We start from the raw sequence: 143260 nt of genomic DNA on the forward strand, positions 1-143260 counted from the left end.
TACAGAATGAACAACATAACAGAGTTACAACACATTCAAAGCATATGGGTGTCAGGCGGGACCACGGTCCAGATATAACCACGATTCACGGAAACCTGCGAGGCGAGAAATCACAAAGACTCCGGGGAAGAAGCAAAGTTATTAATGGGACATGAATTCATACAGAAGGAGAGCGAGAAGAGGAGAGAGGAGCTCAGTATTTCCTAGGAAGTCCCCCGGCAGTCTAGGCCACTTTCTTTAATCTCAATAATGGCGGCATGTCAATATTAATTTCAAATTCAGTCTACAATTCTAACAAAGCTTCTTAATCAGGGCTGTGATAGTAACACTAAAGCCAATGAAAGATATACAACACATGTTTTATATTTACATTCTTGGTGCTCTTTATGATACGTTAGTGGCTGGCACGCCTTGCTGTTATCCCTTTTTTGCCACGAGAAGATGGCAGAAACGTGAGGCAATCTAGATAACGGCCGAGTGCTGTGTGACGTGCAACGCTTACATGCACTTGGAGAGCTGAAAAGTGGGTCACCCAGCCCACTGAGATTCAGTCTGTATCATTCACTGATGTGGAAATAGGTCTCCTGCATCTGGCCGAGCTAGCAGGACTGCACTACCAAACACTGCCACAGTCAGCAGGCACGACACAATCCTCTACAAAGAACGACTCATTCTCACCACATCTGTGTTTAGAATGCAGAATCATTCACTTGTCATTTTTAACACATGCTGAGAAGATAATGTGTTGTGTGCATGGTGCTCCAAACTGTGTTCATGAATGTCTTCAAAATGGATTCTTCTCAAGAAAGAACATCAAGCCTAAAATAATAATAAATCTGCACGTTATCACAATTTAGCAAAATTTGATTCCAACTATAGTGAGATTTAGTGGCCATAGAGAACCATTCACTGATAATGGATGGCAGGCTCAGCTTGTGCTTGAAATCTAATCAGTTTTTTTTAATGTGAGTATTTAGCATTGAGGTTATTATAACTGGATGCAACACATATCCATAAATGCTTTGTTTTCTCCGAGGAATTGCTTTAGGACGTTTTGTCATTGCCATTTGTCATGAAATTTGGCAATGAAACAACCCAAGTTATTAGTGTAATGTCGAAAAGTATGTGGGGAAAAAGCTATCGTATAGTATGTCAAAAACAGTTACAGCTACCATGCATCAGGACTCTACATAACCATTCATACACCGCTGAAGTGTATGAAACACTCACACGCTGAGTGTTTGATGTGCTTGACCGTGTGATGATTAAAGAATGAGTCCTGAATGAATTCTTAAAAAGCGTGGAGTCAGGAAGAGGGCAGTTAAAGTTCCTCATCTAATTAGTGTTGAAATCCTTTCTTCCCCTTCTGCAGTCTGTTCCAGCACTACTTCCACACTAAGGGAGGGAGGCGTCACACGTCATACCCGATCTGTTTTACTGTCAGCTAGCAACGTCATTAAGGATGAAGAATTTTGAGACGTTGTTGCAAATCATGCTTTGGCCTTTTGTATTAAAGGCCATGTGTAATGAGTACTACCGGGGCCTTAGTGATCAGTGGACATTAAGAGCTTGAAAAATGAGCACCGCGTCATCACAGAGCTCCAACATCTTTGTTTATCATCAAAAGTCAAATTAAAGGTAAATTGATGAAACACTTAGAAAGACAGTAAACCTCTGAATGTTGAACAAAGCTAAGATTTAAACACATTTTGAATTAAATAATCTATTCCTGTACAACTTCGTGGTGTCATAAATCATTCAGTAAAGTTAAACATTTCTTTATTACAGTTGTTGGGTTCTTGCAAATATAATTTTCTCTGTGAACTACACTTCTAAACCTGGTCTAATACCTACATTGTGAGAGGATGTCAGTAGGATGTCAAGTAATTATTGGACAAAAGGGAGAAAAACACAGATCGTTGAGTTTTCCTTTTAACTTCACAAATGGATCGCTGATCAAATGGGTGATAATTAGCTCGCCTGTCTTTACAATTGATATCCGAGGTAGTGTCCTGTTTTACTGACTTGTCGACTTTCACCTTGCATCTTTTCGTGATGATATAATAAATAAATGACAGTATATGCTGCACAGGGATTTGGGGATAAGACTGAGTCCCTGTATATAAATGATACTGATTTAATCATAGTTATTTTAAGCATGGTAAGAGGATTATTTGATTAGTATTGACGTGTTGAAGTGAACTGACAAAAACCGCATGGCTGACTGGGTTCACCTGGAGGAGCTCGTGAAGATCGGCATCCTGAAGTGCAGCGTGGAGGACGTGTTGAAGGTTCACCTGGGCTCCGTCTTCATGCCCCACGGCCCGGGACACCTGCTGAGCATCGATTGGTGCGATGCCGGAGGATACCCTGAGGTGAGAAAAAAAAGAAAGAAAAGAGGTCGAGCTGCAGGAATGGGTTTTAGATTTTAACCTCATCTTGGTCACATGATGTTGTTTTTTCATTCCTCACCACTTTAAACGGGCACAATCAATATGTGTGCCTCCTGGTAGAAATGACTTCTATTCAGTGCATTGGGCCACAACGTTTCTGTGAACCAGACCAGACACTTGTCGACCTCTCTTAACCATTCTGAGAGGTGGAACTTCTCCTGTAAACCTGTGCTGTAATGCCGCCTTTGTCCTCTAGATGGATGACTTAAATCAGAAACATCTCTGTCTGGTCCTCTACGTGACATTAAACTGAATCAACTAAGGAATCACACGGGGAGAAAATATGCTGTAAAATGTACAAATAATGAGTCATTTTCTTTATTTGTTTTAGAACACTCCTCGTTAAAATCAATGGCTGAACACTAGAAATGTAATAATAATAATAAGGCAAATACAGTTGTTTTATTGGTGGCAGACATATTTGGAATACTGAAGAATTCTGGTAATTCAGTTACACGCTTCTTGATTGTTTTTGGGAAAATAATGAATCATGCCATCATGCTGGCACACCTCAGGGATCGAATAATTTGCATACTTGAGTCATCTTGAACTTTAACATTGATACACATACAGTACTTATGAAACAGAGGTAAGTGTATAGTGCATGGGGGGAATATGATAACATATAAAAATATATATATATATATAAACAGTTGAACACTTGAGAGGTACTGTGTGCAGGTTGTGTATGAAGCTGAAAAAAGGGGCAATATGGTTTATAAATAATAGATTTACTATTAATGTAAACATCATTTATGCCATACCAGATCAATAGTTGTAATATATATATATATATATATATATATATATATATATATATATACACATTTTGTTTTTCTTAGGGTCCATCTGCTTCTACCATCCAGCAGGCTGTGGAATGCCTATTCCTAGTTCAGAGGCTGTGCACACAGCCAAGGGGCCACCGGTGGCCGATAAACCAGCAACCTCACTGGGGAGCCACTAAAATAAGTAAAGAGGGCCTTTTTCTCTTCAGTTGCTGGGAGGACTGTCTGAGACCCCTTTAAGAAAAAACTTACATCATTCATTCTGTCATACTTATATACATACATATTACACAGGCTGCATTTACATCTCTGACCCGACAGGCGGGAAAAACAAGAAAGCGGTTTACCATTGTTTAGGCAGTCAGAAAAACCTCATCTGTGCCACAATGAATACAAATTCTTGTGGATCCATGCTGCCTAAAAGAACAAGCATCAGCACCATGAAGGGGTTTTTGTGCAGTGTTTGTTTCTTAGGAAAAAGTACTAATTAATCACTGTCTTCAGTTTGATGAGGTTACATATCTTTGGTCAACAAAGTGGGTGTTAAATAGTTGATTATAGGTGAGACTGCATCAACTTCATATGACATCATGCCATGATGCAAGCTGCTCGGCCTTGAAACATAAACGGATGGATTCTTTATATTAGATTAAACCTCTGTGGTTAAAATCCATAGGTTTTTTTTGCAGGCTCCTCGGTTTGCTACTGATCTCTCTCACCCCTCCAGGGCTCCGTTTATCCAGTGAGTGAATTCCTGTCCTCCACTTAGGTATTCCTTTCTCCCAACAGCTGCCTCCGAGTGAACCAACAGAAATGTTCCTTCTTCAGTTTCCGCCCTTGGCAGTCAAATAATTTGTCCATTTAAGCCAAGGTCCAGCTGGTCCTCTCCCCTGGCTGACCCAGGAACCTGCAGCGGGTATTGAGTCCGGCCCAACATGGAGCTGAGGGGCCCTGGTGGAGGGTGCTAGCTGCGGCCCCGATGAATGGACTGTCTGTGGGCCACTCGAGAGCACGACGAACAGCACGTCGTCTTGTAGTAGTCGTACACGCAAAGGCGGGCCTGGACCACCACGTTGCAGTTAAAGTATTTGTCTCTGCAGTTCTCATCTGAAAGACAAAGAAGGGTCGATCTTATATTCCTAACTTCCAGCAAATAAGTTTGGAGTTCAACACCCTCAACGTGCAATTTCCACCTCAAGCAGTCAGAGATGGCACAGAACGTTACTCTACTACTCTACTCTACTCACTGGACTTAACAGTCATAACAATGACCCTTGTGTTCCTAACGGTATGAAAAGTCAGTAATATTCCAGATAAAATGCTCGGAGACGACTGACCTATGCTTGGTATGCAGGGCTCTGGGTTGCAGTCCTCCCTCTCCGCTGGTCTCAGCTGCTCATCGCAGCCCTCGCTGGACATCGTGTCATCCAACAGGCAGCGCACCTCCCGCACGCGGAATCCTCCCTCGCATGTCTTTGAACACTGGAAGCACAGGGGTCGGTAACATCAGCCAAGTCCCAGGTTAATAAAACTCCACCTCCAGAGTCGGTCTACTGCTGACGCTGCTGCTACATCCTTAATGGTGCGGTCTGAATCTCAAAAAACTATTTTCTTCATGACCAACTGAAGGAGAATTATGAAATCTTTAGAAAGAAAAGATAGAAGCCCCATTCACCAGAGAGTGATCAAGAGTGAAATAATGCACAATATGAGATTTCAAATGCAATGCAAAGATGACTTCATCAAGGAGACCCTGAAAGCAAGCGTGCTAGTTTTTGCTGTATCCTTTTCTGACAGATGAGAGGCCCACTGTTTAAATGAGCTGAACTGTTATTGACTCACTTTCTGTGTCTGTAAGCTCAACGTATACTACAATGTAACCAAATAGGATTTTAACTGATTTCTCCAATAGGGGCTAGCAGGGTCTACCAGTCTTGGCCATTAATCAGGTAGTAAGAGCAGTAGGGAGTAGGTGCGTTGCCTGAGGGCATCTAAACAGCTGGAGGTCCGAGGGTTTCATATCATACTCACAGCACTCCAGTCAGTGTGGTACCACTTTGCTCCGCAGGCCTTGAGGTTGCAGCTCTGCTGGCCGAGGGGCCGATCCAGGGAGGAGCACTCGTACGGAGGCATGATGGCGAATCCTTCATCTGACTTCATCAGACACACCACCGACCTCTGCTGGCTGCCTGCGCCGCACTCTGCAGAGCACTGGGTCACATACAACAATAGCACAGATCATATGGATTCAATCGCACAGTGCAAAAAACTGAGACAGGAAAACAGAAACAAGCAAATCACAGTAAAATCCCATATATTTAGTTACTCCACAATACTTCCCCTTTGAGCCCAGTGCGACCTTCTGTCATCCTCATACCTGGCTCCAGGGGCCTGTGAACCACTCGATGCGATTCTCACAGAGGCCGTTGTTGCAGACCTGAGCGTCCGCGGGCCGCTCGCTGCCACACCCCTCCAGAGGAAGGCTGCTGATGTGGTTGGTCAGGCAGAGGACTCCCCGCGTTCGCACACCCATCCCACAGTCAGCTGAGCACTGTGGAGCAAACGCTCGTTTTACAATTCATGTTGTCAATGACTCTTGAACACCCCCGACCCTCCAGTCTGTGAAGGCTTTGAAGCTATCAGTCTATGTGAGTATTTATTCTGTTTTAACTCTACACATCATTGAAAGAGAGGACATTCCCTCATTGAGATTTAAATAAAGGTTGAATGAAAAAAAAGTGGAAATGGGTCGATCTGAACCACTTTAATTGTTTCCCATTTACAGAACCAGGTCTCTGATTTTTTTTTTAATTATCAATGCACACACAGATCAGACAGCTAGCTGACTGTGAGGAGATATTTGCTAAATTTGACAAAAAGAATATAGGATAAGAACACCTTTCAAAGATCAATATATTATCTGGATTTCAAAACAGCTGCTGGATGCACGAAGACAGATCTACACAATAACTACCTCTCTTAATAGAACTGAATGAAAGTCACTACGTCTGCCATTGACTCTTAACTCCTACCTTATTGCCCCACTCGGTGTAGAACCAGCTCTTGGCACAGGATCCCTTGTCACAGTTCTCCACATTGATGGGCCGCAGATTCATGTTGCACTCCTCATCGGGAACAAAGTCGCCCACGTTGCTGACACAGCGGACCTCTCGTGACCTCTGACCCAGCCCACACGGCACGGAACACTACGGAGACAGAGGCCACATGGTTAGCACTGTACTGCGGAGGTACGTGCTGCTGGTATTTAGTGCACCCAGTGAATCTCCCTATTTTAGAGAATTACTGTTTTATCTTCTGTATGCTCTGCTCACTCTGTTAACAGACTTTACAGGAGTCGTTTTATATTTTGGGAGATACACGTATGAGCTGTGAGAGTGACAGTAAAGCCAGTAGCGCTCCTTAAAGCTGAGGGAGGCTGAAGAGTCAGGTGACAATCCTCTGTAGGCTCATCACTATGAGAGACCACATTGTCACATTGTTTTAACATTTCTTACATTTTTATCATAAAAATAGAAATATTAACTGCTTCAATCTGTACAAACGCCAAAGTGTAACAATGACAAGTTGTGGTTTTAAGGGGATTACAAGTCAATCTACCAGGTAGTAATGTGTATGCTATTTAGTGACTCCCCAAAATGTTAAACTTTCCTTCAAATACAAGTTGATGCAAGTGTCAAAGGAAAAGAATGGATTTTCTCATTAAAGTTGACGTTGCACACTAACTGTAGAGACACGTCAGACAGGTGCAATTCAAGCTTCAAGTTTCAAGTTACAAAAAATGATATCTAAGAAATGAAATAGTGCAGAAGTTAAACAAATGTAACATATATAAAATAAAATATATTTCTGGTAGACAGTAATTGCAAAAATGAATAAACTGTAATGTAAACAGGGACGTGTGCTTGCGTAATGACAAGTAACAAATGAACATACACAGAGATGTAAACAGGTAGTAAGTAAAAGGCAAAGCAGTCACATGGTGACTGACAGCTGCCACTCACAGCGGTCCACTCGGAGCGTATCTGCCACTCACTGCAGATCTTCATCTGGCAGGTACTGGTGATTTCAGGCCGCTCCAAGTGTTGACAGCGACTCGTGTGGACGTTGAGGGTGCGGTTTGCGTAGCTCTGCCGACACAGGACCTGTCGGTGTTGCGTGCCCAGGCCGCAGGTCTTACTGCATTCTGACCACTCTCCAATATCCCAGCTGCCCAGGTGACAATCACAAGAGCTTGGTGTTAGGAGGACATCCTTCACGGTGTATATTGCATACTCACATGTATGTCCATTATATAAATGCTGCTGTTTGTATTGAGATGTGTTCATATGAAGACACGCTTTGACCACCTATGAGAACGAGGCTGTAAAAGGTTCAGTCTGCAAATCTTGTATTTCTACATTTTGAAAGAACTATTAGAATAATAATGGGTCAAGGAAGGTTCATGTTTCCTACATAAGACAACACTGCCAAGGACATAAACACTAAATAGGTGTTGCCATACATTGCAGATAACACACTGATTGTTTGACTACCAGGTAGTAATGTGTATGCTATTTAGCGACTTGCATTTTGAGTCTTTTCAATCCCTTTGTTACCAGGCTCTTATGTTTTTGATATAAACTATCATTGTAAAAGATTGGTAAGAGTAGTTTGAATTGCAAAAGAATGAAGACATAACGATGTTTCAAATGCAGTTTGAATGGTTAAACCCATTTAACTACTGTGGAGATGTAAATGTCTAAAGTCAATAAACTATCTTGCCTGCAAATTTAAGGTTAGGTTTCATGGAAAAATACCATGGGGAACACAGGACCCTTGCAACATAGAACCCTGGGAACATAGATGCGTTCCCTTTTCTTTTTACCAGTGTTCAGCAGTGTGCACAAGTGTGAGAACAGAAAAGTGTGGTCTCTCACAAGGCCGGGCAGGGCTGCAGGTTGCAGGCCTCTTCCTGGGGAGTCGGTCTGCTGCTGCTGTCACACAAAGCATCTGACACCTGGCCATGGTTCAGCCGGGAGACACAGTGAAAGATGGAGTGTCTGAATCCTAACATGCACACAAAGCAGATCTTTCATTTCAAGCACTGAATTCTACAACTCAAAAAACTAATTGCATGTGTTCTATGAAATGTTACCTGGAGTGGTTTTGTTTAAAAATGTGGGAAAGGTCAGAAAAACAACCACAACTAAGAATATAAATAGTTTGACTGACCTTTACCACAGGAGGCACTACACTCTGTGGCGCCAGCCAGTTTCCAGTTGTACTGTCTCTCGCGTCTGGGTGGCTGTGCGGCGGGAACCTGGTTTTCGGGGAGACGGGGGGGTTCACGCCCGCCACCTGCTGGATTGAAGCGTTCTTGGTGAGTGTTGCTGTGATGGTCGTAACCCCCCTGTCCATTCACAGCGTTCCCTTCGACATAGACACATAACACATTGTGACACATTAGGAAACATAACAATACATTAGAGTCACTGCGGTGAACGGATGAACGGATGGGTAAATATATGACAATGAATAAAGGCTTGGTTGGTTGGGTAGGTGGTAGGTTTGATTATTTTCTCAGTTGTTTTGCCTATAAAATGCATTGAGCAATCAGACAAAGCTACGGTAACAAACAATTACGGGGGTAAGAAGTAGGTCTCATCTACCTTCTGGTCTGTGGTTTGGTTGCTGAGGGACGACTGGTTTCTCAGAGGGGAGAACGTACTCATAGTGAACACCAGGGTTCGGCTGCTGGAAGATCATCTGAGGCAAAGTAGATGAGATTCAGTGACAATCATACAATAATGAGAGATGAAGATGCATGACAACCCTGAGTTTCTCAGGTCAAACTTAAGTATGAATAAAGGAGAAGGAGAGTCACTACTGTAAGCATCTGGAGGTCCGGGTTGATTTGTTACTTACATAAACGTCCAGGATCTCATTGGTGGGCCCTTCAGCGAGGAAGGACTCCCCAGCCGTGCTTCTGATTTCATTGGGCCGGCGGTAGGTGAACATGGTCCCCCCTCCCTCATACTTCCCCGGTCGGTCAATAGCCCAGTTTCCATTAATGATGGATCGCCCCGATCGGCTTCGGAGAGCTGGAGGAGATGGAGAGAACGACCGCACAATCACCACTGACGGCCCTGAGCTCATACGAAAAGGAAAATACTGCCACAACCACTTCCACATGATTATTGTTGAATGTAAAAGCATTTAGGCATAGTGAGAACTGTAGGAAAAGAAGGAGGAAAGAAAACACAGACTTTCTCCACCCAAAACAACGTAATTATAGGTAACAGAATAAATGCTCTCACGTGCACTTTCGAAGAAATGCCCTTTATAAACGTGACAATCTGTTTGCGCTGGCAAATCTTTCATGCAAATCCGGTAACAAAATCCCTCCAAATATTTTCCACTGATTTTGTGGATTAAGTACGAGAGGCCATTAGAAAAGCATTAGAGGTGTAACATTAGACAGGCTGGTAAAAGAGTGTTTGGACAACTAACAGCACATTAGAGATGCACAGCGTAGAACAGAGGCCTATTGAGGGAGAATCAGGCACGTGGTGAGGATACGGTGGGTGGCTCCTGCTAGATTCCTGCCCTCGCCTCATATTCTTGTTTGCATTTTAAAACCTACGTATCCATTGAGGAAAAAAATATGCTGCTGTCTGGAATTTTGTACAGTCCTCGTCAATTTAAAACAAAATTAATTTTAAGAAGATTGTTTAATTCATCCACAAGGACGTTTCACAGTTTCTTACATTGTGAAAGTGAAAGGAGCCATATCCCTTGTATGTGTTGTCCAGAATTCTGGGTACAGTATGCATGTGTGTGTGTGTGAATCTAGCAGAAGAAGGTGCATATAAATATGTGTGTGAAAGTGTGTATCTGTGTGTTGCTGCATATAACTGCACTTGTGTATATAAACGGTCAGCTCAAATTAAAGAAAGCAGAAAGTACTTGGCACCCAAGTCGTTGGGAATCCATCCTCAGAGTGTTTTTTTACAGCGTGGTGAAATTCCCCACCTTAATTAAAAAGGATGGTGAGGCTTAAGGAGTAAGATCCTCTAATGAAAGCGTGTTTATGCACTTTCCTCGAGGGAAGGAAAGGCCGCGGAGGAGGGAGGAAGGGGGGGGAGATCGGTTCCCCTCTTCCTGCGAAAACCTCCTGCTGAGTCGGGGCACGGTTCTCGTTAAACAATGTCTGACATTCCAACAGTCACTTCTGAAAATAACCCACCAGTGTGTCTCACCGTTGCACCTCTATAAAGACGCCAATTATCTGCACTGTGTGTTTCACTCGGAGGCCCCAACGAGAGGCTGCGCCACAGCGGTGGGTGTAATACAGGCTGCATGTCGGAGAAACCCTGGTCGATTTGCCTTTTAATCAGACAAACTCAGTTTTACACGCTACTGTTGCTGCTGCCTGCACAGCTGCGACTGGTAAAATTGCCATTTAATTAATCAAATACATTTATAATTTAATTATTTCTGCCATGAACTTTCTTTTCCAATGGTGTCATACTTTAAATCTGTAACATAACACTACATGCGGTGGAGGAAGGTGTTTTGAGCGGGGATGAAGGCAGAGCTCTGCAACTGATGAAACTGTACTGGAAGGAAACGGAAAATCCCTATTTATATATATATATATATATATATATATATATATATATATATATATATATATATATATATATATATATATATATATATATATATATATATATATATATATATATATATATATATATATATATATATATATATATATATATATATATATATATATATATATATATATATATATATATATATATATATATATATATATATATAATAACCTTTATTTAAGATGGTAGTACATTTTGAGAATAATTACAGTTACAAGCTACTTAATAAAGGTCACGAAAAGTCACCAAAACTTGATAAAGGTGTCACATTTTATGTTGATCCAGTATATATATTGCATATACTTGGACATGTACATGTTTAGAATCTATTCATTTATCTATATATTTTATTTGAATCTCCCTCTCCCAGTTTATTTTACTTATTTATTCTAATATACTTAATTTATTCTTCATTAATTAATTGTATTATTATTAATGTTGTTGTTATTCCTTGTTGTAATGTCTGTACATAGATGTATGTATGTGTGTGTGAAGGATTCTGTAAAATGACAATAAACAAAGTAAAAAGTAAATAATATATAATAAAAAAAGCAACCAAGATTTCTCTGCTCAGAAACGGAAATAACAGTCAATACTAATGCCTCACTGACAATTCCAAGTCATTCAGACCATTTAACAACAGAGACTAACAAACCCGGGTCACAGTATTATTATAATATTATGATTTTAACACTAGCATGCTGCTAAGAAACAATCTGTGTTGGATTCCACCCCCCCCCCCCCCCCGTATGTAGTTCACTCAGCCAACTAACGTGGAATGGATTATCGTGGGAGTGAATATGCACAGCATTGATATTTGCCGTCTAGGCTGTGACCTCATCGCTCCCCAGGAGATAAAACACCAAGCTCAGCACAGCAGCGAAGTTTTGAAATGCCATACGAACAGCGGCAGTAGAGGCAGCGAGGGACGAAATAGCTCAATATAATGAAAAATGTGTATTAGATATATATGTTGCAGTGAAAAAACAACGTAAGTACGTTGACGGCTCCCGTAGCTGTGCCTACGGTATGAATGTGATTGAATCTGAATCGTAAGTCGCTTTGGATAATGTAATAGCTTGTTCTCTATCCAAGCTGTTTTTGTTCTATTGCTAGTTGACTGCAGTAACATTGGTGCAAAGCCGAAGCAAGAAGATAGAGGACCACTGCTTTCATTGGCTCCGGGTTCTCTGTTGTGAAACTACAAGCATGTCTGCAAACAATGTGGTGAGTGTTTTTGTTTTTTTCCCCCACCTAGGTAGTTCCTGCTCTTCACCATTTCTGTGATGTTGATCTTGGTTGCTCCCTCTGGGATCTCCACGATCTTGTGGTAGCCAACCTTGGTCAAAGTGTGTTTAAACACTCCAGAGATCAGCCTGCAGGTGATGTTGTCGCCTCCACACACGCCGCACTTGTCCATCACCTTTCCTGAGCCGAGATAGTCGTCGCAGCCCAGACTCTGTGAGACAGAGAAGGAAAAGGAGTCTAAAATGATGAAGTGTCGAGTGACAGTGAACAGCTGATGTATCAAACTTGAGCACTGAAAGTGTTCAATAAAAAAGCTATTTGAGTTTAACGGAATGTCCGCACATCACATCAGCTATTCTTGGTCATAGACAAAGAGCTAATTAGGCATAAAAGAATATATTTACAAAGCTAAGCCAAGTTGCACCTGCAAAATGAACTAAAAAAACACCATTAACTACAATAGTACAATAACTAATTAGCAGAGATCTTATTACTTTCCAGGAGGCATCGTTTTGGCGTGACTGTCTTTGAACGGACGCCAGAATTGCCTTCCTAAACCTCTGGGGTGCGAGTTATTCTGTGTCACATTGGTGTTAACATATTACAGGAAACCTGGGGCACAGTAAAAATAGAACAGTTCACATCAGCAGTCCATAAAGTCCCCCAAACCAGCAGTAAAAGCAACTCGCTGTGCAAACAGGTGTTGGAGCGGCCGAGACTGGTTCCAGTGAACTACACGGCACACCGAGCTGCGGTCAGTGCGGTGCCAGGGTTGGTCCCAAAATGATCACAGTCGGCAATAAGGAAACCAACAAAGGGGGCATAATCATACAAAGGCTTCCTGGGATTGGACAGCAGTCAATCTCCGGGCCTTCTAGTCAGTTTGCAGCTCTCGCATGGCTTCCATGTGTGTTCCCTGATTGAAGATGACATATTCCTCCTGCTCCGTCCTGTCATGCGAGCATATTACGCCCACAGCTATGAATGTTGGGTCATAACATTGGTAACAAAAAACTCCTTTGACAACGTAGCCCAACGTGGGGCTGCTGAGCTTTATATGTAGTCACGAGTTACCAAACCTCACTCTGAAGATGAACGACACAAGGACATTATAGTGAGCTAGTAACAAGTTGTGGTTTAGCTGTACCAGAGCAGCCGTATGTCGGATAGAAGGAGTAGACCGAGAGCAAGGAGAGGACAAGGAGGTGGAGAGAAGGTAAAGTGGAGGGAGGGAAAGCACAGGATAGAGGGAGGTAGAGCAGGAGGGGGGGGGGGGGGGGGGGGGGGTGATGGTGGATTCAAGTGGAGAGTCTGGCAGTGTTCTGAGCCAAAACCCCACCTGGGCCAAAACAAACACGAAATGCCTCCTTCCACACAGGAAATCAGTGATGAGAGAAAGAACAGCAAACTAAGAGAACTGCCAAATGCTTCTGTGGTCAGTGTGGAATTATGGTTCAGTACAGCATGGGGCTGGATAAAGCCGGGATAAAAAACATAATACCATAACATTTGGAGAGAAACGGCTGCGTTTCATGATCTCACTTTACAGACCAGTGAATATAAAGCAACTTAAAGTACTGCAGAGCAGAAATAATGCATGGTAAAAAAAACAAAATAACATTTTCACTTGCTACAATAAGTCCACGATGGAAAAGAAATAAAAATGCAGTCAAGGAGGACTGTTACACGGCCACCAATGAATATCTCCTCCGCGTCTCCTTTTTCACCATAAATCCCTTCAAAGCAAAACAACACGATAACAGCAGCGAGGCAGCCTTTGCCTGACAAAGTGGAAAAAATGTTCTTCTCGTAAAACAGATGCAGACACGGTGAGAGGTCATCTGTGGCCATTTGGATGGGGAAATGTCTGAATCAAAACACATTAATGTAGGAGTGGAGAATAAGCAGTGACATTTATTGACCCCCGAATCTGAATTGTCAATGTAATATCGTATGACTGTGGATTTAAAAACACACAGGGTTTTTCCTTCTCCTTACATGGGAAGAGCCAAGAGGATTTTTACGGCTACAACGCAGAAAGCATTAGGGAGTAAAGAGGCTACTTGAGATTTAGTGATTCGGACAGTTTCACCATTAAAACCACTCAACTGTCAAGACACTAACGTCCTAATCTGTCCCCTAAATAATCCCCCCCCCACACACACACACACACACATACTGTATTGTCACATGTGCCCTCGGGGTCGTCTCTGACAAACGTGACCTCAACCGTGAACCCGTCAGAATGAGGCGTCGCAGCAACGGCCCGGGGAAAGCCTCGCCAGCTCTCCGCAGAACGACGCAAAAAGAAATCTTATTGACTGGTTGACGAACGAGTCGGCAGCTTTGGGGTCTCGGTCCAGTTACTTCACTCGGCGACCACATCAGCACTGTTTTGTGCCATCTGGTGAGATAAATCGCCATGTTTACGGTGGAAATATGACAGAATTTATTTTTAAAACGTCCCCAAAGCCCACCTTCATCTGGATATGGTTACACGTGTCACGACAGAACATAGTTGACTCCCAGTCAACTTGCGAACGCTGAAAACAACATAGTCTTAAAGTACATCCTGATGGTATTGTTACACAAGATGCAGCCGGGTTAAACTCATCATATTGCAGAGGTTTGTTTTGTAAGAAACTGAACTCACACAGCCAAAGGCACATGTCACAGGAGATTTCTTCCTCTGCCAGCAAACACAAGACATTTAGAATTAAACACAGAGAGGCCAGTTTCAGTCCCTTTCTTGTTGAACTAGTTTTCCCTTCACATGCCAGTGACGTGCAGTGAGGTTCGTGGCTGGTGAGGCACTGACTCTTTCAGAGTCAGATTTACAAATATATCAACCCAATAGAGTAGCTTAAATCACCATTCAATTGGCAGCTTGCACATTGACTCCTGGTTGTTTTTCATACCAGCATTCTTTACACACACATAGGTAAGGTACATAATAAAAGTGTCAACAAATATTACAGTTGTGACAAACAATGAGAAAGCAAAAGGCACAATCTGAGATGAGGCACAGCTCGTCGCTGTCTCCTGACATGCGCAAATTCAGCGATCTTGATTATAAAAATGCTTGAAATGATTGGAATCATACAGAAATTACATTTATAGCACAGATCAGTAGAGAAATATTAATATTTATTTTACCATTATTTGTTTTTTTACTTTTCGTGATGAGAGCCTCACCTGCCTCCGCACGTCCCTGTGACTATGGATCAACGAGGGCAACACTTCCACTCCCCTTGCAACTTTAATGTTTGAATATTGAAAATAAATTAGGGAAGAGAATGTAAACCTTAGGGGTCACAGCAGTCACCAAGTGAACTGTGAGTTACATGTTAACATATACAATGAGTGTGTTGGGTCCTAAAAGTAATTTAAAAAAGAAGTAATTTCAAACGTATTTCTGGGGTCATGTGAATTTGCGGACCATGGAATTAGAGGGAAGAGGCTTTCGCTCCTTTTACACTTAACCTCTTGAACCCAGGGCTTTCTGTCACTTCCTGTATTTCCAGGCATTTTCCAAAGCCACTGCATGTCTCAGGGAATGTTATTTTCAGGACATTTTTATGAATAAAAATTGTACTTTAAAGCAGGATTAAATAAGTTTTGGCCACTTGGAGGCAAGCTTCAAACACAAATTTGACATTTGCAAACAATTGAGTTCACACACCCACTAGGCATTGAGCAACATTAGTAATCATGTGGAGTGTTGTTTCAGGCAACCTGACACATGTAAATGCAGCGCTCGCTCTCCTTTCCTCTCCACCAAACTTCTGAGGGAAATATTTGTCTCTTTAGCTACTAAAGGCTCCGTTCTGTTCACCAGTTAGTTGCTAACTTCGCCAGTCTAACATTTTGTTGTCAGCAGATTTGGGTTTGTCGAAGCATTTTGTTGAACACAGCTGCTTGCGAGGGAAACGAGGTCGATGAGATGAGAGAGTAGCGAGCCAAAACATTGAAGTCGTAGTCTGTAAAACCAAATCGATGAGTTGAATAACACTAAAACTCTTTGTAGAGCTAAAGGGAATGGCAGAGTTAGGTATAATTCTCTGTGTTTATCACTATGAGCAACAACTTTCACATTACAAGTAGTCAGTTCATTAGTTGATAATATAAAATATTGATGAGTGCAGCTTAAAACGGGGTACACTGACAAGCACAATAAAAGTGTTGGTAATATTTACAATTAATACTGAACAAAAGCATTTAAAAACACTTACTCCACTGAATACAAGTTACTAACACTTCTGAGGTTCCTATTGTAGCCCGGCCATAAGTGATAATGTGCAGAGGCCCCTTGATCTGTCCGTGAGAGCGTAATTGTAGAAATGATTCCCAGTTCGCTGGTTCACTTGCATGTGTGAAGAGGCGTCTCTTCTCTGAGACAAAGATTTAGAGGCAGTGAATAACTGTCTAAACCACTATCAGAGAGTCGGGGCAAATATCAGGCATTTGTTTGATTCCTTAACACTAAACATGCACACAGTCAAGATATACAGTTGCACGGGCACTAAATCTCTTCCCGACAGCTCTGGCGTAATGTTACTGTTGCCTTGCAATCATTGAGCTTTTATCCAAGTAGGAGGCAGCTGGTTCGTTGCTCCAAACTAGTAATGCAAATCTGAATAGATCCCTTGTGTTTCAAATGATATCATGCTTGAATTAATGTAACACGCAGGCTTTTAACTCTTCACTACTGTAGTAAGTTAGGTTTGAGATGTGGTGGAAAACAGGCTCTACTCTGAGCTGGATTGTCGAGCAAAAGAGTGCGCGAGTGTGTTTGTGATTAATTCTGTTCGTTTTACAGCGGTTAAATCTTTTGCGAGGTTTTCTCAGACGCTGTTATTTGTGTCGTTACCAGATTTAGTGAGACATCATGACTTTCCTGAAGCATCAGTCAAGATATTTGACGCAGTTTATTCTGTGACAGACATGACTACTTTTATTTAGACGGGTTATTTATACAGCCTTATTAACACGATTTTGTCCGCTCAAATTACATCAGTGCTCCTTCGTGACTTACTTTTAAGCGGCAGTGGTCTGGTGACTTCCTGAAACCAGGCTGCCGAAGAGACTGTACCTGAGACCTGAGTGACGGGTTGAGATATAAAATGTATTTTGAGATTGCTGATTCTAACAGGTGAACGTTGTCACCCATTGTTAAGGGTGCTCAGACAGAATAATCTCCGACTGACAGACACATCGAGCCCAAGGCTGACCAACAGACACCAGCAGATACTCATGGCCGGACACACAGAGCTACACATCCACTGCATCAGCAGCATCCAAATGTGGCCAGCTGTCTTGGGCCATATACACAAACCATATACCTAACAGAAGCTGTGAAAATATAATATTGCGCAAGGCTCAACGTCACCAGTATCCTCTATTCCTGAATTGTATTTAACTGTCTGCGTGATGCATTTTACTGAGTATAGAGGAAGTATGCTGGAATGAGTCCAAAAATCTGGAAATGAGTCTGCATTATTCTGGTTTCCTCGTCTCGAAATCAGTGTTTTTTTTTTTTTTTAATGAGTTTTTGGTCAGATGCTTGACATAGGTTCTGTAGTTAACCCAAGCTTAAGAGCTTTTACGTGTCTTAAAAAAGGCGGTTGTTAACAAGTGGCTAAATGAGACTAGAAAACGTAATAACGCCAACTAGTCTGCCTTCACAGCCTCGTGTAAACTTGTGCTCTTGTGATCATTGTGTGGTACCTTTATAGCCTGACGTTAGCTTTTTATTTCCACTGACTGCATTCACGCTTCAAAATTCATAAAAGCGGTGTTTATTTGTGAAGATTATCTTGCTGAACAAAACATGTAAGTATCATAAGCTTGTGTTTGCCACCGATATTTTTTTCTGCAAAAATCCAAAATCCAACGGAAAAATCCCATTGGCTTTTTTGTCGTGGGAACCAGTGCGATGCTAACTTCCTGGTTGGCGTACAAAAATACATAATCCCTCTATTAGGGTTTAAAATAACTGAAACTCGCATTGGTTATACATTAAATATGTAAAACAAACATTTCTGACATTAGCTTCTTACATCTTCAAAATACAAAAACATGAAATACATTTTTGGTTGAATACTAATAGTTCCAAGACAATAATTCATCGTGAATAAAGTGGCTTATATCAAAATCACATTGTCAATCAGCAGACGCGAGGCAGTTTGTCAACATACAATGTCATGTTGTTTAAAGGGGCTTCGACAGACGCAGCTCAACGCAAACACAAAGTTCATGTGACTCGCTGCTTCTTTCCCATATCTGGAGCAACGTGCCAGGCTTCACTCTGACCTCAGCAGAAGTTCCCACAGTAAGTTAGTACACTACTGTCGGTACCAGGGCCACACTAGACATTCAAGGCTGTTAACTCATCGACAGGATGTCAGTTAAGAATGACAATATTTGCTGAGAACAACCCACATGGCTAAATGCTGCCAGTCCTAGTTCTGCAAAAAGGCAATGAAATGGAGGAGGTTATGAATAAAAGAATGTTTTCTTAATAACCTGGAGATGGTCCAGTTGTTAATTCCCCCCCCCCCCCCAAGTCTGAATCCACATGAATCCATGGTGGCTGAGGCTCAGATCCCACCAGAACGTTCTAACCTGTGTCTTAGCGGTTTCCCTCTCAGCTTTCCCTCAGAGCAAAAAGCAAAACAAAAAGACAATGCTGTGGACTGTTGTCTCCTTCAGAAAGAAGACCTTCACATATACCATACCAATAACATTTATATTAAGAAATTGAACAAATGAACTCTCATTCATGCCATCAGACAGTGCACTTCCTGCCTGGCAAAGCTGGTGGGATACTAGCACAGCTCCTCGAGGTAAACATCTGGGAATAAAGGCATGCTATCTGTCCTCCTACTGTACAAATGCATCCCGGAGGCAGTGCAGTATTTTAAAACGTATTTATGAGCGCTGGGTTAAAGGAGGCCGTTTGGCAAACACATTGGGGATTTCTACAGCTCTTCACATGTAAGAACGGTTGTAATGTTCTTTGGCAAACGGCCAAAGAAACTATCATGATTTAGTCATCTGTGACACACCAGCTCATCTGGAAATGCAATATAGGCCTAACTTGGCTTCGAAGGTTGAGAATACAGAGGCAACATCGTCCCGCCGACAAGGAATTCATAGTGGAAGTGACCTCAAGACACATTACTGAGCTCTTACAGACATTTCATAGACGTACAAATCACTTAAGATTATGATTTAATACGATTTTAAGGTTTAGATTGGGATGAAATAAGATCAGGGTATGATAATACACCCCCTCTCTTTCACATGAAGTGCACATTGTGGTTACCACGGTCACCGACATCCGCCTCCCACATGCTGGGATGCTGTGGATCTTCAACTGCTTTTAATGAGCGGGTGAAGGCGACACTGCTTTGACTTCAGTCAGCACTTCAATCGCGTCTGTATCTGAGGAAGCCAGACTGTCACCAAGTTCACATGTGACATTCTCCCTAAGGAACTGACTTAACTACTGACTATCACTGATTTACTGTTACATCCTGGGTGAAATACACACCATTGAGTACAAAATATAACAGAAATGTGCTCGTTTTGAGGTTTACACTGAATGTGAATCAGGGCACATCCATTATTGGTACTGATTGTCTTATTCGTATATATAAAATAAATATATTGTATGAAATGTGTTCTTCTTCTTTGGGTTACTATGCAAAAATATTTGACTTTACTTACATACAGTCAGCAGGCGATTTGATCATTTTGGTTGTGTCAGGCAGACTAGACTAAAGTATTCAACTAAACAACCCCTTTGCCCCCGCACTCTCTCTGCTACTAGGAGATAGAGGGGAAAAAAAGGTATGGCAAAAAGAAGGATGCATTTTGGTCATCTTGCTAACAAAGAGCACGGCATACCCCCTAAACGCCTCCTCAAATCGCCCACTGCCTACAAGAGTAACATAGCGTTACTTCCAAGGCAAAGGAGCACCTCATTAAAGGGCCAGTGTGCAGGATTTAGTGGCATCTAGCGCTGCGGTTGTGGTTGCAACCAACTGAATACCTAGCTCCCTTCCAAGACTGAGGTAACATGAGCTGCCGAGTTCAAAACAGTCATTAAGCCGTGGTTAGGTCTTTCAGGACCTTCGCCTCGCCTACATAAGGAGCAATAAAATTCAAAAGGCAGCTGGCCTTTGCGGCGGTTTCACAAGCGTGTCGGTGAACAACGATGGCCTTCATGTAACGTAAAAGCGTCTCTAGAGCCAGTGTTTGGTTTGTCCGTTCTGAGCTACTGTGGAAAGACGGCGGTGCAACATGACACACACCGTGGAAGAGGACCTGCTCTCTACGTAGATAAGCAGGGCTCATTTTAAGCTAACGAAAACACAATTGTTATTTTCAGGTGATTCTACACTATTGAAAACACAATTTAGAGTATTATATTCCATTTCTGCCAATAGATCCCCCTAAACACACCGTTAATTACATTTGTTTATGGGGCCACAGGTTACAATAATAAAGAGCCCACTCACGACTACCCCACACTCTTTAGTATTTCCCCTCTGTGTGGAAGCCGCTTCTAGATGTTATCAGAGTTTAGGGTAATGATAGCAGCTCTGTCCTGCTCTTTATAGGAATTAACAACAGCCAGGTTTACCCCAGATAAACAGTTTCCATCTCTAGTTTCAAGTCTTTTTTTTAAAACAGCATATTGTTCATTTAGTAAGTTATGGTCCCATTGAGAGTCAAATAGACCATGAAGCAGGGTATGCTTTAGGACGTGTCTACCTTGTGATTGACAGGTCGCTACCACGACGTTCTCCGGTCTGGGAGTTGTACGAGTTTTCGTCTTACACCTTTAACCTTTTCACAGTGCGTTTTCAGTTCATGGAAGTTAATTGTAGCAATTTGGTCCCTACAGGTGTCAGATTCAGTGTTTGTTGTACTTCATCCTCTCATGTCACTTCTGGTTGAAAAAAGCCAAGATGGCGACGGCCAAAGAACCAAACTAAGTCCTCTTCATATTTACAGTCTTTGAGAGGAATCAAGCCACGACTGTAGCCCGGCTGTGCACGTACTATATGGAAGATGTGACTTCATCAATAGCTCAAAACTCACAGATTTATTCAATTTCTCCCTTTCCCTCAGATTTCATTCTGGCTCTGGTATAATGGGAACACGAACTACACTTACCGTGGTTTGTAACCACAAATAGAAACACAAGTTCTGGTGTTTTGGGTAGTAATCACTCTGCTTTCCACACTCCACAACATAGCATTTCATGAAAACCAAAAGCAACATGTGTCAAACCAAACTGGGAGTACAGACAAGCCTGGATTATTTACTGTAACGTAGCAAGGGATGAGCTGAGGACAAAAAAAGGAGCACTTCTGGTTCCAACAAATTTCCAAATTGCATTATACTGTAGCTGTTTGTGCTCCTTCTCGAAACTCACATCAGGTTATATCTGCAGGATATCCTAAAAGCTACGAGCACGAGCATTTGTCGCCCAGAGAAAGGTAGTAAGCATGCGTGGTGAGACCTTTGACCCCAACAGTAAAAGGAGGCGTCATGAACACCCCGCAAACTGCCCGCACAGCACGGGGCGAAGGGCAGAGCCTCTTCGTTAAAGGCTCCCACGCTAGTAAAATGCTCAGAAATAGCATGTGAGCATCTACAGCCGTACAAACGCGTAGAGTTTCTCCTGACATCACTCCGACGATTTGGATGCACTTCTTTGGGATCAGAGTGAAAAACACATACTCATAGAGATTGGTCTCTGCTGGGCATTAACACTGCGTGGTAATGGGTTTGATTCCCACTGAGGACATCCACAAAAAGACATAGACTGATGACACGATGACAGGAGGACTTTACCGTTTCAAGTAGATAACCAAAGTGTCAAACTATGCCACTGTTATTTTGGCAATAGCTGCACTAACTGTGGTTCTGACGGAACTTAGTAATTTGTGCCTGTGATAAAAGTGTTCTGTTAGGGTTCACTCCAGGCCCTCTTTAAACAGCTCAGAAATCACACTGAGTTATGGCTGATTGTACCAAGTATCAGCTTTAAATTTGAACAATTTAATAGGAATTTGCTAATAAACATGATTTTGAGCTGGTGACATTGTCCACTACAGCAAGTGATGATTTACTTCTGTTTTGAGGTCTCAGACAGAGCCAGCCCTGAGCAATCTGGGGCCCTTGGCAAGATTTTAGCTAGAGCCCCATGCAGGCAACCTGGTAAATAGGGTTAGGGTTTGTTATAATGTTTTTTGTATTATTTCTATATAACAGTAATAAAATTGTATTAGTAAAGAATTCGAAATTTACAAAAGTTTTTTCCTCCCACATTTGGGGCATCTCTAGAATTCGCCTATATCACCTACGCTTAGGACCGACTCTGGTCTATAAGTAAAAATAATTATGTTTTTTGCTAATTTCTATATTTTGTCATCCTCATCACGCATTGTGGCAAAGTGAAGGGTTTCTACCTTTTGAGTTTTAATAAGATAAGAAAAGACCAAAAATATGTAAAGGAAATCGTTATTATCATTTTTGCACAAAGCGTAGGACTTGGATCAAACATTCATGATGACTACGTCAACTTGACTTCTCCAAACCCACAACAACTCTAATTCAAACTGCTTTTTTCCCCCCCAAACATCCAAGTAGGTGCTCACACTAAATATCACAAGAGTAACTCAACCTGCATTTTCTCCATTGACAGATTCCAACATTTATATGAAATTGATAGCTATGTAGTTTAGAGTCATATAAAGCTGGCACAGACATCCTCATCCAAACCTTGGCACTGCAAATGTTTGCATTAAAGACCTCAGGCACCTCACCGGCCTCATTAATCATCAGCAAACACCAGGTGAGCTAAAACTAACCGAGCAGAGCCACAGGCAGCGACAGGCTAATTCAGGCTTGCAGTTTATCCCTAATAAGAGTTCCAAGTACATCTTTATAGTCACAGGACAGGCCTGACTCACCGAGTCTTCCACTAGGAGGGAAATCTAATCCCACAAGTAGCCTGTGAATGTGCAGTGGAAAAATAAACCGCTCAGAGAGCAAGCAGAGCCACAGTGAAAACAGCCACACTGTAAATACTTCCACTCAGATGAACCACAGGATCATGGGGCCGCACCGACAGTCCGAGTTATGGAGTGACACCGTCCACTGCTGCATATAAACACTAGAAAATGTTTGTATATGAGTGCCAGGCTTACTTACATCTACAGCCGTCAATTTAGATGTCTTAACCCAATCTACTTTAACCACCAAGTCTAATATTTGTACAGAATTTATCTCGATGACATGGGTGCAGAAGGGTATCGACAACTTCCCAAAGCTCACTGCAAAGAGTCCCGAAGAAACTTTGCAACTGCAACTCTTAAAGCCAGAGTGTTAGTGTCAGTGGGGATCCCCGCTCTCTCCCAGGTTCCTCCAGGACCCAGCAGAGGTGGAGCAGGTCCTACCTGAGACCGCGGCTTCCCCTGCACACGCATGTGGAGGCAGACGAGCAGCAGGAGAGCGAGTCCTGACAGCATTCTCTCACGTGGCTGCATAAAAGCTCCAACTAGTCACTCGGGGTTTCGAATCACGAATCCAGTGGCTGCTACCAGTCAGCCTCTTCCTCTTGCCTCTCTGAGAATGGCAAATAAAAAAAAAAACCTCTCTCACTAAGGAGCTGATCTCTACGAGCTCCCCCTTGTAAACTGACCTGGGGGAGGTACTGAAGGGGGGTACAGGGGCTTTTTTAGAGGAGGGAGAGTGAGAGGTAGAAAATGAATAGGAGGGAGAGAGAGAGAGAGAGAGAGGCGGGAGGGAAAGAACGCAGGACGGAGACTGTGGCAGCTACCACTGACAGCAAATTGGAACCCAGATAGGAAGCTTCGGGGAATATTTTTCAATGTGACAGAAAAAGTAAGAGAGGAAGGAAATTCTTGCTGAAATGGATGTGTAAGCAAAACCGCTATGGTTAAAATTGTGCGGATATATTTGGCAGGTGGGCACGCCATCTACTAGGGATAACAAAAAGATCCCTTTGCCCTCTTCAAACCCTCCACCCAACGCCAACCAAATACTTAATTTCAAGCCACGTCGCAATGCTGGAAGCACAACTGCTGCAGCCAAAAAGACCAGACTCATCATATGGTTTTCCTATTGCGCCACCATTGTTTCCACGACATTAAATCCTAATTGACCAGGATATACTTTACTGAGGAAAGGAGAACACTTCTCATCCTTCTATCTGATACTATCTAATTTTACACATCTGGGACATTGCGGCTGGACCCGATTCTACACAAAGAGTCTTCTGGAAACAAGCGCGAGATAATTGAAAACTGTCCTGTTTTGAAGTGGCACCCGGAGACCATAACAGGCTGCTGCGAAAGGCCCATTGTATGCACTGAAAGGCTGTGTCTCAGGCGGCCCAGGACAACGGCACACATGGTGGGAACGCAAGGAGAGGAGCGGGAAGGAGACGGACAGATGGACTGATAAGATGATACAATATAAAAATACTAAGAAGAAATAAAACCGATTGAATACTTTACTGGTGAGACTTTGAGTTGCTGTTGAGCAGCGTTTATACACTGTGTACGTTATTACATTTTGTTTACTGTCATTTATGTTGTAAAAGGGTGTGGAAAAAGGCGTTTGCTGATCGCATACAGAACTAGTAAAAGACTGGAAAAATGACTTAATTATAACAGTGCTTTAGGAGGATGCAGATTAGCAATGTTTTAAACACAAGCTCACAGTAAAACTATATCCCCATTAAAATGAACAGCTACTATGAAGTTTAGGACTGTAGGTTTTATGTGTGCACTCACACTTTGCAACAAGTCTGCTGAACGGATTGCCAAATGTTTGCTTTGTGATGATATGCATGTCGGCAATATACTTAACAATTCACACCCTGCCACCTTTCATAACATTCTGCAAGGTTCACGGAGCAAGAAGAGGCATCGAGTGCAAGGAAGCGTGGCAAGAAAACAAAATATCTCCACAACTGCAACTCAGCAACAAATTCTATCTGGATTTGGACAAACCGGTGGCGCACTGAAATCGTGAACGGCTCACTCCGTCGGCTTTGTTTTCATAGTTAACCCCCTTCTACCACCACCGCAGCGTGCACAGTAAGCTGTCAAAGCGGCAGACGTGTGGAAGGGGGAACGGCTCTCGCGATGTACATCGTCTCCTGATCTGCCTCCGATCTAAACGACCTCATTATGGAGGCATAGCGGTCAGAGGTCGAGCAGGGCCAGACTGACTCTCCAGTACACCCCTGGGGTCTTTGTTTCCTTCAACGAGTGGGTCGGCTCGGCTCTGGGGGCCCCTGATTCCTCCAGTCTCCGACCCGCACACACACGTCAAAGTCGTGCTCTGCAGCAGGTGGGTTCAACGTTACTGCACAGAGCGCTGTCGGTGTCCGGCAGGCACGTGCTCAATACAATTGCTGTATTCAGTTCTTATTTTCTGTCACGCTTCCAGCCTCTTTTGGGGCAATTTTGAAGGACGTTTAAATCCAAAGCTCCAAAGAAAAGGCGTAAAGCGTGGAGAGAAAACACATGATTTTTGTGCATCTGGGATACATATTAGTCAGCAGAGCCAGCCATGTAGGTTGTTGTATTAAGTTGTATTTGACTGAAAAAGGCAGGAGCGCAGTGGAGGGAGCCGGGTTAATGAATAAAGCAGGTCTAGAGGAGATTTGGACTGGGAGAGAGAAGGTGTGGCTTAGGGAAGCTGCGTCTATTAAAAAACAAACAGCTGATGGTGGATGACACAGTCTGCAGGAGAAACATGAAATAATTACTGTCACTCTCCAGCACAGAGCTAGAAACAGCTGAGATGAACCGCTTGTCAAGAAAATGTAAAGTAAGTGAATGAAATGCTCTTCACAGCCCATGGCAAACTTCTTGACCATCTATACATCTCGGACAAGGTCTCACTCCGTAGCTTTACGGGAAGTGATCGGACTTCCGGTGTGTTTGTTGGTCATATTGCTCTCAGTGTGAAGATACAGATGGACATGTGACACCAGGACCCCTTTAAAGCAGACAGGTGATTGTTAAAGGTGGAATTTTGACAATCCAAGCACACACAATCTCCAAATACATGGTGTTGTCTTTGACATTGTCTTTTCTCGTGAAATCTGTTTTCAGACAAGGGCCCATTCCTTACTCAGTAGTCTTGACCTCAACAAGAAGCTCTTTTGAAGCACAATCCTGAGACTGACTGACGAGACAATGGACAAAAAGACCAGACAAGTTCCTTGTAAACTCATTTGTCTCTATGCACCTGCTGGAGGCCTTTTGTTAATAAAGCTGTTAGACGCCATTAGATAAGAGTCTAATTTACGACGGGGTTTGACCCTGAGCAGCAGGGAACCTCGAGCACAGACCAGCTCTCCGTTACACACTCTTAGCAGCAGATTTACACATCCACGAGCGCACATACACACTAACACATGCTGACCTATTTATAAATAGGCATTTATGATGATTCAAAACAGATATAGTCTCACAAAATACTTGCACGTACCTGGTAAGTGCAACATCCACTGACACACTCTCACACCTGCATATCTTATCTTGTTCTCAAGGGACCCTGACATTCCAAACAAACCGATGAGTCATACAATGCGCTAAACAGTCTCTTCAATTGACAGCCACCCAGATAGAAGCCAATCACTGTCAACGGACGTCAGTCTGAGGAAGACCTGCGTGAACGCTGAGCCCTAAAAATACAACCTTGTATCCGTATAGCATACCCTCATAAATATGTCTCCCAGAGCGGACACTGGGACTCCCTGCCCTCCACCCTTGAATCTACTGAAGAGCTCAAACCTGCTGTGCTTCAGCCATGTCACATCAACTGTGCAGCTATCAGACAGAACCACACATTCAACACAGCATCATGATATCACGAGTCAGCACGCTGTGAAGGGGAGATGCATGATGACCCTGGCAAGGCAGAGCTAAAGAGGGAAAAGCATCACAGAACATCTGGACATAGCAAAACAGAATACTAATAATAACAAATATTGAGGGTGTAAAAGAATAGTCTTCCACAAGGGAGTTAACTTCGCAATGTTTCAATTTTTTTTGCTTCATTTGGGAATAAACTTCCTTCATCTGCGCATAATCTAGTCTCGTGAAGTAAGTCTAGGTATTTTTGAAAGTCATTTAGACTGAGAAAACAATCATGGATCTGATTGTGCAGATACTTTCTTTTTTTTTTGCTGACACCAATATTTGAAGGCGCTGGCCCAGCTGTCGTTGTGCTGAACTGCCAGAATACGACCAGGAAATGGAAATTCAACCGCAGTCCCATGTGGCACTATGGAAATATAACCAAAAAAAGCGTGAAAGTAATAATGTCCCTAGCTCTAACAAACGAGTTCACTTATTTTTGTGTATTTCAGTAGCAAACAGGATTTAAAAAAAAAGAAAATTACAGGAATCAAGAAATCAAATAAAAAAAGACAGGATACAAACAGAGTGTTGGAAACACGTCAAATGGAGATCCCATAAAATGCTTTGCTTTTTCACAGCTTGAAGGAAGCCACTCTCACACGGTTAAACGCTCCCCTGTCTCCTGAAGAAACACTTCATGAGCCGTATCAGAACCCAGCGGAGGTGTGGCGGTGCACTTGTTCTGCACCACCCCCCAGAACCCAGAGCGCTCACGCCTCCCGGAGTTGCACAGGTCACACAGAGCCGGTCGGGGGCCGACGTGGGCCAGTGACAGCCAGCAGGGCCCAGCTAAGTCATCCATCTGTCATCCCCTTCGCAGCATAACTTCTCAAACACCATTTGTCTTAACCGTCCTCCGACTGGATTTCCCACAGCCCCTTACCAGCGACAAGTGCTCCAACAAGTGTCATTAACACAGGACGCTGTGTCTCTACTAGCTCCAGGGCTGTCGCTGAACCTGACCTTTGACTCCCTGTGGAGGGAAGCTAGAAGAAACATTATCTCTATTCGAGGGATAAATTAAGCAGCACACATCTATATTCGCTCTCAAAGTGTAGGACTGACTGACCAACCAACACTGCCATCCCTGGAGCAACGCAGCAGTTAAAATCCCTGGACTGATGTCACGAGCACTAATTGCAAAGACAGCATCTTTCCTCAGCAAATACCACATCATAAATGTTACCGCACATGTCCGACAACCGACGACAGGCTCCGCCGACATGAACCCATAACCATCTGCGGCGGGTAATGGCGGGGAACACCCTGCGAGCGTGCAGCAGCTGGGGCTTGCCGTGACAGAGAGATGGGATTGAGGTATCTCCACTCGTCTTCACCGGGAAGGCTGTATTTCAGAGCACTCATCCGCCTTTTAACAAGTCCGCCCGTCCCAGTCCACCGCAGCGGGGAATGCACAAAACAGATGCAGCTGTCAGAGGAGAGAAGCGAGGAGTGGGGCTTGGGATGTTGTTTGATGAGTTTGGGGCCTCTGGGTGCCGGGAAGCATGCCAGTGCTGAGAGGAAGACCGTGGCCACGCTGGGTCGGACAGAGCCTAAATTCTATCTGTCATCTTTATTAAGAGCAATACGTCAAAATCCATTCCGAAATCAGTCAGTTCCATGTTGACGGAGGCCCCTCCTGAATTGAAACATTTGGGCCCATGCTATATTTGGCACATTTATCATCCACATGTTTGCATGTAACCAGACTTCTTTCTACCATCTTTCATCATCATCATCGTCTCCCTCCAAATTGCGAAGAGCAGCAGGAAGTAGGCTAGTGCAAAGTAAACCCACTACCGGGTCTAGAGTAGTGGGCTTCATAGAGTTTTACCCTCAGCGGGGCCCACCACCCCGCCAGCAGGGAAAGTGTGTGGTCATTGATCGGCCCTTAAGAACACACACACCCTTCTCAAATGCCCTTCCTCGGTACAAAGGGAGAGAAGTCGCGGCTGAATGGAATTCCCACCATAAAGGGATCTTTCTTTCACCGTTCGTCTGAAATGAGGAACCACATTCGCGAGGGGGGGGGGGGGGGGTTCAGTGCCTCAGAGCTGGCTGTTAACGTCTCCGCACTCACATCTATACACAGCTTTTCCACTTGTAAAAGACAAACGGGGATCCTAAAAAAGCTGATCAAAAGGATATCTGGATATTAAATATACTCGACAAAACTCTCAAAAGTCATGACTCAAAGTCATTATTTCACTATTTTTACGTAGTTCTCTCCTCGGTTTATATGCAACGCTTGATCAAATGCAGTACAAAATAAAACATTTTGAAAGTTACATATGAAAACCTTTACAGTTCAGGTTCAAAATCACATCATATTACAATACTTTCAAAACTAAGCATTGGCACTGTGTTGGAACCGGAATGGAATCAAACAGCGTTGGAGCCAATATGAGTGTTGGGTTTTTTTTAAGACTTGTTCACATTTTCTGGGTAATAACATACTACACCACAAGAGGGCAGTTAACATGCTGGTGATGAGTTCCATCACACAATAAAGTGATAAATACTTACATAAAATGTAAAATTTAAAATAAATAATATACGTCAGTAGATACCCCTCTCATGAATTTTGAAGCTTTTACAAGTCTTAAAAAAAAGGTGTTTGCTGGCAAGCGGCTAAAGGAGACTACAAACTAGTCCACCCTTACAGCCTCATTGTGTATACTTTTCTGTAATATTTCAAAAATCCAATGGAAAAATCCCATTGGATTTTTGTGTCGAGGGAACAAGTACTTCTGGGGTTGGCCTACAACAATATGTCATCCCTGCAGTCATGCTTGCCTCATTAGCTAGAGAGACTTGAGTCTCTTTAACAGGCCAATTTTGAGGGTGTCACTGTGTCAGATTCCGAAAATCTGACATGGACACCTGCAGTGGCACCAGGAGCCAACGGTCAAATGGACAGAGCTGGGTTGTTATTCATGCCGCTCGAAATGTGTCAGGGAGAAGTATTGGGGACCACACAAACTGTGGGGCCGTGTGGTGGGCTTCCCTCTGTAATCAGCAGCAGTACGTCACCGCAACAAGCACACATCCATCGGTGGTTTCGTTTGCATGGAAAATGAAATGTTTCCCTCTAAAAAAAGAGCACAGTCCAAATGATTTTAATGAATTTGTTTTCATTGTCATGATTAAGAATCTCAAACTCGAACCAGGGCAATAATCCCTACTCCTGCACTGTAATATCCCACAAATAGAGTATTAAAATCTACAATATGTGACTCTATGTGACGATTCAATCAATATCTTATCTATGTCTATATTAAGGGGAATAAAAATAGTTAATTTCCCACACACACACACACACACACACACACAGGACCATTACACATGCATCAAATGTGGAGTGATGTCAGCATGTGGGGCTGCTGAATACATGGCACAGTGACCAGAGGGGGTTTGGTGCCTTGCTCATCAGTGGCCAGCAGGTGTACTGGCACCTCTCCAGCTAACAGTCCACACTCCATACCTGGTACGTGTGCAGTCATTTTGTCCAACCAAGTGCATGTGTTGTCAACCACCCACTTGAAATGGCCATAATATGTTTTGTATGCGTGATTTCAATAACAGTATATGTTTAAATGATGAATGGATAAAAGATATACACCCATCTATCTGTACAGATAGCAAAGTGATTCTTTTTTCAAGAAAAAGTCACACATTTTGACGACTAGCTGCTTCTTGACAATGTCATCAATGTGTTTTGGGGGGACAGGCCCTGACCCGCTGGATCCCCTCTGTTTGAATAAGTAGAACAACGTTATTGTGTGGTTTTGGCTTTGAATCAGAGGCATCAGATCACCTGGTCGGTCAGACTTTGAGTATATTGCTTCTTAGTGCCTTGGGGATAGTGAGTGCACAAGCTCGTTCAGAGTTCGACAGAAACCTATTGATCTACAGTATATAGTAAAGAAGAGTTTTAGTTCTGTTAGATGGGACTTAAATAGATATCTGTTTAGTTAATTACACTTTATCTTTTACGCCTTTTCGGTTTTAACCTTTAGCCTTTAACCAGAGCTGTAAAAGGGGGCATTGCTATAACAACCACATAAACAAGAATCAAACTATATGATTCTTTTTTTCCATAACAGCTTTCCCACATGAACCAAAAAGTTGGATCAATCTTGGTCAGTCATTGTTGTTCGTCAGCTCAGAAACTGACAGTCTGGATTCCACCACAACTGGGTTTACCACAGAGAAACAACTGCAACCGGCGGTCATGGATGTTGTAAAATACAATCTGATAAATGTTTGTTAAGTGACCCGCTTGACTTTTACCAGAGAATTCAGCACATGTGCTCACTCACGATGAATTAAACACACCTGTTAAAAAATACTGATGCTATGATATTCCTGAAATTCCAACGCTAGAGACCATCAAACAGTTAACTCATACACCGGACTCCACTGAGCACAGCAGCTGGTTGGCTCCTAGGCAGAGCTGGAAGCCACCAGGGCCACATCAAAACAGTGCACTTATTCCACATGGACCCTGTCTGCTGGAGCAGCTACAGAAACAACAGCATTTCAAGTTAGCCACTGACAAGCTAACATCAGCTAACAGCTGGCCGACGTAATAACATGTCAGAGTGTGATACGATGTCTTTCAAAATGGATCAAAACTGTTAAAAACTGTGTAAAATATTCCGAGACAATTTTCATCAGCCTGACTGGCAATTGTAGATTTGAGGGTGCACTTTAAATAACTGGCTTTTTGGATTATTATTAGTTATGCAATATCATTACAGTAGGCAGTATTACCATGTCATTACTATGTCATCATTTAACAAGCCTGTCTCCAGCCACGGTAGCGGACTTGTGACATTTGAACTTAGGTATGGCAGTTCTTGAAGCAAAAAAGCTAATGTCAGAATGCTAATGGCCATTTAGCAGGTATAATGTTCACCATCTTAGTTTAGCCCATTAGCATGCTAACATTTGGTCATTAGTATTAGTTATTACAAAGTACAGTTGAGGCTGAAGGGAATGTCATTAGCTTTGCAAGTATCTGGTCATAAACCAAAGAATTTGACAGCTTGGTATTCAGACCTGCTGGTGGCCATATAGAAAAAGATAATCGATCACCTAAGTTTCAGAATTCATCCTCTAGGGACCATGAATATCTTACGCACATACTACAGTATTCCATCCAATATGTGTCACTCAATATAAGACATCTCTCCCTGAAACCTGAAGATCAATTTCATGATGGCGCAAGAGAGGATCACCTCAGTAAGTGGTGATCTGGAGATCAAGAATTTGATTTTATCAGGCTACATTTAAAAGTTTATCTCTCGGCTTGTAGCCGGGCAAATCTCCTGTTCAAGTGACTGGAACAGCTGTGAAAATCCCAGTGGGGAGAGTGATAAGAAAAAATGTCTTTGAAAAATCTCCCTGAAAGACTGCTGATGAGTGTGAATCATCAAATAATCAGCCAGTGGTCTGAGGAAGGAAAGTAAATGGTTAATCTATTGCAGATCTGTAATTGCTTGATTTGACTTATAAATGCAAATTAAGTTTCCCTTATTAGAAAGAATAATTCAGCCCTTCCGGAGGATCACCATGTCGTGTGTGTGTGTGTGCGTGTCAACAGTGGAAATGTGATCAAAGCCAAAATAAGAGATCAGAGGGCTTTCTATGTCGATTAAACCTTAATCTTGAGATTGTCGCCGGATTACGGGCAAATGGAAATACACAGGGTCGACAGAGCAAAGTAGGAAAAACCAACTGGAAATGAGCTCTTTGTCCAACATATTTCTTCCAGTTAAACCCTGATTAAAAGAACGTCAAAGTGAAGCCAGCACACGTACATAGCCAGCCATAAGAAGGCCCACACTTGCTTTGGGTGGAAACCTCCACATCACACACAAAGACCTCTCACTCTGATGCCATGCTGCCCTCTGGTGGTCACAGCCGTTACTACATCCGAGCTACTGCCTGAAGTGTGATACATTTTGGTCATATTAGAGATTAATTCTCCAGTTCTTATACACCATTTAAAATCAAGTGACTACAACGTCATTATAATCTCATTTAAACGAGAAAAGAGTTAAAATGTGTGGGTTGGATTAAACCTTCAGGTTTAGTTGTATATGCATGAACCATATTCCAAGGTTGCAGCATGGACTATCCAAAAAGTGTAACAGAACATCCAAATATTGGCCAAAACACTTCTACCACCTGTTCAATTATTGGCTGGCAAGTAAAGTAAACTTCCAGGATCCTCATATATTCATGTCCTCTTATTAACTGTACTTTGGTTGGCAGATATTAAAATGTAAAGGACGTTAGGATCCAACAACAATGTCAACTTGTAAAAAGTAAGCTTATGGGAGGCTAATGTTAGCATTAGCAACACACAAATGTATTACTTTCCACAATATATCTTCACAAAGAGCATGGATCTGGTAGACATGGGGAGAGTCATAGGATAAAGGAAGCAAAGATACTGGCCTACCGAACATTTCCCCACCACGCAGAGAGAAGTATCATTCAGCCCACATGGCGTCCCATCGATCACCCTCTCCGACTGTCGCACATAGAACCTGAACCCTATGGCCCGGCAGTTGAGTTCACAATGCTGATCCCCAGGAACTGAAAGCAAAGATTTAGGAGATTGTGAAAACTTTGATGACATATTATTTGGGATATAAGTGCAAAAAAGACAATGAATGACATTTGATTGACAGCACATAATACAAATCAATCTACATCCTAACATCTATTGTGTCAATAGAATACTTTCATCATGTGTCTCAATAAATAAAAGAACGTCACATATTAACATTTAATTCAATACTTAACTATTTGAGGTTTATCTTTTTTTTCTACATGCTTTGTAAATGTAAGGCCCCGAAGATGTATGATTAATAGCGGTGTCACGTGATCCCATGTGGGATGGGCCAAATGTTTGAGATGACACGGAAATAATCTAAAATAAATAAATAAATGAAAATAAGGAATAGATGCATTTGAAGAGCTTGTGGAAAAGGCACATTGAAAGGATGAGAATCATAAATGTATATCAAGACCTTTTATTTAGAATGAATCAAATCAAATTCTTAAATTCCCAAAAGACTAGAGATGTGAAAAGTGCCACATAGGGCCACATTATGTCACGATGGTACGAATGCAACCAATACACAAGCCTACTATTTTTAATTAACTTTAATCAGTCAAAGCGCTAAAACAACAATTGATTAGACAAAAAATAACAATTTTTTATGCCTGCTTTGTGCCTCGGCTGCTGCTTTAAAACTGCAGTGTATGGCAACATGGCGACAGTTTAGAAATAATGTGTGTTTAAGTTCCCTAAAGTAGCAGATAAATGGGGTTTACAAATTCAGAATGATTCAGAAAGTGTCTGATAAGTTAATAAATTACTTGAGACTACAAATTCAGAATATCCCACAGCTAACGTTAGCACAAAAGTTAGACGAAACAAAGAATAAAACGTATCCTAAAAATGATCCCATTTGTATGAAACCAGCTCTGTGATTTTAACTAAAGATCCCACGTTTCATTTGGTGACACAAGAACAGCGGTGAGCGACCACAAAGGATCCCGATCCCTGTTCTTTACATTTTGTTCAGGTGCTTTATCAATTAGATACACTATAAGCCCAAAAGTGAGGTATTTCTTAAACAGATGTACAAGAGCACGTTTAAGCACTGTTCAAGATGGGCGACAAGTAATCCAGACTCAACCTCATACATTTAGCTGAGGTTATTTAATCTTTACATCTGCAGTACCCGTCAGTCAAGGTCTGCGGAACAAAGACCAGATCTCAAAATACACACGCGTTTGACAGGATATTAATCTGGAGCCTGTTCGTCCCATTTGTGTTCTCAGATTAATTACATTTCAGGAGGTGTTTTGACTGTTGCCCGGATACCTCAGGTGAGTTAGGTCAGATGGTTTGTATGGGTGAACATTTGTCAGTGAGCGAACAGACAGATGACATACTGCAGCGCTTACATCACAACACACCTTAGTTCACCTAGTAGGTCATAGGTCGGGCAGCTGAAGATGTAACTGACAGGGAAAATGTGATTTTGTAGCCTGGAGCACTTTTTAGGCTAGCGTCCTCAGACTTACAAGCAGGATGTACTGTCTATATATTTCCATAGACAGACTGTATGGTCTTACTTTCTTGTTCTTCTATTTGTCTTTTCACCCGTTAGGATGCTCCAAACTATCACCTGCTAAGCATTAACATCTTACTATTTTAACTGTGAGAATGACAGTTATGTATGGCTGTAGATTAGCCTTGTTGTTTTTCAAGTAACTATAGCTACATGGTTATGATTACAGCCTCACTGTTTACCATAATTTAGTTTTTATATAAATGTTTACAATGTTTTTGAAGCCCCATTAGCTGTTGCCAGCACAACAGCTAACATTACTCTCCCCGGGGGCCACAGAGGAAAGAAATTACCGAAGCAATTTCATGTTATTATATAACTTAGTCTCCAAAAATTGAAAGTGGAAATACATACATATAGATATGCACAAACTGTCCTTAGAGCTGCATATGACCTACCCTCATTGAAAGGTTCCCACTCGTACAATCTGCCCATGAAAGGTCGGTTGTTGTATGAAGAACACTGAACAGCCCTGATGTGTCTGCTGGATGGAGGACAGGCCTGAGGATGGACCAGAAACACACATAAATATCAGACACACATACATTTATTTTACACAAAGACAGGTGAATCCTTTTGTAACCACAGCAAGCTCACATTTCTCATTGTCACGCTCTGCAGCCATTGGTTGACTGCTGCAGACAACCTTCTGTGTTTTACCAGTTTTAACCCTGTGCTTGCAGCTCAGTCTTTCTTGCCAAAGTAGTTAAATGAAGGCTCGCCAGTGTAACTCAAACTCCCTGACATCCCCCCGTATCTCCTTTGTCTAAACAAGCCCCATGTCTGCTTTACTTTGCATAATATCTGGGTCATCGCATTAACATTAAATATTTAGTGTAAGTATTACATGGCTTTAAACTCTAACAAATGTTTGTTTTGCACAGGTTATGAACAAAAAGACAGTTCTAAGCAACAGAGGCATAATGGTGAGAAGCTAACATATAGGCCTCCACCACCTTCCAGCATGTCAATGCTCACAAGCTAGCAAATATCTTGCTCCTGGAATCCCACAATGCCTTGCTCAGTGCTGAGGTGCGCCACCTGCAGTGGGTCTTTATCATCGTCTTTACCGTAAATTCTATCTGGCTGTGGCCACACAATAAATACTTGTATGTGTATGTGTGTTTCATGCTTATTGGTATGTTTAATTCAGTGTTGCACTGTGGAAAAAACTGAGCTTGCGATAAGTGGTCCGTCTGTGCAAGTCTTACGCTTCTATCTTCTGCTCTAATATTCTTTATTTAATTGTACTCACTTTTTTTTGTAAATAAATTCTACAAAATCAATATATAGTATTTTCTTCCACTCACAGCTTTATCAACAAAAGAATTAAAGGAATCGAAAACAAATCAGAGCAATAACAAAAATCAGTAATGTTATTTATCTGTTTAATTCCCATGTCCAGCCAACATGCTGGGAATAATAATAAGACGGTGCAGATTTGCATACATTACTGTTGCAGATCCTGTAGTGAGCATGCTCCCCTGTGCAGAAGGAACTAGGTAGGGGGTTGTAGGGTCTCTCTTGGTGCTGCTGGGGTCTAGACGTCTGGCTGCTTGACTGCGGCTCTTGCTGGTTGACCGAACCAGGCTGGTAGAGAGGTGCCCACACTTGGTTATGTTTGGGCTGCTGTGCCCTGGGTCTGCTGTGGCGATGGAGGGTGTTGGGGTCCAGGTTGTTTGACCTGTGGCCGCCGTGGCCTCTAGCGGCGGACTGGTGGGCGTCAGCTGCAGCAGAGCGTCTCTGCCTGTGGGGGCGAGCCGTCCCAGGGCTCTGGCCCGTGTCCGTCTGCAATGGAGTGACATAAGGAGCTCTCCCGTAGCCATAGCTCCCCGGGGTGATCTGAGTGACCCTCCTGAGGACACAGACATGATGACATCACCAACTCGACCAATCCTGTGCCAGTTGTCACCACCATCTCTAGACCTACACACGTCCCTGCTAACTAGAATTGAATCCAGTTACCCTTCGTCTGTCAAATTAAAGTATCAAACCTTGTAAAACCAACCAGAGATTGTACAACAACGGCCATGCAGCATATTTGGATCCACACCTTTTTAATTTATCTTTTAGCAAAGTTTCTTTTTTCGCTGAGGAAACTGTCACGGTTCTTCATCCGAAACAACGAAATCGGAGAAGCGTCCAGATCTGGGAGCTTTTGTCGTAGCTTGGCTCCTTAGATTCCAACTCAAACAGCCCCCCCCCCCCCCTTACTCAGCTGTCAGTATTATTTGTTTAAAGGCAAGCACAACAGGAAGGGGGTCACAAAGCTGCCAAGCACAAGCCGAGCCTTTGACGACATCCATAAAAGACTAGCTTCACACTGAATGGCAGTTAGACGGCCCACAGCGATGGCTCCAAAGAGTCACTTTTAGACCAGAGCTGCTCAGCATGCAGCACAGCCGCACAGGCTCTTTCAAGAATTGCAGATATTGACAAAGACAAGAACTACTGAAAAAGACTTCCTCGTTGACCATCATGATAGTGAAATTACTTCCAATAGACAGTTAGTTTAGTACTTCGTTAGTTTACCACTCAGGTTAAATAAATTAACATGAACGCCAATAAAATACATAATAATTATAAACTCTTTTGCGCCAATTTGCACAGCACCTTGTGTCTTTAGCTACTGATAAGTGACAAGTTTAAATGACATGCTGATGGTAGTGGTGGAGAGCGCCATTAAACACAGCTCCAAAATATCTTATTGGTGTTCAACTGGCTTGGGATCTGGTGAGGGTGAAGGTCTAAGCATATCAATACCATAAATATCATACTCATCAAGTATTGACTCCTCATGTCCTGTCTGGAAGCGTCTGCATTTGTAATGTTTCTTCATTCATTTGATCTGTTTTTTTTTCTTTTGTCACCCATCTGAATCCAAACACTTCCTCTAATTAGATAAAAAAAATCCCAGACTTGGTAAAATACCAGTTGTAAGCACACTGATTTAAACATCTCAGTTTGTGCAGGACGATACAGTACCTCCGTCCACCGGGCCGGGTCTCCTTCTCCTTCCTCAGATCGTCATGACTGCTGCTGTTGTAGTACCTGCCTGCGTCGCGGTGCAGAGGAACCGTTGGCCGCAGGGCTGAAATGACGTGGCCTGGTTGCTGGGGGTGAACACCGGCTCTCCTGGAGGGGTACTGTGACGGAGTGTAAACAGGCAGGCAGGGCCTGCTCTGCTCCTGCACCCCTCCTCCACAGGTCCGGGAGCAGGTCGACCAGGGCCCCCAGGCGCCCCAAGAGCCCTGAATTTCTCCCTGCTCTGCCCTGAACTCCTCTTGGGGCGCTGCCCTCTCAGGAACCTGCATGGAGATGAAACAACCGAGATTAGCGACACCATGGAGCACCGGAAAGCGTCACGCAAAGTGCGTGCCAAGGATTGGTGGAAAGCCTCCGTCAACAAGACTTTAATCTCCCCGGATCATGGTGTTGTGTCAAGGCTCAAGTCAGTGACCTCATCTCATCAACATGACTATCCTGCCCCTCCGCCTCCACCACTGTCCATGAAACAGACCTCTGTTCACGGTTATAAAGCCCCGATTTGGCTGATTAGTGGGTGTCTGTTAAAGGCCTATCCCCTATTGGCTACCTGTGTTTCTCACTGTTGACTCTAACTCTCTGTGCAACTTTGCCAGGGACATATTAGCGTCGATCACTGCACTCTCTGTTTGAGGAACCAGCCAGGGGGAAGCCTTGTGCCAAGGCGGCTTTATCCGCCGAGCAGCTTGGAAATCCCACTCTTAAAGGGAGCACTTTGTCTCCATTCACAACAACCTCTCTGGGCAAACACATGGCCGTAGTAAAAAGCTCAGCTGCCTTTGACTTTTAGCAAATGGAGAGAGAATACAGAAGCATTGGGGACAGTTGGCAGGAAGTTCCTCTTGTGTCACTCCGCCTGTGCAGCTATTCAGACCTCTTCTACCCTCCCTCAGCCTTTGTAACTCAACGCCACTGTCATCTCCCGGGGTCAGCCATAGGTCACACAGCTGGACTCCCCGGCGGAAACACATTGAGCCGACTTGCACCCCCCTTCTAACCCGACTGGGTAGTCGATCTGTCAGTCAGCTTCATCCACGAGGCGCATTCCACTAGTTTTCTTCCGTGTGGTTCTTGAGTCTCCAGAGGTCAAGAGATGGCTCGCTGACAGCTGACACAAGCCCTCTCGTTTCCACCGCAATCAACAGAACTTTCCGCTCATGCTCCCATTACAAGTTAACAGATTAGCACCCTGGTCAGGTTCCCTGTGGGGTGGGGGGGGGGGACTTGCACTGTTTACACACACTGGGACAGGGGAAGCAGGAGTGAAAGTCTATCACTTCGGGCGGCGTTTGGCTATGCCAACGAGACACGATCATGCATGCCATCTCCAAGCGGAGGAGCGTTCCACCAGCCTGCGCCAACCATGTGTTCAGACGGGTTGATAAAACAACATGGAAAAAAAAAATCCTTGAAACATCCGAGGGAGGTCTAGCAACGTGTGCACGAGGGTGTCAAAAAGCTGACAGATTTATTGATTTTTTATAAGCAACTGCTGCTCACCCTTCTTTGGTCTGTTGAGTGTTGGCAGTCCAGGAGGTCTGACAGCAACAGCCAGAGGACAGAAGCTCTAGAGAAAAACAGACTGTTTACTGACACAATCAAGAATGTACTGTACGTAGCACTGTGATGCTAATAAAATATTGCTAAATTGAGAGATTAATGGCCCATCAGAGAATGAGACAGTTACATAAAAACATTCATCTGCATTTAAATACAAATTACTAAAAAGAAAAAAGCTTTTAAAGAAATAAGAAATCCGTAATTGAAACACTGACATTACCTGGCAATCCAGATGCAGGCTGCCTGCATAGCTCCTGAATTCTTTAAGTTGGACACTTCAAATGTGAAATAGAGAAGTTTAAATTACCATCTTACATTATATGTATTCATCTACACATAATTCATATTTTTAGTTGTTTAGAGCATCAAGATGTGAATAGTATCAAAATGTAAATATTACTGTCCCTGTGTGCCATAACTATCCCACCAATGTCAACATCCTGCCACTACATCCCTCTGCCTCAAGACACTGACTCGGGGTGGGGGGAGAAAAGAAACGACTTCTACCCACTTGACCATGTGAGTTGACCTTCTCGGACCTCTGACTCCTAATGAGGCAGCACCCCCTGCTGAAAAACTGCAAAAGCCCTTTAGACAGCAGGTCTGGGGGTGCAGTTAGAGCGGGACTTTCACCTCTCACCCCAGACCATATAACTCAGCCCTGCTTGTCTAAATTAAGCTCATTGAACCAGACAGGGTGGTCAAAAAGTCCTGCACACTTAATAGCGTCCAAACCAGAAGAAAACATACAGAATACACGGTATGCGATTATTGTTGGGAATAAAGAAAACTCCCCATAGGATTACATTTTTAATTAAAGAAGTAATTAATAATCAACATTGACAGCCCGCGTCTCATCCCGTCCACGTACCTGCAGCTGATGCAAGTATGGTGAAGTATTTGCTACTCCACTGTACTTTCTAACTACTGTATCCTACACTGTAGCGATCACAGATGATTCACTTCCAAGCGCAGGTATCCTCATGTGTCGGAACATTAATCCAGGTGGATATTCGGGGTTTTCCCTCCAGAAACGTTGTGCTAAGCCATTTAAATGAGCAAATCCGTATTTGGAGTAGCGAATCAGATCCTGGTGCAGGAGAAACTCCGGACCTTGGTCATCCTTGGTGATTCCAGCGCTTCTGCTTGCTTTGTTTACGCGCAAAGCCACTGAATGACAGAAAGTTGGAAAAAACGGACACGGCAGAAAAAGAAAACAACCCTCTTCTGCGCCCTCCGCCGCAACAGGCGCTCTCTCTCTCTCTCTCTCTCTCTCTCTCTCTCTCTCTCTCTCTTTGCGTGTGTATGTGCGCCATGTAAATATGTAGGTGTGTGTGTGTGTGTCTCCACCTTCTCCCACTCCTTGAGTGGCGCGCTTACATGCGTCTGTGTGTGGAAGAAACATACTCTCTGGCATCTCTTCCTCTCTCACTGAAACGTCCAAATCGCTGAAGTGAAGCCAAAGCTCAAAAGCTGCACCACGCGCCCCTGTTGGTAGACACCAAGGGGACATATGAGACTTTTTTATTTTCCTGAAATTGGTCATATATATATTATCTGCACGCATTGTGGTCAAGTTAACCAGTTTGGATACTCTGTAATGGTTTAACCCCCGGACAGGAAAGAGGCCAGTAAATGTATTCCTCTTGTGTTTAGCACTGACTTCAACATTTGCATGGTGTTGCCTTTGATTTACTGAGCTCTACCACATTCTAAACAACAAGTAGAATAACAGCAATCACACAAATTAAAGAGTCAGTTCAAATCACAAAAATTTAGAAAAGGGAGAAAGCACTTTTCGGTTGATGCTTCTATTGGCTGATGAGGCTGGGTAAACTGATCACTTTTGTCAACGGTCTAAAATGTGACCCCAAGTGCACAGAAGAAAACATTGTTGGACTGACACCGCTCAGAACAGCCGTATTGTTGTCTCATAGGTAGAAAAAATACAAATGAAATGGAGGGACATTATAATCTACTATTTGGCACCATCAATTCATTCATTAAGAGGAAGCAAGTCACCCGGATTCAGCCATCACTTTGTGTCCAAAAACACAAAATTGGATAAACTAAAAGACTTTAAGGCTCATTACAAAATGTGACATGGTTTGTACAAAAACCTCCATGTTTATGAGGGTGGTACTAAAGTTCTGCACACTTATGTATCGACACCCTACAGGTATGGTGACATCTTTTCTATAGGGCAAAATCACTGACATTCACTTTCTCATATTCGTGAACTAAAAAGGCTTGGTGTGCTGTTTTGTTTGGCATGTCTAATTTGACAGAACCAACCAGAGCTTTGCATGCTTCAGTGGTTTACACACCACACTGTGTGACATACAGTACGCGGCTCATTACAGCCATTGTCTGGCTTGACAATGGCTTCATTATGTAGTCTAAATGTAATCTGTCAAAACTGAAATCTATCAGTGTAGCCTGTACCTACAAATCCATCCGCTCATCCATGTGCTACAGCCCTATACACGTCTCTCTGTCCTGTTGTTGGCCCCACTCACTGGTGCATATATGTTGATGCTGCTCAGGAATTTGCCTTTAACCCCAATGTTTCCAAACCCTTCAGAGGCAAACGAGCCTCCAATTTAAGCTTCTTTAATGAACCACCGTTCCGGATGACCCATTGAAGGCCTCTCAAGACGAGACGTGACGGAGAGGGGAGTCCCTGATGTCCGACACTGGACACAAATATGCATCGATTTGCCAATGGACACCTATTAAACTTAAAAAATAGATATCCATTGACACTTCAATAGAATAATATAGTTTACATCACTTCAGTATTTGCAAAAATAATAATAATATTTGAACAAAAGCCAGATTATTGCACTGGTAACTAAAATAATGTAATCTGATTCATAATATAAAGAAAAGAAAAGAAAGAACAAAATGGTTGATTTAGAAATAAGCAAACAATGTTGCATTTGTTACGTTAATTGTGACTTTTAAACCTCCAAACAAATTGAAATGACAGTTTCAGGTGCTTATTTTTGGCAGTGAATGGCCAACAATAAACAATGCACTTGGTTCACTCCAGGAGAAACTATTAGTTGGTCCTGTGAGGTGGAACGAATTGGCAGCTGTGTCTCCAGATTAGACACAAGTCTATCAGAGGGTCTAGCACAGCCTCCAAACCTGCACTCGGGGTTTATTGAAGAGAATATTGCATGACCCTGGTCCTCTGGTAAATCCGTGTTAGTACAATAATGCTTCCTTCGCTCCACTCGCTCTTTTTGCTGGTACTCTAACCTCCTCTATGTGTGCAAAATGACTACAACATTACTCTGTTAAACAGGTACAAACAGCTGAATGAAACAAGTTCAGGCATGTTCTCTGGGCGGTTGTCAAAAAATATTCTGGGACATGTTGGAAATAACTAACTAAAATAGAAGTAGGCAAGGCAGACTTAGAGAAAGTGGGTCAAACAAACGTGGATTCATTTTATACATATACAGTATATATTGGATATACCAATACCTGAGCCCTTCTTGGCCGATCTCCACTGTGCGTTGGCAGAACAGAGGCCTGTAATGATGCTGTTGTAAAAGAAAAAAACACTGCTTTGAATTTATCACGTCAACTTCATCTGAGGCCCAAGAGTTACAACTTAGATTTTTTTTTTATAAAGCCATTATAATGAACCAAAAAAATACATGAGGAATTGTACAGTTAAGTAGATAAGTTTGTCTAGTGTTTAAATTCCTCCATTCCTGCCAAACCGTGAGTTCCAATGCCAAAAGTAAAGCTCTGTAAAGAACAAATACTACTTTTAATTTGAGCAACAGATTGCTTGTGGGTTATTACTCACCAAGACATATGGACTTTGTGTCAATGTGTTGGGCCTTCTTAACTGTGTGGGCCTCAGGAGTTGCTGCACTGTCTGGACTTCCACACTGCTTCAGCTCTGACTCATCGTTCTCGCTCTCTGCCTCTGCGTCTGCATGCTGTCAGTAGTCACGGAGCTCTGTCAAGTCCTTTGGGACAAGACTTCTCTCACACAATGTTGACAGCCATAGCACCATAAAAAAAGACTAAATGTGTCAGCACAAACCAATGTTGTTTATCGGAGCTGCTCAAAATAAACTTGCTGGAGCTTTTTGACAGCAGACATTCGCACCGAATGGTTTCTTGTCAAAGAAAAAGGACAAAATAAAACACGGCATTTATTTTTGATGTCGGTTTGAGATCTTTGTGAAACAGGTGGGCCAAAAAAGCAACACATTACGTAGTCATACTTCTTATACAACATGTTTAGGTACACGTCTTTGTCTTCCATTGGAGGATATACTACATCATGCTATTTAGTGGGAGCAAAAAATGTAATATCTGTGTTTCTATAAATGTCTGTACAAAGCACTGGAAGAAATGAACTAAAGAAGCCTTTCACACGATTGTCTAAAAGTCTGGTTTAGATTCAACTTCCTCCAGACAGTGCACCACCTGTATGATAGAGATGAATTTCACAGATGGATAGAAAAAAAGAAAGAATTCTTTGAGAGCTATTGGTCACCAATGAACAACCAGAAAACAACCAAATGTAATACACAAACTGATGGTGTAAAAACCCCATGGCGTGTGCCTGATGTTGTTTGACACTCCATGTCGGTGCTGCGCTCCCCTCTAACATGCGTGATTAAATAAGGGGTTAAAATAATTATTCGTGTGACGGTTTGAGTAAGGGAGCCTGGAACAGGTGGTGATAAACTGGTGAAGCCTCTACACCTTTGGGGACATTCCAATCTGAGTTCACACTACCAAGGGCTTCGTGGTTGCTGGACCTGCTAGCACACACACACACACACACACACACACACACACACACACACACACACACACACACACACACACACACACACACATATAGAACCTAGGCCTCACCGGAGACCGATGGTCTACGAGATGTTGATAATGCTGAAGAGGGGGAGCATTAACATATTTTAGATGTTATTCTTGCGCCTAACGAAACAACTGATCTGAACCCACTTGACTTCTTCACTCCTGTAAAAAAAAAAAAAAAAGGTTTCCAGAGAGAGCAATAGTGTTAATACAGAATCTTTTAATACTAATAAGTACAATACAGAAAATCAGTGGTAAACAAAGAAAAAGTCCTTGTCCTTGTTTGTGCCCTCCTTTTATACGTCAGACAGGAGAAAGTGAGTGAGCGATGCATGAAACATTATTTAAGACACGGAAAAATCACTCGATAGTCTCGACAAAAGAGACGCGGGTCATTTTCAGCTGACGACAGTTACGGTGAAGAGGGGTCATTCAGAAAGCTTTTAAAGTGCAGCTTGCTCCGTAGGGGACCACGATGCACTGTGACCCGACACGTCCCCTTTCACTCTCTTCAAGTATATCACAGCTCCAAGCATTGAAGAATCGAACAGATTGTTTTTAGTGGAAATCTACATTCTTTGTCATGACAATTCCTCTAAATCAGTCTGCATCCTTCTTAAAGAGCTACACACTCGTCGGGGAAATACACCTTTCCGTTTCTACCGATGATCACAGCTGATAGTCGGTGATAAGTTACTGAGTGATGACGTGTTAAATAAATGAGCTTGTGATGGCGCCCCGGGAAAAGCTATGTCCACGTGTGTTGGTGTGTGTGTGGTCTTAAGTGTGAACCTTTGGTCCTCTTCACTTGGTCTCAGAGAGCTTGGCGAGGCTGGCTTGGCGGAAGGCTGCCCGGTCCCTCATCTCCAACACGCTGTCCCTCACCATCTCTGCAAACATGGAAGGCCAGAGCTTGTGCAGGGCCTCGCCCTTCAGATTGGTGTCGGACGCCCTTCGGACCAACTCCTGGAGGTACTGCTCTACCATGGCGGCGCGGTCCGACGACTCCACAGTGCCCTCCTGCGAGGAAAACGAAGAGAACATCGTTCATGTTGATTTATGGTGTTGAAAGGGCTTAAAGGTGAGGTGCAGTGGCGGGAAAACCACGGTAAGAAAAAGGTAAAGATTGCACACTAGGTACTACAATTGACAGAAACAACGTGGATCTAGGTCATGGGTCGGCAACCTGCGGCTCTTTAGCCTCTCTGTTGCGGCTCCCTGAGGTCCCCAACTGGCGCACCGGATCCGGACCCAGGAACTAAAAAACGATAGATAATTCGTAATTATACATATTGGGCACAGAGTTTAAACTTTAACCGCCGCCTCTTATTCAGCCGTTAGGGAACTTTTTCGGCAGTGTAGGAAACACACCGACCAATGCATTGTAAATCACATCACGTGATGCAGCTCAGCCAATCAAATATGGGTATTCTGACAAGTTTCCTGACTCAAGTGAGGTTTACACACACGGGGGAGAGACGAGGAAATAGAAATAAGAGCAGGGAAATTGCGCTAATCTCACATGACTCTCTCCAAAAAGAGAAACATGTTCAGAGAGAATATAATTTATAAGCAAGAATGAACAGAATCTTATATGTTAATTATTCCCACAGGCAGTTAAATCCTCTACTCCTGTCAAGTGCTTTTCCCTGCAGGTGGCTGATCATGATTTTCAGACCCCCGCCCTCTGTAAACTATCAATGGATAAATCCAAAAAAAGAAAAGTCACGGAGGAAAATAGAGAGTTTAACTCTGCGTGGACGTATTCATTTGCTTTCACTGCCTACGATGATGACTTACCTGTATGCTTCCAGAACAAGCACACAGCATGTGCTGAAAAGTGTCACGCTGGAGATGAGCGAAAAAGAGCGATTCCTCAACTGCTGCAGCAAACTGAGCTCTTCATAAGAGTTTGATATTGTTATATCAGGTAAAATTGCAAAAAAATGTCAAGAATTGTCTTTATTCTTGTTCTATATTTTCATAAATACAACAAACTATAGTTTTTGTATATATAATATAACTATATATAACACTTTATAAGCTGTGATATCAAATAGCTTTTGCGGCTCCAGACAAATTTAATTTGGTGGAAAATAGGACAAAATGGCTCTTTGGATAGTAAAGGTTGCCGACCCCTGATCTAGCTAAAAAAAAAAAAGGAAGTGTTCTCATAAGATGTATCATAAGCACAGTTGCTGAAACAGGATATTGATTCTTTAGAATGTAAACAAACAGGTGGGTCAGTGCTGTCTGAAAACAGACTATTATATTACCAAAATGATTGACACAAAATGCTTATTAACAGAAGTCAAAATATGTTTTCAATGTCCGATGTCATTTTTGAAAATCCCGTCCTGAAGTTATGTCTTAGAGAGATGTGGAATAACTTTGAACTGCTTTACTTTTGATGACTTGAGGTGAATAAACTTTAACAGAAAGAAATGTTCATCTTGCAGTTGCCACCACCTCCTGCATGCTGTGTGCAAAGTTGTACTGTCGCGCTCGATCTGCACAAACACAACAGCTAAAGCACCACTGTATGCTCTCTTGGTTTGAATGGAGGTTGAGATTGTATTAAATTGGATTGCTTTAAATTCTTGGCATTGTTCGCTGATCGAATAAAACCTTCTCGACTGCCGAGTGGGCTGGTGTCCCAAATCCTGATTATTTATTGTGTTGGAAATGAAGATGGAGATATGTTTGGGGCTTTAAACCACAACACAATGGCACTGAAAGAGAAATCAGATGCGGTGATGAAATAGTGCATTCAGGGTACATCTGCGATTGCAGGTTGCCAAAGTGATATGCCCGTCTGTGAAATGCACACACTCACACACCAATTATGCAGGGTGGGTGGCGTGTGTTGATCCCCTGTCTAATGGTGCGCTTGATTTGGCGTATATTGATGCCTTTTACATGTAAATACTGGTAAGCTGGGTAACACGTTCCTGACTTGGTGGGTTCTAGACTTCTTTGTGAAAGCTCACCTAGCAACGCAACATCAAATCCTCTTTATTGGTTGAACCGATGTTAAAGAGACGTGTTTCTGACATATAGTGGGCAGGGTTCGTCAGTAAGGGTTGTCAGGTTGCAATTATCAACAATTTTGTGGAACTGGCAACCAATTCTTGGCCTTTGGTTGCCATCAGTCGCAACCACTCTTTAACGTAACATTTTACAAATATTTGTTGCATTTAAATATTGCTGTGACACTCAGAACCAGATCCAGACAACGCTGCACACAGGTTTACCCGCATGCGCACCAGCATCTATTTTAGAGACAATGGCGAAGCAAATAAAGTTGTTTGCAGGGTGAAAAGTTTGACTAACCCGTCACTAGTCACGAGGCAGCACATCCTGCAGAACCACGGAGCTAGACGAGCACAGGAGGTCGAAGCAACACGGGCACGATGACGTAATGAGGTGGAAGCTGCAAGAGCTGGCACACTCACCATGATGAACACCGCCATTCACAAAGATTTTCATTATTAAGTTAACGTATTACTGCATAGCATCCTAATTACTCAAAATATATGGTGGCTAAAAATGGCAACCATATTTTCATATTTTGGCAACCAAAAGCTGATGCCTCCAGCCTGGCAACCACTTTTAAAAGTTGGTGTTGAGTCCTGGTGGGGCTTAGGTTAGTCGCTGTAGAACTCAACAATGCCATGGTGACTTTTGGTAGACAAATGGATTAATGTGGGACCCGAGCTTAACTAACTAACTAACTGTTGTTGCAGTCTCTCAAACTACTAGTAAAACAAAACAGATCTGACCTCAAGGCTCTCTGCACTGCAGTCTCTGCTTGGGTAGTTGAACAGCGCTCTGCTCAAGCCTTCTCCCATGAGCTTCCCATTGTCTCGCAGCTCCTCCGGACTGAGTCCTGCCCGCCGGCCACGCCCCTCCAACAGGAATTGCAGCTGGCGCTTCCTTCAGGGTGAAGAGAGACGAGTGAGTCAGACACAGAGTGAGCACACACACAGACACCTGGGGGTGATGCAGTGGCAGAAAAGGGAGTAACACCAAGTTACTAAAAATGTGTTATTGCGTCCATCAAACATCACTTTCTCACCTTAGAATCAAACTCTCAAATTTGAACGTCAGTGTTTTTAAGTGCTTTAAAAGTGATGTAAACTACATCAAATGCAGCTGTCTATCAGTATGAAATATCATGTGTTGCACTACTGCACCAACATGTTCCACGGGCCAGTGCCAGGGTGCTGAAGTAGTCTTTTCAGAGTAGGCTGGAGGCAAAAATTCCATATAGGATCATATGGGTTTGTGAAGTGTGAGTGTGAGTGTGTGTGTCCCAAAACGCATTTGTGTGTTTCAGTCACACATCATGCTGACGAATAAGATCATATGCAACAGGAGCATTAAGCATTATAGCGTGTACATTCATTCCACATTCATTCTCGATATGTTCCTTTCAGTGAGACCCCATAGTGATAAAGTGTGTTAAGTAGAAGAAGTGAACTTTCCTCGTTCTCAACAAGGTCAAAGGTCAATAGAGACAGAAATCAAACAACCAACAGATCGAACAAACCTTTTCTAGTGAAAGGCCTGTCTTTCTTTACAATGAAAATACCATTCATCCGGCCATTTTGGGTATTGCCACCATTCAAATAGCAAACGTTTTGCGTGGAATTGAGATGTTAGCAAGTTAGCATTAGCTTAGCAACACTAGCAGGGGAGTGATGACTACAAATAGCCCCATTAGGCGGAGAAGAGCAGCACTATAACTTTTTTTCCTTCAAACAGTTTGCCATGAAAAACCTGGCCAAATGATTAATTTTACAGGAGCCACAGCAAACTGTGAACAAAATCCTACAGCTATGGATTACCGTATTTTCCGCACTATAAAGCGCACCGGATTATAAGGCGCACCTTCAATGAATGGCCTATGTTAGAACTGTTTTTATATATAGGGCGCACCGGATTATAAGGCGCATAGAATAGAATAGCGTCGTAAACGTGTCTCTTGAAAGGTGCCATTTTGGGGTCTTTATACACACAAGTGGTGTTGGACTAGGAGTAAGCACAGTACCGGTGTTTACCGCGGTGCGGCTTTGTAGTTTACCAGTCGTACTGAAACATTTTGACAGAGCGCCGTGTACAACCAGTATGGATCAACCAATTAACCAATTGATCCATATATAAGGCGCTCCGGATTACAAGGCGCACTGTCGTTTTTTGAGAAAATTAAAGGCTTTTAAGTGCGCCTTATAGTGCGGAAAATACGGTACAAGCAGCATAATAAATTATTGTAAAAATATTAGATACTATCACATCTGGGTCAAACTGAATTGTTTTCAGATACCTTTTATCCTACTTGTTTCTTATGCTGCAAAATTAGACCCAATCTACTAAATTAATGTGTGAAAGAATTTAGTGTAATGAGATCAGGAATAAGAAAGTGTCGGTTAAAGTGATTGTTGACACAGAACACGTGACGCGCATTAACGTGAGCAAATGAAACTTACACTCTATTGCGTTTTCTGCAGATGTTATAGTTGTTATCTCATTTCCCTTTTCCAGTATTTTTGTATCCAGAAAAAGCACTTTATGTGACATCCAGCATACAGCAGGAGGGTTGTGTTAGATAAGAGGACAAATCTAACAGCATTTAGTGAAATAAATGGAAATATTGACTCAAGGGGTAATGACTGCATGCAGTGATTAAGATTTCAGTGTCGATGCGAAAATAATCTCTGGCTTCGGGCTGTTGTGTACTATCTATCCACAGACGTTATCATTATCTATGCATGAATCAGGATGAGATGCAGCCAACGGTTGTGCTAAAGTTTACTAGTTCATTTGCAATATGAGGGAAATTGAGGACAAGTTGGCAGCTCAAATGCATAACTGGGCTCATGTACTGCTTAACAGTAAGTGACATTAAAATGGAAATTGTTTAGAGAGCGACACGTAATACAGATTTCTTCCAGAGTCAGATGATTCGATCTGGCAATTTTCCAATCTTTGAGAGGAGCAGTGATACTGTGCGCAGCTTTGCTTTTGACTTTTAGGCTTCCCATAACTAACCAGATGATAGGAAACTTTTTTTTATTTTTTTTTTTAAATTCTTGTGCGTGACAAATTCAGCAGATTTCTGCTTCGCGACGATGTTTTTTATTAGGAGTGACAGACCTCGAGAGCTTTTGGCTGGGGAGAGAGAAGAATGTTTGTGTCAAAGTGCCAAGTACCCACCCTTTTACCCTGAGACACAGTCTAATTCCCCTGGCTCCTCGGTGCCAGGCTCCGTCTCGCTGTCTCACACAAACACACACACACACACACACACACACACACACAAATGTATACACGCATACACACGTTAATAATCCACACATTCTTGACATATTCAAACACACAACAGACACAGGACACGGCGCACACCTGTCATTAAGTTGCAGTTACTGTTAATTTTGTGGTTAACTGCGCGAGATCAAGTTCTCACCTGGACTCCTCCAGCAGCAGGAGGAGCCGGCAACGTGGAGTTTCGGTGGCTGCTATGTGACCCAGTGTGCCGAACACGCGCTCTGCAGCGATCACATCGTTCATGGTCACCTAAGGCAGACAACACAAACCAGAGTTTTGCACACAGCAGAGGATACGTGATTGATTTGTTACTCCGTGTGCATCGAAATGTGAAAACACAAAAGTAAGAGTTACAGCTTTGTCATGGGTTGTTGCCGAAACCTGCGGCTCCATGCCTGCTCCTGTGCGGCTCGCAGCTCTTTTATTCATAATAATATAATTATTTTAATGAGTTCAGCGTCACGGGATTTACCAACAAAAACCTCATGCACGTGGCCAACTAGCTGTCTAAACTTAAACATACAGCACTCGCACTTTCACAGAAGTTGGTTGGAAAATCTACCAGGCTAGGCTACTGACTGAATAGCTATGGCAGAGTCAGGAGAGCGTAAAAACTAAATGCAAATTATGAAGATGAGCACAGGACATTTTCATCTGAATGGGAGGACTTTTGGTTTCCCACAAGACACAGAATGTTGCAAGCACAAGGTAAACGCGCTGAAGTGTCATTCAGAAAAGCAGACTCTGTTTTGTATTTTACGAAAATGAATGAAGCATTCAGGGACAGTCACATTAGTATCATATCAGCTGGCATGGCTGCCTCTGCTCGTGCTAAAAATGCCTCAGAGATTGTTGTGCTGCTCTTTGCAATGATGTGTGTTTTTATTATTTATTTTTTTTGGGGGGGGGGGGGCTCTTTATGCTGGACTGATTGACCAGCCCTGGGTTAAACCATTGTGTCAAAAGCTACAAACATTAATCACAACTCTGTACTGTGTAACAGTATATCTTAAAAGATGATTTAGAGGCAAAATCCTCAGGCGCCTCGGGTGCTGTAGATCATTCCAGGAGACAAGGGCCCATCATTTAAGGCTGGTAACAGTAAAGGAAAAGATTTGAGACATTTTGTGAAATAGGCTTATTTGCTTTCCGGCCGTGGAGTTAGATGAGAAGAATTTTTACAGATTAAGAAAACTAAATATGACGTGTTAATTAGTGATCCTCAGAGGTGCTGGACAGAGAAAGGCTAGCTGATTTCCAGTCTTTGTGCTAAGCTAAGCTAACAAGCTGCTGGAAGTAGCCTTACATTTAACGAACAGACTTGAGGGCGGTAGGAATCTTCTTATCTCCATTTTTACAATATTGTGCTTCTGAAATGGCATATCAAACACATTCTATTTCATTTTGCGTAACACATACTCCATTTAACGCCTCGTCATTGTTGCTGGTTTTGTGTCTTACAAAGTCAGCAGGAGACGCCACCTTTACGCAGCAGGAAGAAGGCATTAACAAGCTCACCTCCTGGCCATTGATCCTCTGCAGGTTGAGGTGGTGGAGGCGGTAGACGGCGAAGGAGCGCCACAGAGTCAGACTGACCACTGGGTTGCCCTCCGGGTGGATGGTCAGCTGGTCCAGACGCCTCACCTGAGCCAGGGCCGCCAGCTGGGGCAGACGGCTGAAGTTGGTTTCCAAGAAGATCAGGTGCTGCAGCAAAAGTAACAAGTTAGTTTAAAAAAAAAAGGTATCACTATATAGCTACTGTATATTCATTCATGCCTGTAACTAACTTAGTTGATCATGGAAAAGACTGAACTGGTAAGGAGTTTTAATCCCCTCAGGAGAATCGATTTATATTGATGATGCCTGCGCCGACATTAGTTGAGATGGACACTTGAACTTGTGCAGAAGTCTGATGTTTGCTCGACATCTGGGTCGACAGGATCATGCAGAATATGCCACACAAAGTCCACAAAAATAGTCACGTTTATAAAGTAAATCGAGATAGACTGGAGAAAGGCAGTCGAGTGCACAGCAGATCAGTGCCGAGTGAAATAACATCCCTGAAAGTTTCTTTGTACACGCCGCCTCAGCAAATACATTTACTTTATTTTGGTCCGCTTCAGTTTGTGCACTGTGAAACCGAACCAGACCAAATAGAAAACAAACCGCAAAGTATCAACTTTACTCTGATTTGGACTAGCTAGCCAAACGGACTACGGCTTATGAAAGCGCCCTTAGACCAACATTTTTGGTTCAATTCAACGACAATCAAAATTTCTCTCACTAAATTTCCCTTTTCTTTTGTTTCTCTGCGTGAAAGTAAATATATATTTTCTGATTAGTCTGCAGGTAAGTGGGGTTGAAGTAAAATAAATATATACATATCAGATTATGTAGGCCCTTGCTGTAGCCCTCACCATGATCACTTAACTATTCCTTTTGTCTTTGGAACCAGTGCTCTCTTTACCACAGCACTCTGACCATTTTGTAGTGATGACAAATTACGTTGGGAGCCGTTCTGACCCCAAAAATGTGCACCAAGAAGAAATGTATGTTTTTGTGCAGGAGGGTCAGAATGACCACAACTGGATATCCAACACCTTTAGTTATCATTGCCTCATATAGAAAATGGTCCAGTGGATAATGGGCCAAAGGCAGTTTGGTGTTCGATGACACTCAATCATTTACTACAACCACATCCAAAGGAAAAATGAAACATGCACACTCCATTTTTTTTCTTCTTTACATTGACACAATCCCATGGCTCATTACGGAACGTGGCCAGTGCCCTCACCGACAGATTGGGGAACTTGACCCTTATTCGCGGCAGTGTTGGTAAAATGGCGTCGAAGCTGATGTAGCGGAAGGCGATTACGGTGACGGCGCTGGCGGTCTGAACACCCCAGCCCCTCTCCAGGGCCTCCAGGGCTCCGGGTCCGAATAAACGCAGGGTGTCTCCGTCCAGCTCCGCCAGGTGGCTGTCGGAGAGGGACAAGCTCTGAACGCTGCCGCTCCCTGTCTCCAAAAGCCTGCAAAATAAACATACACACAAAAACACATTGTAAACCAGTCTTGATACGCTGAACGCAAAGAATTTGAAGGATATCTTGGGGCAAAAAGTGCTTAGCATACATTTGCTTGCCAAAAGAAGGGAAAAGCTACATTGCTGCTGAGTGCGCGGCGGTCTCGTAAATGTCCTATTTGTCTCGCCTAATTGCTTTCTATTCTCCTTTACGACAGTTGAAGTGCCCTTCCGTGATAAGAGAGTCGTGAGAGTGGAGGATCTGGGCGAGTCTCAAGGAGACATAATCTCCCCGCCCGAGCCCGGCGCTCAGCCCTCTGGGTCTGCCGACACTCGAGGGGGCCTTCTCAGCATAGCGGGGGCATCAGATGGCTTCTCGCCGCACGCTACCAGACGCTGATCACTTTGTGTTCAGCCCTATTCATATTTCACACCCTTCCAATCTAGAAAGCCAGAAGACTAATCCTCTGATTACAGAACTCCAATCCAAGATTCTTGTTGAGACCGATTCTTTTTAGAAAGTGTGAGTTTGAGAAGTGTGTGGGAGTGAGAGTCAGTGACAGAGAAAAGAAAAGGATGGCAAACGTGCTGTAGACAGAGAGGTGAATACATAAGGAAACAAAATTAAGCTTTGCCGTGACCGAAGCCTCTTTGTTTGTTGCAGGCACAGCAAGACTGATCCCCCCCGGAGGTGACTCCTCTCTTTGCCGGAGTAAAGTAACTGTAAAACAAAAAGGTATGCAGGAGTAGATTGTAGTCCTGACCCAAATAAATACCTTTACCTGGACCACTAAAGTAAAAACAACATGGAGAAAAGAGGAGAGATCTGTGGTCCACTTGTAGGTGTCGATACTGTTTAAGTAAGTGTACAGTGCGACATAACTCAAAGGCTGCCCTAGAGTTCAGTCAGTTTTAATTAGTTCACTTAGTTTTAATATTTAAATAGAGCTATTACACAACTTACACTTGCAAGTCAACACAATACAACCGGATTATTCATGTAATAGAGCCTGAACCAATAAACCAGTGAGTGACAGGGAGTATCCTCCATCATATTTGTATCCAGACACATTGCTTTTACTCCATGCACCTTGTATGAAAGCCATTTTTATTCCAATATTAAGGGATGATCGTGGCAGAATACGGAGGGTTGCCATGGATATATTAAGAGAAGTGGATATGGCGTGGCAGAATCATCCTTGCTGACAATTTTTCCCAGTGGCCAACCGCCAAAATCCAACAAAAAAAATATCCGGATGGCAAAGAAAGCTTTTAATCCCAAAGACCATGATAACAGAACACACATCTGTGGGACTGAAGGACATTCAAAGACACTTTGAAGAACACATACGGTCAGTTATTACCCTGGTTCTTTGCTGCACTATTAACATGTCGAATTGACATGGGCATTGACAGATGTGCAAGAGGCCTCAAAATAGTGCAGTCGATTGCAGCTACAAAAGCACAGAAATGATAAAAGAGTGCACTGTTCCAGGTGATGCAATGTCCAAATGACAAGAGCATTGATTGAGAGCAGGTGTAAAAGTACTCAAGTGTACAATACATCTAGATCCCATCAGAAAATATCAGTTTGTGTAATCAGTTTGTGTCCCATACAGTTACTGGTCAGTATGGACAACTTAACTAATCTATTGAGACTATTTTAGAACCCGGACAGGTGAGGGTTATTGTTGGCTTTCTTCAGATTTATTTCTTCAGGGCGGGTGTACACCAATCGGCAACCTCCGGAACTTTGAGTTCCTCAAATGGCAACTTAAGGCTGGCTCCAAAAGCTAGTCAATCCCAATAGACCCCGATGTTAAAAGGCTTCACAGCAGTAAATAAACACATTTACAGCCTGGTACAAAAAAAAACACTTTTCGTCTCTATAGCTAAATTCCCTGTTAATTTTAATACAACTCACCCGTTTAAATTATATCAATGCTTAAAGTTAGGCATGATTGAGGGCGTGGTCGCTTTGAGTGACAGGTGGGTGCCGTCCCATGTCGCTAGCTGCTTGGTGTCTGCTCTGCCGCGTCACTCAGACCCGCCTCAGCTACACCGATGATCCACCTCTTTCATATATGAATTAGAAGGAAGTTGGTGACGGCCGGAGGCACCCACTTTGAACATCACAACGACTCCTCAGAAACCAAACGGCTGACGAGACGGAGACTAGGTCCATATTTCATACACTCTACAGTGTACACACTCATGCATTTTTGTCTTACTTGGGATCTCGTGGGCTGTTTGGGCGGCTGTTGGTGCGAAGTCTGTTCTCCGTTCCCGCTGATGGCCGCTCTGGTCCTGAACCTGGGCTTACCCGTCTGATAAAAAAAATCAAATAAAAAAAGACTGAGCAACACAGCAAACTATTCTTTTCAGAACCTTCTTAGATAAATTGGAAGCAAGCCTGTAAAGCCATGCTCATAATAGACTTTTTTAATCAGCTGAATCACATTCTCATTGACTATTGTGTTTCCATTCAGACGGCACTGACATAATGGTTCAGATTTCTGCAAACATAGAACTGGTTTGGAATGGTCAGGGCGCCCCAGATGTGTCTGCCAACAGATCTAAAGTGTTACAGTTTTATTTGAAAACAGATAATCCATGCTCAACATCAGCACCATGGCCCCAGATCAGAATTCTCCTCCAACCGAGGAAACTCATGGGTACTGTATATCAAGTCAAACCCGCTGGTAATCTAAACCCAGCGTTCATTGATCCCTTATGGTTTTATGTTCTCATCTGAGCTACATTATGTACAGTCTAACCAGTCATAGTGCACTAAAGAGTCACCCGCTCACTGGTACCTTAGCAGTGAGTGCGAATCGTCCCTCTTTTAGCTCTAGAAACGTGCCTCAATCGTCTGCTGATGTGGTGCGTACCTGGGTTCATCTGGAGAGGGCTCCTGTGCGAGGCCATTGGTCTGGGCGGGGCTGTGGGCGGGGCTGTTCTCCGGACTGACTTCTTCTTTAGCACCATTTGTTGGTGGCAGCTCCAGGCAGGCCCTGACGCCCTCCCACTGCTGCGCTGCATTACGGATCACCAGACGCCGCTTCTCCTTGAGGGACGCAACACACACACACACACACACACACACACACACACACACACACACACACACACACACACACACACACACACACACACACACACACACACACACACACACACACACACACACACACACACACACACACACACAGAGGAGGTTTCAAGTGACAGTTCTCTTGTGCAGAACACAGAGGGCTGATACTAAGCTAATGGAACCACTCTATTTATCTTGACATAATCACAGGCAAACATGTACCTCCTGCCTTGCTTGTCTCTGAGGTATGTTGCTGAAAAGTGTTTACTGGCCTTACTGGCAGATATCACCCCTTATTAAAGTAAGATCTGAAATTGTATATGCATGTGTTGGTCCAATTTATATGCTCTTGTTACAGCAGCATTTTCATTTAATTGCAGTTGCAGCAATAAAAGTGACATCCCCACCCCGCAAGAGAGATTATTTCTGCTCCTTTGCGGTCTTTCAATTGTTCTCTCCTGGCCAGGCTGTAGTTTCGATGCGCTCGGTTACGGAATGTGCCACTCCCCGACGGACGGGTGAGTCAGTATCAATCATGGCGCATCCTTCACCCTTACGAACTCTTGGCTGCGGCATTCAGTATAACATTTTCTCAACACCAGGGATTAACAGGAGTTAGGTTACTGAGAGACAATGCGTTCCGCACAGAGACCGTCTCTCAGCGAAAAGACACCACTGCAGGGCAGACACGGCAGAAGCACCATCCATGTGTACTTTTGCACACACACACACACAAACGCAGCTTACTGCAAAACAGATGCCCGTGCAAGTTTACAGGTACTGTAGCACTGAGGATGTTCCTAAAGGGTACTTCTATTGTGTGATGCTGATGCTGTGAATACATTTGAAAAGATGAAAGTCCATGTCCGCTTCCAAAAAGTGTATTTAATGGGCCGCGCGGCCTCAAGGATCAAAAGACACATACGTTGGAAGACACCTAAGAAGAGGGGAAAAGTAACGACAAATCCTGAGCATGACCTAAACAGTTTAGAGCTTTCTCATCGAATGTGTTCTGATGGGTAAAAAGCATCATTAAGAGGCCAAAGTGGTTGTTATTGTCCAAATACACACTTAATCCTGACTTTAACCTGGATCCCAAAAATATAAAGGCCTGAAGCTACCTAACACTGCATTTACACCACAGTATATATATAGTGTAACATTCATCACATCTCATCAGAAATACAGTATGTGGTAGTTCTGGAATGCTCCATCCAATACTTTGAACCACGTAGTTATCTTCTTCCTACCAAGAATAACTAACCATACAACACCCAGCATATAAAAAAAGAGCACATTGGTTCAGAGGACACCCGTAAATGTGCTCTCTGAGATGTAGGCCGCCATGTGTATTTGCTACATGCTCGGCAACAGGAGCTAATCAGATCAGACCGGTACCTTATGAATGGTCTGCTTGTGGCTCTCCCTCTTCTTCTCCTCCTCTTTTCGAGCCTGTACACCAGCCATGCGCCGATCCTCGTCCTGAAAAAGATAGCTCGTGCAATCAGAGTGTCGCTCCATTCATGAGTTCTGAATTATTCAGGAGGGAGGGGAGGGGGGGCACAAAAGACGCCACCAGTAAAAGGCTTGTCCTCTACAGAGGGGGGGGGACCGGACCGCGGTGGAGGATGGGAGAAGACTCTCAGACCAGCCGGCTGCATCACGGGATTATCTCTCTGATTTTCAGTCTCGGATCAACCGGTCCCAGCTGTTTGGCCAAAATTCCCAGAATGCAACGCTGCCGACACAATCTGAGCGTGCCAGCCGAGAGCTGGGGGATATTCAGCTGTCTGTGACGAGCTAGCAGAGACGACGCTTCAGCCGGATCAATGGTGGCAAAACTCTAGCCTCACCGGTGTCAGCTGGTGGAGGCAGATTAAAGATGTGAAGCCATTATGTCACTACTTTACACTAAAGTGCTATTTCTTCAGCAATAACAATGTCTTTGTTTGGGCAGCCTACACGTAGTCTATTAGGCTGATTATTTGACTGTTAAGGCCTCAGTATTCAATTTAATACTAATTCAAACATTTTAATCTCTATTTATCATTTAGGCTTTATTTTCTATATTTAAATGATTTCCAGGTAAACATAATAATCAGAGTTGGATTATATGTTTTATCCCTCAATAAAATGTAATGACTATAAGGCAATTGACTTCTGGCTCAAATTTCCTCCCTGGAAACAGAGAGAAACAGCATTTATTCATTTTTCCCCAAAGCTCAAAAGTAGTACTGTATCTCCTCATTTGCAGTATTAACTGTCATTTCATTCATAAATCCACTTTGCCAGCAGTCAGGCATAGATTTTTATCTCAAATAATCTGATCTGCCTGCTGAGAGCATAGTGCTCTGGGGGCAAGTTTCTTTGCAAAACGGTTAGAGGGGAAAATATAGATCTTCAGTGACTACAACCAAGTCTGCCCCCAGTAATGTCATGACACAGTTTGAAAAGATGTAAACTCTAGTCCTAGGCCGACTTTGTTGATGTCAAATAATCAAAACTTTGCATCTCCGTGGAAATAAAACACCTTCCCTGTTTTCAGGATTTGACAGCTAAGACGGTAGTTTGTTGAAGGGGTTGATGGGCCCTGGAGGTTGTGAAACTTGCTAAACCTGTCATGGAGCACATGTACTTTACAATTCAAGTAAAAACATGAAAATTGTTGAATTGTGACAAGTTTTTTTCTATTTTTTTTATGTATCAGCTGTATGTTCTGAGGGCAAGGTGTGTGGTACTTACAGATTCCTTTTAAAGTGCAAGCTGAGACCTGGGTGCTCCCTGCTTGACAGCCTCTAAAAAGCATGCTGATATTTCACTGGAGCACTTTGCTGGCATGCTATATAAATACAATGACTTCATGTTTATGCTTGAGGATAATCATTGTTTTGTTTAACGGGAAACGTAGCGTGTGTTGTATATGCTTAGCTTCAAGTCATACTTTAGTCGCCGATGCAGGTTTGACTCTAAAAAGGCAACCGGGGAAAAGTATGACTGTTGCACGAAACAAAGACTAATGAGTGTCTAGGAGATGCCCCCGTAGACAGTGAATAGGAGACTGCCTATGAACGGGTCGCCGTAAGTTTCTTTTGAACAGTAAAATCATAATAAAGTTTATGTCAAGACTCAGCATGTGCAGCGCATAAAGGTTATGGCCGTTAGCTGAACATGACCGTCTGATGAACCACGAGTTGTGAGGGTTTTATAGCTTTAAGTTCGTCATAACACTACATCCTCCTGGCTGTCCATGATGTTTGAAAAAAGAAAAAAATTGCCGAAACAATGTAGAATGTAGCAGAAATAAAAATAAAAAGATAATGAAAAGGGACAATAAAATAAAATTACAGCCACAGTTATTTGGCCAGGGGCCAGTTTTCCCTCTGGTAAACACACACACACACACACACACACACACACACACACACACACACACACACACACACACACACACACACACACACACACACACACACACACACACACACACACACACACACACACACACACACACACACACACACACACACACACACACACACACACACACAGTTAAACATTTCGGCCTTACTGTGATGCGCTTCATGTCCAGCTGTTTCAGATGAAGCACACAGCGCAGGACGGCCTGCTTGTACCATGTCTCCAGGGCTACAGGATTCCCATCCAGGGTGAGCTCGGATAGGGAGCGCGACTCTCCAAGGCAGGCTAGCCGATCCAAACTAGACACAAAGGAAAAAAACTGTTTTTTGAAAGAGCTCGAGAGTCAAAGTTGCACAGAAATACGAATGTACGAGTCATCCAACTTTCCCCAAACCTATGTTTTGATTCTATGATTCTCTCTACTTTTAATCTGTATTGACAGAATGGAGCTAAGCTAAAACAAGACGTGAAAATATCGGTAATTTAGCAGGCACACTGGCAGCTCGACATTACTCAGGGGGGGCGATGGATGTTGATATTACCCTGTGGCAAACAAAGACGTGCTTAGTAAAGCGGTGGAGATTCCATCATCGCTAATTTATGATAATAACCTTGATGAATCATTTGCCCGGTAACACTGACTACATTTCACTGTGCCTGATACTAGCCGGGTTCCTTTGGATGCAAAAGAGGATCGGACAACAAACCTCTGATGAACTGGTGGCGCTCCAACAAATGCAACGCAACAATGTCACAATTCACATTGCATTTGGGGGTTGACCTCTCTTCTACACTGGAACATGCTGTAGGTCTGAGACTATTATCCGTCTATTACACGCAGTAACCTCTGTATTAACTCCCATGCATGGACAATACGTTGTGTCATTACATATAATAACTTATAATGAAGACATTTATATTCTAGCGATAATGAAGAGGTGATTATAAGTGACAACTTGAGAGATCCCAATGGAGCTATTTTGCGGCCAATGCCCTCTCGGGTATCGTTACTATGATAAAACCGCTCGATGATTGGTTGGAGTAGTGAAAAGTCTACATGCACCTGTCCCTAGTTGCAATCAAAGGTCAAATATGAATATTAGAAATATTGTGTGCGCAGAGTGGGGTGTGGTTGAACGACAACTCATGCACCCATTTCTTTATTGACTTCTCATTGTTATTTCTGTCTGTAACACCGGATTTAAGAGGTGGCTGATGTAATAAAAAATGAAAAATGTTCCCCAAGGGGAAAAAATAAGGTACATTATCATAATTCAGGCAGGGAAAAGTAAAAAAAAATGCAACATCATGACACGTGAAGTAATAATTGCAAACATTCAAGAGGCTCCAACATCCTCCACTGACTGCACCAAGCAGACAAACCTCTACCTAGCAACAGAGCACAGCTGTATCAGCACTGAACACTTTCTCAACACGCACCGTTTCCACAATGTCATGGTGAGCATCCATTAAAAAAAAAGGTCATAATGGTGTCATGTAGAAGAAGAAAGAAATGTGTAAAATATATGTACCTCAGCAATCACGCTATACTTACAGTGTCACTCTATCGTGTGATAAAGGAGTTCACAAATATAAACTATTATTTATTTGCTGCCTCTTTCTTCGTCATGACCCTCTCTGAAGCCCTGTGTCAGACACAGATTCATGCAGACACTAGGAGACGGGCTGCCTCGAGACGTCAGGTCAGATCTATCACGCCACAAGGTGACTATGGTCAAGGATGCTAATCAAACATGTCCCGCCCTGAATCCCACACACAGGCCCCTCCTTAAAGCAGCCGTATTCAGTGGGAGGGCTATGCTAGCGTTATCAAGTGAACTATGTGACATCTTTACTGCTGGGTTCAGACAGTGAGAAGCATGAGACAGAAAAAGAAACGGATCACAGATATTGGAAAAAGTGTGTAAAGCAGGTTGACGTTTGCGCAAAGCAACAAAAGACACCTCTCACTCCCCCTGCTGCCCTCTCTTAGCCTGCTTCACTGCTGCCTGAATAACTTTAAAGTATTGGCACAGCCTTCTTCTTAGATAACAGCTAATTGCTGACAATAAGAACACATCTGGGTTATGTTTTTCTAGGTTACAGTAACTGCCCCCCGCGGTGTGTATTCTGCGTGCAGCTTCTCGGTCCGGGCCCTGCCAAGAGCCGAGGGGGGGCGGACGTGAAACTGTACCGGCCACCATCCCCGTCCCTGCTTCGCGGGGAGGAAGGGGAGGGAGTTAAGCGGCACAAGAGCTTACCTGCTGATGTTGTTGCAGCTGAGAAAGAGGCGCTGCAAGCGGGGCAGGCGGTCCACCTCGGTCTAGAGGGAGAAAGAGAAAGCGGGAGAGGGGAGAGTGAGAGACGGAGGGATGCGAGGAGGAGACGGCGCTCGGGAAGAGGGCACTGCATCGTCGCTGTCGTCAGAGCTCCGTATCCCTCTCCATTTCCTCAGTCACCTTGCAGCTCTCGGCTCCGGCACCCAGCATCCCCATCCAATCCTGCGCACGCATACACACACACATACACACACACACACACATATACACACACAGCACGCCGCCTTGTCTGCACATGGAGAGGAGGGGCAGGGAGAGAGAGAGAGAGAGAGCGAGAGAGAGAGAGACAGAGAGAGAGCATCGGGAGGAAAGGGGGGAGGGGAGAGAGAGTGGAGAGTGTGCGCTGCGCTAATGCAGAGATCCCCTGCTGCAGGAGGGCGAACTCGAAATGCCACGAGAACACATATACACCCAGTCGCGCGCGGACACACAATGTACCTCGTCAGGCCAGAACAATAGCTTGGGTACATACAGCGGTAACTGACTGGGGGTGGGGGCTGTTTCTTCATCAGGCAGGCTAAGTAAATCAATGCAGAATTTAGTGAGGGGGGCGGGGTAAGGAGCAGCAGCTGGCTAGCTGGCAAGATGTTCACAGAGGATAAACAGGGACGTGGGCAATGTCAAAACCACAATTACTTCAGCTAATCAGATGCTGAGTGTGTGTGTGTGTGTGTGTGTGTGTGTGTGTGTGTGTGTGTGTGTGTGTGCGTGTGCGTGTGTGTGTGGATGGCCAGCGTTGCACAAGGCTTGAAGACACTCCCAGACCCAGGAGCAGTCCGAATGAGCTGCGTCAGCAGTCCGCCCATACTGCAGCCACCGCCTCCAGAACTCTTGCCGGTCTCCATTCAAACGAGAGATCAGCCTACTGCGTTGAGGCTACGCCAGCTTCTCAAGCAGAAAACGGTGCAACACTGCAGCACACAGCCTGGTCGTTCAGAAGATTCCCCACCACCTCCCTCCGCACAACCCTTTTAAATATAGCACAACAATTACTCATCCTATAGTTTCACCCATCGCAACGCACCAAAACGCCCACCACAGTACAGCGAGCAACATCAGGGGGCAATGCTGGAGAGGGAGAGCTTGTTTTGTAATGGTTTTGTGGGCGGCTGTTGTGCTCCATCTATGGCGTTAATATAATGAAATCATCTCCCCCGTATGGATCGGTTTCACCTAGTTATATCTGAGCAGTGAGGTTTTTACAACACGCTGGCACACAATGAGAATAAGCATAAGGAATAAGGAGGCCCATACAGACCGACACATCAAAATAACCTGCAACATTTGAAACATTCGCTGCACATGCCTCCGCTTACTAAGGCTGTAGACTTACGGTCTGTTTTGTTGAAAACTGTTTTACAGTGTACATTCATTGTATTGTTCTCTGCTCAGCTTTCTACATTATCACACACTGAAAAAGAAAAGTACTGTTTGCACGTAATACCTGATGAGGCTGAAATAGTTACCTGACAATATGACTGTTATAATACAGGGATCTGTTGTTTTCCCAGAATTAAAACTCGATTCATGACGTGAACAAAGTAGTGAATCAGAGAAATAAAACGCTATTTTCTGATTGTTTTCGGAGTTACGTTCTGAAGCACAAATAAACACTAGTGCACCTGTTATGTTTTTTTCCCAAATTCCATATCTCCGTTTTTTAGGAATGTCGTGTTTTACGATTCAAGAACATTTTGTCATCGGAAAAAGTGTCCAATAAAATTTAATTTTAAATATTTAAAAAAAATTGGACGTAACACAATATTGCACTCTTTTGTTATACAAGAAAGTGCTTGAATACAGTTATAAAACAAAACACTCCACCCTTTTGTAAAAAGTAAGCGCTCTAAATGTAGCAGTTATTGGCGAATTCAGGCGACAGGCGACCCCCCCCCCCCCCCCCCCCCCAAGTTTCCTGTCAACGCGTGTCTAGCGCTCTTATTGGCTGTAGCTCCCCGACAGGTAAGATAAGTAACCTGCTAGGTGATGCATTGGGCTTAAGTCGTGCAGTGAACTACGCTAACCGTCTCAGTGTGATTGCGTCTCTGTGTGATTGCGTCTCTGTGTGTGTGTCTGTGTGTGTGTGTGTGTGTGGAGCTAAAACTCGCCCTCATTGAAATACCAACACAGAGAGCAGAGGAGAGAAACTGCGTGCTCGTGAATTAAACAAAAAAGTAGGGGAATAGTTAATTGTCTGTTCGTACAGCTTAGGCGCTGTGAAAAAGACGCTTAAAATGATGGGGAAAACCCTGATTTTCATTAATTGCATCCATATTTTGGCAAATTCTACGACAATCCGCAGGTTACAGTCGACTTTTTGATCTTTATCATCAAATACCACGATTTTGTCCGTGTTTTCAGCATCGTGGAAAGTCTGTGCTCTGTATTTTAAGAAATTCCTTCATTATAGAGCCAAATTAACGTTTGTCAGGTGACTTGAGATTGTGTTGCTGAATACATGATTTGTCAGCTGTATGCAAACATACCGGCTTATTGTCATGCATGGAGTATTTTGTTGCATTAGATTGTGTAATGTTTTACTGTGCATCTCAGCAGTGCAGGGGTGTTCTCTTTCCTTCTTTTAAAAATTAAAACTGCTAGTCATGCTAGCTAAATCTAACCGTCCACCGCACTCCCAGTGTCTCAGTCCAGTCCCTGTATGGATGCTGGGGAAGCGGCGCCATCGCTGTCTGAGACTAAATATAGCAGCCCTGTCTCAGACAGAATGATGTCATCACTGAGCTGATGTGCTGTATAACAATCGCCCACCAATGTGGTCTCTCTTTCTCTCTTCTTCTTTTTTTTTGAATACAGTTTGATTAGAGCCAATCGTCTGACAGGATACGATGTGAGGTTGGTTACAAGCGCGTTGCTGTGCGTGTGTCAGCCTGCGGGTGTGTATCTGTGTGGCTGCGCCGTCCCCTCTTCCTCCCGGCTCCACCCTCTCCTTGCTGACAGCTTGCGTGTCTTCGGTTCTCACACTCACACTGAGCTCTGGCAGAGGCATTACTCCACAAACAGAGCTATCACCGCTGTCTCTGTTGCATGCAAAAACACACGACGAAAGCTGCTCAAATAAAACAGACAGGTACACGACGTGGATGCCAAAGGGGGGGGGGGGGGGGGGGGGGGGGTTAAAGGTTGTTTAGTTGTTGGTTTTTTTGTTGCTTCTCTTTGATTAGCACAGACTTAAGGTGTGAGTTTAGCCGGCCCACATCAAGTGCGCTAGACGCTGTGCGTTATGCACGTGCAACTGTTGAGACGACAATCTGGTGTTAAGTGATTATGGTTGTGTTGTTTTTGCACTGGTTTTGTTTTATTAATTAATAGTTTGGATTGTTATTTGCAAAAGTTACCTTTGCTTTTTTTTCAATTACAGTTTTTCTATGCTCTTCGCCCTCATTTTGTGCCGTTATATTGACCCTGTCTTTGATAATTCAAGTTTGAATATTAATACTTTCCACAGCAATGTGAGGCAGAATGCTGATTTGATGATCCCCTCAGTTTCAAATTTAAAAAGTAAATCAAAAAGGTAGAACTCAGCTATGTAATGTTAGCAACGGGGAAATTATGTAATAGAGCGTATTCAGATGTGATGAGGAGTGATGTATTTATGACCCCATCAATCACACACACACACACACACACACAGACACACACACACACACACACACACACACACACACACACACACACACACACACACACAGATTAGAGCTGACTATTCTATAACGGAGCTTTCAAACGGCATTGTACATTTTTTGTGCATTTTCAGTGATCGTGATGCTTGACTCACTACTGGCCCCACAAGAAGACAAGTCCATGTGGAGGAAAATAAACTCCCGCTAATCCATAAAGCCAGTCTGCCTCTGGGTGATGCCTTTCTGCTTTGTCTGTTCTATCAGTGCTCCATCTGACTACCCAACTCTTCCAAACAAGTCACCGTTCCTGCTGCCAAATATGTAAAAAGCCTTACTTATTGACAGCCACAGGATTTCTCATTGGAAAGACCCACCAGCAAGTGTAAACTATAGACTGTATATAAGAACTGGATGTAGTCACCGTGACGTCACCCATTGGCTTGTGGACTGCGGTTGTGAAGCCTCGAGTTCAGTATTTTGGCCGTCGTCCATCTTTTTTTTTTTGCAACCAGCAGTGTACAACCGAAGGCTGAATAAGACATTTTAATTATTAACTTTCATGAAGTGAAAACCCACTATGATAGGGTTGAAGTTGTAAGACGAAAACACGGACAACTCCCAGACCGAACAACGCCGTGGTAGCGACCTGTCAATCACAGTAGCCCCGCCCTATAGCATACCCTGCTTTATGGTCTATTGGACTCTAAATGGGGCTTAAGGCACTTCCACATTGGCTTCACTTCTCAGAAGCGGAGGTTGCCGCCTGGGTGTAAACAGCAAAGGTTTTATGAAATGACTATGCGTTAAATCGCCACTGCGTTATAAGCTATTGTGTTGTCGTTTCTATGAAAATGTTATGGATTTAAGTATAAATGTATAGAAATTATGGAAAAAAGTTTGGATGACAACATTAGGAGAGATGCATTAAAACCTGACCTGAATATTAATTGTGTGAATGTTTCGAAATTCAAAAATATACACTTAAAGATAAAGTATGCATTTAAAACATATAATGCTTATAATATATGTATTGACTAAGCCTTACATCTAAGCAAGTCGTCAACTTACTTATTCCAAGTCCTTCCAAGCTTTTTATTTTCAAGAATTCCACTTTTCATATGCCTTGAATGAGCGGGGACACCTGGACACCTGGAGGAGGATTATTTACTTCGTGCCTGATACAAGCACTTGGCAGCAAACACCACTAATGACAGAGGCTGGAGAATCTGCTGAGGTGTAGCATTCTTCCTCTCCTGTGTGTCAAATGAAACATTGCATCTGATAATTAGGACTGGAAGTGGTTCTTGATCAGATCTTGCAGGCGGAGGACAGGGTGAGTGACAGGGTGGTTTTTTATACAACACAATGTTGGATTCCATTCCTTATTTTCTACCCCCAAGAAGCAGGAAAGGGCTTAGGGGATTTGCATACAAATGAAGGGGCCTGTTTTGGCATGCACTGTTCTGTTTATCAGATTAAAAGTAAAGGAATCGAGGGGAGCGAACCTTCGCGTTAAGAATATCCAGTTTCTCTTTCACCGCGCCAGAAAGTCAGAGGGAGGTTGCGGGTAACGACCTACGTCTCCCTAGGTAACAGCACGGCGATACATTTCACCGCAGACTTTCTTACAAAGATGCTATTGATGTCGTGTCTGTTATTTTGTGAGACAAAGAAAACTGCTACATGTGATCCCATAACAGGGGAAACAGTAACCACGCAGAGGACACGGGCCAAAGGAATGACATGAAGATGGAAGGCGCGCTACGCGTTCTTTCTTCCTATGAAGAACATTCTCATAAGGTACAGTTCTCAGGGTGCATGGACACAACACATTTGTTTGACACATAATATTTCCAACACCTACTTGCACTTTCAAATGAAAGAAAACAGAAGCCCCACAAAGGTAAAAGGGCAGCAGAAGCTACAGTCTTGGTTGAAAATGAGATTGTGTGAACAGTTGGTGTCTTTTCCTGCGTATGAAGGAGTAGAATAGTGAGCATGCAGTGAATAAAAAGCTTTTCAAGCTGCCGCTAATCGGGAAAGAGGCCCCCCTCACCACAGCAGAGACGCAGTTGTGTCGCAGGTTGAGTTCAGTCAAACAGTCCAGGCCCTGCAGGTTTTCCACTATGGAGATGTCGTTTCCCGCCAGGTTCAACGCTTGCAGCTCGCTCAGGTGAGACATGTTTTCTATCCTGCAGATCTGGATGGACGCACAAGCGAGACGAAGATATTGCACAGCATAAAACAATGTGACCTGGCATTGATAGATAATGATATTCTACGTACAGAGAGACAGACAGAGGGAGGCAGGGCTGGCAGAGCGTGACGCAAAGGAAAAGAAGGTTCACATTTATTTAGAGTTCTTTAGCCCGCACACAGCTTTTAATGTTTTTGGGTGCAATGGGGGGCCAAAACGCAGTGTGCTCCATTTTTTGGCGATGCCTGAGGCTTCACCTTTCCACTCCCCTCATTTACCCTAGAGTCAACCACTTCACGGCAAAGGTCTGTATCACTTGTGAACATCTTGAATGGCTGGCATGCAGCCAGTCACATGGAGTCGTGACTGCTGTTTGACCTCCCAAACCGCGAGAACAAACAAGCAGCTGAGGGTCGGTGCACAGTTCTCCCCGCTCCTCTGCATGGGAGAGAGTACTTCAGGGCCCCTGCTGTCATAAAGACACTTAATCATGAGGTGATCAAGGATTCTGTCAAAATGCAATACCCAACCATCAGTTTAAATGTTACATACGGTAGGTTGATGGGAATAGAAAGTTTGCAAAAAAATTTAATAACGAAACGTTGTTAAAATGAGTAATAAAGATAACTATGAGAATCAAAATGTATTATGTATCAGCTCAAAGAGAAGTGTTTTGGAAAGTAGGCCGTGCAAAAGTTTCTGGGCTTTGGACAAGTTAGTACAGCACTCCCAGATGGTCCATACGCGCAACAACTAAAGAAGATTTAAAAACAAGAAGTACACAAACCTACAGAGAACCACTATATGTGCTTTTTATCTGGTCCTAGTCAGCGGATGAATTGAAGTTGATCTATTTCTTGTTTTAGGGAGTTCAGACAGGCAGACATTACAATAGAGATAACAGCGCTCAGCAGTTTTTGAAAACTGGCTTGAGTGAGAAATTAACACATTCCGGCGACGTTCATTAAAAAGATTCAAATGTTCAGAATCACAAACCAGGGAGGTCCGACTGCTATTGTTATTTGTTTTAGATGCATGAACAAGTGTGCTGACAGTGCACATACAGGTGGATGATAATACACAATAGCGCATCAAGTCAACCTGCATGGTCAAGTCTGCCGACGGGTACAGCAGAGTGAGATCATCCCGCTGCATTGAAAGACCTTCACAGCGGTTGTATTGTGGCGTCACAGCTGAACGCTTTCTGTCATCACACACTAACAGGACAAAGGCACCTAAGAGGTAAGACAGGAAGGCTTGTGTGGTCCAGAATATCAGGACGGTAAAATGTATGAATGTAAAGCAGCCGGTGGATGGCACACAGCTGCACGCTTAGTGAGCCTTCCCTACGTAGATTATGGTCTTAAGGTTAACATTATTATCAATAAATGAATTATCTCAGGACCAGACGTCGGCATCCCGGACAGACCTAACTACAGTTATATGGAGGAACTCGTTTTTTTCGACCATATGTGAAACTGCTCACAAGGTGTGTGGGTTATCTTGGGTAACCGGGTCATGATTTCTGGAAAGAGACATTCCTTGTCGAGTTTTTCAAATTTTTTGGCGCTTTGAGTACCACAAGCAGAGTGCCATAAAGCCCCATTATATGGGAGAAAGGAAGAACATCTCTCCGGCTGATATCTCCAAAACAATCCAGATTGATAAATAGCACTTAAGAGGGAGAATATAGTTTGGATTTGCGGGTGAACTGTCCCTTTAAACATTAGTAGAAAACTCTTGAGAATGTGCCAAAACCTCGTGTTAGAGGTGTCGTTAATGGCAGCAAAGCGTCGCAGAGCGTGCTTGTGGGGAGTGTTCCAGCTTCACCCTAACCCAAAGTGCTATGCTTATCACACATGACAGATAAAGTCAAATTAAATCATGTCTGGATTTGCAGGAGGGATGTAATTATTTCCACCACGGACATGGGCTTAACAAACAACTCTGTGATTCTTTCACTTCGTTTTACACACCCCGTAGGGCATTCTCCACTGTCTTCTGCGGGTGCTCCAGTCAAACTGCTCGAGTGAAAAAACACCACCGCCGAACTAGAGATTGGATATCCAACGTTGTCAGGTCACATCATAACCCCGACACTTGGTTCACTGAGGGCCAAGTGTGCGTTGGATGCACGCTCCCAAAGAGAATATCTCCTTTTGAATGCTGGAAATAAACAGACATCCTGTTACGGAAATGAGGGGTGAAAAGAGGTGGTGGGGGGGTGGGGGTGATGTGAGCCTCACTGCTAGAAGATGGGAGGAAGAGAGTATGACAGTGATGTACTGCTTGCGGTTAAAGCGGGAACACAAAAGTAAATAGGACGAGCAGCTGGTGTTCTACGACTAAACAACAATACTACTTTAATACTTTAATTAAAGCGATTCACAATACGTTTGGGTGGTCGGGTCTCCAGTGAGTTTGGAAAACGTTGAGTAAAGGTTATTGAACAGTTATTTAAACGCACAAAACAGGACTCACTGACCTCAAAACAGGTTTTGAGGTCAGTGAGTGAAAAGCAACCCGTCCTGGTCGGAACGATAGATTTATCATCTGCTCCCCATCAGGCTCCTGCCAACAAATGGCTACCTCTGAATGCAATGTGCTCTCATTACCAACAAAGCCAGTACAAAAATATATATGTCTCGATTTACTGATTCACTCCTTATCAGAATTGTTTAAATGAACTGTAGAGATGCAGTTAGGTAACACAACAAGTGGACAGAACTTTGAGGCAATGAAGCGTGCTCTGTCGGGGAAAAAAACCAACGCTGTAAGCGGTCTTTGAATAGTGAGCGGGATGCCTGCTTATGCAAAGAGCAGCCAACATCAGAGCGGGAGGGGAGTCTAACCAGGTCTCTGGAGCAGCTCTCTGAGGAGGGGCGTGGGCGGCATGCTGGCAAAACACTAATTTGTCCAAGGGAAGCCTTTCCATTCTATCTTTCTTTTCCAGGAGCTATTAAAATCCTTATCCGACATCACATCCTTTTGTTTCCCAGGTTTTAGCTAACATGAGTGAGCCAAGGTTCTATCGCGGAGGCTGAACAAACAGCCCCTCAACAACAGTTTCAGACTCAAATGAATTGAAGAGCAATATAATCGGCTTCAGCTCATCACCATTCGCTGATGGAGAAAACAAGGAAACAGTTGTGCCTGTTGGATAAATTATGCTTGGGCCGCTGAGGAAATGAATGTGGGAGTAGACCCTTGACGAGAACATGTGGGTTCTGATGGTGTTCAATCCTTTGTTCTCTAACAGTGCTAAAACTAATGCTGAAGTGAAGTCCCTAAAAACGGAGGCAGGTGAACGGCTGATCAGAACACCCACCAGAGTTTAAAAAGACACTGCAATATCAAACAGAGAGGGACCTCTTTTGTTCAATCAATCTACGAAATAGAGCTGCACTACTACAGTGCACTGATTGTCACGCCTGATGATTCACTTCTGCTGAACTTTACAGCTAAAAATCATGATCTGCAGTTACAGCGTACGCAGCTAAGTGACCAAGACCGAACACACTTGGAGTGTAGATGGGAGTGTACTGAATGGACAGTACCTGATTGTCATGCAGATCCAGGATGTTCAGTTTGGACAGGCTCTGCAAGCAGCATATCTTACGGATTCTGAGAAGGGACATACATTGGAAAATATGACTTAAGAAATGTACACGTAAATTCAATTTGTCACAATGTCAGCAATCAATAACACATTTTTTTTGCCCCTTCTTAAATGTACCAGGTGTCTATTAAACAGGTACCGAGCGGAGGACAGCAAGCGTATTAAAAGGTTACATTCCCAGAAACCGAACATACAGTACAGAGGCTGAATGTTCAGGACTGTCTATCAAATTACACCGAAGGATGAAAGGCTGGATTCTCTCAAAGAATGCCAATGGAAACCTAAATCAGTGGCATTCTTTACTCTGCAAGAACCACATATGGCTGCGGAGGGAGGTCAGAGAAGATGAACAGATAAATGTCACGTCCTACAGAGAGTTAAACAAATGGCACGAGTTCGTCTGAAAGATCTTGATGTCTTTCACAATGAAGTATTAACTTAATCTTCCTTCCTGTCGACCATACATGCAAACAGGATGTCTAGAATAACCTAAAAGCAACTTTTACATATTTTACATTAAACCACAGATCTCCAGATGTTAAAGAACAATATGTAATTTGATGTCTTTGCATTGTCACCCACTCTGCAACATTTGCTTTACTAGCTTAAATATGAACTGTACAATACTACCTGTGTAACAGAGGCAACTCTGTTCAAATTATTGCGTTTTTTTTCTTTTGAATCCAACGATGACATCTCACCTGTTCTTCCCCAGCATCAGGATCCTGAGAGAGCTCAGAGATTCAATGCCAGTCATTTGGGAGATGTGATTGTCGTACAGGTTCAGGAAAACGAGCTGTTGCAGATGTGACAGATGCTGGATCCCTGTGATTAGATTGTGCTGGAGGTTGAGAAACTGTAGTTCATCCATAATGCCCAGCTGGGGGCATTCCTCCAGACAGCGCCTGGAAAATTATAAAGAACAGTTTTTGCATGATTTAGCCTTTTTATGGTTGACATTTAGCTAAGCAAATTAACGATTTAACATCTCACTCTACATATATAGATTGACTTATATCTGCTCTTCACCAATTTGTCAGCAAACACATATCTTTGAGTGGAGGGGTGGGTATTTAAAGGGACTTTGCTGCTCCCTGGTGGCAATCTGGAGCACGTGCCATTTGAAGTGAAAGTGCTATCATTTCTATTGTAAATACTGTGACAAGCATGACTCCATAAAACCAACAATGACTAAAGAGAATGAACAACAATGCAAGTAAAGATAGGTAGAACTGCCGTGGCGCATGACATGTCAATCAAACGTCCAGATTACAGTGGCAGCTAAACTAAAATGTACTGTATTAGACAAATATAAGTCTAACCTGTTAGAATTGTTATTTAAAAAGAAACCAGACGTACCTGTCCATGTCGATTCGTTGAAAACTGGATGCAAAACTGTCACAGGGCAATCGAGGGAAGGGAAAACCAGGGACTGCATTGTATCTAAATCCTCCAGAACCACCTGATATGGACATTAAACACTGACTTCAGGATACACTAAATAACACAGTGTATTGCATACAAATCAACAATCTTAGTTGTAGACTACAAACTCGAAATCTAAAATTCATCAACGAAACTAGTTTCCCAATTCCATCATATTTTCCAAGTGACATTGCCGTATTTACCTGATGGCTGGGCAAGGCTTAAGGTATTCCGGTAGTAAGTGGCCCCTGCACTGTGGGATGGTCTCCTAGATTTATCTCTTGTATCTTGTGAAGCATGTGAAACTACATCCAAACCGCTATGAGCACCACATCCTAGTGGCACTAGATTCTGTACAGGGGGATCTGTAGAGTCACTGGCAAATGATGGCACAAAAGGTGTCTGGGCAAGTCCTCTGCAAGCATGCAACCTGTTTTCTACAGAGATGTATGGTATAGAACAAAGTGTGCAAACAGTAAGATCATGTACATACCTTAGCCATTCATGAATATACAATACAATGCTAAATCACACACAAATAAAAGTGTACAAATGGACTGGTTAATGCTTACCTGGGTTGTACTGAGTCGTGTTTTTTTCATCTTGAGAGTCAGTCTGTATTTAAACATGATAGATTGAGAAGCACTTATTAGGGGAGAGTGTAGGCTATTAACCACATATCTCGTCTCACAGTGTTCTTTGTCATGACTCACCATCCTCTGGCCTCTCTCCGGCACCAGTGATTTGGCACTTGCAAGGTGCAACTTGCAGCTGTTGACCTGCAAAAACATTTTTTACTAATTCGAACATTAGCATGTAGTTAGCTAGTTAAGCTAGGCTACTAACTTCAACTAACGATAACCGACTATTTTCTCCACTGAGCCAGACACTTAAACTTTTATTGGTTAGCCCATTAAACTTTGAAGCAATGTTAAAAGACTATTAAAATTGGTATTTACCGTGGGGGCGAGAAAAACACATCTCTCGTTGACACTGTTGTTTTTCTGAGCTCGCATCGTTTTGCCCCCAGTTCGCTCCGACTCCATTTATGTTAGCTAACGTTAATGTTTGCTAAAACCAACAGAACACACGCTCTATTTCAGCAGCGGTACTGACTTTACCCTCATGAATATTTTAAAGAAATAAGCGAACTCATTTGCCACAATAAGACACTTTAAGAGCAAACGTTAGTTTGTCCAAAACCGATATTCATATTTACTTCAGGCACGACAAACTTCTTGGGGGAGACAAGCCCTGTTGCCACGGCAACGACGGCGTTGCTTGGTTACGCTCACTTCCGGTGGCACTAAAAAGCACTCCGTAGGGAAACTATATGAGCACCTCTGGTTTTCTGGTTCTGAGCTGCTAATGTAGTTTGCTGTGCGGACTGTACCTGACTGAGGAGGCCTACTTGCATCAAGTACAGAGAGTGGGCAGAACAGGGGTCAGATGGGGCCCACAGCTCATAACACTAGGGCCCCCTACCGGGTTAAGCTGGCCATGTTTATTAAGCCTTAAGTCTTGATGTCATTGTACATCACACTGAGGATAATTCTCAGTTAAACAGGTCAAGGGTAAAAAGGCCTAGCAGCCATTCGCACACGCCCCATCGGAATACACCTACTACAGAATAAACAAATGGTCTGATGTACACGGTGGCCTAAGTTAACACTAGTAGCCTCTGCTATGGTCAGTCACATTTACCTTTGAGGTGTGGGTGCAGTGAAAAACTATTTTTCCACCAACACAGATAAACGAGAGTAATCATTTCACAATTAGAATAAATTAGACACATGGGCAAATTGTTGGTGTTTTTTACACCATTTCTGAATATAAGGCCACTATAACCCACTGGGGTTGTAAAACAAAGTACTATATTAGTAGTGATGCTAATTACAAACAATATTATTGCGTGGCCTTTTTTTCCATCCTAATTCTAAACATAATTAAAAGGGAACACCTCAAAAAGCAAGCAGTTACTTAATACCTGCTCCTGTGAACATTTCATTTCATTTTGACTTGGCTCCTATTTTGCAGTCCAGATTAAATTGATGTAACGCTAAGGCAAGAGATTGATATGATAATGACCACATGAACATTGACAACGGACCTCTGCTCGCAGTGAAATGTTTGTCATTAAAGGAAAAAGGCACAGGGGCCACAAATTACACTAATGGGGGCTCTGTTCCAGTTAGGTGTGTCGGCAAAGCCATGGCAGTGAGTCACTCGCATTTCTCAGATACCTTGGAATTGTTCTTTGCTGATTCATTATTAGCCTCTGGTCAAAATATAGCTCAAAATCTACCCTGATTAAGATTCTTGGTGCATTTGACTGTAGGTTAATCCATAGTCATATATATATATATATATATATATATATATATGGTAATGGTAATGGTGAGGATGAATCAGCATAAAACAATTCCAAGAAAAATGAGAAATGCGAGTGACTCACTGCCATGCCACTGCTTTTAATGTGTGACCAATACTGTGTGCTTTATGTTTTTAGTGTATAGCTTTTATAAATGATGATTTTAATGTAAAGTGTCTTTGAGTATTCTGAAAAGCGCTCTATAAATAAAATGTATTATTACTATTATGGCTTTGCCAACACACCTAACTGGAACAGAGCCATCATTACTGTAATTTGTAATGATTACCCTTTCCTTTAATGACAAAACATATATATGTATATGTATGTGTATGTATATGTGTATGTATATGTGTATGTATATGTGTATGTATATATGTATATATATATATATATGTATATACATATATATAAATTATTTGACATGCCATGGATCGCCCTGTCTTTAGCCACAGTTTTGATGCTCTTTGTTTGCTCTATTTACAAAATAATTCAGGTGACTACCAATTTAATCTCAGACAGTAACACCACAGAACATCACATTTGATGAAATAGATTGCGTTTGTGTATTTTCAGCAGTTTTACTCTGACAGTAATGAGCGGTTGCTCAGAGAACACAAGTGCAGATTCATCAAAGGGACATCCCACGCACTGCCTGTCACAATCTATTCACGAGGCACAGGCTGACACATATTATGGGAGGTGATCATCAACAGTTTGTATGACAGGCCATATTGAAAAAAAAGTACAATGTACAGTCAATTCCAGTTATGTGTAGATATATCTACAGTGCTTTTAAAGCTTTGCCAAATGTCATGAGCACAGAGATGGATACATGCAGGAGTGAGAATGAGATTGTTTGTTTTTGAAACTGGACGTGGGGGCTGCAGAAAAGTATACACATTCAGTCTGAGTCTGATGTACAGCACAGCAAGAATGATATATATTGTTGGTTGTTGGAAAAACATACACATTGGCGTTTTTTTATAACAGAAAATGAAAAAATAAACATGGTGTAATTGCATCAGCAGCGCTGATTTGTTGGCTGCAGCACAGCATGACTCCTGCCTTCACTGATCGAGGACCTAGATGTCAAAACAGGAACGTTATTTGAAAACATATTTATTTCTTGTTAAACCAGACCAACTGAAAAGATTTATGGAAAAATAGATTACCCTGGGTTAAGGAATTCGAGCTTCAGTTCTTTATTCATGTAACACGCTGTGTGTGTGTACGAGACTTTAGGAGAAACCAGCACGGTCGAAACACTGGCTTATGTAAGTGTACACGCAAAGAATAACAGGTCCAGGAACAGTTTTATTGTATGCTTACATGGTCCTCAGCAACCCACTTCCCCAGTAACCTAGAGTGTACACAAGACAATAGGACAATGAAGAGACTTGTTGCTTTTTCATTTATTTTCTTATTTTGATTAAATTAATGTAAGATCTCTCTTTAGTTGTAATCGATGACAAACAACAGTTGTTTTCAGTGAGCTACATTTTGTTTTTTAAATCTTTGTTAAAAGTTCACACGCCTCATGTCAGCAAATTCCCTCCTGTCCTTAGCTACTTTACCTCATGCTCCCAACAACAATGGCTTCAACTACGGAAGTGGTAAGGCAGGTTTTGACAATAGCATTCACCTAGAGTGACGACCTCAAAGGGAAGTGCATGTGCTGTTCACCTAAGGCTTCAATCATCCTACTGGGTGAAGGTGGGTGGATCTGTTGCACTTAAACCTCTGTCCTAATGCTAGCAGCTCTACTTAGGCACAGTAATGCTTCAAACTAAATGCTAACAACAGTATGCTAACATGCTGATGTTTAGCAGGTCGAACATTTAACATGTTCACCATCTTTGTTTGGCATGTTGGCTAAGTAACATTTGCTAATTAGCATTAAACACAAAGTTCAGCTGAGGCTTGGTTTTTCTTGTGTTTGGACATGAACCATAGTAGGCCTATTGGACAAATTAAAACCATAACCACATTACGCATGGCATGGCAAACCATCCAAACGTCATTAAAGGGCCACGCCAGTAATTTCGCATTGCACTCTAATTGAGTTGATGGACTCACAAGAGACAGACTGTAAAGAGGAATGCTCAAAACTGAAACAGATAAATGGACTTAGTTGGTAATATGACTAAAGCTTAAAAGAAAGAAAAAAAAAAACTAAAACAAGGGACTCTAGAATTCCCATGATGCAACTCAATGGCATCTTACATTGACCCTGATTACATCATTGGGTGGAAATAACCTTGATGACATCATCTGAGTATTATCTCAGACTTTAGAGAGCTCCATTCAGAGCCACACAGCCACATAGGACGTACACAACTCTTTTCACAGGTATACTCCTCATGACAAGTAATGTTGTGTTCACGTGTACAATCGGTGGAGGGCCCCTTGAAGACATTTCAGTCAAAACCACAAATGTAAATCTCAAGGTGGCGCTTGAGGAAAAGTCAGTGGATCATGAACATCTGTACCAAATTTTGTGAAAATGCATCCAACAGTTGTTGAGATATTTCAGTCTGGACCAAAGTGGCGGACCTAACTCTGACCCATTAGGGATGACACATCATGATTTGTCTCAGCATTTGAGATATTATAATTAATTTACTTTTTTGTACTACCAGTAGATTCATGAATCTTCATTTAACATGGTTGCATTTGTCCTCTGAAATTAAGGGTCCTTAGAAACTGCACAGTCAAACATTAGGAATGTCAGACAGTCCTACAAGTCAGACTTCCAGGATATAGACATACTGCAGTCAAAGCCAATGAGACTCATCTAAGAGGCTTCAGTTCCACTGACAGGTTAGGAGAGTTGTATCAATAGGATCACAGCACAATAAACAGTCAAGTTTATTTGAATACAATGTTCCAAGCCCTCCTGGTACCATAAGAAGAAGTAAAGGGACAAGAGAAAGGGAAATAAAGAGGAAGGAAACATGAAATCCTCTGGAGAAGAATCCTTAGGAGAGGCAATTCAAAGAGAGATTCTCCTTGGGGGTGTTGGTGACGCAATAGTAGCCAGAAGTGGGTAAATGGTTATGATGCAAATTAGAGGGAAAAAGCCCAGAGAGGGACTTCAGAATGGCATTGAGTTTCCAGCTTATTAGTACACCTAGAAGCATTTTAATTAGTGCCAATAAAACAGCCCTGTAATACATCCTGTCTTCGAGAGAGGTGTTGATAGGCTGTAGATGGTGGTGCTGCTGAAATGCATTGTACTTAAAAGGGGCCTCTGTTTCTTTGTTCACCCCTAGTGACAAAATAATATACACATCTTTCAACGCACATTTTTTGTAAATTTGTTTGTGTGGATCGCGGTACTCATATGAGGAGGCCAACCTCGCCTGAAAAGAGGACGTGATCTGCGGTGCAGCTCACGGGTGCTTACAGTGCAGTCCTGACATCACTTCCTGGACTCACAGCTTTTACAACAGTCTTCATCTCAATTATGGGGGTTCAGGAATTGTATTGGAAACAGTAGAAATTACTCTGAAGGCAAAGCTTCTTCTGAGAATATACTGTAAGTCCTCGACAAGAAACTAAATGCCTCAGTTTATTTGATGCCAATCTCTTCCTCAAACCACTCTCCTCCCTCTTTCTATCACTCATTGTCTCTGTCGCTCTTTCCCCCCATGTTACATTGTACACTAACTGGAGAGTTGTATGGCATGTGGTTCAGGGAATGAGTCAGACTGCCCACCAGCTGTGAGCCTGGCTTGCCAGTGGGGAGGAATTAAAGATATTTCGTGCAGGGCAGGCAACAGCCGACAACACTGGTGTGTGTGATTTACAAGGCTATTAGGAAGGAGGCCAACAGCAAGCAAAGAAAAGCGGGCCTGAGGTATAAGACACATTCAGGTTGACTGTAATAATAATAATTATGCTCTCACCGAAATACCTATATGGTACTCCTGTGCTACAAATCCCCGCCAATGACACCAGTGATTCCAAGCACCAACGCCTACTTTTAAAGTCCCAGTGGATCTCTGAGACCAAACAAATGAATCAGAGTTCACTTTGATTTTAGGGAGGGTTCACTGGTCCCATAGGCCAAGAGCAGCAGGGCCACATAGCATGAAGAACTAAGGTCATGGCCTCAGTAAGCCAACTGTCTTTGGGAATTTGGGGAGTTTTTTCAGATTTGAGGGTGAGTTTGCATAACACAATATTTAGTTTTTTGGACTCAATATCCTTCAATCATTCTTCGGTCAATACTGTTTTCATCAAAATTGTATTTGTTCCACAGTTTATACTGTTGTTCGGTTATATTTTCTGCCAAATTAATCTCCCTACACAATTTGATAAATATATATCATTATCCAAAAATATTGACTTCCTCGGCAGCTGTAGTGAGGACGAAATCTGAAGATCAATCAAGGTTTGAGTTGTTTTCTACTTTTGTCTTATGGTGACTGATGCTTGTGGTAAAGTCTAACTCGTAAATGATATCATTTAGTAGCCAAAAACTGTTTTCCATCTTGTTTTGTTCATAAATGGGAGTAGGCTATTTCGCATGGTATATATAAATTTAAATATATATATATAGTTGTAGGCTAAAACAAATGAAAACAAATGAAAACAAATGAAAATAAAAATAGAAAATGGTATGCAGACCATTGTGTAGGGAGATTACCTTTGCAGAAAATATGACCGAACAGTATAAAATGTGGAGTAAATACAATTTTGTTGAAAATAGAATTTACTAATGCCTTTAGTTTTTTTAAACTCCTTATTCTGGAGATGTCTGTAGTTTTGATACCCTAATGGTTTGCTGCTCTGTGATTTTGACTGCCATGAATACCCACGATTGACTTCCGTGTTTCCTCCCTGCCTTTAGGTAGGCTACAGGCTAATTTGAGCTACTTGGCTCGTGTGCCATACACCAGACGCTGGAGCCTATTATCCAATTAGCGGCGTTAGAGAAGGGGTTGTCCTTGACACGGCTATTTCCCAATTAGAGAGGAACACGTGCATTTGCTCCCCTACTTAGCGCCGGGCCAACGGGTCATTCGTGTCTTCCCAGCAAAAGACAACACTCTGTGTGTCCAAAAAAACAATCCCCCAAAAAAATACAACCCCTGTGTATGAAAGCAAAAACCAAAAAAAGAGAAAGAGGAATATGCACGCGTTGGTGAACGCCTTCATGCGCTGCCTCTCCTTCCTCTTGCCTCCCTCTTGGCTTTGTGTCGGCTTTTGCTTGTGGGCTGGGAATGAGTGCGAGGAGACGCTGCCGCCGCGGCCCAATCCCAGAGCTCGTTTCAAAAGCAGAAAGCCTCTTGCATATGAGGAAGTGGCAGCACTAGCAGCGGTAGAAGACCAAGGAGGCTCCAGCCCGTCGGTCTCGCCAGCTCCACCAGGCTGCGTCTCGCCGGCTGCTACGAGCCCCGCTGCTCCTCAGGGCCCTCCGTCGGGTCGGATCTGGATCGGGGGCCTCTGGCGAGCCGTGGAGCGCGTCCTCGGAGCCCCCTGGGTCCTCCTCCGTTATCACTGGTGCCCGAAGAAGAAGCGTCGAGCGGCTTTACGCGCCCCGTATCCTGTCTGTGCCTTCGCGTCGAGCAAGATTCGAAGCGACCAGGGAGGCGCTGCTGCTGCCGCTGCTGCAGCTGCTACAGCCGCGGAAGGGAAGGGAGCAGGTGGAGGCACCTCGACGTGTTCGGCGAACATGAGCGGGTCCGCGGGGAGTCCCGACTTGAGCCCGGAGGAGCGCGTCTCGGATGCGTCAGCGGAGCGCAGCATCGATGAGGTAATCACCGTGGATCAGCACACGCAGGAGATGGGGACGGTGACGATCACGGTGGCCATTCAGGCGGCGGAGGACGAGGAGCCCGAGGAAGTGTCCGCCAATATTATTGACTTCCTCGGAGGCAGCTGTAGTGAGGACGAAATCGGAAGACATGACAAATCCAGGTTGGACTTATTTGCTACTTTTTTTTTATTGTCTTAGTCAATGATGCTTGTGGTAAATTGTGGTCAATTATATACATCACTTGGTGAACAAAAACTGAATTCCTGGCCTTGACTGACTGACTTTAGTGCACTTGTTTCGTTAATAAATGGGAGCAGACTATTCCTCATGGTAGACGGGGTTTAGGTCGGAGGGTGAATGACACGTTTTTCCTCTTGCAGTCAAGGTTATATTGAAACTATGCGTGGGATATATTATTACTGTATTGGCCCGTTACTTCAGTGAGTGAACTGCCGGCACATGAGCAGCGTGGGTACAGCGGGGACTGTTTTGTTTCACTGAAAGAATGCCAAGCGTGTTGAAGGAGAAAAGAAAAAATGCTGTGCAAATATAGAAGCGTAATCCCGACAGGTGTATTGCGGTGACAACAGAACAACGCCACAAATGTGCGGGGCGGCGGACAATGGATGCTCACAATCGGGGAGGCGTCAACGCTCACCCACGGACACTCGAGGGTATTTAACTGGTCAAAGAGTATTTTAACCACCTGTAGGCCGCGCGCCGGCGCTGCAGAGCCAGAGACACCTGAGAGATAAAGGGATGACACCCTTCACTTTAACCTAATTCCCCTGCGTCATGGCCACGCTATTTTTATCCTCCAGCCTATATGCCCCCCCCGAAATGCGTGCGCGAGCGAGGAGTGAGTCAGTAATAGAAAGGTCAACTGGGGGGGGCAAATCCGTCGGTCCGACCATACCATGCCTCTGTTTGTTCTGCAGGTCACACCTTAAGGTTTCCCTCTCTCTCGCTCTCTCTGGCACAAAGAGCTGCTGTCGCACCTGTACTTTGTTCCACACTTTTTCATAAAAATCTGATATAAGAAACATGCTTTGGAGCGTTGTCACCTTAAAAAAAAGATCCTCCGGAGTGCACTACTTCTTGAGTGAACTTAATTCACAGCCTATTATAAAGAGAGGGGGAGAGAAAAAAGAAATCCCCAACATTTCCGCTGTTTTACCTTTTTTTTTTTTATCGGCATATTAAACTGACCTCTTAAAGTTCAGCTCGTGGTTGTGTTTTTTTGTTTTTTTAAATTAAATCTGAGGTCCTGGGGAAGCATCGTGCTTGTGCCAGCTGTGTGGTCAGCCTTGGCTCCTGAGCTGTTGACTCAGGGTGTGCACTGGAGGAAGAGGAAGAGGAGGAGGTGATGAGTCATCCACAAAATTTCATCAGACCCCTCACTCTTAATCTGCCAGGCTACCTGACTGCGCCGCTTCACAGCTTCAGCCGGTTGTCTGGTTATCCAGTTTTTTCTTTGTACGTTGTGTGGAGTTGATTTTTTTTTTTTTGGTGAGGCTACCATATTCTGTGTGGGAGGGAGAGCCTGTGACTCTGGCGCACTTCAGATGGAGAGGTCTTGGCAGTTATTGAGGATTGGTGGGGCACGGGTGTCGAGGTCTGGCTTCTGAGGCATGGTGACTGCAGACAGCTTGTCCACTGCAGAGGGAGATTTCAGGATGAGGGTGTTTTCCTGCCAAATGACTTGTAAGCCTCTGGCTCATTGTATTAATGAAAGTGAGGTGTGTAACCGTTTTAGACTCACATTTGCATTTTGTCTTCCCCACACACACACACACACACACACACACACACACACACACACACACACACACACAGCGGTGCCGGCACCAGCGGAGGTGAGTTGGAGGAGGAGAGCTGGCAGCCCCCGGATTCAGAGCTCATCCAGAAGCTGGTCGCTCAGATCGAGTACTACCTGTCCGATGAGAACCTGGAGCACGATGCCTTCCTGCTTAAGCATGTCAGACGCAACAAACTGGGCTTTGTCAGTGTCAAGTTGCTCACTTCGTTCAAAAAGGTAACCATGGTTGCAATGCTCTTGGGTAGAATGGGGAAACACAATAGGAAATAATTGGAATTCCCTGGCCACAAACACGCACTACGCGTCACATGCTTTAATAGTAGTCATTATGTTCTTTTAATGTTGTCTATTAACTGCAGCGATTGGCAACTGGATATATGCACACTGACCAAAATTGTACAAATGGAAGTTTAAAGCAAGGCGGAGACGGTTAAAAGAGGAACCTGGGCAGAGCATTTGTCATTTTTTTAAATTCCCAGTGACGTACAGGCTGTGTAAATGATGCTTTTCTCACATGGATTCACACCAGCTGGTGCTGCTTTAGGCCCATGCATGCAGATTTGTTGGGTAGTTTGATTTAAAAAAACAATAAAAAAAAACAACTTTTGTTTATGGCACCAATAATCCGAGGCCCCACACACCCACTCGTTTTTAATATAAACAAGGACACTCTTATATGAGCTTGAAGACACTTGAGGTGACACATTCTACACCTGAGCAATGCTCACGCAGCGGTGAATTGAGTAATGCGGTGAGGGCAGGATGTTTGGTAGAGATATTGATTCAGGAAGTATGACTGGAAGGAAGGCAGTGCGCACTGCTGACTGATCCTGCTGATGGGCCTTATTGTTTAGCCATTTCTCATTTCACTGAAGCATCATAACTCTCTCGATTGTGGGGATCAATGGGTGCCCTAATGGTTATGAGAAGGCCTTCTTGGACTACTTGGCATCTCACCCATGTAACATGAGCTTTGTCTCTTTTGCAGGTGAAACACTTGACTCGAGACTGGAGAACAACCGCTTACGCTCTGAGACACTCCGGTATACTCGAGCTGAACGAAGAGGGGCGCAAGGTGCGGCGCAAATCCGCAGTGCCGGTCTTTGCCAGCGAGTCGTTGCCCAGCCGCATGCTGCTGCTAAGTGATCTGCAGAGGTGGCCGGAGCTGGCAGCTCTCACTAAGGAAAATGGAGGCGGTGGCGAGGCAGGAGCGACTCAGCAGGAGCAGCTGATGAAGCTGTTGCTGAAGGAGTTCGGAGCATACGGCGCCATCGCCTCCGTCCGAGTGCTGAAGCCTGGGAAGGACCTGCCGGCCGACCTGAAGAGGCTGAGCGGCCGCTACACTCAGCTGGGCACTGAGGAATGTGCCATTGTGGAGTTCGAAGAGGTGGAGGCCGCTGTCAAAGCCAACGAAGCCGTGGGGAGCGAGGATGGAGGCGCCGGTTCGCTGGGGTTGAAAGTAGTCTTGATCGGCACCAAGCCGCCCAAGAAGAAGGTAACCAAGGAAAGGCCACGGGAGGAAGGAGGGCTGCGAAAAAGTCGCTCGCTCAACAGCAGGGTGCGAGAGCTTCAGTACCACGGGGACGACTCGGCCTGCAGCTCCTCGGACACTGAGAGCAACCCTACGTCCCCGAGGCTGGCCAGGAAGTCCCAGTCCTGCAATAAGCTCAGCCCCACCACTGCGGCCCTCAACGTCCAGAACAATCACCTCAGCCCCAGTATGTCCCCGCGCAACAGTCCCTGGTCGAGCCCCCGCGCCAGCCCCTGTCCTCAGCGCAAATCCCCCCATTCCCATAAGTCTCCCTTAGCCAGCGAGGGCAGACTGAGCCCGGATTCCGGGCGCCGCTGGGCAGACTACTCCTCGGACAGTAGCCTCACCCCTTCGGGGAGCCCGTGGGTTCAGCGGCGCAAGCAGGTCGCGTCGCAGGAGAGCAGCCCGGTCGGCAGTCCGATGATGGGCCGGAAGATCCAGAACGCCGACGGCCTGCCACCGGGGGTAACGAGGCTGCCCAGGGGTCCCGACGGAACCCGCGGCTTTCACTGTGTCTCTGTTGCTGAGAGGGGAAAGACTGCGGCTACTCAGACTTGATATGTGGAGCATCCTTACGCATTACTTTACCCCTCCCCCCCCAAAAAAAATAAATAAAAATTATCTATTCGAGCTGTTCTTGGCAGTAGCTCTCAGTCCCCACCCCGCGTTCGAGACTGTGTAGATATATTTTTGTTCATTGTTTTTTTTTTTTTTTTTTTTTTTCTTTGGTTATATTTTTATACGACGTTATGAGTTACCATGGTAACATTAGTGATTTACTAATGGGGATTTGAGTGAATGTAAATTAATATTGCTTTGAAATGGACCATGTCACCCCTGTTACCGTCTAAACTTGTTCTACATGTGGCGGGTTGGAGAGGGAATTCCACTTTTTTGTGTTTTAATTGAAACGTGTCTGTCTTGTGTGTAAAAGCTCACAACAGTGTCTGTGGATGGTGTATAAATGTATAAGTGGTATAGGCACATGGACTTGATAGAGACATCACCATATGCCTGTTCTGTATTTGTCTACTGTGAGTTTCACTTTTTTTTTTTTTACATACTATTTAAACTGAGGCCATAATCGCTCCACTGCCATAAAGGTTGGACAGCTAAATCTGGACATGTTTTTTTTTTTTTTTTTTGCCTTTTTTAATTTCAGTATTTTCCGTACGCTTTGGCACTAAGTTGAGAAGGGTCTCTTCTCGCCCTGTAAATTTGTCCGGCAGGTAGCTGCTTTATTTATTTTTTTAGCTTTATTTAATTTTTTTTTCTCTGAATCTAGCTACTATCAGTCCGAGCTCACGCTGAGGTTTGAGGGATGTTCGGGTCAGGCAGAAGAAAAAAATGCGTTGTGTTCTTGCCTTTACATCTGAGCTGGGGTATTTGTACAGTGCAATTCCTATTGTACAAATAAATCACTAAAATTGCAATTGACCAGACTTTCTCTATTTTCTTTTTTTGTGGCACATTTCAAGGCGGTCATGACGGTCTGACACACCCATGAGCCAATCTTATTTCTTTGTTTTTATTTCAATATGCAAGTGAGTTTTGAGTGAGACATTGTTGCAGTGCCAAGACTGTAGAGGCGTCTCCACACTTGGAAAGCAGAATTGGCACACTGGTGGTTTTTTTTTTTTTGAATGGATTACACAGATGGGATGGTAAGAGAGATGATATATTATATCAACCCTAGCAGACCAGTTGCACAAGTAATTTATTTCCATTCCCTGTCTTGATATTTGCAATGCGAGAAATGGTTCTCTACTCTTCATGTTTTCGTTTTACAGTGTTGAATGTGATTAGGCTTTTTTGACGCGTCAACAGGAAAACCTTAATGTCACAATGTCTACAAACGATCAAGATTGAAGTATATATCTCAACATAACTGGTGGCGCAAGTGTTCACCACCTCCAGTCAACATGTCGTAGCAGAGGCCCCTTTTTTAACAGCAATTTGCAGTTTGGAGTCTAAGTGGATAGGTAGGCACATCTGGACATCCCCATTCATCCATTGTCCAAGCTCTATCACGTTGTATGGAGACGGGAGTGAACAGTTATCAAGTCTCGCCACATATTTGTGATTGAGGTTTGGATTCTGAATTGGGAGAGTATGATTGTTGTTTCGGATGCAGTGCATTCCTGCCTGGCTTTGGCTTTGTTCTGTGTTGTCTTGCCGAAAAATAAGTCATCGCCCACAGACTACAACACATGCTCCTCTATGATTTCTCTGTATTTTTGCGGCATTTGTGTTTAACCTTCCCTTATCCGAAGCATTTTTTTAGTGCCTGCTGCTGAGGTGCATCCCTGCAGCATCATTCTGCCACCAGAGGCTTCATGCTGGGGATGGGAGGCGTTCTGCTCATGTGCAGTGTTTGACTTTCATATGCATGGTGACCATCTTGGTGCGTCAGTCTCCTCTCATTGCCTTCTGGCAAAAACACTCGCCCAGATGTGAGCCAGAACCTGCGGCCCACTGGTGTCTCTCCTCACGTAGACATTTAGAATTTTTGGAAAGCCTTTTGAGGGATATTTAGCAAATTTTCCAGCATCCTTTCACTTACTTCCACTTGCCCTAATGACAAACCAGCTGTTCAGATACAGGTGTGTTGATCCTAATATCGCTTGGTTACATACAGGTGATCTCCACTCAACTAATGTGCCTTTTAAAACATTATTGGCCTCACTAGCAATGATTTGCGTGTGGGCGTGAGCACTTAGATCGTGTTATAGAGCTGTCATTAAATAGTATTCTGTGCTGATTAGTGTCAAACTAATTAATTACATCACTGATGGTGTGTTGCAAAGAGAAATTGGTGGAAAGAAAAGTCCGAGGGGTGGTGAATTCATTTTTTTTTCATGTCCCACGTTGAAATGCTCCCCAGCAACCTTCCAAGTGTGAGCGAAAGGAGCTCACAGTTGGATGTCTGGAGAGTCGTTAGAACTCGGTCAGTCAGAACCTATGCTCCGATATTCAGAGATAAGTAGTATTGCGTAAGAGCCGGATGAATACACTTTTGTTCTCTTTGCATGATTAGCAATTCAAAATCAGGACGTCGTGATTTTCGTCTGCCCCTGATGGACAATATTTTGTCTGGACTCTCGCTGGCTGTTCATTCTAACGGTGCGAATAAAGACTGTTTGGGATAAGTATGGCAAAATTAAGCTATTATCCTCATGAGACAAAACTATAATTACCTCGAAGGAGTGTTTGTTATAATCGCAGCAAATGGGGATACCACAAAGAGGGATAATGGCAAACCCAAATACCGCTCTGGTCATTATTTGTAATTGGGCGGTAGCCATTGATGTATGAATGAAAAGTTATCTAGTGCATTACGTTTTAGTTTTTACCATTTACTATAAGATGATCAGATTACATGTTATAGAGTAGAACCTTTGTGTTTGAGTTCAGTATTGTAGAAGTTAATTTCACAACATTGTGCATTAAGCACATTATACTAAAGAAGTATATTCATTATTAGTTTTATACATGTACAATACAATAATTTACCCATACCTGCATGCATATACGCAGATGGATAAATCAGTGACGTGTATAAAACCACAGCATACTAAAGCAGACGGTAGCAGAAATCCAAATTTTATTTTTATAGCGGCTTTAAAAAAACAAGTTTACAAATTGCTTTGACAGACGAAGACCGACAAACTAAGGTAAAAGTTAAACCCTGATAAAACGGCACAATAGATGAAACAATGAAACCAATCAATACGATAACAAATTATGAAATAAAATGAATTAAAGAAATGAAATGCAATAAAGCAGTAAAAACACATCACATGAAAGCCATCCGTATATATGAGTTTTAAGAAGCGATTTAACAGAATACTGCTTCCGAGAGCTTTATCTCCTCAGGCAGCTCGCTCCAGACCCTGATGGCAGAACGCACGGTCACCTTTAGTTTTGAGCCTCGACTTTGAAACCACAATTAGGCCCCCCCCCCCCGAGGATCTAAGTCTGCGAGCTGGCTCATAAGGGGTCAACTTTTCTTCTATATATTTTAGGGCCAGACCCAGACGTGCTTTAAAAGTGATCAGTAAAATCAAGTCTTAAAACAAACAGGGAGCCAGTGAAGAGAAGCCAGGATTGGGGTGATATGATGTCGTCTGTTAAAACCAGTGAGAAGCCGAGCTGCTGCGTTCTGAACTAGTCGGACGCGGGAGAGCGACTTTTGGTTGATGCCAGAGAGGAGAGAGTTCCAGTAATCAAGTCTTGAGAAGATAAAGTGAGTTTTTTTTCCAGGTGAGATTTTTGGAGATGGTTCTAATTTGAAGGAAGCAGATTTGTGGTTTGAAGCTTAAATCTGAGTCAAATAGGGATCGTATAGGGATCCCTATTTGACTCAGATGCTATAGGCATGCTGTGGAAGCCTTTCGTCAACATTTCCAAAAGGGGAGAAAAAAAACCAACAGAATGTGAGCGTTTCACGTCTCCACTCGGAGTATGTGTGACACACACTTGCATCAGTCTGTGGGAGGAAGCTGTGAGTGGGCGGTGAAACATTTGAAGAGCTAGCATTAGGGTGGAGTCAATTTACAACAGCCAATTGGAAAAGTCGACACAGAAAACAAGAAGTTACTAGAAAGGAAATGAAGCCCGCCCTCCCTGTGATTTTTTTCATTTTTTCAACCTCACATTATGTAACATGAGCACAGGGGTTTGTACATGGATTGTTGAGTATAATAGTGCGGTTGTAAAAACTTGACATAACTGGTTCACTATAACTCTATTCATGTTTAAGTACTGTTAGGAAAGCACCCCCCCCCCTCTCTGTCACACACCCGTGGGGGACACACCCCTTTCTGTGTTTAATGTGAGAAAAGGCACAGACGTGTGTGAAAATGACCCGAGCTAATATTAGAGTCCTGAATTCCAACAGCATTGACGTAGAAGGCCCGAGCTCATGTCTCATCGTAAACATCTGTGCTGTTCCCTAAAAGTGAAATGAGGCTGACCTCTGACCTCATATCAAAGTATTGAGCGTCACTTTGTCCAGGATGGGAAACAACGCTGCTCGCTTATTGCGAATTAAAAAGTTCTAAATTTAATTTCTGCATTTCAGAATTGAAATAGTTTAGCTTTCAGTGTTTTGTTTCTTAATCCACTTCTCATTCCCCCATCAAACGCCACCATAAACCAACGAGTGAATTACAACAACCTGCTAGTGCTGAGAGTACAATTGGATCAACACGTGTCATATTTCACAATTTTATTAACATAACTTTAAAAAAAAAAAAGAAGAAGAAAGTGATTTACAGTGTGAAACAGTTGACCCGACACTGAAAACAGAAAAACATATTTACATGAAGCGAGAGGATGAGCCCATTGTGTGCCACGCGGCCTCGAGCAAAGAATCTTACGGTGTTAGTACACAGAACCCTTTCTACAATGTGAAGAATGATAATGAGTCAGGAAGTAAAACACCAGCTGAATGCACTGGATATCTCTGATATATATATCTCCAACACGGGAAACCACAAGCGACTGCAGTTTTCTAGTGCAACACATTTCAAGGGTTTCAATACGCACAGACATACACGGTTGAGATTCTTATCTCTGCCTTTCCCAAAAAGAAAAAAGAAATATCTGACTACACGTTGCTGCGAGTCATGACAGAAATGAGTTGTTGCTGCCGCACTTCTTTCTGGTTCTCTAACAGTTGCAGCTTGAATATACAGTAGCTCTTACGTATTTATTTTTTTTACTACATATGAACTTTAATAATAAACTTTACATTATTTGGGCAAATTTGGGCTAAAGAAAAGCATCGGTATCATTTATCTATCCCTTGAGGCGATGTTTTATACAGTTGTGGCCTGACTCAATGTTAGGAAAAAAAAATGAATAAAAACAAAATAACTTAAAAATAACCGTTGAACTCATCCACAAGACCAACTGTCTTGTGGATGAATACAAACACCTGGACAAACTCCCTTCTGCATATTTAATGCTTCCTTTCAGGGCATACATATACTACCTTTTTAGCTAGTCTATTTTGTGTGATGTTACCATGGTTACCATCTGGAACCCCACCCCCCCCATTGATGCATTGACCTTGCAATAGGGGAGGAGCAACACATGACTCCAAGGTGGCAGGATATCGGTGAAAGCGCTGCTCCACGGGAAAGTGAACCTATTTCTACATCAGCATGACGGAGCCTGACCACCGGTTAAGTCAAACCAACCAGAGAGACATAATGACCGGCTCCTCATCCCCGCGCACAGATCCATCCACAGGATCTCAGCAGGAGACGGACGGCGAGTGATTGGGATCGATCTGATGGGCTGTGTGGGTAGACTCGTGGCTGGCGTAATGAGGAAAACACTTCCTGCCAGTTAGCAGATGGGATGGGGACGTGTTGCGCAGCGAGCTCGGAGCGTGCCAAGCACACAGCATCTCAGATCTTCCATCTTTGAGGGTGGAGCGGTGTGAAGGGACGGGGGGGCCACGAAACCACGCAGCCACGTGTCCCGGGGCTTCCGCCTCAGATGTACAGAGAGCCGTCGGCGGGTCCCACATAACCGACCCCTATCAGAAGAACGTCTATCAAAGTCCAAATGCCCAAGCCCCCGAAGCTGAACAGCTTGCCCAGACCCTCTCTCCACTGGCCCAGATAAAACCGGTCGGCCCCAAAACCACCAAGCGTAATGCTACGGAAAGACATGAGAGAAGACACGGGACAAAGACGCTGTTAGAGCACACATCTGGATCCACGTTGATTTTTGTTGAGTGTTTCCAGCGTCTAAGCCGGTCATAACTCTTGACGCTAGTGGCAGGTTTACCTGAGTGCTAATGCCGTTGACCATTTGTATCCACCCGTCCAGTTACAAAATAAACGTTTCTGAAAACGTCTATTACCTGCAGACAAAGAAAATAGATTTAGCGGAAACAAAACATTTCCCACACAAATGAAGAACACTAAAACCACAAATAAAATGTTGGTGAAACAAATTAGCATGACTGAAACACATTTTCCTAAATTACAATATCTGTGGAAAACATTTCAAAATGCTTGACCCTATTATTGTATGAACTATTGTGGGTTCCCAGATTGTGTAATTGTGTACCTGATGAGATCAAGATCCATAATTACTCAACAGTATTATTTTTAGATCACAATAATTATCACCCAACAGAGAGCCTAACCCTGCATCGGAGAATTTAAAGGAATACTTCATCAATTACTCAACCCCGTGTTACCTTGAACTCTTGAAGAAAACTCGTCTTTGAAGTAAATAGAGCGTTTAAGAACGGCAAAACTTTATCAAAACATCTGTTTACAACCTCTCACAAAACGCATGCATTATCGTATATAAATAACTATTACCATTCAAAACAATTCTTCCTTTCTCCATTTTAAAAAAAAATCTGCCTTCACTGCGGAGGCATGCAAGAAAAATAAAGACATCTTCGAGAATTCAAGGTAACACAAGTTTAGCAATTGATAGACAAATTATCATTTTGGGCAACCATGAATTGGCAAAAAAAAGTACATTATTGTTCAAGCCAAAAGGGTCACTTTGTAAAATCTTAACTGGGAGAAAAAAATCTGTAAAACTCTCACGTCTTGAAAAAAACAAATGCCTGACTGAGACACTGAAGGTAAAGCAACCAAACAGGCTCTACAGCGGAGCCTTCGTCATACCTAAACAATGCACGTGGTCTAACACATCACAGGTGGCGTTGTAGCGCTTGCGTGGGCAGGACACCGTCATGCAGTTGGTGGAGTTTGAGCAGCGGTACTGGGACGGGTCCAGCTGCCAGCAGAACTGACAGCTGATGGAGAGAGAGAAGTTGGTTTGCGGCTGTCCCGACTCTGCCTTAAAATACAAAAAAAAAAAACACATCAGGTCATCAACACACATGTATTCCAAAAAACAGCTGTTTCTTAAAATCACTAATTCTCTCACCACACAACTACTATTTGTCAATAGTGATGTCACGATATGAGACTGCTGTCACGATTATTGTCAGAGGAAATATCACGGTTTCATGATTACATAGCTAACAACTAAAGTATTCATCATCATCAATGTAACAAGTTAGTTTTTACAGTGTACCCTATGGCTACTTAAAAATCATTTATGCTGCTTGTATAGAAATAGACTATACACAACGAGAGAGAGAGAGAGAGAATAACAGCTCCACCCTCAGCACAGAAGGTAATATGATATTCCTGCAAGATTCTGGAAGCAAACAGTAACAGCTTGTGGACAACTTCCTGCCGAGTTTAAACTGTGTTGGTTCAGTTTATTACATTAGCTAGTTGAATTTTTGTTTTTACCTTGACTCAGGCATTGATGGAGGATGCTGGAACATATTGGAAGTGCTGGACCCCTTGCCGTCACTTTTCTACAACAACTTCCTGGTCATTTTGTAGATATACAAAATACTCCCACAATGCCGGTTGAAGGCACGTTTTTTTTTTTTGCGGAAATTAAGCTGGAATGTCGGGGCCCTCGGACATTTTTACAGCTCGTATTCTCAACTCTTCAGGTGAGTGGCACGACTCTCTCACACAGGACACAAACCGCACGTATAGAGTGACTCGTTCATGATGAGAAATAGGTGAATCCCGACATCCCTATTTATACTTTTTTCAAGCAGCATTCAGATCACTTCCAGTTTCACAGCTGACACAAGCACAACTTGACTTCTCGTGTCATGTTTCACTTCCCTTTTTATCAATGAGCAAAACAAGGTGTAGACCTCCGACTGTCAATCCTTTTTTTGAAGGCAGCATAGATCAATCACATGATAAAAACTGCTACTCACTATGCAGTGAACTCCTTTTTTGGGTTTACAGGTGAAGGAAGCTGGTTTCTTGTAGGTGCAGTTGGGTTGGTAATTGTGTTGGTAATTGCAGTGCATGCAATCAGCTGGCAGGCGACTACACGAACCCCCACTAGGACACTTGGAAGTGTAGCTCTCTTCATCTGCAGGAGACACTGAAAAACATTAAGTTACAGAAGTGGGTTTTTTTCTTCGAGCAAGAATAATCAACGCAATGTAACAAAGCTTTGGCACAATTTCATGTGGCAGTGCACTTGTAAGTGTGTACCACTGCTGGAGGTAAATGACTAACGCTCTGTCCTCAACAAAAAAAAAACCTCCAACAAAGAGTCCTTGAACAGGGCCATTCATTCCTGATTGCTCCATTAAGGCTGCCTGCTGGCCAGCAAGACAAAAAAAAAAGAAAATGTTCTTGCTCTGTTGTAAAGTATTTAACTCTTCCAAGTCGAGACAACATGAGAGCAATATTCTCTCTGATACCGGGTAAAAGAGAGAATAGATTTTTAAATTAAAAACCTAAAACATATATTTGAAAGTTAACCAATTCTTCCTGAACAAACCGTTGCTTCTCTGGTCTTGTTTGTTTGGTATAACTAGGGATCATAAGAACAGGATAATCAATGAAAGCTAATCACTTAGCTGATAAAACACTGCGACTGTATTTTAAGGATTTGGGAACTTTCTCTAGATTGTCGGGCTGAGGCTGCAGCCATGACCCATCCCCCCTCCCTCTACCACCAAGTCCCTTCACGCCTCAGGGAAGACGACACAGGAGAGGGTGGGCGAGTGTCAGAGGGCTGTTACCCAGTTTACCTTTAAAGGCCTGCAGCCCTTCTCAACAGTGGAGTCAAAGGGATTTTTATAACAACTAATAAGTCAGTGTGTATTGAGTTGTTTGATACATAGTTATTAAAAGGGGAGCAGCTGTGTTGTTATAAGTTAGTGTTAGTTGTTGGTATTGAAATAGTATCGCCAACAATAGTGAGTTATTTAAACATTTCTGCTGTTGCAGTTCAATAAAGACTATTTGTTTACATATGAATAATGAAGCACTGTTGATTCTTTTTTAATTGTCTTTTTTTCTCTCTCACAAAATAATCAAAAAGAACCGATAAGTGTATCGAAGAGGAACCGAACCGATAAGCAGTATCGGTAATAGTACTAGTATCGATAAAATCCTAACGATACCCATCCCTAGTTATTACATGGACAAATTAAGTCGATGAAAGATAATTACCTTATTATATTATAGAGGTGACATAACCAGTATACCAATATGCCCAGATTTGGAGTTTATAATTCATTTCTACTATGTAGCACCCCGATATTCAAAATCAAATCTGTGACATGTCAACATGTTATTAATCACTTTACCTCCTACTCGCGGTTGTGCTGCAGTTCTTTGTAAATATGTGCTAAACAACAACCTAAGAGTTCATCGTAAACAAAAAGAAACTCTCGTTCCAGGTTCCAGTCAGTGTGATTAATGTTGATTCATATCCGATGTGTTTACCTGAGGCGGCAGCAGGGACCACTGGGCTGGTGATGACGGGTCCATGCTGGGCGTCTCTGGAGTAGGGAGGCTCCTGGCCAACGTGAGGGGAGCTCAGGTACCCTGACAAGCATCCACACAGGGAACAGTTAAACTCCCTCATCTGCCACAGCATGGTTATGAAACATAAACAATAGCCTTCATTGTTTAATAAACAATGAACAATAATAAACAATAGCCTTCATATTGCGGAAATGTTAAGTGATGATCAATAACGTTGATGCATTGGCGTGTTACGAATCAGACACGTCAATAACGTATGGTTAATATGTAACGTTAACTTAGAAGTCTCGTGAATGTGTTAGTGATCAAATATACAGTATTATATTTTCGCATCTAAGCTAAGCTAGCTAACGTTCCTGCTTAACAGTAACTTTACCGAGGCGTTGAACGCTCAGTTATTGCAAATTAGCGGGATAGTCAACTGCTAGCTCTTTATTACTGTTCATTAAAAATACATAAACTAAAGTGTCTGTTGTATTAGACAAGCTAATGTTTAATTAACGCTACTCATTGCGTCCTGTGAGCGTTAACTAGCTAGGTGACTAGCGTTAGCTCGCTGGCTAACGTTAACCAGTTGACGTCAATGCTAACTCGGTGGGAGGAAGCTAACGTTCGTACAAAAACGACAAATGTAAGCTAGCCATATGTTCGAGTCACGCGGTTTGACATCTGCAGCGGTCCCCGTAAACTTACCGTTAACACATTGGAAGACCAGGTCCATAAACAACACGAAAACGATTCCGTAGGTTTTGAAACAGCGACCTCGGTCGGGTCTCCATTTCTGACAGATGGTGGCCATTGTTGCAGCAGAGCTAACCAAAGCTACATTCAGGTCATGTAGGAAATGCGATCGTCAGCGATCCTCTGCTAGACAGAGGCAAGAGGAGGCAAGTGCTCACAAATACAGTAGTTGATGTTTTCTCTCGTTGTTTGACCTCTTCCTAAAGCCTAGAGGATTCCATGGCAGATGTATTTAGTGGACAACAATTGCTCAAACAGTAATACGTTTGTTACACTCACCCATTCACATAGCCTTGATGCAAAGTGAATTGTTGGTGTTTTCTTATATACAGTCTATGGGTTTGAGTATAGACCTACCAGCAAAATTAAACATCAACCTCAATATCTTTACAGTTATCTTCAGAATAATAACTGCAACTATAACTTGTTGTGACTACCATCTTTAATTACATTTCCCCCCCACTTATTTCTATGCTTTATATCGTTCACCACAGCTATAATCAGTTAGTGGCATCAAAATACATGTTACAAAATATGTTAATAAAGTGTGTCCCCAAAACCCTTGTTTTATAGTGTGGAAAAAGACTGACAGAAAAGACTGTGTGCCATATTTCCCATGACTGTGAACGCAGCGTAAGCAGCAGAAGCAGAACGTCCTTCCACCCACAGAAACCCTGACATCCACTCATTATGAACCGCTAACCTGTCATTAAAGTTTCTCCTGTAATGTTGTCACATTTAATTCGGTGTTTGTGAGGTATGGTTTCTGTAGACGACACTAAACTACTGTCCTGTCATACGCACCAGAGCACTGACGTGGGAACAGCTGCTCCTGATTTGATCTAGTCATGATGTAGAAGCATGTGGCTCTGTATTGCTCAGTAGGACAAATCATTGCCACCATTAACGTTTGTACCGGTATTTCCATTGTTGACAACTACCAACAACCAATGCACTTCACAGAAAACTGCCTTAAAAAAGAAAAAAAGAAAATAAATGACCCGTTCATTTATTTTAAATGAGTAAACCAATCAAGCTCGGTTGCGTGTCTCGATTAATTTTATTTCTGAGGTTCAACACAGAGACAGACCTTCGTGAAAAATGAGTGCAGAATTCACATAACCTTCATTATGATCACATCGTTTCTTTAAATTATCCCGCAACTTCCCTTCAGATGAACTTACTTAGACATCATTTAACACCACGTACACAAACTTGTCCTTCACACATTACAGGTGTTACGAAGCACCATTCATCACATTCGGCTCATCAGTTTCTTCTCCATCTGTGATTTCTGCTCTACACTTCCACTGCACCAGCTCTACATGAGCCATCACTTGTCCCTTTACTGCTCATCCGACTGTAGTTGAGGTATTCCGAGGCGAGGGTCCGGACCGTCCTGTTGGTCTCGATCAGAACTCCTCCTCTGCGTTTGGACAGCGGCATTGTTTGAGCAGGGTCAGGCGAGCCAGCACCTCGGCCGCCGACAGCTCTCCGTGCACTTTGTTGTCCCGCGTGCGCACGTTGACGCCGCCAGTCATCTTCTCCTTCTCCCCGACCACTGCCAAGACACGAGCAGACACAACAGCTCGACATGGGCCAAGTCGCGCCACGGAGACACAGCTACCCTAACACGTTTCCCACTCTGCGCCGCTGAATTCAACAACTGTGGGTGTTCGGGCAGCTCGGAGGTCCATTTGCTTTATAGACAATCAATTAAGAATTTATTATTGTTATTCTAGTTTACTGACAACTCCACTGTGAAGCAGGACCATAGCAGGGGTTTAGCTCATTTCATACAAATCACATGTTCTTTCTGTTGATCATTTTTTGAAAACCTTTCATTTGTAGCCAAATGTAGCTAGGCCAGTTAATGTTCTCACCAAGAATGAAGTTGTATTGGGCCAACTGAGCGTTACGGATTTTCTTGTTGAGAAGACAGCCGGAGTCCAGGTCAGCGTCTGCCATGAAACCGGCTTCTGTAAACTGCTTACACACCTGAAAAGGTGGACAAAACAATCCTTTATGGTTCAGCATTATTATAGATAATCATTGTCTGCACTCATGTGGTTGCACTTGAATGTGGTCGAGATGTGGTGTTGGTGGAAGACGTACCCTCTTGGCGTAATCCTCACAGGACGGGTTGACGGGCACTAACATCACCTGACGGGGAGAGAGCCAGAGAGGCCTGTTGGGAGGACGGACAGACTTTTAATGAAGCTGCTGTTAAGAGCTTTGCCACCTACATTTCTCTCTTAAAAAACAAAAGGAACTACTGGGTGAAATCTTTATGGTATGGGGATGCTGAAAGGAGAGAGGACATCGTAAAAAAGAAAATCTCATAATATCTAGAATAAAGGCATCTGATTCATCCGGTGAAACATCACTGAGACGATTGAAAGCAGTGGGCCATTATTTTGTTTCCTTTTTATCCAATAACATTTTTAATTTTTTAAAATTAAAGCTCTGAAATGTAAGCGCGACTAGAGGGCACTTCACCATTTGCCTGCGTAGTTCTCTGTGAGGATGGCGATCATCCTCTCCACGGAGCCCAAGATGGCGCGATGGATGATGACTGGTCGGGCTTTGTCATCCCCATCCTTCCTGTAAGACATTTCATCAGAGGGAGAGTATTATGGCTTTCTGGGAAGTGCGCCAGTATGAATGCAAACTAGACGTATTCTTGGCCTTTCATGTTTATCGTCGTATTATTTGTCTTCATTTCAAATTAATTCTTATTTGCATCTGGCTAAGTCTGACTGTCTGCAACTTAAGTATCAATATCTATCCATCCTTCCACTGATCTACCGCCCTCCTCCCTTTTCCATCTGTAATCCTGGGCTGATTGGACTAACGCACAAACTATTACACATCTATTGCTGTACAGGATGTGCATTGGTTTCCAATGCCGGCTTTACAAATTCAGGAGATAAATCGACCCCGTCACCTGCTCAGTGGCTTCAAATTCATATTCATAAAACACGACTACGTGGAACACAGCGCACAAGCTGAGACATCTGACTCAGGGGGGGGATTAACATATAAACCCTCGGTGCAGTAGAGCTCACAGACTCGGCAGCGTGTCAATGTTTTCATTAGCTGACTCACCCCACAAAGGTCAGGTCGAAGCGGACGGGCAGCTGGAAGTCCAGCTGAATGGTCGCGCACTGGTGGTAACGTCCGATTGCATCTTTGATCTTGATGTCGATCTGTCGATGGCACAGAAAGTAACGCAGGACTTTAAGGACTTTAAGGTACTTCAGGGACTTTAAAAAAAAAAATAAAAAAAATATGATTTTGCGTTTGGCACGAGAAATCTCAAATGTTCCGACCTTGGGTCCGTAAAAAGCCCCGTCTCCAGGGTTGAGTTTCCACGGCTCCCCGAACTCGTTCAGGCTGTTCTCCAGTTGCTGTCAAACACGATGCACAGTCAACACGTTAACGAGTTCAGTCTGGGCTTTGCACTGCCGAATCCTGTTCTACATTTGCATTAGAAGTGATGCACTCGTTCAGTTTACGACAGTGCGATGTCGTCTAATGAAAACACACCACCATACAGAAATGAGAGGCTCTTCACAGTGACTCACAGATGTGATACTACTACCGGAGCCTCGTCTTTTCTCCACCTGCTAAGCGCCCACTCGAGTTACGCAGCAGTTTTGTCGGCCCCCGGCTGTGTCGATCAAGCGAAAAATAAACAGACAACTCCGAGGTCAGAGTATCACCAACAGCCCTTTCAACAATTCCAAGTTCAGGGCCGATTGAGTGGGAGAAATAGGCCAACAATAAATGTAGTTTTTATTAAAAAGTGGACACAAAAAAATCAGCCCGGTTTTAAGTTGAGGCATGTTCCAGCTGATCCCTGAATTTCATATATGCGTGTCACCAGAGCAATGTCTCGCACCCGGAAGGCAAAGTCACCTCTTCTGCTGAGTATTTGTCAGAATTCACTGAGGTACCTGGAGTTCTTTTTCCACCACAAATCATCACTACGACGCGTGATGCGGGTTTTACCTTCTCTGCCTGGTTCCACACAGCGATGTCGCCTAGGTACTTCTCCGGACGAGTGGAGAGGTGAAGCTGGAAGGAGAACCCGAACACGTCGTAGACGCAGCGCAGGAAGTCCAGGCAGCCCTTCATCTCTGACCCGATCTGTAGAAGTAAACAAAAACAAACACAAACATGACTCAGAATTTAGGAAATGACTCATAACTTGTTTTTCTAAAACCATTTTTCCCATGTTCAAAGACATAAAAAACTTGAAGAAAGCTGAAGACTACTGATGTGGTCACCTGGTCCATCATGCAGAAAATGTGAGCGTCGTCCTGCTGGAAACGCCTCACTCTGGTCAGCCCGGTCAGCGTTCCCGACAGCTCGTTTCTGTGGAGGACCCCGAAATCGGCCAGCCTCAAGGGAAGCTCCCTCCACGAGCGAGGCCTGTGGCTGAACATCAGACTGCGGGGACGACCAGAGAGCGAGGCACCGAAATGACATGAGACACGCTTTAAACACCGTTTGATTTACAACATTTTGGGGAGATGAGCGATCTAAAGTTACCAGTGGCCGGGACAGTTCATGGGCTTGAGCGCGAAGATGTCGCCTTCCACGGGGAAGGAGAAAATGTTCTCGCTGTAGTGTTGCCAGTGGCCGGATGTCTCCCACAGTTTGCTGTTATAGATGTTGGGGGAGGCTACTTCCTGAAAGCCTCTCCTCCAGTACTCGTCCTAGAAAACAAAACCACGTAAACGAGCTCGACCGGCCAGTTGAGAACGCACAGGTTCTTTACTGAGAGCTGAAATGAATCACGACTTCTGGCACAAATCCCGAGCTACTGCAGTGCAAATCAGATCCTGCGGGGTTTTTATTTATGTTTGTTTTCATAAAGCAAAACAGTTTAATGTCTAGTTGAGCTGCAAATATGTGTAACTGTGAATTAAATCAGGAAGGAGCTTAAAAACACCACGCATGCCAGTACAATTTAGCACAAGAGAGATACAAAACTTGAACGTCATGCGCCAAGTGACGACTGACTGCATCTCTTCCATTGCAGTCATTAGAAGCCACCTTCAAGTATTTAGAAATGTTCTCAAAAACATTTTAGCAATATGTCGTAGAGGGAAATGCATTGCACATGTTTTTTTTGTTTTTTTAACACCGTGATAACAGAAGTGACGTGATAATGATCTTGCACCGCTTCTGTGCAATGTATGCGAGGTCTCCGTGTCAGTGTGTGCTGTGTGAGAAAGTCTTCCAAGATGTCAACACATCTCCGCGGGGACGTCACAGAGGCCAGTTCCTGTGCGGTCACACGAAAACTTCAGACAAGTCTGCTCTTAACAGGGAGAACTTCTGCCCACTCGAGTCACCGTTCAACCTAATTAACTACATATGGAAACTTGTCTTTAAAGTAAAGAAAAAAAAAAAAACCAACACTTTCAAATTTACCGTCCCATGAGGCCAATCGGACGAATGAGACATTTTTTGGTTCTGACACTTCTGACTTCAATTCTGTGAAAAGCGCAGGTGTTAATTGAGCTTCTCTCGGGCTCCGAGCAGAGTTTGAACTGACTGACCTGAACTAAAATATTCATCATTGAGCTCCGTGGTGATTGCATGTTTTGCAGAACTTAAGAAGTTCGTGGTCTGCATGTCAATGAGCCGACAACCACTACAAGTACACTGGAAATGTAGCCTCGTGCACGAGAGAGGTTTTAAGGGGCTTTGTGTTTCAGCATCTCTGGAATATATATATATATATATATATATATATATATATATATATATATATATATATATATATATATATATATATATATATATATATATATATATATATATATATATATATATATATATATATATATATATATATATATATATATATATATATATATATATATATATATATATATATTTATTATTATTTTTTTTTTTTTTTCAGCACCATTGTAATGCTCATAAAATAAATGTGCTTTAAAATACATTGGTTTTCAGTGATCTTGACAGAAAATCCATTGAGGATGTTTAAAAAAAAAATAAATTATAATAAAGAAGAAATGTTTTTCAGGATCACGAAAAACAACAAAGCCTGCCATGTTGAGGGGCACAAACCTATTAACAAAGTGCCTCTCAAGCATCCACAGGATGGGACACATACAAGCATTCACAACAAAACAGCAGACGGTGATCAAAGTCTTCACCTCAAAGTCTTCATCCACATCTCTTGACTTGTTCATTTTGGTTATAGTAATGATAATATAAGCAATTAATATTAATGTACTGAGTAAGGGAGGCACCGCTCCTACCCTGATGAACTCGGTGAGTGTGTTGTAGATGTGGGCTCCGCGTGGCATGAAGAAACAACTGCCAGGGCTGAGGTCATGGAAGAAGAACAGCTCCTGATCCTGCGAAGCAGATAAAGAAAGACTTCACATATCACTTATTATCTTGCAGGTACAAGTAGCAAGAAGCACAGGCGAGAGTTCTGCAATCGTCACACGGCGGGGAAAGAAAACACAAGCTCAGTGGACTCGAGAGTGGAGGAAAAACAGAGAGAGGTAGTTTTGGTGTGCCCTGGTAGTCTTATTCCTTTCCCCACTTAAAAAAAAAAAAAAGGATTGCGGTCCTGTGATTTATGTACCTTCCTATTCATCTTTTAAAACAGCATTGATACAAGTTGTCTGAGTTTACACAGGCCCTCCCCTCACCTCTCTGTCTGGAGCTACAGCAGAAACAAATCACAGCCATTTACAGCACCACTCCAACAGAGTAAATACTATAATTAGGACGCTGCTTTGTCAAATTCACTGTGATTTGGAAGAAAAACTACAATTAGGCTTTTGTAACTGAAATGTCAAATAAAAATAAAACACCCTCCATTACAGACGATCAGAAAATTGTAAAACAGCTGTACGGAGGAACCGTCCGACAGATTGATTGTAACACCTGGTACTTTTGGCCTACTGCAATTGACTTACTACTCGATCTTTGTCCCGGCATACTAAACAGTAAAGGAACGCACAGTTATGCTGAAAACCAGCCTGACCAGGACCAGGCTAGTCTGGAAGGAGAGGTTTCCAGGGTAACGTAGGACTGACTTACCTAAAACTGGTTTTAATAGTAATCTTGTTTAAGTAATCTGACACACCAGGCCTTCTCATGTCAAAACCGGTGAGGAATAACATGCTAATCCAATCATTGATCATAATAACATGATTTATTTTTCCTTCAATGCTATTGGTTAATATAACTGGGTGTTCAAAATATACTGCCTTCATGCACTACTCAAATGTTAAGCGTGGCTTTGGGATCATGCCACAGAGCACCAGCTTTAAAACAACATGTTACTTTTGTCACCTCCCGTTGGACTCTCGTGGGCGGGGTGGGAGGTAATAATGGAATATGTGTTGCTATCAGTGCAGACTGAGGTGGTGCTGCCGCCTGCGTCTCCCATGCTGGGGAAGCAGCTGGGGTGCTCCGATGACTCACAGCGTGCCGATGTGAAGACACACAGCGCCCTCGGCTGGTACGAAGCAGCAACAGACGATTTACTGGGAAAAAAAAACTGTCCAAAACTGTAAAAATAATAATAAAATAAAAAAAGGATGACTTAACGTTTCCTAACCTCTGCGTGCTGTTGGATTTTGTTTGTATATTGTTTGTATATTGTTTGCCCGGAAACTGTGATCCGGGTTTGTTCCGGGGTTTCACCACATCCACACAAAACCACAAAAACAGAGAGACTCTCACGAGGAAACACTCCTGCAAAAAGCTCCCTCAAAAAGGAGATGAGTCAGCCATCATATCATACAATTACCAATCCAAATGTCACTTTGTACTGGGTTTCAGTCTCCGGTTTTAGGGCCTCAGCCCGCTGGGTTTGGCTTGAACAGGACTGCCTACAGTGACTCACTTTGCCAATCTTGCGATGGTCTCTGTTCTTGGCCTCCTCTTGAAAACGTTCCCACTCCTTCAGCATCTTTGAGTCGGGGAAGGAAATCCCATAGATCCTCTGTAGAGTCTCCATGTCGGAGCGGCCCTCCCAGTAGGTGGAAGAGTTCTGATGGCAGAGAAATAGTAACATGATTATAAAGGAGCTACACACTGGGAAATCTACTCTGGGAGCAAATTTCTGAAATGTTAAAATGACTTGTTAAATACAAAAATGTCAAAGTAAGAAATGACAACATTTGAAAATATTCATTATCCGGGAACAGGACTTTCCACATACCTTGTAGATCTTCATGGCTTTGATCTTGCCGGTATGCCTGACATGGGGACCTCTGCACAGGTCGATCAGGGGCCCACATCTAACCAGGATTCAGGAAATGACACAACCGTTAACTTCAAGACCCAAATAAGCATTAAAATAAAAAAGTATCAAATTAATATTTCTTCTTCCTTCTCATAAGCAACGTACCTGTAGACTGTAGTGGTGGGGGTGCTGACTTTCTCATTCAGAATGCGGCACTTGAACTTGTTGTACTGAAAGAAGCAAACATCTAGAGTTAGTTCGAAGATTTTCTTGTCTTTCATATATATATTTTTTTTTTACCAAATTCCATACATGCATATAATAATTACACGACTATGTAAGACTGAAGGAACCACGCTATGCGAGTTTATGCCTCGAGAACATTTTCGCTTTGTTTGTGAACCGGCTCGGTCACCTTGAACATCTTCAACAGGGTCTGCTTGCTGATTTCCAGCCTCTCAAAGGGCTGTTTTTCCTTCACCACGGCCTTACACAGAGTCTCCAGGTCCCCGAACTCGGTGCTGGACACCCCCCTGCAAACAGCACACAGGTCGAGTTAATACGAGTGCTCACAGTCGGTGTTGCTCCGATGTGCCTGTAACTACTAAATGCTGTTTGACAGTGTTTCAGCTTATTGTGGTTTTCAAGGAAAACACACAACATTTTTTGGCTCAAAAGAGCAAAACAATCAATTAGTTTGAAAAGCAGTGACGCTCATGATTAGGATTGGACGCATTAAGAATGTATAAAATGTTTTTAGACCAGAATGCATGTCTGAACAGTGATAGTGAAAATACTTCTGTCCATCCAGGAACATGTCGTAGTAGAAGCCATTCTCAATGGGGGGTCCATAACACAAGCAGCCGCCATAAAAGTGCTCCATTGCCTCCCCCAGGATGTGAGCGCTGGAGTGCCAATACACCTAGGACACAAGATGAAGATGTACAGATTGCCCTGGTTACCTAAAAAACACAACAAACTGGTAAGTCGAATAAAAGCAAGTACGCCGTGGGTCGGACATTTTTAACACATGGGACATTTAAGGTACAACTGATCGCAGATACCGCCACCAGCCATGCATTGATCCATTTTAAAACAGCAAATGTACTCACAGCCTGAGCATCCTCATCGTCAAAGCGCAAGATCTCAAGAGAGCAGTCCTGCTCGAGGGGTCTGTCCAGGTCCCAGAGCTCCCCGTTCACCCGAGAAATCACCGCGTTGTCGGCCAGGCCCTGGCTGAAAGATCAAGACAGGTGGCCTCAGAAATGCTGCGTCATGAGTTGGGAACAACAATGGGGGTGCAGTCACACGTGGGAAAACAGGAGAGTCAAGTCTCCCTCTGAGGCGTCTGCTTGTGTCAGGCAATTTAACTGATCATTGTGGCAGCCATCGATTGACGCTGCAGTCAGTGGATGTGGCCGGGTGTTTCAGCAACACCTACCTGATGTCACAGGCCAACTGGTACGGCGTGGTGACCCACGCTTTGCCCGCCACCGTACGTCCGTCTGGCAGCTCCACGGCGACGGGCTTGCCGGCGGCAGCTCTCTTTGCCAGCAGGGCGTCGCTCTCCCTCTTCAGCTCCTCATAGAGGCCGAGGCGCTCTGCGACGTACCCGGGCAACGACTTCTGCTACAGAGTGGAAAAATATTACAGGCAACAATCAAAACCCAAGACGTCGGTTCGCTCAGGACAAACTAAAAGCATTGACCAGAGATTTGCCCCGAGAGCCATCGTGTTTCACGACTCGTGTTTTAAAAGGCAAGAACTATGGTGAGAGTTGAAGTTGATGGAGAGTGTTTTTCCTCATGTTGAATTAGTAATGCGAGGATGTCGGGCAGGATTGGAGTGATGTGACGCCATCTGTTAGTTTCATGCACTACTGTTTTTGTTTTTCTTGTCTTGTGTTACATCTGAATTTAGTTGTGCATCCCTGTGTTGCATAATAACAACAATTTAAAAAAAGATCCTTGAAAAGATTCTTTGTTTTTGGTGATGGACTGAAGGAGTACAGGTTGTGTTCCTTCTGTGCTTCACCTCTTTCACGGCTCCGTTTCCTTGTCCCTTATCCTGCTTTTTCTCCTTCTTGTTCTTGTCCCCTGGTTTGGTGTCCGGGTTCGCCACCTGCACCTGTCCACAAACAGAGACCAGTGAGTGTCCTCATACAATAAGCTCTTATCACTAGTTCTGTCCGAGTCACATTATCAGCCTGTTACGTCAGTTAACATGTTCAGTATTGAAAGCGTGGCACACACTGTGGCATTGAGAGGGGCAGCTATTTCTGGAAATGAGGTGGTGTTTGTCATTTGGCTTCTCTGGACTGAGGCCGAGCAGGAGCAGCACTGACGTTACAACTACTCACCCCCTCATCATATTACACATTTTAAACTGGGACAATATGCGCCGTCACAGTCTTTATTACCTTTTTATCAGCTCGGTTGTTTGTCTGCTGCTCACTGCTGGTGTTTTTCTCCGGAGCTTTGCCACACTTCACTTGTCGTTTCTTGCCCTGCGCCTCCTCCAGCTCCAGCTCCGCCTGCAGACCCCTCCGGAGGTGCAGCAGCCGATACCGGAGCTTCTCGTTCTCGGTCCGCAGGCTCTCCAGCTCTGGGGAGACCCCCGAGGCAACACCGACGGCATCCACACCGCGGCTCAATCCATCGCGGAAGGTGTTGATTTCCTTGGAGAGGAGCCGAATTTGCTCCTCCTGGGCGGTCAAGCGTGCGGCGAAGCACTCCGCCATCTTTAAATGACGACCCACAGTGACACCCTCACTTCCGGTGAGGTTTTTTTGAAAATAAAACCGCTAGCGTTATATATAACGTTATAGTATATATACTATACGGGTATCCCCTGTCATACAAATTGTGATACATATATATATGTATATATATACACACACACACACACACACACACACACACATATATATATATATATATATATATATATATATATATATATATATATATATACATATATATATATTAGTTTAAAAATATAACTAAAGCAAATGACAATTACCACTTTTGTGGACGAAAGGAGAAATATAACGCTATCTGCTTGACAAAACATTTGGTTAAAATTATGAATTATTACTAAATTATCAAACACCCAATATTCAAGGTAGTTACATTTGAGGTCTGCTTTTGTGGTTTATTTTATTTATACATCTTTCAAACCTGCTGAATAGTGGTAACGCTAGATATCCTGTAGTAATGAAGTGCCGACGCTAGGAGGCAGTAACGTATTTCTTAATACACGTTAATGTCAGCTGACCACTGCAGTACAGCAATGTAAACACTGACTTCCCATTCTTGTGATGTGGAGCTGTTAGCCTGCAGGTACGTGTCAGCTATTTGCATGTCTGTTTTACAAACCTACTTCACTGTTATTTTTGGCGAACGGTTTTACTGCTGTGCAGTAGTTGTACAACGTCAGCTGCATACTCGCTAACTGTTCATTGCCAGCACAGAGAGTGCTACGTTAGCTAGCTCCCAAACGGGTGCACAACAAATCCAGTTCACTAACCTGGCTCTTTGCTGTTTCCTTACTCATTAGGAAGACTCATGTATTCAAGGATACGGCTTAAGACATTTAACACGCCTGTCTGAAATTCGGCGTGTATTCAGAACAAGTGGCGACAGTAACCAGTAAAACAATTCAGTGAACTTTGAACTTGTTCATCAGACTAAATGGTGCCCCTTACATCTGAAAAAAATGCTAACGTTACAGTTATCTCTGTAAATGATTGACAAACACATTGGTGAAATGATTAACTTATATTAAAATTGGAATGGTGTCAGATAAACGTTCAGGTCCATGTCCTATAAAGCATCCCCTCCTTGTCCCAATAGGTCAAAGGTTATTATCCCTAGTCTGCAGCTGACCGTGACCTCTGACCTCCGACCTCCGTGTAGAAGGGTGAAGATCGGTCCGTTCCCTCGATGTAAATAGCACATTGATCTTCCATTCCAGGCCAGACTGATTGGGGAATTTGATGTCGCTGTCGTCAGCATGGCCTCCAGCTTTGCTCCTCCAAAACTGTCCGACTTCATCCTCACGGAGCGGCTGGGCAGTGGTACCTATGCTACAGTCTACAAGGCCTACAGAAAGGTGAGTCAGGGGAAACAGCACATATATGTCAAAAAGTAGTCAAGTAATTTACTTTTTGTCTTCACTGTTTTAAAGCATCACTACACTGACCTTGACCTCACCATAGATGTGGTGACGATCGGGTCATTTATTTGGTATAAATAGCATATTGATCTTGCAATCTGGTCCCAAAAAAACCAGAAAAATCTCATTGCATTGACTGTCAACACTCATATTATAAGGCCAGTGTGGTTGTTGTTGTTAAAAACAAAATTGAAAGCTGAAGATTCATTCCCATCTGTGACGTTGCAGGGGGACAGTCGAGAGGTGGTGGCGGTGAAGGTGGTTGGGAAGAAGACTCTGAACAGGGCGTCTACTGAAAACCTGCTCACAGAGATTGAAATGCTCAAGACGATAAGCCACCCTCATATAGTCCAGCTGAAAGACTTTCAGGTCAGCTCATTTGTGTCTTTTAGATGTGTTGCAGCTTGTAGAAGGGAATAAAAAAAACGAAGTCCATTCAGAGCAAATAAAACTAGTCCCTGCATATTTAAAAAAATGATGAGCATCTATCCATGCAAGCTACATGTTGATTTAGGAGGGCCATGACGTCATTCGAAGGCGCAGCAGGAAACCACCACTCTCCCAGTAGAGATGGTTTCAACTTCTGTGGTCAAAATGTATACATGCATTCTTTCATCAGTGGGATGCAGAGAATATTTATCTGATCCTGGAGTGGTGCTCTGGTGGAGATCTATCCTGCTTCATACGCAGCCGCAGGATTATACCTGAGAGGGTGGTCCGGCGCTTCCTGCAACAGATTGGTGAGTCATACATTTTTTTTTAACAAAATCACCACACCAGATTTGGTTCCATGTCAACAGAGCCTTTTCGTACCAGTTATTTTTATCTACTGCGTTTTGAAAGCCATGTATACGTGTAAATTGTTTGAAGAAATCAAAAGTAACTTACTCTATACTGTATAAATAGCATTAAATTTATTCTTATTCGACACAAGTTTGTGCCCAGCGCAAACTTTAGGACTGTGTGTGTGGGCTCATTGTGTGTGTGTGTGTGTGTCTCTCTGCACAAACAGCCTGTGCCCTCCAGTTTCTTCATGAGCGAAACATCTCACACCTGGACTTGAAACCTCAGAACATTCTGCTCAGCGGCTCCGTCCTAAAACTAGCAGGTGATCTCCTGCCCACTCACACGAACAATCAAGTAAACACATATTGATTTGCAGTGGATTGAGATGATTTCAGCAAGAATCGAACACTATTATGCTGTTCTGCTTGCAGAGCAAGAAAGTCAACTTTCTTTTTGTATATATAGCTTATTAAACTCTACTTAAACTTTTGTGCGTTTTGCATTATAAACACGTCAGCTTTAGGAGGGGCTTGCACCTACTGATACCCGTCACATTTGTTCCCAGATTTCGGTTTCGCCCAGTACATGTCACCATGGGATGAGCAGAGTGTCCTGAGAGGCTCTCCTCTTTACATGGCTCCCGAGATGGTGTGCCGACGCCAGTACGACTCCAGGGTGGACCTCTGGTCAGTCGGAGTCATTCTCTATGGTGAGTACTTTGTGGTCACCCTTTCATCTCTTTTAAATGTGTAATAAACCTCAACATGAATGACACACTGCTTCAGATAATCTTTATTTGTAGTGCTGCGTACACTCTGTTTTAAAAAAAATTATTATTATTATTACTACAACAGTAGGTGCATCAGCTTCCAGATTATCCTTTTGGAATAGCCTACTCAACATTGCTTGTGTTCATATAGAGGCACTGTTTGGGCGAGCACCATTTGCATCAAGGTCGTACGCCGAATTGGTGGAGAAGATCCGGAGCAACCAACCCATCGAGGTAAGTTTTTGAGCAATGATTGAGCCTCTCATCAGTGAATTGCTTGAAACAGTCAGCAATCCTGCTTAAATATACTGTATGTGGGGAGAAAAAAAAGACTTTATAATCTGAATTTGACATGTGATGATGGAGGGTAGATCATCATTGCCTGTATAAGGTTGACTGGACCGTAGGGCCTCTAGCTGGTTAGCATGTTCAAGGGATAGTTAGTGTTTTCTTTGTTATTTCTTTCTTAGTTAGTTATGGTACGCATGGCGATATAGTTTGTTTGCTTGCTGTATAGAAGAAAAAAAAAATCGATTCATTCAATCCCTCACTCAATAAATGATCAAATGGCTCTTGGACCCTCGTGTTTAAAGGGATATTTACCGACAGTAGATGGAGTTCGGAACGCCACCAGTTTGGAGAAACAGACAGGAGTATAGACACCTAAAAGAAATGCCCAACTAAAACACACACACACACACACACACACGCACAACCTCAGCTTAAGTGTACATTATATTTAGATTACATTCACCACTTTCCATTCATTTTTGACGGAACGGTGAAAGTGAAACTTATCTATGCTGTCTTCAAAGCCACCAGACTGCATCAACAAAGACAGTAAAGATCGGTTTCACTTCAAGCTCAGTTTCCTGTCGGAAAACATTCTAATTATCGGGTAATGAACTTAAAAGCTTGAATTTGATTCTGATGGTCCCATACGGACACGTGATATTAGAACTCATCCTAAGGGTTGAGGAGCTGCTGTGAAGCGCCTGGAGAGCAACTTGTCCCCAGTGTCGCTCAACGACACGTCAACATGCTGACATGAGTAGCCGGGGATCGCACCGCCAACGTTGTGGTTAAATGACGACACCCAGCTCTGTCCACTGAGCCACAGCCGCCCCACTTAACCTGATATTGATTTGTTTTTGGTGTCTAATATACGTTTTGCTGCTGCCCCCGTCCACAGCAGTGCTTTGCTTTGCTTCCGCGCTGGTACTCCCGTCTGTTTCTCCAAACTGGGGGGCGTGCCGACCGCCATCTACTTTTAATAAAACACCGACTATGGATCAGAACCTCATGCAAACCCGCTTCAAAACACTCAAACTGTCTCTTTAAACACAAAGATCAAGAAGTGCCATTTGACCAGTATGGGGAATGGTTGAATTTATTTCCCTGTACAATAAACAAACATCATTATATTGACACTCATACTGTAAGAATAGTAAACAAAAAGTACAAAAGTTAGCTTACAATGTCAATGCATCCTCTTTTAAAGAGGAGTCCTTTAAGCCTTCTTATTTATAGAGAACATGAGTAAATAATGGTGAACAAATATACGGCCTCTCAGTTTAAACAAGTTTGCCTCAACTTCTGGTTTTGAATTTATCTCACAGTTTAGTAGATCACACGGTTCCAAATCAAAATCTGTCAGGAAGTCAGATACATATTAAATTAGGGTGACAACTCAAAGGATGTAGACAATACAAGTCATCTAAAACAAATCGGAAGGATCATTTCAAACTAACTCACCGGTGCGGCGGCCTTCGAGAATAACGGACATCTGGAAAGCATAGGTGCTTCGCTTTTTAGTAAAAAGACTAGATGTCAGTGTACCATTTCATCAAAACTGCTGTGTTTCATTTAGTGATTGCTTCAGTTACAGTAACACTGTTGGGGATGTAAACCAGCCTTTTTTTAAGGAAATAAAATCATCCAAATATACATACACGTGGGAATAAGATAGCCTAAAGAGATGTGAAGTAGTCTTTCAATGGCACCTCTGTTAGCAGATTTATCTTTAATTCCATTTTTAATGCTTACACTTCCCCTAAATTATTTAGTTGTTGTTTTTTTCTCACTGTATTTGTGAAGTTTCAGCATTAAACCACTAGATGGCAGACTTCCACACGATCCCCTTATTCCACTTCAGAAGGTGCTCAGCTGAAACAAGGACTCATTGCTCATCTCCAGTCTCCTATCTAGAATGTAAAGAAACAATCTGGGATTCAAATGAATTTTCATCCGTTTGTAAACGGGCCTATGCAACGTTTTCAATTATGACGCGTTAAGAGTCAAAAACGTTTCATCTAGAAGTTGAATTAATGACAGATGTGTAAACAGAGCTGTAATAAATATGGTTTAAAAATGCTAAATTGTTCGAGTTCGACATGTGGACATGAAAAATAACCAGTTGCTGACAATTAAGAGTCATAGTCGTGTCTCCGTCCTGATTTGCCCCGCTGCATTGGCAAACCAAATGTCAATCGCCATAGCGACGGTGTCGGAGAGCTGCACTTTTATTGATGGAGGGCTTAAGAGGACACTTGAATTCTCGTGTCAAACATCGAGCTAAAGGGATGGCATTAGCACACGGCCCATTACCAGGGGATTCACAAGTGGCGACGCGAGACTATAAAAGGTCTCTGGCAGCGATCTGCTGTGCGACCTGCCCCCCCCCCCCCCCCTCCCCCGGATTGTCCTGTGGATGGCACGCAGCATAATAAGGTCATGTTTTGTCCATCAGCTCCCTCCCGGGGCCAGGGTATCCAAGGACTGCAGAGACCTTCTGCTGCGGCTGCTGGAGAGAAACCCAGATGCCCGGATCACCTTCGCCGAGTTCTTCGCCCACCCTTTCGTGGACATGGAGCACATGCCGAGCGCCGAGAGCCTAGTGAAAGCGGTGAGAGAGAGAGAGAGAGAGAGAGAGCACGTGTGACCCTGCAGGCGTGCATGAGCAATAGGAGGGGGGGGGGGGGGGGGGTTTCCGGTTTTGCATTCGCTGATGCCAGTTTCCTGTTTTACTTCCTTTTCAGAAAGAGCTGGTCCTGCAGGCCGTCCAGAAGGACCAGCAGGGGGAGAGGTCCGCCGCGCTGTCTCTTTACTGCAGTGCCCTTGAGCACTTTGTCCCCTCCATTCACTGTAAGCACAGCAACGGCTACTCTCATATCCTGTCCGTGGCTTAAGCCCTTCAACAATGCAACCGCCTTTTGTTCCAGCGCAATAAACTGGCAGAGCATAATGCGCTAAATGTAAAACCCAAACATCTCTTCTCTCCTCCACAGACGAGACGGACCGACAACGTAAAGCCGCCATCAGGCAGAAGGTAGGCCTGAAAACACTCCCCGCATTCACATTTGGATTACGCTCTATTTTCAATTGGTCCTTTTTTTCTTTTCTTTTTTTTCTTCCCCACACTCTGGTGGACTTTCACTTGGAATGAATTGTCTTCTCTGAATACCATACGGTGTGGCTGGAGAGCATATGGCGTGGTTGACATGATTAAGTTGTGAGAGGACTTCCCGCAGGTCCGCCAGTATGTGTCCAGAGCCGAGGAGCTGAAGGCCCTGGTGGCCTCGGACAACAGGCTGAGCTTTGAGGAGGCCCTCACCTCCAGGGATGTCCTCCGAGGTAAAGAGCGCATCTCAGTGCAGAGGCCGGGGGCCACTGTATGAGAGGACAACCTGAGTAATGCAATGTGTGTGTTTTTGTACTTTGGTTTTAATCCTACAATGGGGGTTTGGTTATTTTTCCCCCTAATGTTTAATTATTTTTCTGGTGAGTCCGTACATCTTGAAATTATGCTATTTTAGTAATTGAATTAAACTGCTGTGTAGCTAAGATGTTTTCCATAAAAATCTAAGTATCTCTAGTCCACAATACTGGAGTGTTGCATATTCTCTAGCAGAATGCATTGAGCGACGTACAGTAGGACTCAAAGTAGTATTTCCTGTTTTCTCTACTCACTCCAGAAATGTCTCGAGACCAACCACGGCTGCTGGCTGCTCTGGAGGTGGCCTCCGCTGCCATTGCTAAGGTTAGAAGGGGGGGGGGGGGCGATGATGCCTCTGCTATAGAGAGACACACAAAGGCAGGGTGAAGCAGAAGTAATACAAGAGAAAAAAAAACAATCCTGCAGGGTACAAACCAATCCCCTTTCAGAGATCGCTTTACAAATCATTGTTGAACCAAAACCATCTCCTTTATGTGTCTCTGCTGTTTACAGCCTTCATTTTTTTTTTTTATGTGAACACTAATGATAAACTCATTTTGCAAAGCTAACAGACTGAAATAGCGGATCCATGCCAGCACCAGGGTGGCCCGAGTGCATTGCCTCATTTTCAATTTTCCGTTATAGGAGGAGAGCGGGGTGGATGATCTCGAGGCCCTGGATGTGTACCAACAGTGTTTAGGAGAACTACTGTTGGTGCTAGCAGGTAGATGAACCCCTTTTCTTTCCAAGCAAGATGGTTTTTACGCAATTATCGTACTTAACTGCTGTTGGCTACAGAGCCGCTCCACTGGAGCGAAGGTTTAAGTCCTAATCTGATACGTCTGCGTTCAGAGACATCCCCTCAGACCTCAGGCGGCCGTGTGTATTTGCACACATTAATTATTAGAGAAGCGGACTTGAGAGACATGACTATGAGAGAAATTAATTAAGAGTTTAGGGTACAGCCAGAAAATGACACAAGCCAAGATGTATCTGGACAAGGAAAATGATACGGGCTGAAGAAGAGAGACAAAAAGAACTTGGAGAGAGAGTCGAGATACTGAACTAGAAACAGAGAGAGCTTAGCAGCGCGGAATATAATAAGACTCAGGAAAAAAAGTGTCAGAGAGACGGAAATTAACTGAGACGTGATTTAGAAAGTGTAAAAGACAAACTGACGGATTGGAGCAATGGACTCGGAGAGAGACGGGGACACTTAATACGTGACAGACAGAGGCACCAGAGAAGAGACTCTCTGTGGCCTGGCGTCCATTAGGCCCGGGCTCGTGAGCTCATCTGGAAGATCGGCCTAATGGGAGAGGTGGGATAGAGTGATCCAGATGTGGCTTTGAGCCGAAATGAGACCCGGTGCCAGCACCCCCGTGTGTGGTACGAGAGCCCGGCCATCTGCTTCCCATTCCGTTCAGACAGCGCACTTCATTTCTTTCTCTTTATCACACACTGGAAACAAATAAAATATTTGATCTCGCTAATGCACGTAAACTATAGAGGATTCTTGGATTTCTAAAAGCAATTTTTGACTTGAGGTGATAGACTGTGGATGCTGCAACCTCGTCTTGTCAGCAGATCGGCAATATACCGGTCCGACCAATCCCATGCCATCCCGAGCAGCGGGAATTACATGGAAAAAACCGTTTTCTCTTTGTTTGGCTAAGAGCTCTTTGTCGTGCAGCTTCCCAACATGCCTTGCCACCAGAGAGTTCTCCTCCCCTCTCTGTCCTTCTTCCCCTTCCACGGGGACCGACTGTGAAAACACCGGCCTACATTAGAATCCACCCCTGAGCCCCCCCCCACCCCCGTCTCTACGCCAGCGAAATCCAATCTAGTAGTTGACCTCTTCGTGAACAAACAAGGTGATTAGGTAGCGGACTCTCTCCTCCCTTCCTCTCCTCATTCATCTCTGTCTTTTTTTCCCTGTCCTTTATTTCCTCTCTTTTGCGAGCCAGGCGAGCCCCAGGGCCGCAGGAGGGAGCTGCTCCACAGCGAGGTGAGTGTGGCCTACCGGTCGAGCCCTCATGATTCGGAAGAACTAATCGTCACTTCCTCTCGGACCGATCACCCAGTGCCATCACATGACCCATGAGCCTTTTCCAGCTGTCACATGTGCATGTTTTGTTTGTGGTAAAGGCCAAATCCATCATCTATATTACTGTTACACACACACACACACACACACGCACAGATCACTGTCCACTTTATAATTGAACACCTAAAAGCAGCTATAGTGAATTGGTTTTATATCCCCAATGGATCGCATGGCCACTTGTATGTGAAAAGAGACGCACGTAGTGACAACCAAGACAATTATCGCCCCAAGTCTAGAGAGTTTTATAACGTCTTTCAGCTCATTGGTTTGGTTTTTACCATACCCAACTTTACTGTTTTGGTTGCAGCCCTCATTATTGTTGTTTTCAGCCACAGCGGTCGGCTTTTTTCTTCTTTTAAGAGCTAAAAGGAAGAGTGACCACCTGAATGTTACGTTCATCAGATGAATGTATCTGATATGTAATGAGCAACTGCTTCCTAACAAGTTTGCCTTATTGACTTAAAAGGTGATGATATGTCGGTGTTGTGTTTAGGGGCCAAAAAATTCAGTTAATCCAGGTTTAAACTATATAAGTAACTATAGAGAAATGGCTTTTGTGTTCTGATCAATTAATTAAATAAAAGTTAGTAACAGTAGTCAACTTTAATAGAAAACCAACAAAGTCCTGCCATTTACTTTCTCTTGTCTTGTTTCACCAATAAGACCCTTTTTTTTCTGTAGACCACATACAAAGCTGAAAGTTTGATGGTCCAGTAAAGACAAAAAAACACATGCAAAGGACTTGTGCCTGTCTGCCATTAAAGCTCCTAATCCCTTGTGTTTTGTGCATTGTTGTTGAGCCAACAACGGACACCAGTATTTCACCAACCAACCCCAGAAGGGTGATGGGGCTTTGAATGAGGCCTCATAGATCTCCCCATTTGAAGTTTTATGGGCGCTTGTCTTAAGTAAATTCAGATGCGGCCGCAATAATCTAACACAGCATTAGGGTAGCGGGGGTGGGGGACTCAATGGAAAGCACGTGTGTGTATGTATGTATGTGTATGTATGTATGTGTGTGTGTGTGTGTGTGTGTGTGTGTGTGAGAACCCAAGAGAGGCAGCACATGCTGCCACGACTGGCCTCCGTGTGCGTTCGTATCTACTGTAGAGCACTCTTTAGCTTTTCAAAGCTGTAACTCAAGAACCCAAATTCTCATATGTGAGCCACGGGTTTGATGTATTCAGTGCATGTTGATATAAGGTCATCGTGGCTAAAGATACTACGTTAGTTCCTGTTGTTCTGTGGACTGCGTTTCAGTATATGTACCTTCAAACTCTGCAACAGTACGTGAGCCATCCTCACCCATGTAGATTTCCTCCACATTTTATTGCACTTGATGATTAAAGGTTTAAAGTTCTGTGGCTGCATAAGGTTGGAGGTCAGGGCTGAATAGTAAAAACCTGTGGGCAGAATGATTATTTACCGCAACAGATTGGTGTTTTAAATGGACATTATGGGAGCCATCAGTCTTAGGTCTCCTGTGATTATAACCCTCAGATGTTACTGCAGTAATACCCAAGAGGACCGGCTTCGTACTGCGACATAGTGGTGATATAACTAGGAATGAGGTGCAGCCAAGAACCTTCATGATCAGCAGCGGACTGAATACCACAGTAAAGAGCACCCTCAAGCATGTGGCGACGTCGATCGCTGCTCGCACATGTGTGCCATATGAAATGTTTTCAAAACATAACGGGGCAAGAAGCATATCAGCAGAGCCGATCGCTTAAATCTGATTATGACATGATGTTTATGTCCCCATGCATTTTAAGTTATCTTGTTTCCTGCTGCACAACACTACAGTTCATAGTAAACGAGCACAGCCCCGCAAATATATCTGGTAATTGAAAGATGTTTTTTTTTTTGTTTTGTAGAGAATTATCTTCTAATTATATTATACACCAGAGGCCCTGAAAGTAAATTAGAATTATTAGTCTTTATTAAACAAGGACAATGCACAAAAAAATAATGAATGCAGCAGAATACGAGATTAGCCGTGGACAGAGACAGAGGTGCACACTCACTCACTCACTCACTCACTCACTCACTCGCAGACGGACGCACACGCAAACAAGCGCTCCATGATTCTCCCGGCATTGGTAATTATTCAGACAAATCTACAAGCATGCATCAACATATGAATAACGGTACATTAATCTAGTGGACATATAAAATTACAATTCATTACAATTTAAAAACCTGAATAATAACAAATTAATGTTGACGTTACTGGATGCTCAATACCCATAATGCTTTACAGAAAAGCAACAAAAAACATATTACTGATACGTATGAAGGCATGAGTAACTACTTGCATTGGAAGTGAAAATTGTAATTACATTTATGGGAATTTTATGTCTCTCACCAGATTAAAAGCCTCATGACCAGAGCTGAATGCCTCAAAAAGCATGTCAAGGTAAGCATGCATTCCATGACACAATTTGTTTGAATTCAAAAATAGATTAGGGGTAAGATTAGGACTCCTTTCTGGATACTACAATTTCTTCTACTTAACATTGATGCAAACGTTCAATGAAGGAAAACCTTTTGGTCCCTATATCTGTATGCAATGTCCGTGTTTGGTTGTTAGATTTGGGTGATCACAAGTATGTGTTTGTTGATCAGATGCAGGAGACTCAGAGGGACGCGTCTCTGGACCGAGAACATCTCGCGGACTCCGTCAGAAGCTGTGAGTTTCCCTGCAGCGTTGCATGAACCGCTCCTCTGCTCACGAGAGCTGTGTTTTTCAGAAGCCTGCTGTAGCCTACGACTACACGGAGGTTTGGTATGGGAAAGGTGGTGGTGGAGGGGGGGGGGGAGATCAAGTGAGGAATGGCCGCCCTAAAGTTACGATGAAATGTCCTTTCATTAAAGCTTTTTCTCCACTTGTAAAATATGAGCCATTCTCTTGCTGTGCTGGCCGGCCCCGCAGGACTGTCTGGCTCTTTGATTTCATGTCAGGGCAGCCCTGGGCTCCTCCTGTCCTCTGCCCTCTTGTAAAAGCCCGCCTCGTGAAAGTGAGACTCGCTGCGAGCAAAGAGTTCCTATCCTAACACACGCAAACACCAGAAACAACAGCACACATGTACACTTCATTCCTATCACATACTCGCATGCAAATTAGTTTTAAATACTGTAAGAATCAGTGTTCATTCAGTACAAATCAAATCTAAGTAATGTTACATTTTATATACTGGAACTTCCCTGTCTGTACACTATACAAGCAAACTACTGAACTATATAAAAAGCAATGTATCATTGACAAAAGTTACATTTTACTAAATTAACTAATATACAAAACTTGAACTAATATACACAGCCTAATTCCCAGTATTTTCTGGGTCTTAGCTCCTGGATGGATAGTGGATACCTAAAGCCCTGACAATATCCTGTTCTCAGCAATAAATTCCTGGGGAATTATGAATTTTAAAAAAATAATACAAAAAAATGGCGATGGGGGAAGGGCCCCCAATGACTCTAGAGGCCGCTCAAGTTTCACGAAGAACGCGGCGTCTTATTCCGCTGCTGTTGTTTTAATAAAACCCCACCACAGTCAGCCATACTAGCTGGCGATGATCCAACAGCAGCTGTACTAGAGAGGGTCGCAGCAACGCCCAAGTCTGTCTGGTGACCTTAGACCGCCAAACAAGCAGCACTTTTTTTATTTTTTATTTGCTCAGAACCCCCCCAGCATGCATATTTCCATGGCTAGTAAAATCATCATCATGAAGGTAAATGAAATGTGTTGAACTGGTACGATAGGAAATTGGGGGTTTCAGTAGAAGTTGAGAGAAAGTAGGGTTTAGAGAAAATGTCAATTTATACCAACCGCTCACATTATACACAATGAAGCTAGAAGCTAGACTTCAAATTCCAATTTGCAAATTACTGGTATTTAACAGTGTTTAGTTTTGGATTCACTTTCCTTTGTACATGAAAATGTTAACAGATTTTTAAAAAATCTCTTGGTGTGAAAAGTACAGTAAAGCCAACGCTGAAATTCCTTGCATTCTTTCTAATGGCCATCAGGGGGCGACATTCGTGTTATTCCCTCAGTAAACATTATAAACATGATTTAGTAATCTCAATCTCTAGTTCCAAGTCTTCTTCAATACAGCATGGTGTTCATTTAGTAAGTTATGGTCCATTTAGAGACAAATAAAGCGGAGTATGCTTTAGAGCGGGGCTACCTTGTGATTGACAGGTCGCTACCACGCCGTTGTCCGGTCTGGGAGTTGTCTGCGTTTTTGCCTTACTACATTAACCCTTTCACGGTGCGTTTTCATTTTATGAAACTAAAATGTAACAATTGGGTAGCCTAAAAAGCGTTCGGCTATACCACTCTCCCGTGTAACTTCTGGTTGCAAAAAAACAAGATGGCAACTGTCAAAAAGCCAAATGCTTCAAAACGGTAGTCCACAAACCAATGGGTGACCACGTGGTGACCAACTTCACTTCTTATGTACCATCTATGTTGTCATTTTGTGGATGGCGGATGTGGTTACTGACCCACAGAGTCGTCTTTATTATTCAAACCATGGTGGTACATTTAGAATTGACGATGTGCAGTAATCTTGAAAAAAAAAAAAAGTGAATCCCAACACATCAATCATTTGTGTTTTCTCAGCTTGCTGTTTGCAGTAAGCCGGACGGCCACCGTGGGAAACTGGGCTGGGACGCCCAAGCGGAGCATCAGACTGCCTGTCGGTGCTCATGTCGGACACAGAGCCTTCACCTGACCAGGTTTCTGTCGGGGCCAAACTAAACCTGCATCACACCTTAACCACCCAACGCTGTCCGGGTGGGATATTACAGTTGCCAGCCAAATGTGCCCAATGTTTCAGTCGTTGCTGGAAAGTTGATAATTTGGCAGGTTGAGAACTTGTGTTTATACTTTTTGAATGAAGGAAAAAAAAAAAGAAAAGTTTGGCTGTTAAAATACTGAAAGTAGCTCTAGAGTTTTGGATTTGCACACTGGTGAATGTTAAAGCTACTTCCCTGCTCTTTACACGACGTTGTTGTCGCACCGCTTAGCCCTCGAATCCCTCCCCCTGACACGCCATTGATATGTAAATGACGGACAGCTTGTGTGACAATGGCCACACTGTCATGGTAAAACGAGTCAGACAGAGGCTGTTGCATTTATTGCCGCACGAGAAAAAACAGTATTTGCGGGGCGCGCCGGGAAAAACTGTGAAAACCTGCAATAAACGCAATCAAATGGAAGCTGTGGCGTGAAGAAGCATCTCATCAGTTCTGGACCGTCATGTTAAGTATATTATACGGAGGCCTCTGCAAACATGCACATACTCCCTCGCCCTCCCTTCCCCACTGCCTTTGCTGTGGGTGGACCACAGGCTCACCATGCTCTCCCCGCTGATGGAGCCCTCTCCACCACTATGAGGGGAAAACTGGAGAGGTGCGGCCTCTGCCTTATTTACACTGGACTTGAATTTTCTTAGATTTGGCACTGGCCGGGTATGCGAGGGATCCGGCAGGGTTGCAAAGCCTTCATAACTAGGCCTCTGAAAAAGCTTAACAGTCGCTGTTGTAGGTCTTCACACACTGTTTTGATTTCAGAAAAGTAAAGTGCATGAATACCTAAAGGGGAGCTTTACTTTGCGTCTGCGGGAACGGGAGTCAAAGGGAGAAACGTTTAAATATGTCTGCTGGCGAGATTTTCCACACCACTGTGTTGTTGTTGTTGGTTTTTTTTATTTGAGTGTTTATACAGCTGTGATTTTATATCTTATGTATTTATGAAATGAGATATGCAGTGGAAAAATAAAACCTCCGAAGCCTCTCTATAGTCTGCAACGTCTTTTTGTCGAGGCTCGTCTTTCAGAGCCTTTGGAGAGATTTATGTGCCGCCGTGGGAGCAGCGCCGCTGGTCCCTCACCACCGTCATCATCTGGAAGGCAGCTCTGCAGGAACAGTTGGCTCGTGTCCACAGGGGGGGGAAGGAAGGAGGAAGGCAGGCCAAGTAGGGACATTTGATAATTATATGATTCATGTGGAGGTTCTGCAAAACTGTGGAAACTGATTTTGAAGAATTCCCAGATCTCGAAGAACTGTGGAAATTACACACAGAAGTCATTACAAGTACATTATCTTTAATTGCGCTCGTCTCCTCTATCATTCATGATAGCTCCAGCTGCTTTTACAGCGCTACGGCAGTTGCACTTCTTCCTACTGGTTGCACTTTATTCCAGACAAAAGAAAAGTAACCTCAGGTGGAAATAAAGCTCGTAAGAAAAACGGAAAAGCAAAGAAAGTTAACCATTTTAGAAAGCTGGAGGAACGGCATCATCAGCTGGAACCGACTTATGAGTGTAGAGCGGCGGCCCTTAGCTGGACAGTTTGGCACGCTCGCACGCGCTAAAATATACTACATAATATGATGCATTATGCACTGATTATCAATTATTGCACCTTTAACAAAAAGCCTGTGTTACGATCTGGAGGTGTGGAGTTAGGCTGATGAGGGTGGTTACTAGGTAGGGGGTCTACTCAAAGATGCTGTCTCGTTGCATTGTGGGGAATGTAGGGGCAGGTGAGGCTTAAACCAAATGATTTTGACCATTCTTTTTTTAATTTTATTTTTATAAAGTGTTTCATGCGAGTCCCTCAGCTTTATGGAAGTGCAATACTAAATCTCTCTTAAGGACCCCTTCAAAAAAGTGACTCCAAAAGGAGGTAAAATCCTGGGAAAATAATCAATGAATTGCTAACTTTTAAAAAATACGTCTAGTTTTCCTACAAGCGTGTGGCTGTAGATTTCCGGAGGTTTAAACGGTGGTTTTCAGATCTGCCCACGACTCACAGTAATGTTAGTTTTCTGCCATACCCGCTGGTTAATCACATTCACCTGGGGGGGGTGTCATAGAACCACTGCGCAGCGGAGGGGGCTCTAATTGGCCAACGGGGCCCATTCTGCTGGCTCAGCTTCGATGCTTTAATCACGACATGAGCACGTCACGGCCAGGAAAACTTTGGACGCAGTTTTGACACCGGTGCTTGCTTTGTTGCCTCTCTGCAACCCAGAGAGGGAGATTCAGAAATGGAAGGACCTCCAAGACCCCCCCCCCAGTCTCCTCTCCAAAACCACAACCTACGGCATTGTGGCTGTAATTGGCCTCCATTTCGCTGCAGCTCCATCAACACTACTTATTGCCCTTTCCCCTTCCAGGCTCCCTCTCTCTGGCTACCGTCAATGGGACAGCGGTCGAGTCATATTGGCACCGGCGTCGCCCCCAGCAAAGAGGGGTCTCTGTGTTCTAGACCTGAAGGGAACCAGGGTGCCCTTGACTCCGGCACCCCCTGCGCCGAAAAAACATAGAGCGGGTCAGCCGCTCACTGCGGGTCGATCGCGACCATTATGAATGGGACATTGTACCTACTGGGGGACAAGAGCCCCCTAAATCCCCGGGTTACTCCCACTTTGGAGCGGTGGAGCGAAAGTGTGGGGGGGGGGAGTAGTCGGTGGGTTTGTTAGACATGTTGAATAAAGATAATTTAGAAAATGGGCTCCAGCACAGTGCTGCCTCTGTGTCCCCCTCCCTGTTTCCCTCCACACATTCGACTCCCCCAGGCTTCTCTACTCATGTTTGTTTTGATTTTGCTCCCAGAATCAGGGTGGGAGAGGGGAAAGGGGGGGGGGGTTGAAGGGGGCGGGGTGATTGTGTTGGAGGACTTTAAGATGCATGGCAATGGTTAAGACAGATTGGACCAAAACAACAATCCAACTAAACTGGAGGGAGTCATGCCATTACTGCAGCCCAAGGCCCACTTTGTCTTTTTCTATCTCGCTGTTTCGTTTTTTTACGACACAGTTGGAAGGTTGGAAGCTCCGGAGGATTCCTGTGGTTAGCGAGAAAATCAGGAGAAGCTGTGGGGAAGTCATCTCCAGGCTCGAAGATGTTGAGATTTGGCACCTGTAACCCAAGTCAGAAACTTGTAATTCTCCGTCACGTGTAGGTCTATTTTGTCACGCAATCCTGGGGGGGGGGGGGGCATCCTGACGAATTCGAGGTCATAGAAACAGGTCTTTTTATTTTGCGTCAAGGAACAGGAAAGAGTTTGACATCGGAGGCAGGTTTAACAGAATTAGTTCCTTCTCGTCCTGCTAAACACCTTTTTTCTCTCGGTTCGTTAATGTTTTACTCTTGACACTGCACGTTTGCACCTTTTGGACGTGACTAAAGTGACATTCGCAGAGCAGGTGTACACCTCACACCTATAATGCTAAATGCCTCTTTTTTTTTACAATTTGTTATTGACTTGTAAATACCAAAGCGAGTGTGGAACAAGCCCCAAATGGCTGCTTGCTCTGAAACAGTTGGTTCACTAGAGGTTTTGGTCATTAATACTAAAAAATAAAATAAAATAAAAAGTCCTTCTGATACACCGACTCAATTGGATCAACTCACGAGTTTTATTTACTTTCCCTCTGCCCTCTTCTAAAAATCATGGTAGTTTAATTGCAACTTGAGCCTAAATTTGATAGAATCCTGAATTGTCTTTTTTTGCTTCAATGGAGATGGAGCTAGACACTTTAAATTCCTCACCGGGTTTCAGTTACACTGACCTCATCCCTTAAACATTAGACGGGAAGACATTCTGTGCTCCCTTGACTTGAGAATGACATTTTCAGACAGTAACCTCTGCTCTTGAGGCTTTCAGATACTGTTTATCACACCGTACAAAGTAATCTAATATGGTAGACGTATTACTGCACTCAGAGGAAAACCAGCTGATCTTTCTACTTCCTCTCTGTGGACGAATCACATCACAACACCACTTTAGCTCATGAACATTTTATTATAAAACTCAACCTTCCCACATGGAAGACACGGCTCTGAAGTATTTACTGCACAAGATGAGATGGAAAAAAAAACCATAGAGCCTAAATCATTTTTTTTCGCGTGCGCACAAAACCCCGGAGCTACGTTCGCGTGTCCGTACTGCGTCGAAGTGACCGCGTTGGCTTACTTTACTGCATATAACTGTCAAACACGTACACATTCTTCATATTCTAGCTTCATAATTTAACGCTCAGCAACATTCTTCGAGACGTCGTGACAGAACGAAAACAAAAGAAAGATTAGCTTTGACACAACTTCAAGTGGCGAAGACACAAACCGGCGGCTTCGTCACAAGTGATCGTTACCGACAAAAACTTTGTGTTTTTACTTTCCCTTTTTTGATAAATCGGCCTAAAAGTGGAACAGTGGACGAACAGAGTGGGGCTGAAAGGCTGCTGGTTGGAATCTCTGGGCTATCGGTGTGGACCTCGGGTAACAGCAGCAGCAGGTATGTTGACCTTTTGGCACCAGCAGCAGTCAGCTTTTTCCTGGCTTGTAGCTTCAGTGTGAGAGCAGTAATAAAGACGGGGGTCTTTTTGAAGGCGTGAAAGGGGGCAGGCGGTGGAGTGGAGGAAGAGGGGGTGGGTGGCTGTCTCAGGAAAAGTTCAATAAAACAATCTCACATGGGTGGTGGGGGGGGGCAGACAGAGTGGCCCGGAAGAGGTGCTTCAGTTAATTTCAGTACTTGATCCCACAACCCTCGCCTTGTCCTTCGACTGCTGCTCCAACAAATATTTGAAGTGCGGTCGCTGCGACAATGCAGAGAGACCCCCCCCCCCCTCCTGAAAAGGAGAGCAGAGCAAACAGAGACCCGGGACGGGTCCAATGTTTGTCCAAGGTCTTAATAAAGCCACACTCCCAAGTACCATTGAAACCAACCAAACAAACAGGGAGCTACTTAAAGGCACTCCACTCAGCAACAAAGTCCGCCGTGGTTCACTTCCTCTCATCGTCACCTGGAACTACTTTGTTTTGCCAACAGGCTTCGACAAAAAAAAAAGTGCGCTTTCGCTCAGAGAGAGATGTGCTCGAAGACGATTTGCTATGCAAATTGTACGGTTATGGGAAGCACGCGCAAATCACTACTGTCGTCCTGCAACTAAAATGGAATGGCAGGGAGGCCTTGAGGGTGTATAAAATAGCTCTCCCTTATCCGGCAGACCTGAGTTCGAGTCCATGCCGAAGCGTCTCTGAATCAAGTCACTGATTCCATCCCAACTCCAGCTGGACTCTTGGCTCTCAGGAGGTGGATTTTTCTCTATCTCATAAATCCAATAAATGTTTCATTGTCTCAGTACAGTATCCTTGCTAGAGGAAGAAACAGGAGCGTCATGTAGCTGGGCAACCTCTGTGAAGCAGAGGAATGATCGGAAAACTCCTCCTCTCTGTCACCTTTAGGGTCATAGTCTTCATCCTCGTACAGGTCCTCCACATCCGGCTGGTCTGAAATAACCATGTGGTCCCCTATGGAGCAAAGTTTGCTCATGTTCTCCTTCACCACCTCGCAGAAGGGCCTCTCCACCCCGTCACAAACGCAGCGGTTCAGCAGCGCGCCGTTCGGGATGAACAGCATCTGCTGGATGGTGGCCTTGCACTTGGACGAGCACTTCCGCCCGTTGAACAGCTGCCCGCAGTATGACAGGTAGGCCGCGAGGGAGGCGTGGCAGTCGCCGTCCTCCTCGCAGCGCTGCCGGGCCTCCATGCAGCCGATGCCGCCGGCGTCGCTCGGGTGCCGGCGGGGGAGGCACGGCTCGACGGCGCGCTTGGCGCCGAGGCACTCCAGGTCCCGCGCGCAGTCGCAGGTCTCTAGGTCCGGCCCGCTGCGGGTGTGATTGAGCCGGATCAGCGCGTTGATGCAGTGGCTCGGACACTGCCTCCTCGTGCCCCTGATGTTCCCCTCACAGGCCGCCAGGTACTGGCCGTACGCGAGGTCGCAGTCGGGCTCCTCGTGGCACCGCAGGAGTGCCTGCCAGCAGATGAGCTGGGCATCCAAGGCCACCAGCACCCAGGGGAGAAGTGCCAGGGCGCCGCACCAGCATCTCATGCTTGGGATGGAGGTCTAGCTCGGCGACGTGCTCTTTCTCCACCAGCGCATTAGGACCAGGGACAACGCGGGCTTCACACTCGGACACACGGACTGGAGTTCATGAGTATTCCGTACACGCGATGCGTTCTGCGAGCAAGCGGTTCGTTACCAAGTCAGTCTAACAAAAACACACTCGGTCCGTTATTAATGATCCCGAAAACCTAAGATAAGTTTGCCTCCTCCCGGGGAGCTTTGCAGCAAGGGAAGTCAGATCTGACTCAGGGGAAATCACCACGCGTGGCTGCAAAAAAAAAAAGAGAGAGAAAAAGTAATTCCGGGAAAACACGTCCGTTCATAAGTGGGCGACCATTCTCCACAACTGCAGCCCGAGCCCCTCGCTCCGTGCCACCGCGGCGCAGATCTCACCATCCAAAGTTTCCGCAACACTCTCTAAACCGCAGCTTTTGTCCGCGACTCGGTTTGTAGACTCAAACTCATCTTTCTCGCCATCGCCGGTCGCGACTCCTCTTTTCCCCGCAGCTCCGTCGCTTCCAACATCCATCCACGCATTCCGACGTTGTTGTTTTTGAAACTTTTTTAGCTGGAAGAGGTTTCTGTCTGTCGCATTTTGTCCCGCTATGTGCGTCTTTGTCCCTCTTCTCGCTGCTACGCTTCACGGTCCGCCGAGCACTTTTTCCCCACAACACCCCTCCTTCTGTCGAAAGAAAGAAAAGTTTTCCTTTCTCCCCCCCCCCCCCCCCCCTCTCTCTCTCTCTCTCTCATTTACAATCCTGGCCACCGATTGGTCGTCATGGAGGAGTCAGCCGTGGGACCCATTTCCAGGCCTGCAGCAGCAGCACAGCTCCTCTACATGAAGAGATAGCCTGGATAAGAAAAAACAATGTTTAGGATATTCCTTGCATGAAACCCAGGACGCGTGTGGTCCCCTCTCCTCTTGTAGCAATAACACAAGTGAAAAGGGGGGGGGGGGGGGGGCTTGCATAAACGCATTCCTTTGCAAGAAGCTCACATCTGCAACTTCACTGCTCCCTATTTTCAGCGTGGAAAAAACCCGAAACAAATGTGATCCCCTCCACAAAGTGCCTCGGCCGTTGAGAATTTTCACTGTAAAAGTGCTCGTTAATTGTCGCTCTCTCTCTCCCCCCCCCCTGCCTCTCATTCTGCAGGTTTTTAGCCCCGATTGATAGAAGAGAATAAGGGGGGGGGGGGGGGGGGGAGTATTTTCTGGACCGTTTCACCCCAATTGTGTGAGCTTGGCCATGCAGCGGCCCAGCGTCTCTCCCCCGGGCTGGAGATTTGTCCTCGCACCGCGGCCTATCAATGGAGACAGGGTTTTAGGCGTCAATATATTTTACAGCGAGCCCCCCCCCCCCCCCCCTCCCCCTTTCACACCGCACTTGAGAACTACCAAACAGCTCAGGCTTTCCTGCCATTCAAATGGTAACTAACTTGATTTTTTTCCCCCAAGTCTGCCCCTAACTGAGAGGCTGTGCCACATAGTGTTGCAGAAACTCCACACAACCAGATGGGTGTCCGACCTGAGATCTGTTCGACTCTACAGTAAGGAGAGATATACTGTACAGCTTCAGGTGAAACTGACTTCATTACCTAGAACTCACAATTTTTTGATTGTGTGACTCTATTTACAATTTAGACATACAAATATATTTTCATATCAGATATCATTGTATTCGTGTCCCTGGGGTTTTCCCTCAGTCTTGTTACCCTGACACATTTCTCCATTTTAACAATTTTGGACATCAGAGGTCACATGATCAACAGGAAGTAACATCATTTGAGTCTCCTGAGGGCCAAGGAAAGACTAGGTAAGCTCTCTCATATAGTTTGGATCATATTATAAGTATGACTAACAATGTCAACCTAAATGTACAGTACTGTGTTGTTGTTTTTCATAGATGGTTTTGATAAACCATTTAAAGGTGCTAAGTGTTCAAAAAATTGGTGCTTGTACTTAACACCAGGATATATAATGCAGCCCAATGTAACACCACAAATTAAGTTAAATCAACAATTATAAGTGTCACAGAGCTGTGTTTTTATGGGCTGTATTGTATTATTTTGTCTATCTCCTGTAGATCTAGTGGCCACTTTATTAGGTACACTTGTACAATCTATTGCAATTCAATACAAAAGCTCTGCCATAGATTCTACCTCCACTGTATTTTGTCTCCACCTGGTGTTCTGGTTGCTGCAAATGTCAAGACGGCTCCCCAAACAGTCGCATCCCTGTGCGAGGAAAAATCACACAAAATTAATTATTCTAAAAATCTGTTTATTGCAGTTAAAACAAAAACAAATCACTGAAATGCTTTCTGAGACAGAATGATAGAGGTACTGTCAAACAAAGAACGAGAAGAAACTGCGTGTCATGGCAGCCATTTTCTGAAAAACGAAAACATTTACACAGGATGACAACACACAAAAAAGACATTTGTATATTATTATTATTATTGAATTATTATTTCAAGTCACACACACACGCACGCGTTCAAAGCAAAACGGTTTTCTTTATGGCTTCTGTTCCACCTATTGATATTATCTCACGATTCTAGTAGCTTTATTATAAAAGGAAGTTATTGCAAGTTTTCCTCCGCTTTATATCATTGAAATGTTATGAATATATTGTTCATCTTTCACATGACGGCAAATGTTTGGCCTCGGCTTTCATTCAGCAGTGGTGTGGCACCTACAGCAGGGAAATTACCGCTCATCTTTTGTTGCCCATATTTCCTCCAAATTAAAAAGTTCACACTTAAGATGCAAAACTTTTATAATCATAAAGCATCCAAAGGAGCTGACATCGAAGCTGACATCACCACCGGCACCACGGCTACAATAAAATCAAACACGGTCAAAAATGTAGCGTACGTGGATGTGACACAACATCAACGACATCCCCCCATTCCCTCTTGCTTGGCTCACGTTTGACTAGAAACCAACACAGACAGAATACCGAGTTACAAAAGACACCACTGGACGCATCACATCGGCTAAACAACACGAATCCACCAGCACACAACACGGCACCACTGGGACTCAGATGGATGAACGGGTCGAAGGTCAACACTGTGAAGACCTCGGGGAAGTTGGCGGAAAGGAAATGCGAAGAGCGACCCGCTGTCGACGGCACGGGCAAACAGCGGATATACGTTTTACGTCTCACACAACATAAATACTTGTATGTGGATTTATACTCACGCCACAGTTACACATGTTGGACATATTTGGGGCCATTTTCCTTCATGTTGGTCAAAGTGTTTTCAACGAAGGCTTTGCCATACGACTTCTAAAGCATTTACACGTCTCTCATCTGAGCAGCTTTATTTTTTTTTAAAGGGACAGTTCACCCTAATATCAAAAATACATACTTTGACTGTTACTTGTAGAGCTATTTTTCAGTCTGGATGGTTTTGGTGTGAGTTGCCTAGTTTTGGAGATATCGGCCGTAGAGATGTCTGCCTTGTGGAGCTTGAAGGGCCAAAAAACATACTTGAAAAACTCAACACACACTACAGGTAAGAGGCAATATATACGTGTTTTTAAATGTTTGGGGTGAGCTGTCCCTTTAACCTCTGGATGCAGCACAAACACAGATTTGCTCCCTTTGTTGTTGATGCTAAATTCAATCTCGGGAGGACAGTTATTGTACACACTTAAACTGTAAATTCAAATACTACATACAAAATGCAGCACACAGTTTTGTCCTGCTCACTAAATATTTGTTGCTCTTAATGAAACTAAAAGTAAGAAATCTACTGCAACAAACAAAAAGGCCCGTCCTCGTAAAAAAGTAGCTTACAGATGTTGGAGCTCTGGAGAAGACAACCTTGTACGGACGTCCAAGGCACGCTGAAGTACAGAAAAAGCTAAAAAAAATAATGATATGTCTTGGAAAAAAATTAAGATTAATGCAGCTCACAGGGAGCTTTAATCAGGGCACCAGGGGGCCAACATCAGTAAGCTACTTATGACAAAAATCAGCCTCAGTTGTTGCTCGTAAATGGTTTTGTGCTTTTGTACGTGGAATATAAACCCCACAAGACTTTTTCCCAAATTCAACACAACACACGCATGGCCTCCTCATAACAGTGTGTGTGTGTCTCACACACACCTGAAACCTCTGCCTTTAGAATCCCATTGTGTTATCACTGGACACGTGAGGTACAGAGAGCCAGGGGCAGGTTAGGGAATGAAGGGAGCAAAGGATTTAATAGATTCATATTTCTCAGAGGAGGAGTTGCTCTAAAGGCAGAATTAATGTCGTCGGTTAAATCTCAATGGGAAGAGCCGAATACATCTTTTAGAGTGCAAGTTGGCTAATTTCAAGAAAAATGCGGATGACATTTGTGACTGTTAAGAAGTCTGAAGGTCAACAGGAAAGCTAACTGAACTAATAAGACGAACCCTTTTCTTTTCTGCAGGCTCTCCGTCTACAGTTACTATGTGGCTCTGCTCACTGACACTCCTCTTAAAGCAATAAGGATACGTCTGCCTCCAGAGAGCTCTGCCTCTGAAAAATATTTGCACAAGTAAAACTCTAATCTCCTGGGACTTGAGAGCTGGACGGATCACATGAGACTGCAATTCTCCGTCTGCTTTTTGAGGTCTTCCAGCGTGGCCTGGGCTTTGTCCTTCAGCTGGTCGATGTCCACGTTCTGGATGTTGGACAGCTGGCCCAGCACCGACTGCTTGTGCGTCTCCTCCTGGTTGTCCTCGGCGATCATCTTGGCCAGCTCCGTGGGCAGCACCACATCGTCCCCTGCCTGCTGGATCTGGGTCTCGTCCATCTCGTTCTGGGGTAGATACCCAACAGGACGGGGGAGAGAGAGGGACAAGACGTTTAGAACCAAAAGGTTTTCTATCCCGTTGTACTTTAGAGACATGTAGAGTACACGGCTGCGAGGATGTGAAGGTTTTTACAAAGGCAGTGATACGATCTGCCCTTCAGTCCAAATATGCATCGGTTTTCTTTTACCAAAGCAGAGCTGGAGGCGTTTACCTTTGGTAGTCTGTACTTATCCCGGAAATGACTTCTAATGGTGGCTCTCTCTGCTTTCTTCTGGGCAAAATTGGCTTCTCGTTCTTGTCTGCAAGAAAGGAGGAAAAGTATTGTTGTGGGGCAAAAATGACCAACTGTCACTGAACATACAAATGTAAACCAACTCAGTTACCAAACAAACCCGGCGAAGGAATGTGTGAAGCTTCGGAATAGCGACGGTAACTTCAAGAACCACACATTCAAATCAATACCCCCCCCCCAACCAAATGTTACAAACAAACCGCACATAGTATCCGAAAATGAGGAAAATCTACCGTTCATTACCACCGTGTGCAGTTGCACCTCTGCTTTAGGAGCATCACGAGGCTCCTGCTGGATTTGGAGCCTTGGAGGCCTTGAAGCTTAGCATCACCGTGTCTGGTGACAGATTGTAGAGCAGCGGCAGTGAAATGACGGAGGTTCTGCTTCTGTTTTGAAGCTCCAGACGCATGCATCCTCCCCTAGCTGCACTTAAATGTCTGACCTTCTGGGCTGGAAACCCACAAAAGAGCTTCTCAACTGTCGGGCAGTTTAAGGCAAAAAAACAATCCAAGAACTGAAAGATGACTCTCCAAACGTCTTCTTAATTGCCTTAAAAACTCACTATTGTACACCACCCAGCCTACATTATGTGATGCCTCCAGCAGAGGGCAGACTTTAAACTGCTGGCAATGCTCTCTCCACTCTGTCACTGGAATATTTATGGCTTCAGTGTAGTTCATAATTGCCTAAATTGCCACATGTGCTGGAATGCCTCTAAAATCACGAGTCAACAAACGTGACACAGTGCGTAGCAAACTTGCTTGTAAGGCCCGAGGGCCAAGCACAGCACGGGTACGGTGACGAAAGGCCGCATTTCATCAGAGTCCACGAAGGTGCTTGTAACAAAATAAACACAATAGATGATATTCTTCAAAAGGAAATGGTGGCAGAGGTTGCACTGCACGTGTATCAGCAGCATGATCTAAAGGCAGGGATGGGGGGGTGGTTGGCGCTGGAGGACCAGGGGCATGGTTTTTGAGAAGTGTTTGCACCCAATGTGTCAGGAGGAAGGTCGGTCTATCTGGAGATGCAGCGTTTCATGGCGCTGTCCGGGCGAGTTCACTTTGTGTTAACATGAGCGGGGAGCCGAAACGGGTTCCCGTGCGGCGCTCGCTCGCAGCCAATGAGCGGAGCTCTGTGTCTTCCCCCTCTCAAGGGCGTCGGGTGACCTGGGTTGTCAATGCGGCCCCCGGGTTGCTGAGGGTGATAGAACGTCTACATGTGACACCTCTCCACTTCCTCCGCTCCAGCCTCGTTCCGCTTTAATGGGAGCATTATGGGCTTTAGGTGATCTACAGGCTGGTGTTTAGCACCTCGCACTAATAACTCACTCCCACCGAAGGTCACACATGACGGCAGAGCGTTAAGCATCTCGCCATGCCTCCTGTGGAGTTCCGTGGGCCGAGGTGAGTGTTAACGCTGCGTTAGGACTTCGCTTCCCACTCGAAATGCCTACATGCTAGTTTGTGTTGATTGGAAGGAGCCGGTGATTGGAACCAGTTGGATACCTTCTTTCCTTTAATGTATGTTCCTCTCAGTGCAGTGCTGCTTTAGGACGCCTACAATTTGTGTCACAACTGAAAATATATAACCAGAATCTACCGGGCTATTTTCTGTATAACTCTTTATTCCACATCATTAATCTATGGTATAGCTTATTCTACGAGCAGGACAACGATGGCCTGATGTGTGAGTCCTGCTCTGAGGGAAGCTTCACGCTAATCAATAGTGAGTTGCTGTCTGCTGGGTCAACTCTTGTCTGCCAAAATGACCTTGTTGTTACTTCACATTGCCTGCCTGCCTGCCTGCCTGCCTGCCCCCCCCCCAGGAGATAAAACACCATGACAGCTATGTAAATCAGGCAACATTAACATGTGAAGAATTCACTGCTGCAGGTTAGACACAGAGCAAAGACTTAAGCAATAAAAGCAAGTTGCACAGCTGGACTCACAGCTGTGAATATATATTCAAAACAAATCACCTAAAAAACATAATATAGTCATATAATAGAGGCCATACCATTCTAAATGCAATGTGTCCACTTGTTCAGGGATGCAATACATTTGTTTAATGTAAATGAATTGCAACCATCTTGAGTAGTAATTATAAATGATAAAAGTCGACTAATAAACAACAACAACAAAAAACAATATTAGTTTTGTGGGCTGTTTGCCGAATGATAATATCCAACTAGAAAATGCATTTCCTGCTGAAAATGCGTTGGAATGCTGAAAGCTGAAATGAATCTCAAAAACATTGCTGAAAATAGATATCCAATTTTAAAAAAATTGCAAAAAGCTTAATAATTCAAAAAGTTGAAAGATTACAAATATGAAGTCATATGTAGCTGAAAGTTGAAGAAGTTTAACAGGATTTGAAGATTTTCTCCATAGAGATCCCATTCAAAAGAAAATTGCAAATAGCTTAATAATTCAAAGAATTTAAAGATTACAAATATGAAAAGTAATATCACCCCTCTCCTGAAAGAGCTGAACATTTTGATATTCGAATGGTTTCTGTGGCTTAAAAAATGTCAGCAGTAGTGATATTTGTAGTAGTAGCAGTAGAAGTTGTAGTTGTAGTAGAAGTATCATTAGTAGTAGAAGTATTAGTATTTAGAAGAAGTAGTAGAAGTAGTAGTAGTAATAGCTGTAGTAGTGGTCATAGTATATAATATAACAGTAGTAGTAGTAGTAATAGTAATGGCAGTATTTGAAAAAGTCAAATTTTGAGCTTAATGTTTACATACAGTTAATCCATGGGGCTTTTATTTTTGAAAGGGTGGGGCTGGGTGGGGAAGGGGAGAGGAGATGGACTCATATTGTTAGATTAACACAAACAGGTTATTAAATGACAGGCTTCATCACAAGCATTTCAGTTAGAATTCACTCTGTGGGGCTTTTATTTTGAAATGGGGTGTGGGGGGGGGGAGAAGAGATGGACTCATAATGTTAGATAAACACAAACAGGTTATTAAATGTCAGGCTTCATCATAAGCATTTCAGTTAGAATTCATTCTGTGGGGCTTTTATTTTAAAATGGGGTGTGTGTGTGTGGGGGGGGATCCTCTAAAGATCTCTAAGAACCTGAATGACTGTATGAGAGAGAGACACAGAGAGAGAGAGACACACACACAGAGAGAGAGAGACACAGAGAGAGAGAGAGAGAGGAGTGCGTGTGTGTCTGTGAGTCTGTGTGTTTATCAACATCACTAATGAGCTTAATCAGAAACACCTGTGTCCTTGCAGCCTTTTCATGGAGATTAAACAGGGAAACACCTCTCAAACAAATCCTCAAAACTCCCATAACCGTAGCTCCTATTGCTCCGATATTAATAAATGAGAGGAAGGATGAGTTGAAGAACAGATCCTGTAAAAATTGTGTCTGTAGTTTAACAAATGTGGCTGAACTGGCGATTTAGAAATGGGGTACCGTGTTCTGTGGAAGATGTTTTTGAAGCAAAATTTAACATTGGTCTCTATGGAGCAGAAAGTTGGTTTTCCTCTCAATTACAGGCTTCTGTGCCAAATGTGTAAATCTGTGGGATTCCACAGTCATTTGTCTACGACAAGGACAAGATTAGCTACTTCTACATCCAGAAATTATGCATGAAGAGTGAAGATTGTGGACACAGTGGCAAAAGACAAATGTTTTTTTCACAAGAATCTCAAGCTGCTCTTCACTCTAGCGGTGACATCACGCACTCTAAGCTGCGCAATACACACCCATTATAAAGTCAGAAAAGGACTGAAAAAATCATAAAAGTTAAACTGCTGCAGTTCAAAAAGTATAAAAGATATAAAAAAGCTGAATAATGCGGCAATAGATCAGGGTTTTCTCAACATTTTAAAGTTGAAATGGTGTCTGTAGCTGAAAGTATGAGGAAGTAGAAGGATTTGAAAGTTGAAGAGGATTTGAACATTTTCTCCATAGAAACCCATTCAAAAAAAAAAATTGCAAAAAGCTTAATAATTCATAAAGTTTAAAGGTTAGAAATATGAAAAGTCATAGCACCCCTCAGCTGAACATTTTGATAGTTGAACGGTTTCTGTAGCTTAAAATATGAAGGAGCAGAAGAGTTTCAAAAAGCGTACGGAAGAAATATAAAAATAAGAAGAAGTATAAAGATTTGAAGAACAATAGTTGCATTCCAACAAATAGCATTTTTACTTCACCCCACTTTATTTACCAAACAATCTGGCTCATTAGTCAGTCGCACGCACAGTTTCGCCCAAGGCACCAATCCCTGTAGACATTTCCATGGACTAATGATTCCAGGAATCCCAAATAAAAAAATTAAAAAAACGGCACTACATAATTTGCCGACGCTCAGAGACGGACAGCTCCCTGGGCGAGAGGAGCAGCTGTGTGTGGAGCGCTCGTGTTATTGCATTGATGCGTAAAAAAAGAGAGCGCGCGGCGCACTGGGAGCCTCTGCTAATTTACACACACAAACGCACTGTTTAAACATGCCCCGCTCTTCCGACACACGCACACTATTTGTTTGTTTCATCACAACTTCAAACAACCACAAAAAGCTCCAATCATTGCCTTACTTTTCCTCCTCTAACTGTTGCTGGTACTGTTCAAATTCCTCTTGAGTCATCCCCTGCGCGGCGGCGTCCGTCTTCTCCGCTTCGGGTTTCTCCTCCCCCCCCAGTCCGCCCGTCAGGTTCTTCAGCTGCCCCCCCACCACGTGTTTCACCATGAAAGCCATGGCTGCACCTCTCGGAGACTCCTCTTATTTTTTGGATCGGCCGAGAAGTTGAAGGCGATGCGCTCTTCGGATAGAGCGGCGGCGGCGGATGAATATCCGTCAAGTGACGCTCAAACCGACACGCGTGTAACTTTCCAAAAAAAAAAAAAAGGTTCGATGGGAGCGATCAAACCGTGATAGGGGTGGAGGTGGGGGGGGGGTTAAAATCTCCAACGGCGCTGGCAGTTTCAGCACCACTGGCCCGTGGACAGCTCCGCGCCGTGAAGAGATGGGAGAGGGAGCCTGCTCGGTTATGAGTCAACAACTTTGGCGCTGAACTCTACCAATCCCGTAACTCCGTCCGCAGCCACTACACTCTCCGCCCAATCCCAGGCACTGACGGACTGTGTGTGTGTGTGTGTCTGTGTATGCGCGCTCGAATGGCGCGCGCCGGCGCTTCGCTGCTCCCGTGATTCGCCGTCTGACGATGGAGGGCGCGCGTAAGGACTCGCGGGGAGGGGGGGCACGTTCGGTTTTCTCCTGGCTGTTTTGGTGCCCGTGTCCCTCTTAGGGTCATCTGCGATGTCAACAGCTTTTCTAATTGCAAGTGAGTCAAATGGTTGTCTATTAAGCCACTGGCATGCGTCCGGTCTGTTGGTCTAATCACTCAGAAAATGATGAGTGTCTTCCCAGCAGGGTTTGCCCACAAGAACAAGCTCACTCCCACTGAAATGACGGAGCGCGTGTGCAGCGCGCAAGTAAACGCACCTCGTGCCCCAACGCGCATCTAATGTCCTCGCACATATTCCTCGCCCCTCACAATTCAGGAGCCGGGGCGACATCCTAAAATTAGAAAAGTTTGCCTCCACTTGCATCACCATAATACTCCTGTCGTGACTCATGTATCTGTAGCACCCACAAGTGAGATTATGATATTAGTGTCTTATGCTTATATATTAGGCCTCCTGTAGGATTTTTTTCTGTGTTACTCCCTCTCATGTTTCTGTGCGTCTCTGACGCGTATAGAGGCGGGTGAATAGTTCAACTTCCATCACCGGGAAAAGATGATTTATGGAAAAAAAAAGGGGGGAGGGGGGCTGGGTGGTTCTGGATGATACCGCGTGACGCAGTGTTCGGGCTGGAAAAGCCTAAAAATATGACCTACATGGTGTGTGAGAGGAATATTTTAAATCTCTCCTCTCTTTCCATCTGTGAGATTATTGACACCCAAAGTGTGAAAACGGAACTTTGAATATAAGTCAACAACTTCGGCGTCCTGATCCTCTCGCAGCAGTGTGACGCCGAAGCCTGGCCTACTTCCCCCCTCCCCCCCCCTCCCGGTTCCCTGTGGATCAGGAGAGACAGAGAGCGTCTCAGTGTCTTTTTTGTCACAGGCTTAGAGAGAGGCCCTGTTAGCCCGTACCTGCCTCACTTTATAAATCTCCCTCCGACTTCAAAGCTGCCATCCGCTGAATAGATGGAAACGTAACGCGGTGAAAGAGATCCAAACTGTAATCTCTGTGAAATTTAATAAAGAGAAAGAATTTGCCTAACCAGCATGTTTCGACATCAAATTATATCTTTCTTTTTTTTATAAAAGCACACCCATGGATCTGTTCCCTCGGAGCAGGTCTCACTCACTATTTCTTCTATTTGTTTTGCTTTACTGATTATCACTGAGCCCTGACTACAGGTGCTCCAGCAGGAGGTTTGAATCCAAGATGATGTGAATCACACACACACACACACACACACACACACACACACACACACTCAGAGGCTTAACGGCGAAATTCGTGCATTTCAGTGAAGACGATGATGACATGTTCTGGCAGCTGAGCCTCAGAGGGCAGTCGTGTTGGCCTTAAGAGTGAGACCAGAGTCCCTTTTCTCGAGCTGAAGCTGATCCCTTCTTTTAAAATGAGAATGGCGTCGCCTGTCAAGAGGGCTCAATGGATTTCTGACGTAAAGCCCCGATAACCACTGCGGGGTGTAACAATGGGTCAAAAACATGAATCAACATGAATCCATGGGCTTCCATGGGAGCGCTCACCCAACGAGCAGACCGTCACACAATTTGGTGCTGCGAAAACGCACCTTCGTCAAATAATGACCACAAATGTGAACATAGGTTGGTATTCATAAACATTTGCCACGTCACCAATATCGGATACTGAAACAAGACTTCCTTCTCACTCTCTTGCGGTCGCTGTCGCGAGCAGTAAAATTGTTCCTCAAAACATGATATTTTTGAGTCCTTCATTTGCACGCAATCAGCTGTTTGTTAATGGCGGCAACCTCCGGGTCTGAAATCTGAAGCCAATGCGGAAGTGGCCTAAACCTGCATTCTACTGACATCAGGGGGCGACTTTTCTGGTTGCAAAAATAAGTCAGATTGTATGGAAGTCTATGAGAAAATGACCCTACTTATGACTTGATTTATTACCTCAGTGAACATTGTAAACATGAATTTATGGTCTCAATCTCTAGTTTCAAGTCTTCTTCAATACAGCATGATGTTCATTTAGTAAATTATGGTCCCATTTAGAGTAAAACAGCAGGTTACGCTTTAGGGCGTGGCTACCTTGTGATTGACAGGTCGCTACCAGGGCATTGTACGGCCAGCCTGTGTTTTCATCTTAGAACTTTAACCCTTTCCCAGTGTGTTTTCAATTCATGGAAGTTAATAACATTTTAGTTTGCCAAAAAATGTTAGCGTTTTAGCGTTTTTAGCGACAGACAAAATGCCAAATTCAAGGCTTTAAAAACACAAACCAATCACATCATGGTGACTACGTCCACTTCTTATATACATTTGCTAAATCAGAGCATGTGGCAGTAAAATGAGTCAAATACAGAAACATTATTCACTGTACCCGATTCATAAATGCTCATGTAAATGCGCCCTGGCTCCTGTTTGTGTTTGGTTCATTTTACTGCCTACAGTACCGTGATAATTAACAGTTATATGTTAATGAAGCAAAGTGCATGCAAACCCTGCACACAGATGTTTACTGTAAGAGCCATGCATGGCTGCACACAAGCCGGACACGTTACTTTCCCTTACTGCATAAACATCTGTGCTTAGTCTTCAGAAGTGTCTTTTTTTTTTCCCGCAGCTCTGTCAAAATGTCATTGGTGAAAAACGATGCAGATGTAGAACGATGATGAAAAATAACAGAATGTGCGCGCAAGGTGGGGAAACATTTGGCCTTTAAAAAAGGAGAAGGGAATGTTTGAATCAAAAGGCAACAAAAGGTTACAGGAGTACGCCATACCGTGGTTTGTTGCGAGGCAGGAGGAGGGATCACGGCGTGAGTCAACATGCGCCGGGAGCATCACGCTGGCTGCCGCCCAGTCACACTTCCAGCCTGGTTACACTTGATCTTCTAAGGATTAAGAGCCTGTGTGGGATTGGGAGAGATGGGTTTATGTACACCATCACACATGCACACACATACACACACATACACTTATCCTCAGCAGCCGAATGTTACACCTTTTGTTTCTTTAGTCAAGGGATTAAACGCATCAAACAAATGTGCCCTGCAGCAAACAATAAACGCATTCAGGGAGTTTTTTCTTTTTTTGTATTCGCACAGGCGGAGATGACGCCATTAGCAAGTCGCTGGGATATCTTTTTTAAGGAAAGCAGAGTGTGAGCTCCCCCCCCCCCCCCCCCCTCGCTCGTGAGATGACTAAATATCACGCTAATCCCATTAGAAATGAAAAATGCTCCGTGCACTCGACGACAAAAAGGAAAGGAAGCGTCTGAGGCCTTTTGGATGATCTGACGTTTTGCATGAGATTTTTTTTTATTTTCTTCCCGCGTCGGCCCCTCGAATGGAGATCGAACGGACAGGTGGGGTCACAGCCGCCGCTCGGCGCCATACGGTGGGAAGCGAGTCACCCCAGCGGTGGTGGTTTGACGCCCCGCAGGCTGTCTGGGAGGTGTTGAACTACACCGCATGTCAGCATGGCAACTGTCCCCCTCAAGCAAACGTCAACGGCTTCCTCGTGAGCTGAATATTATGGCGCCGCAGCGGGGCAAAAGACGACCATTTCAACTTTTGAACTTGACATTTAAAGCTGCAGTAAAACTGGGTCTGAAACGTGGGTTGGGTACATGTTGATCTTGAAAAGCTTGGTTTAAAAACACGCAAACTACCCACCATACAGATATAATTACGTTTAAAAAAAATCACTACATGTCTTCCAAGAATAACTGGCTAATCCACCAGAGCATACTGTCTCTTCGGTGGAAAGTATTTGAAAACTGTTCACAGTGAGGTCTGTGGATTATCCAGGGTACTGTTTCTGGAAAGAAATGTTAAATATATTTTTCAAATGTTTCAAGCAGATTCTGTCGTATTGGGGCGGTGGCAGAGCTCTCAGAGACAGACCTTTTTACTGGGCAAATAAAGCCGGCATATATCGATATGTATCTTTGTTTTATTTGCCCACCTCTGCATCTATAGATACATCATACCCCAATTTTGTTTTTGCCATTTACTGACCCGTTAAATCTATATTGAAGTTGGTTTGAAACTTTTGTTTGTTTAAATCTTTCTTTTGAGATTCACCACCACAGATTGAATGCCTTTAGTTTTCTCCTGCATACAGCTGCTTATATCAATACTGTATTGTTATTGGAACATGTGCTCAGCAGATGCAATCTCCTTTCCAGCTTGTTTCAAGAAACTTTGACGAGAAAACAAACAGTCTATACATCCATGTCAGAGTTAAAAGACAATTTTATCACTCAACAACCTGCCGTCAAAGAACAAGATATGAACAGGAACATGAAAAAGCTGTCACGGTGAAAAATTGAGGCGAGTTCTCTTAGTTTCGTGCTTTGGCTCATGACTGTTGCGCTGTTTAAAAATATATATAATACAAAAAATGATAAAATAAAATATGATGAAAAAAGTGTAGTATTTCATAAAAATATCATTAAAAAGTGTCATAAAAAATGTCACAATAGAGTATGTCATAAAAAATCATAGTATAGTGTATGAAGGGGGAATACAAACGATGCTGTGGGATCATCGGCATTCCGTCTTCTTCTCTTCCATCACCGGGTGAAAGGCGTGATGAGGCCACCCTGCGCATCCTCACCAACATACTCAAGGACAGTTCCTTGGTGCGATTAAAAGTGTGAAAAGAGGCTGCTAAGAAGACACACTCGGCGATAGAATTCACAGCAGAAAAATGCGTGGATCAAGAGTGAGAAAGACGAAGCTTAAATGTTCAGAGAATTGGCTGAAATAGGTTGTGAAATTGAGTGTGAAAAGTAAATGTCCCAGCATGCCGTGATATTTTAAACAATAGTGTGCTTCCAACTGGGGACGTCGCTTTCCTGTTTCAACGTGACAATACCCTAACGGACAAAGGTTAATAAAGGAAGGGTTTTCACATTTGTTTTCCTTCTTACCCACAATGCAATACCTACACTTCCTGCAAACTGAAGTGCTGTTATAATACTCTCTTTCACACACACACACACACACACACACACACACACACACACACACACACACACACACACACACACACACACACACACACACACACACACACACACACACACACACACACACACACACACACACACACACACACACACACACACACAAATCCGCACACTAAGTGTTGCTACCAACCTGTTAAAACCACTTTAAAGAAAATTGCCTGACATCAAATGCAGCTCCCATCTCCATGCATGCAGACTAGTAATAGTAATATTAGCGCGCTCCAATTCTGTGCGTTTAAATGCATGAACTTGTATTAGTGTAAGTAGCTCCGGTGGGTTTAAACCTTATGAGCATTTTGCAGCTTTTATTGCTTATACCTACCGGGCTCCAGACTGTGGGCTAAGTCGCTGCACAGCGAGACAGTCTGCGATATCATCTGTGCGCTGGATTTAAAATGATAAAAAAAATAAAAGAGGAGGGGATGTTAATCAAAATATAACTGTGGTTAAGGGAGTGAAAGTAAAATGTAGTGACAATAATGAGAGAGATATTGGTATGTAAGGAAAATGTGTCATTCAGGAGACAGCAAAGAGAGGCGGGAGAGAGAAGATGGCAAGCATGGGTGAGATTTGAGTCCACGTCATGAGCATATGGATGGGGCTGTGATGTCTAGCTTTTCTTTCCTCTCGTGCTTCTTCGACACCTCTCCCCCACTGCTCTCACACTTTGGCTTTACTCTCTGCCTTTCTCCCCCTCTCTTCTTCTAACCCTTCCTTCTTATCCTCCCTTGCCCTCTTTCCTCAACCCCAGCCCTCATTTCT

The 143260-nt window shown here is 43.6% G+C and overlaps 8 protein-coding genes across 13 annotated transcripts; 2 read left to right on the top strand and 6 right to left on the bottom strand.

The window, feature by feature from the left end:
- Positions 1 to 4202: 4202 nt before the first annotated feature.
- thsd4 (thrombospondin type 1 domain containing 4) lies at positions 4203 to 40162 on the bottom strand. Its single transcript, XM_076077946.1, has 17 exons — positions 40134 to 40162; positions 39854 to 39920; positions 38294 to 38616; positions 36758 to 37163; positions 35707 to 35809; positions 33622 to 33758; positions 12172 to 12376; positions 9164 to 9339; positions 8908 to 9004; positions 8471 to 8668; positions 8176 to 8305; positions 7261 to 7465; positions 6271 to 6444; positions 5616 to 5789; positions 5270 to 5449; positions 4576 to 4720; positions 4203 to 4345 (listed from the first exon to the last, which is right to left on the bottom strand). The coding sequence occupies exons 1-17, from the start codon at positions 40160 to 40162 to the stop codon at positions 4203 to 4205; spliced, it is 2892 nt and encodes a 963-aa protein (XP_075934061.1).
- Positions 40163 to 44783: 4621 nt separating this feature from the next.
- On the bottom strand, positions 44784 to 74894 carry lrrc49 (leucine rich repeat containing 49). The gene is made up of 17 exons (XM_076077949.1): positions 74808 to 74894; positions 74562 to 74627; positions 74421 to 74463; positions 73783 to 73885; positions 73125 to 73328; positions 72362 to 72428; positions 68664 to 68807; positions 62889 to 62950; positions 60779 to 60926; positions 58609 to 58692; positions 57008 to 57183; positions 56348 to 56443; positions 53889 to 54123; positions 52613 to 52798; positions 51234 to 51343; positions 48550 to 48703; positions 44784 to 45787 (listed from the first exon to the last, which is right to left on the bottom strand). The coding sequence occupies exons 1-17, from the start codon at positions 74892 to 74894 to the stop codon at positions 45572 to 45574; spliced, it is 2181 nt and encodes a 726-aa protein (XP_075934064.1). The 3' UTR covers positions 44784 to 45571.
- Positions 74895 to 81344: 6450 nt separating this feature from the next.
- On the top strand, positions 81345 to 86773 carry larp6a (La ribonucleoprotein 6, translational regulator a). The gene is made up of 3 exons (XM_076077654.1): positions 81345 to 82147; positions 83823 to 84021; positions 84794 to 86773. Exons 1-3 carry the CDS (start codon positions 81360 to 81362, stop codon positions 85892 to 85894), a joined length of 2088 nt encoding a protein of 695 aa, XP_075933769.1. The 5' UTR covers positions 81345 to 81359; the 3' UTR covers positions 85895 to 86773.
- Positions 86774 to 88918: 2145 nt separating this feature from the next.
- tm2d3 (TM2 domain containing 3) lies at positions 88919 to 96558 on the bottom strand. 2 transcript variants are annotated; one of them, XM_076077656.1, is made up of 6 exons: positions 96400 to 96558; positions 95665 to 95766; positions 94134 to 94294; positions 93004 to 93178; positions 92141 to 92216; positions 88919 to 92008 (listed from the first exon to the last, which is right to left on the bottom strand). In XM_076077656.1, the coding sequence occupies exons 1-6, from the start codon at positions 96503 to 96505 to the stop codon at positions 91843 to 91845; spliced, it is 786 nt and encodes a 261-aa protein (XP_075933771.1). In that variant the 5' UTR covers positions 96506 to 96558; the 3' UTR covers positions 88919 to 91842. The 2 variants fall into 2 exon arrangements, with proteins under 2 accessions (XP_075933771.1, XP_075933770.1); XM_076077655.1 differs by having other exon boundaries at positions 94134 to 94306.
- A 930-nt stretch (positions 96559 to 97488) lies between these two features.
- Positions 97489 to 107443, bottom strand: tars3 (threonyl-tRNA synthetase 3). 2 transcript variants are annotated; one of them, XM_076077653.1, is made up of 19 exons: positions 107121 to 107443; positions 106736 to 106828; positions 106143 to 106327; positions 105814 to 105937; positions 105499 to 105623; positions 105117 to 105234; positions 104867 to 104931; positions 104678 to 104756; positions 104360 to 104506; positions 102753 to 102851; positions 101005 to 101171; positions 100740 to 100902; positions 100462 to 100599; positions 99780 to 99857; positions 99556 to 99656; positions 98947 to 99051; positions 98563 to 98635; positions 98331 to 98445; positions 97489 to 98008 (listed from the first exon to the last, which is right to left on the bottom strand). In XM_076077653.1, exons 1-19 carry the CDS (start codon positions 107439 to 107441, stop codon positions 97860 to 97862), a joined length of 2445 nt encoding a protein of 814 aa, XP_075933768.1. In that variant the 5' UTR covers positions 107442 to 107443; the 3' UTR covers positions 97489 to 97859. The 2 variants fall into 2 exon arrangements, with proteins under 2 accessions (XP_075933768.1, XP_075933767.1); XM_076077652.1 differs by having other exon boundaries at positions 106143 to 106330.
- A 485-nt stretch (positions 107444 to 107928) lies between these two features.
- ulk3 (unc-51 like kinase 3) lies at positions 107929 to 122062 on the top strand. 4 transcript variants are annotated; one of them, XM_076077771.1, is made up of 17 exons: positions 107929 to 108042; positions 108677 to 108814; positions 109106 to 109246; positions 109497 to 109617; positions 109890 to 109985; positions 110229 to 110372; positions 110584 to 110666; positions 113182 to 113337; positions 113471 to 113576; positions 113720 to 113760; positions 113963 to 114065; positions 114407 to 114471; positions 114793 to 114871; positions 116115 to 116155; positions 118626 to 118673; positions 118883 to 118946; positions 120885 to 122062. In XM_076077771.1, exons 2-17 carry the CDS (start codon positions 108716 to 108718, stop codon positions 120899 to 120901), a joined length of 1404 nt encoding a protein of 467 aa, XP_075933886.1. In that variant the 5' UTR covers positions 107929 to 108042; positions 108677 to 108715; the 3' UTR covers positions 120902 to 122062. The 4 variants fall into 4 exon arrangements, 2 of the variants coding, with proteins under 2 accessions (XP_075933886.1, XP_075933887.1); XM_076077772.1 differs by having other exon boundaries at positions 107953 to 108042; positions 108556 to 108814; XR_012947613.1 differs by lacking the exon at positions 120885 to 122062 and having other exon boundaries at positions 116115 to 116289.
- A 4344-nt stretch (positions 122063 to 126406) lies between these two features.
- Positions 126407 to 127841, bottom strand: LOC142933820 (growth arrest-specific protein 1). Its single transcript, XM_076078060.1, has one exon. The coding sequence runs from the start codon at positions 127163 to 127165 to the stop codon at positions 126413 to 126415; it is 753 nt and encodes a 250-aa protein (XP_075934175.1). The 5' UTR covers positions 127166 to 127841; the 3' UTR covers positions 126407 to 126412.
- A 3916-nt stretch (positions 127842 to 131757) lies between these two features.
- On the bottom strand, positions 131758 to 137490 carry cplx3b (complexin 3b). Its single transcript, XM_076077867.1, has 3 exons — positions 136826 to 137490; positions 132189 to 132276; positions 131758 to 131982 (listed from the first exon to the last, which is right to left on the bottom strand). Exons 1-3 carry the CDS (start codon positions 136984 to 136986, stop codon positions 131758 to 131760), a joined length of 474 nt encoding a protein of 157 aa, XP_075933982.1. The 5' UTR covers positions 136987 to 137490.
- Between the last annotated feature and the right edge of the window lie 5770 nt (positions 137491 to 143260).

Source organism: Anarhichas minor, unplaced genomic scaffold (assembly GCF_050575085.1).
Source record: "Anarhichas minor isolate MPS153535 unplaced genomic scaffold, ASM5057508v1 ptg000062l, whole genome shotgun sequence".
Lineage (NCBI taxonomy): Eukaryota > Metazoa > Chordata > Actinopteri > Perciformes > Anarhichadidae > Anarhichas > Anarhichas minor.

Excerpts from the sequence above, each read along its gene's own strand:
- thsd4 (XM_076077946.1), bottom strand. The coding sequence starts at position 40,162 with ATGCAGGCAGCCTGCATCTGGATTGCCAG. Across the intron at positions 9,340-12,171 it reads GAAGAGCAGGAACTACCTAG|CTCTCCGAAGCCGATCGGGG; the intron begins GTGGGGGAAAAA and ends CATCTCCTCCAG. Across the intron at positions 5,790-6,270 it reads ACACCGAGTGGGGCAATAAG|TGCTCAGCTGACTGTGGGAT; the intron begins GTAGGAGTTAAG and ends TTTGCTCCACAG.
- lrrc49 (XM_076077949.1), bottom strand. The coding sequence starts at position 74,894 with ATGGAGTCGGAGCGAACTGGGGGCAAAACGATGCGAGCTCAGAAAAAC. Across the intron at positions 58,693-60,778 it reads TGGACATGAAGCGCATCACA|GACGAGGATCGGCGCATGGC; the intron begins GTAAGGCCGAAA and ends TATCTTTTTCAG. Across the intron at positions 52,799-53,888 it reads TCAAGTTCCCCAATCTGTCG|CACCTGATCTTCTTGGAAAC; the intron begins GTGAGGGCACTG and ends CTTTTGCTGCAG.
- larp6a (XM_076077654.1), top strand. The coding sequence starts at position 81,360 with ATGCACGCGTTGGTGAACGCCTTCATGCGCTGCCTCTCCTTCCTCTTG. Across the intron at positions 82,148-83,822 it reads GGAAGACATGACAAATCCAG|CGGTGCCGGCACCAGCGGAG; the intron begins GTTGGACTTATT and ends ACACACACACAG. Across the intron at positions 84,022-84,793 it reads TGCTCACTTCGTTCAAAAAG|GTGAAACACTTGACTCGAGA; the intron begins GTAACCATGGTT and ends TCTCTTTTGCAG.
- tm2d3 (XM_076077655.1), bottom strand. The coding sequence starts at position 96,505 with ATGGCCACCATCTGTCAGAAATGGAGACCCGACCGAGGTCGCTGTTTC. Across the intron at positions 95,767-96,399 it reads GGTCTTCCAATGTGTTAACG|GGTACCTGAGCTCCCCTCAC; the intron begins GTAAGTTTACGG and ends GATGCTTGTCAG. Across the intron at positions 94,307-95,664 it reads GGTCCCTGCTGCCGCCTCAG|TGTCTCCTGCAGATGAAGAG; the intron begins GTAAACACATCG and ends AATGTTTTTCAG.
- tars3 (XM_076077652.1), bottom strand. The coding sequence starts at position 107,441 with ATGGCGGAGTGCTTCGCCGCACGCTTGACCGCCCAGGAGGAGCAAATT. Across the intron at positions 105,938-106,142 it reads CAGTTGGCCTGTGACATCAG|CCAGGGCCTGGCCGACAACG; the intron begins GTAGGTGTTGCT and ends TTGATCTTTCAG. Across the intron at positions 99,858-100,461 it reads TGTGGAACCAGGCAGAGAAG|CAACTGGAGAACAGCCTGAA; the intron begins GTAAAACCCGCA and ends CGTGTTTGACAG.
- ulk3 (XM_076077771.1), top strand. The coding sequence starts at position 108,716 with ATGGCCTCCAGCTTTGCTCCTCCAAAACTGTCCGACTTCATCCTCACG. Across the intron at positions 116,156-118,625 it reads GGGAGCTGCTCCACAGCGAG|ATTAAAAGCCTCATGACCAG; the intron begins GTGAGTGTGGCC and ends GTCTCTCACCAG. Across the intron at positions 118,674-118,882 it reads GCCTCAAAAAGCATGTCAAG|ATGCAGGAGACTCAGAGGGA; the intron begins GTAAGCATGCAT and ends TTTGTTGATCAG.
- LOC142933820 (XM_076078060.1), bottom strand. The coding sequence starts at position 127,165 with ATGAGATGCTGGTGCGGCGCCCTGGCACTTCTCCCCTGGGTGCTGGTG.
- cplx3b (XM_076077867.1), bottom strand. The coding sequence starts at position 136,986 with ATGGCTTTCATGGTGAAACACGTGGTGGGGGGGCAGCTGAAGAACCTG. Across the intron at positions 132,277-136,825 it reads CAACAGTTAGAGGAGGAAAA|ACAAGAACGAGAAGCCAATT; the intron begins GTAAGGCAATGA and ends CCTTTCTTGCAG. Across the intron at positions 131,983-132,188 it reads ATAAGTACAGACTACCAAAG|AACGAGATGGACGAGACCCA; the intron begins GTAAACGCCTCC and ends TATCTACCCCAG.